Below are 144,179 nucleotides of genomic sequence, written 5' to 3'. Positions count from 1 at the left end.
TAAAATGGACTCTTAAATGATATCATATTTTATCAAAACTGTTTTAAATTATAATAAAAAATTTGATAAAATTTTTTTGTAAAAAAAACATCATTATTAAAAAATATCCACAACTCCCTGGGATTCATGTTCTTTCCAGGTTTTTCTGGTTAGGTGATGCCCTGTCAATAAGAAAAATTTGCTGGATTTATGTCTTTTAGTGCCAGTAGTATCTTTTGCACTTGTTGCCAATCTGTGACTAATTATTAATGTGATGTTCATAAATGAATAAGATCAATTGACTGATAATACACTTAATAAAGTACATTTCTTGATCAATACCCATTCTAATTGGATTAATTTCACTTTACTCTTACTTTGAACTTACTCTGACCTTTTGGTAAAATAGTAAACCAAAAAACTGCAATTAATCTATAAACTGCAAAAGTTTGTGTTAATCATTTAAAAGAAATTAGGTTTCAATTTTGTGCCAATTTATATTCAACATATATTGTATGATTTAAACTTGTACTTATGTAAAAACACACAAATCATATCTAAGCTATAAGCCTTATAAAATTTCATTTTAATAAAAACCATAACATAAACCATGTTAAAATTATCAATACAAATAAAAAAAATTTAAAAAAAAATCTGAAATTTCACCAATATATATAATATATTTAAAAAATATACCAGGGTTCATAGTAATAAAGATACCACATGACCAAACTAAGTTGATTTCACGACCTTCAAAAACAAACTTTGTAAAACCACTTGAGAGAGCTGTTAATATAGATAAAATCTGCTGAGCCACAACAGATAAAACCTCAATATTTATACGATTAAACTCATCAAAGCAACCCCATGCACCAGTCTAATTAATATAAAATATATAATACATAATTTAAAATAAAATAACATAAAATATGTAATACATAATTATGAAAATAAACAATATTTATGTGCGTGTGTGTGTGTGTGTGTGTATATATATATATATATATATATATATATATATATATATATATATATATATATATACATACATATATAGACTTATTATTTAGAGAGGAGTATTCCTAAATTAGTAGCAACTCTTCTATGTAAACTGGCTATGGATGCCATGAGTGGGCATGATTCTGACTTAAACATTGCAAAATGTGTTTTGGAATTTTATTGGAGGAATTGTAAATGGAGGAAAGTTTATTTGTTGTTGTTTGATTAAAGAAATTGAAAAAGAGATTCTTAAAAGACAACTGATCTTAACTATCAGTTTTCTCAAATTTCTCAACAATCTAGGAGTTCTTGAAGAGTTGTGGAGTGTCCCCATCATCATTTCCTCTCATCAAATAAAAAAAAAATTGAAAAAGCTAAAAGACCCTAGCTTAAAATATTTTTACTTCATACAGAAACGATGACAGTGATAACATTATGGAAAATCCATCTGAAGCTCAGCAGACAGTTGAACAGGTTCCTAATGCTTCTAAGTTACCTCTTCTTGCTTCCCTCAAACATTAAACGACATCAAATTTTGCCTCAAAGCCCAAAGAACCACCAACAAAGAAAAAAACGTCTAATGTGAGACAATAAATCCAAGTCACTGATCCTAATGATTTGACTGCCAACAAATTTAAAAGCTACATTACAACTGGATTCAAATTTGAAATGTTATGCAAATTAGAACATGCATTGAAATTAATCAAGCCAACATTAATTTTTCAAACTTTTCTTTTCTAAAAATTCTCTATTATTTCTTTAACTTTTTTACTTTTTCAAAAAATTTTGATTTTATCTCGGTTTGGTCCAAGACCTAGACTCAGTAAATATCATCTCATATGGACTGAGAACTAAGATGAAAAATACCCCTTGATTCTGGAAGCATAGGCTCAGACAATTTAAAATTTTCATCAAAAGTTTATAAAACAACAGAAATTTTAACAAAATATTGAACTTACTTATACAATAGAGTGTCAGGTAATTGCCAACAGAGATTGGATTTTTATATACACAAAATCAAAAATCGAATTTTTATATTTACAAAATCAAAAATTTTTAAGAAAACTATTTTTTTCAAAAAATAATTTCATAACAGTCTAAAAAAGATTAAAACTTTTCTAAAATAGACATTTAAAATTTTACATAACTTTTGAGAAAATAATTTTAAAAAAATAAGAAATATTCCTAAAGGAATCTAGAACTAAAACAAACTTTAAAATTAAATCGCAAACAATAATTTCTCAGTGGGTACAAAATGTCCATAGAAATTCTTATAGACATTATTATTACATTATACATTAGACAAATTCTTATAGACACTTAATATACAAAACATTCATAATTGTGTAAGTCTTACAAACGCTTGTAGTTATTGAACTTAAACAACAATAATTGTAACAACTGTAATAAATATGATTTTGATCATATCTATAAATATGAAAATGTTTAAATTAAAAAACAAACAAATTTTTAATACAATTTTTGATACCTGAGAAAGGCCACTGTACATTCTCCCCATTGATCTAAAATCTAACCCCTCTGAGCAGTTCACCACAATAACATAAGCTCCTAAAGCTTTTCCTAAATCTTTAACAGTTTCTGTTTTTCCAGTTCCAGCTGGACCTTTTGGACTGCCACCTCGGTGCAAGTGTAAAGCAGTTGTAAGAGTCATGTAACACCTAAAAAAATAACATTAATTTTGTTAATAAAACTAATATTGTTTTTAAATGTTTTTTAAAATTGTAAATCATATTTAGAAAACAACATGCAAAATAGTGCAACTTTTACTAAATTGGTAAAATTAGGTAAAATAAATCAATAAAAAAGTAACATTAAACTAAGTAAATTATTAATAAACAAAACAATTTTTAAAAAATACTAATTTTAAAATTTTTTTCCTTTAACGTCTGCCAAAAAAGGATACAAAATGAACCAAAAACAAGAAAAGCAACATAAGCAATATTTTTCTTTATTTTATGTCTTAAAATGGATTCAAAAGTCTAAACTTATCTATCAACCTAGCTATTATATGATTTCTATCAATAGAATAACCAAAAAAAAAAAAAATTTAAATTTACAAGTTTTATCATTTGTTATAATGTAAATTTATTTTGTAGTTGTATTTTTAGTTAAAAAAAATTTTTTTTAACAAATTATAAGTTATAAAAAAAATATTTTGTAAGCAAATTTAAAATTAAAAATATTTTATCTTTAGATATATCTTTAAAGATTATCTTTAAAATAATATAAAATCTATAAGATATTGCTGAAATTAGTAGTAGTAGTAGTAGTAGTAGTAGTAGTAGTAGTAGTAGTAGTAGTATTGCCCTTTTGAGCGTGTTTGAAAAAACTCTTGGCAGCCATTGCAACCAAGGTAATAGCGAGAAAGAGTGTTTTATAAGAAAATGTGAACGAAAGCATATGCAAATATCGAACGTATGTAAACTTCAAATTTTGTAATGTTAAAATATATATAAATATATAAAGTTTTACAGTTTGACTTTCTCTTGAAAATTGTATTTTGTTAACCTCTCTTTAATTTTTATATATAGCATTTATTTCAATTAATAAAAATTATTATATAATTTTGTATATCAAACTTTGTATATTAAAGTGCTGGCAAAGCCGAGTGGTTAGCACGCTTTGAATCCTACTACTTGCAATTTTTTTTTTAATTTTTTTTAGACTTTTCAAAATACAATATACTTGTGAAGTTTTATAGAGATTATATACAAACATATGAAATGATATTATACACTTTAACAAACGAAAAGATTTTTTAAAAAGCTAAAAAAATTCTAAAAACATCAAAATAATTATGAGATAATTATGTTACTTTAGTTTTCTATTTCAAGTTTTTTTACAACTAAGCTTTTTAGTTCTATAGATTTTATATTCTATATATAAACATGTTGTATACTCATTTTCCTTGCACCAACTCAACTTAGTTAAAAAACTTCGTGCAAGGAAGATGAGTATACAACATGTTTATATATAAAATATAAAATCTATAGAACTAAAAAGTTGTGTTGTTTTGCATTTTAAATAACAAAATTTAAAAAAAAAGCAAGATGATGATTTGAACTTGCTATGGGGCGACCTTTTTTTTAAACAGGAAGAGGTTTTAAAAAGTATGTTTTTAATTAGAACATAATTAAAAATTCTAATTTTATATTAAAATTAAAGCAATTTATTAAATTTATTATTTATAAAAATAATTAAAAGCTAAAAATGTTTAATATTGATATAATAAGGAGTTTATATAATTTAGAGTTTTACAGCTATTTTACCACACCCCGTTAAACATTCTAAACTGAGTGAGCAACAATAACAAAATTCAGATAACCATCAAAATAGTATTATACTCCATTATTTTTTGGCTAAACTTTTAGATTATATATAACTCAACCTAATTTTGAAATTTCATAAATTGTAAATTATAACTTTTTCTTTTCAACTGACAATTTTTTATTTTTATATTTACACCTAATTAAAACATGTACTATTAATTTTCCAACCTACTAAATTGTTGACCTACTGAATTGTCAACATGATAAATATTCAACCTACTGTATTTTCAATTTTATAACTATGCCTTTCTGGTATGTATTTTGTGTATTTTTTTGTTGATTTGAATATAAGCCATATTTGATCAGCCTTTCGTAGTTTAAAAAAACAAAATTCAAAACACAGACCAAATAATCAGTTGAAAATTAATTTATCATAAATCGGTTGAAAATAAAAAAGACTATAATTGGTTGATAACAATTTAGGCCTCAGTAGGTTATCTGAAAATTAGTTCCACTTTTTAGTAGATGTTCTCTTTGTAGAACAACTTAGTAGGTCGAGATTTTTGTAGGTCTAACTATCTGACACTATAAAAATATTAAAGTAAACAAATAATAGGTATACAAATGATCGGTGTGGAATAGATAAGAATAGAAATGATAGGTTTGGTAAAGACCCGTATTATATGGGTCCGGAAAGCTAGGATATATATATAAGGAAAAAGTATGGAAAAGGTCAGTGTGGAATAGACTTACAAAGACCCATATTTTTATGGGTCAGATCAGCTAGTACTATAATATTTTTATAATATAATACTTTTACTATTTTATCTACATTCAAATAAGTGACCAGCATAATAATATTTTTAAACTAGACCTTAATGCTGATGGTCTAATTACTGGTAATAACGGTTCAACATTTTATCAAAAGAAAATGTTGAATATGAATTATATACTGTATATTATGGAAATTTAATTAATTTTCATACTAGGCAGTGCACAAAAATTAAACTTTAATAACATAAAACAAACATGAACTTGTTTTGTTGTTTGTTAAGATTTTCATCCTTGAAATTATCTAAAAATTTTAGGAACCTAAAATATGTTTATGCACATAATTCAAAATTTATACTAATAATAAAAAAACAGCTGCCCTGTAAATTATTAATAGATTAACATAACATACAAAAATATGTGCACTCAATAATAAATTATTTTTTAATCACATATGAGCTCATATATTTCACAACAAATTTTAATTCAATGTTTATAGTATTTTGAAAAATGTTTAAAAAATTAGGGACACTAATTTTAACCATAAAACAGATTAGTGATAGCTTAAGTTTTTTTTTAAATGTAATTTTATAATTTAATAACTCCGAATGTCTGTGTAATAAGGTTTTGATTTTAAGTTGCTGGTTTTTCATAAATTATTACAAAAACAGTTTTTTTTGCTGTAAATAATTTCTCTAAAGAAAAGAAATTTAATTTTGCCTTCAAAAATTGAAAAAAAAGCAGAGAAAAAAGATAAGCCCAAATGTTAACTACCAATAATATACAGTTTAATTTAAATAAAATTATGGAAAAAAATGTATAAAAAAGATATTAAAATGGCTTTGTCATTTCATTATACTGAAACTTTGGTATCTGTATGCAAAATTTCCAGGTTGCCAGGTTCATTAAATTCTCCTTTTATCAATTTTAAATTTGACAAGACGATCCAGACTGGAATATTTGGACAACAACACTTTTTTGATTAAGTTCTCCAGATTTTTGCAGAGACTTATCTTATTTTGTTCTTAAAATCTTTCAATTTTTTTAAGCAGCAGTAAATTATTTCTCAAAAAATGTTTCAACCAGTCTTTTTTCAAACAAATATGTTGCTTTATTGAGAGTTAAGTTATCCCCACCTTGTGTTGCATAGCTAAGTGCCCAATTGCACTTTTAACAGGTTTCACACTTTAAGTACAAAACTTGCTGATTTGTGCACATTATTCTTAAAAATGTAATTAAGTGATTACAAAACCTAATAAATTTTTATAACTTCATATTATGTCTAATCATAATATGAAGTAATAAAAACAAATATTTGAACAAAAAATAGAGTTGTAAAAACAAATTATAATAAAAATTAGTAGTAACCATATAAAAATAATTTGAAATTTTTAAAAGTTTTTGAGCTGTATTATTTGACTACATATGCAGTGACAGAACCAGGATATTCTAGGTTTTAAATACAACACCTATAATTTTTACAGTGGTGGTTGGCTGTAAGTAAATCTATTTTATAACCCTCCCAATTGAAGAGACATTCATCACATGGTTGACACTACTAAACAACAATACATTTTTCTGTTAAAACTTGAACTAAATTGTTTAACTTGTATCTAATTTAAAATACAGCAAAAAGTTTCTTTAAAATAAGATTTCTTTTAACTACCTGTACTACCATGTTTTTTTTTGTAAAATAACCTTATATGATATAAGTATGAAAATATAAAAGTTTGAAGTTTGCACCACATTTCTAAGTTAACTTAAAATCCAAAGTTCATGGACGTACACTTGCATATAATTTTAAATTTGTGTTTTAAAAAAAATACAACTCTATGCATAGTCATAAAACTTAAATAATGCTTCTCTAAAAATATAATGTTAGCTATGAAACATTATTGTTATTATATTACTATTAAACATTATTATTATTAGCTATGAAAACTTACTGAGAGTGTATTAAAAACTTAAATAATTTGTTAAACTTTCTAATTTTAAAAAAAGAGTACTTTTAATATACTTAAAACTGATCATTGACAGATGTGTTCAAACTTAAGTCCTGGTAAGAGACTATATAAATGAAATAAACTTAAGTGCATTACAACATTGAATGATCATTCATATTTATGATATAATTTTCTGCAACAAGTTACAATAATCAATACAAGGTTTTATACAAAGTGCAGCAATTTGTCAAAAATAAAGTCAGTAATTTTTTTTTAGCTTTCAAACAATACCAAATTTAAAAATATCTTGTAAGCGCATTTTCAAAGAATAAATATATCTAAAAACATATACATCTTTATATAAAGTTTAAGGCTTTATATGTTACATATAAAGCCTTAAACTTTGTATAAAAAGTTGTTCATGTCAAGGAGTTATTTCAAAAAATAAACTGTTTGATGTAGGGTATTCCAAAATATGAACTTCAAATTATGTTTAAATGCTATTCCCGGCAAACCAAAATTGAAAATACTTCTTATCATATTATAAAACAACATGTACTGTGAAATCCAAATAAATATTAAAAACATGAGACAAAAGAATTTTGCATACGCACCGATCAGTTAGAGGGGTAATGACTAATCTACCAGAATTTCCCAAATACTCATAGCCATATTTAAAACGAGTATTTGTTTGACAAACAACACAATCATCAACATCTTTTTCCCAATACATACGCAGCTGCATCAACCAATCAAAAGCATTTATGTCTGAACATCCTGATTTGACCATTTTTTCTATTACATCTCTTGCATGTACTTCAATTGTAATTAAGGCAACAATCTTTAAACGCTGCAACTTAGTTAAATTTCCACGAACTTGTTCAGAAAGTTTATTTAGCACAAATATTTGTTTTTTCCGCAAATTCTTTAATGTTTTTTTATCTTCTCTATCTTTCATTCCAAGCAATGCTTTAGAACAGTCAGCTGTCCATTGGATTTGACTAGCTATTATTATTAGCTAAAAAAACGAGTCTTGAATGAAAAAGTAACACAAAGCTAAAAAACTTGAAACATAAAGCTAAAAAACTTTAGAAAATTATAAAGAAAAAATAAAAAAGATATTTTGCTTTTAAAGTAAAAATTATAACCTGTCCAGCCCATTCTTTAACCCATTTCTCGCGGCCCGTGCCAACCTTTTTAAGCCCTAATCGACAACCTCTTAACAATTCTTTTAAACCAGATCTCATGCTATGTTCAATATCACACAGCCAAGATTCTACAGGTCCTTCCACTAAAACTGGATGTAGAAACTCTATATACTCTCCATCAGAAGAGAACATACCAAACGCTTCTTGCTTAAGACTTAAGCCTAGTTTGCTCATCTGCAGTGACTTAATATTATCAAAGCATTTACTCAAATGTGGTTGAACCTAGAATAATCAATAAAAGCTTTAAACACTAAAACAAAGTCATAAACATTGAAATAGGTTGTTTTAAAAATGAGTTATCTATTTTTTCAGTGACGAAAAAAAAAAAAGAAAGAAATGAAACATATTATTCATCAAAAAGTAATACTTAGCATTTTATATGTTAATACTAAATTTTACATTAAAATTATACTCCTCATTATCTGTGCAAACTATTGGCATAAATATTTTAAATATATAAAACACTTCAGTAACATCAAAAAAAAAATAGAAATAAGTAGTTTTAAAAATATGAAAAAAAGAAAGAAATGAAACATATATTCATCATAACGAATTATTTAAAAAAACATTTTAAATGTTTATACTAAACTTTATATTAAAAATGATATTCCTCATTAATTGTGCTAACTATTGGCATAAATATTTTAATTATAATAAATACTCCAGCAACACCATATGTACTTTTTTAGTTACAGTGAAAATATCAAATAGTAAAAACTTTTTATATTTTACAGTAAAAATATAATACAATAAATAAGAATTTTTATATTTATATAAAAGAATAATTATATATTTTTTTTTTTACACAAATATGTAGTAATATTAAAAACGTATAACATTAATTTAAATATAATAACCTAATTCAATTTTGTTACAACTTGTATTAAAAAAAACTTACTGCTTCAGGATTTTTTGACTGTCCCAATATTTCTAGCAGATCATCATTAGAAAGAAAATAAAACCTTGGGAATATTTGCCTTTTTGTCTCAAGAAACATGTCCAATGATTTTTGTATCTCTTCTAGCTTTAAATTCATGTTGTTCAATAACTCCATCATTCCTGGAAAATGACAACCTTGCAAAACATTTCTGTCTTTGTTTAAACGCTTCATTATAGTTTTCCAGGAGTTGTTGACTTCATCAAATTCTGCAGATTCTCTAGGAAGTTGTTTACGAATGTCTTCACCAAGAAATATGTTCTATAAAAATATAAAATTTATTTAGCAAAAACACAATATATTTAAAAGTAATATTTGTATTTATACAGATATTTAAAAACATCATTTATATTTAGAACTATAACAAAATAAGTACATCAGTGAATTTAGATGTGTATATGTGTAACATACAAGTTGTATATATATACATATATATATAAAACTTGTATGTATATATATATATGTATATATATATATATATATATATATATATATATATATATATATATATATATATATATATATATATATATATATATATGAATTTGATAATAGATTTTTGTAATAAATTTGTATTCCTTAAAAAACTTTTATAATAATTAATTATATAATTATTATATTATTATTATAATATTAATTATATATATTAATATTATAATAAATTAATTATATATATTAATTATATATTTATAATAAACTATTAATTTTTATAAAAAATTTTATAATAGATTTTTGTAATTAATTTGTATTCCTTAAAAAACAGTTTTTTAATGATTTTTGTAAATTTTACTGATGATGAGCTATGTAGTTCGAAACATGTATAACAAACATTTTTAAAGTGTTGTTAATTTTATTTAAATATTTATTCCCATTGTGCTTAACAGATCATTTGGTAATAAATATATAAATATATATATATATATATATATATATATATATATATATATATATATATATATATATATATATATATATATATATATATATATATATATATATATATATTATTGGCCATTAATAACAATCCACCATGGTTTTTTTGATATTATTCGACTTTGATTGATAATAAATCAATGATTGTTTGACTCATTTCAAATATAAAAAGTGTAAATTGATGAGTATCATATTTTCTTTTAAATAAATATAGATTTTGATAAAAGTATCAATCGATGCGCTAACCATCTGGTTTTTTTTAACACTTACCTCAAAATCTAAAATATTTATAATGGCCAAAATTAACTATCCACTCTATTATTTCAAAATTCCTTCAAAATTGCGTTTGTCTTTGAGTAAAACTTTGAAGTTATTTGCAAATTAATAATTATTGTTAGAGAGTTTTTCTTAAAAATTGTTACAAATGTTTAAAACGTTTGTGTAAATGAAATATAAAATTTAGCATCTAATTAGCAACTACAACATTTCAGCAATAAAAAAATCAAAATGACTGGAAAAACTATTGATAATATGACAAAATGTAAAATCATAGCTATGAATGAACAAAACATCTCAATGAGAAAAATTGCAAAACATTTAAACACAACACATCCACCTGTTAGCAGAATAATCAACCGATATCATGAATACAAAACAATTGAAAATATTCCGCGTCCTCGAAGACCCACCATTTCAAATGAAAGAAATGAACGTTCACTTATTCGCATAGTAAAAAAAAATAGAAAGTTATTATCTACTGATCTCAGTCGAAAATGGCAGTATGCTTCTGGTGTTGTTGCTAGTGTTCGAACAATTAGAAGAGTACTACAAAAACATAATTACATGTGGCGAGCTGCTTGCAAAAAACCCCGTCTATCAAAAAAACATCAGAAAGCAAGGAAAAACTGGTGCTTAGCTCGAAGAATTTGGCCTAAGAGCATGTGGCACAACATTCTTTTCAGCGATGAAATGAACATTGAGGTTCAAGAAAAAACCGAGTAATGCTGAGAAGAATGCCACATGAAAGAATGCGCCCAGATTGTTCTATGTATAGAAAAAAACAAGGTAGTGGCAGTATAGGTATCTGGGCCTGCATGAACTATGAAGGTGTAGGTTGCTTCAAACTATTTGATGGCAGGCTTGATTCTCAAAGATATTTAGACATATTGGATAATTATTTGATGCCTTATATTGACATTTTTCGAAAAGACACGGGAATTATTTTCCAACAAGATAACGCTCCCTGTCATACTGCTAAGATTTGCAAGCAATGGTTTGAAGAAAACTACATTTAAGTCATGTCTTGGCCTGCCAACAGTCCAGATCTCAATTGCATAGAGAATTTGTGGTCTTGGTTAGACCACAATCTTGGTAAAATTGAAATAAAAGATCTGGACCAGCTGAAAGAAGTAACAAAATTACTAAATAATGTTCCAAAAGATATTACTAAGAATTTAGTGAATTCCATGCCGAAACAGATCAATGAATGCTTAAAAGCTAAAGGATTGTCAACAAAATATTAATTTTGTTTTTTTTTCATTTTTTGTGTATTATAATTTTTTTTTGTTCTTATAGTTAGTTAATTTTGTTGATGTGGTTTGTTTATTTTGGCCACATTTTTTTTTGATACATATGAACACTTGTTTTCATTTCAATATTTCAGTTTTTAATTTTTTTATTTTATTATTACTTTATAATAAATTTATATAGTAATTATTTGATTTATTTGAATAAAAAAAATTGAAGAAAAATCTCTTTTAATTTTTAAAATATGTAATTTCAAACTTATATTCATACCACAATAACATGATGGAATGTTATTAATGGCCAATACTGTATATATATATATATATACAGCCCTCGGAATTAGTGTCAGCATATGCATATATATGTGTATATATATATATATATATATATATATATATATATATATATTTATATATACATATATATGCATATGCTGACACTAATTCCGAGGGCTGTATATATATGTTGAAATATATGTATATGTATATATATATATATATATATATATATATATATATATATATATATATATATATATATACAACAGAAGGTGTGTCTGTAATCTTTCCCATAAAATGTTAACATTATGTTTTAAAAAGTTAATTAATTAAGTTAAGTTAAAGACCACAAAAAGTTTAAAAACTATGAAAAGTTTCCTTTAAATTTGATAGATTGTCTGTCTAAACCAAAACACAGTCAATGTAGAGAAACTACTTGCATGCTCTACCTAGTTAAGTCATTAGGTGTGTGTATACTCCCTGCATTTTCTACCTATTTAAGTGAGCCGATTCTTTACACTCCTTTCATATTTTACCTATTTATGTTTAGTCCCCACCACGTCCCTAGTAGTACCGCACTCAACTTGTTTCTCCACACAGTGGCCTTGCTCAAGAAAGAGTTTATTTTATTTTAAATTTTGATTGCAAAATATTTAAACCTGTTTTTTATGCTAACCAAAATGAGAAAAGAATAGCAATACATGTGGCAAATGGAGAATATTCAACACTTTTTTCACTGAAAAAATTGGAATGCAGGAATGCTCAATGTATCATAGAAGCTTTAATGAAAAAATTGTATAGTTGCAATCTTATTGAGAAAATATTGTAATCATGTTCTAAACAATTGCTGTGAACAGTGGCCATTTGAAAGATGCTGTTGTTCCCATCAAAAGATGCCTGTCAGTCAAGGTACTTTATCTACATTGTCATCACCATATAGCAGAAATTATGCCTTTAGGTGCATTGACTGCTCTATTTGGATCTTCTGTTGCACTAATTTAAAGTATTTTTGGCTTATTTTAAAAAACGTGGGAATTAGTAGGGAATTGCCAATGTAAAAGTTGTTGAGAAATGACTATCGAAAAATGTTGGAATTAACAGTTTTTTTCATTGGTAGTGAGTCAGTAGGGGAATTTAGATTAATAACCATGCATAATGGATGTTCAAAATAATCTAAAGCATTAAAATGACGCTGGAAACATCTAAATGATAAAAGTAGAACTTATAATCAGTGTGCCAAATAACTTAGTAATTTTTCAGTGTTAATGATTTACATTTATGTACAATATTGTGTACTAAATGTCAACAAACGATTGATTTTAATTAGAAATTTAACCAATAATTATTATAAAAAAATGGTTGCAGCAATGCTGCACAAATTAAGAAACAATTTATTTATCCAAATAGAATGTTATTTTAAACATGTAAGCAAAATTAAGTTGGACAAAATTAACAATATTCTTAAAAATAAATTAAATTTACAACAGTGGAAAAATTCCACTGATGTTATTAATTGGTTCTCCATAATCAAAAATAAAAAAGAACTATATATTTATTCAAATTGATATTAATGATATTTACCTCTCAATAACTGCAGATATTTTAGATAAAAAAATTGAATTTGCAAAAATCCACACATTTATTCCAGAAGAGACAATATGTATAGTAAAACATTATAGAAAAACTTTTATTTTAATTATTTTACTTTTAATAAGGAAACTTGGAAGAAAAAAAATGCATGACTGTTTTGATGTAACAATGGGCAGTTATGGAGCAGAAATTTGTGAATTTGGATTAAATAATTTAAATTTATTGATTAAAATAATCAATATTAATGATTTAGGCCTTTATTATGACGATTTTTTAATAGTAATGCGTAAAATTAGAAAAGATATAAAATTTTTTAAAAACATTGGCTTTTATATTGAAATAAGCTTAAATTTAAAAAATTGTAATTTTTCTTGATGTCACATTTAACCTCTCTGAAAAATCTCATATAAGCCTTTTAAAAAACCAAATGATGAATTACTGTATATTAATATTAACACAAATCCACCACAAATTCTAAAACAAATTCCAATTTCAATTAATAACAGGCTAAATTAAAACAACACTGATGAAAATGTATTTAATTCTTCTAAACAAATTTTTAAAAATGCCCTTAAAAAAAAAAAGGATTTCAAAATTTTGAAATAAAATTTGATCTTGAAAAAAAGTAAAAAAATAAATAAAAAAGCGAAACAAAACTAGAAATGAGATAAAATGCTCTGCCCTGAAAAGTTATATTGAAGTGAGTTATACCACTTTGACTCTCACCACCTCAAATATAATTTGGTTCCTACCCCCCCTCCCCCTCATATAGCAAAAATGTTTCCATTAACATAGGAAGAGTGTTTTTAAAATTATTCAATAAACACTTCCTGCCCTCTAATAAATTGCACAAAAAATATGGAAATAATTATAAAAGGTCACAATAATGCTTTGCTAAGTAAAAAAGAAATCCTAAATGAAAAAACAACAGAAAATTATAATTGAAAACAAAAAAAACAATTGCCGAATGAGTGGAAATTGTTTATTAAAAAATGTTGTATCTAAAGGTTTTGTTTCCTCTAAAAATGTACCAGATAAACATAATATTGGCTTAACAGAGAGTGAATGGAAAAAATATTTTGTATATATATATATATATATGCTATATATATACTTGCAATATATTTATATACTATATATATATATATATATATATATATGCTATATATACTTGCAATATTTATATACTATATATATATATATATCCTTGATATTTACCTCTAAATACATCCATTGTCTTTGCACTGTAAGAATTAATTCAATTATCTCTGCAATCAATGAAAGAGTACGCTCCCATTTATCAACTTCAAACTCAAATGGTTTGACATAACGAGATGACTTAAGAGTTAGCAGTGTCACCTATAAAATAAATTAAATATTTCAACAAACAATATTTCTAAATATATATATATATAAATATTTCTACAACCATAATACACATACAACCCTCGGAATTAGGAAAAATGAGGTCGGCAATAATTTTCCCACCTCATTCTTTTAGAAGTCAGCATCAGGTCGGCAAAAAATATTTGATACAAAGGTCTTACCATAAAACATAGAAACAAGGTTGGTAGTTTTTTGCCGACCTCAAACACTTTCTGGTCGGCAGTTAGGTGGGCATTGCCGAATGCCAACCCTAATTCCGAGGGCTGCACATATATGTAAAATTTATACACCATTTATACTACATAAGGAGTTTACTCTATGGTTGTCACCTCTTCCCTTCCCTTCGTCACCTTTTACCCAATTTACCAAACCTTCCACTAAGGTTGAACTGGGAAAAAATATTTTTACTACTAATTAAAACTAATTTTGCGGTAGTGGTGCAGTGGTAGAGCATTTGCTACGTAACTAGAAGTTCCGAGTTCAAACCCCACCACATCCCTGCTGTGACACGCTGGCTATGCAGGAGTCTTGCATGGGCCTAAAGCCATCTACCTTAGAAGGGTCTTTTGAATTTGTGAGTGTAATTTAAAGTGTTAAGCTTTGAGCGCTAGTATATTAGTGTTTTGCATAATAAAATGTAATCAATACCTAACATTGCAGAATTAACGGAAAAGAATTCACGATCTAAAAAGAAATTTCCTCTTTAGAATTCTTTGATTTGTGTAAAAGATGGATTGTTGCTTTGAAATGAGAAGATTTTCTCCAGATGATTTTTTAAGTTTAAAAAAATATTGCTTGTAAAATAAAAATAGTTTTTTGTCAATAAAGTATTCCATCCTTTAAACCATTTAGTTTCAAATTTAGTTATTACTTGTATAGCGAACCACATTGTTTAACTGCTATGTAACCACGGAACTAAAACAATTTCTTACTTTAAGTTGTAATTCTGACATCATCATTTTTTGATTTGCAAAATGATGTTTATAAAAAACATTTTCTTTCTAAAAAGTTTTACAATTAAATTTATTTTTGAAAAAAAAAAGTTTAAATAGTTCAAGTTATAGTTCCGCAAAAAAAAGAAATTGCAGCCAGATAAATGTTGTTTTTTAAATCAAATTTCTATATAAGTCATTCTTAACCGTAGCGCAATAAAAATTATTCAATGAAATTCTTTACATTCTCAAAAATTATCCATTGATTTTTCTATGTGCTCCTTAACACCTGACCTTCATTTAAAATCTATCATTATTACATTTTTAAATGTTTATTAATTAATTTACACTAACACGAGGCTACTAAAAATTTGCACAAAATTTGAAGGTTTAAAACTCGAGAACAAATTCGAATATTTCTGCTGTTCGAAGTTAAAGTAATTCTGATTTCATAATCTGATACTGATTTTGGAAATTAAAATTATATAAATAAAATGGAAGAAATTAAAGAAAAAAATAAACGAAAGCTTATCGGATACTTTGATTTAGATAACATAGACAAAGAGAAAACATCTACAGTGCATTATTTCATGCAAATGAAAGTTTTAAGGTAAACAACTTATAATATTATTAAAAGAGTTGACAACAATATTGACCTTAAAAAAAAGTCGGGAAGTGGCAGAAAACCATACAAAATAGACATAAGAAAAATTACTTCACTCATTAACAAGGCTGAAATAAAGTTGGAATCTCTCAGAGAAAACTTACATTAAAATATGGAATTCATAGAAGTTATGTTTATAAAATTTTTAACATGCATGAACTTAATTATTTCAAGATAACTTTTATAGTCAAGATAAAGACAAAACTGAAAATAGTATTAAATATAAGTTTAAATCAAAGTTTTAAGCGAAAGTTTCAGTATGGATTGCAATCAGTAGATTTGGTAAATCAAAGCCTTTCTTTGCAATTAAGAATAATGCCATTGATGCAAAAATATATTCAAAGAATGCATTGAAAGAAACTTGTTCCCTTCACCAATTAGCATCACAAAAATATAAAATATATATTTTGGCCTGATGGTGCAACCTATCATTATGCAAAGCTAACAATTGAAACTTAGAAGAAGTTCAATACAACCTATGTTTCTAAAGATAATAATCCTGCAAATGTACTGCAAATAAGCCCATTGAGACATTTTAGGCTCACCTAAAACAGAGAGTCTATTCCAATGATTTCAAAGCAAAAAATCATAACCACCAGAAAAAGAGAATTCAACTTAAATTACAAGATTTCAGTCCAGAATACTTTGAAAAGCTGTTTTGTAACTATATACTGTTTTTGTTTGTAACTATATACCATAATAAAATGTAATGTTTATATATCTATGAGCCTTCAAATCAAACATATTTGGTAAATATCCGCAGTAGGGTTATATGTCAATTCAGTACATGGGCAATTCAGTATAGGACAATTCAGTACAGGGCAATTCAGTACATGGATAATTCAGTACACAGGCAATTCAGTACACGAGCAATTCAGTACATGGGCAATTCAGTACAAGCTTTTTTGTAGCAATTTTTTCAATTGACAAAAAATTCAAGGGAAACTTATCATTTTCATATTGGGATAATTGTTAAAACCCTTAAAAGTAGCAGGCCTGATAATGTGCAACCACCACCATTATTATTTAAGACACATCTAGCAAGAACAAAATGTTTACAGTTATTAGATATCACCAAATTACCCTAAGTTTTTTATTTGCTGACATTCTGAGTCTCCAGTTATCTGGTAACTGAGATATAACCTTAATGCCCTACCCATATATTCTGTTACACAGGCACTCCCACATTTTCTTTCAGGGAGAAATAAGTATGGGAAATAAATGCAATTCCTCTCCCACACTCTTTTTTTCCTGAATAAAAGGTTGCCTTCCTTTACTGCTGCTCAGGCGGAATTAAGCGTGCGAAAGAAAAGCAATTCCTCTCTCACACTCTTTCCTGCCTGAATAAAAGGATGTCTTCCTTTACTCCCGCTCAGGCAGAATTAGGTGTAGGAAAAGAAAGCATTTTCTCTCCCACACTCTTTTCTGCCTGAGTAAGGAAAGAGGGTAAACTTTTTTTCTCCCACACTACACCCTTCCCAGTTTTACAGACAAATGATTATTTTCTCACATACCTTTCTACTATACTCTTCCTGTTAGTACAGTGGGGAGATGACCTTGGCAAAACAGCCCACATTCTGCTTTAAAAGGAGGACTAAAATTTTAGTCAGTCTCAATCTTCTTAAATATTTTGACCTGTCAAGCCTAATTAACGTCCAAAGTTTAGAATTTAAATAAAAATGGCATTTTCAATTTCAAAGTCAGAGAAGAACAAAGATGTTTTACAGCTTGATGGTCATGACTACCTGTTCCACAGGTCACATACCACTAGTGACATTAAGGTATGGCGCTGTCAAAAGTACGAAACTTGTCCTTCAAGAATGTCCACATCTGTAAATCAGATTGTAAAGCCTCCAACTGAGTGACTGGTGACCCAATACAGTCAAAGGCTAGAGCAGTCATAGCAAGCCTGAGACAGGAATCTTCAAGACCCCAGGCATCTACAAGGAATATTGTGGGGCAACATTTTCAGGGGCAGTCTAATGATGTTCTTGCCAGACTACCGAAACGAGCTGATGTTAAGAGAAATGTTAAGCAGATCAGGCAATATGCAAAAACCATTTTGCTTTCTCCAAAATCAATGAACTTTGATATTCCCCCAGAATTTAATGAAATTGTTTTATATGATTCTGGAAGGGCAGATCCACAGCGAATTCTTGCTATTGGTAGCAATGACTTGCTTCATTTTCTTGAAGGTGACACCAATAAAACAAGTAAGTGCAGTTGGCAGAGAGACTGGCAGCCAAAGTTGCTGGTTATCAAAATGAAGATGACAAGCTTCGCTACCTGAGTGCAATCAGTAATATGCAAGTCAGATAGATATGAAAGCAATTAGCAATATGCAAGTCAGATAGATATAAAAGCAATCAGAAAAAATAGCTAACCATGAATTTCATTAAAAAACATTTCAGAAAAGTAACCAGTTTATGTATAAGTATGTAAAATAGTAATCTTTAAAGAGAAGATATATTAAATTGTAGCTTCAGAAGGTTTATAATAAATCATGTGTTTCATTTAAGCCAAAGAAAATTAGATATTTATGAAGGGGATTCATTTAAATGGTATCTCTACATTAGGTCATATAGGTTTGGTTCTCTTTTGCACCAACTCTGCTCGCTGTTCTTGAAGTTAGTTGTATATATCTTTAGGATAATAATGTAAAAGAGAATAGTCTTCAAAAAGTAGTAGTAATTAGTGAAAAGTTTTAATACTGAGAATATTGCTAATTTGCTATCCTTTGTGCCTAAAATTTTGAAAAACTATAACAAAGTAGAAAAAGATAATAAGACTGTAAGAGGTAAAGAGGAAAATTTTTTGTACCTATATATAAATTACAGTACTTATTATCCATGTACTGAATTGCCCTGTACTGAATTGTCCTGTACTGAATTGCCCATGTACTGAACAGCCCTTGTACTGAATCGCCTGTGTACTGAACTGACCATGTACTGAATTGCCCATGTACTGATTTGCCCTGTACTGAATTGCCTGTGTACTGAATTGCCCTGTCACCCCGCAGTAGTATTCACTTTCTAAGCAAATGCTAGAAGAAGTGTGCTTCTTGTTATCAATACTATTTAATACCTATCATATATATAATCATATTATTTACTTTTGTCTGTTATATAGTTAGAGGTGTCTTTTTTTTGTCTAGTTTTTGTCATCATCCGTAACTTACTATAAATGTATGATTGTGTTCTGTTTGAACCTTTAGCATCGTTTTCACTCACCCATAAGTTGCTATTTATATGTAAGTTTGTTGATAGACGGGGTGGTTGTTTACATGCAATTAGTGGCTAAAAGAATGTTAATGTTCTAGCAAATTCATTGAAAAAGCATTTCACAATACAAAACTCAAAGGACTGGCTTCTCTAAATCAATTTAAAGAATTTTTTTTTCTCTAGTACAGCTTTTTACAGCAATCTGAACTGCTAACTTTTTATTACTAAAACGATCTTTTGCTTGATCCATCTTCAAGTAAAAGAGTAAAGAAAGTTTTTTCTAATATCCAGCCAGTAATTGCATTTAAACAACCACCCTCTACTAAGAACACTTAATTCTGAAAAATTCCAATTAATCAATAAAGAAGTTGGGTTATTTAAAAAAATAAGTAAGTTCTATCTTCAAGACGTTGTTTATAACATCAAATAGCACTATATGCAAGATAAAAAGCCATATTGTTTGTTGTATTAAGAATGAAAAATACTATTTAAAATACTTATCTTGTAACAGGAAAGCAAGTTCTAAATCGGGACAATAAATGAATGGATAATTAATGAAAAGGTTTGATAACCATGTATAAAATTGTCAACGTGCAAATAATTCTATTAAAGAACCTTTTTTCATCTTTTTATATTTCTATAACTCAAAAGTGAAAAAAAAAACAACCTTATGTTTAATAAAGCATGACACTTTTTAATTGACATTTCCTGTTAAAATTTTCTTATTATGTATACAATTGTGTATGCAAAATGTATACAAAACTAAAAAAATTTTCTTATTATGTATACAATTTTAAAATAAAATTTTCTTATAAAATAATATAATTGACATTTCCTGTTAAAATTTTCTTATTATGTATACAAAATGTATACGAAACTAAATTTTCTTATTATGTATACAATAATAGCACTACTGATGATTTTAAGAAAGGCCTCTAGTGCTACCTCATTATATAGAGTAATTTTTTGCAAATATTTTGTTTGCAAAATAAAAAAGAAAAGATACTCCATATATTGTTTATGTGGCTGACAAACAACTTTTATGTTAAATATCTCTCTCTCTCTCTCTCTCTCTCTCTCTCTCTCTCTCTCTATATATATATATATATATATATACATATATATATATATATCATATATGTATTATATATATATATATATATACATATATATATATATATATATATACATATATATATATATATATATCATATATGTATTATATATATATATATATATATATATATATATATATATATATATATATATATATATATATTTTATATACAGATACTTCATGAAAAAATTTGTAAATATACTTATATACAAATAAAGCATAACCTGGTTATCTTCCAGAGTTTGAAATATCTCCTCAGTACTTTTTAACTTAAAATGGCCACGCTCTTTGTATGGCACAATATCTAGATTCATTATTTCCCAAACATTGGAAATATCTTTCAGAGTTTTTTCAATCAGTAATTCTTTACTTGCAGATGCAGATATCTCATTTATCTGTTCTGCAAACTGATCCAAGCCAAGAATTATAATTTTTTCCAGAGTAAAATCATCGTCTTGATGATCAAAATGTTTTTGCATTGCAGTTTTTATCTGGTCCCAATGTCTTTCTCTAATGGCATCATTTTTCAAGTCTCGAATTAAAGGCATTGTTCGAATAAGTTGATCGATTCGGGATCTTATTGTGTCATTAATTTCCCAGTTTTTATCTTTGATTTCTCGATTTATTTTAATGCATTGTTTAAACAAATTTTGAGATATTTTTTCCATTTCAGTTGTTACAAGATTTGTAAACTTTTCAGTTTTCCATTGAGCCCATAATATCTCCCATTCTTCAGTTATTAGCCATATCTTAAAATTATTCAAAAAAACTTCTAAATTAAACTTATGCCACTCATTAATAACAAATAATATTGTAAGATACATATAATGAATGATTTTAGCCAAAGCAGACCATTATAACCAAACAATCAAATAGTTGATAAAACAATCAATTAAAAAAAAGTTTAAATAAAAATAATCAAAAACTATTTAATCAACAATCAATTATCAACATTTGAGATAACAGTCAACTCATAAAAAATTAGATCTATAATTTTTTTTTATTTTATAATTTATAACATTACCATTATTTTAGTTCCTTACCATTTATTTTATTTATTTAATGATAATAAATTTACTTATCATAGTTTATATTAATTAAGTTGATATTATTATATCATTAAATTAAATTTAAATTTTTTTTTACATATTTCAAATGATTCAAAGCTAATTCACCTGTTCTAAGAAGTTAATATTTGTTTCTAACAACTGCAAAAGCTTGGAAGACTGGTGCTCAATTTTGAATATTTGAAGGCCGTTTTGTAAAGATTTTTCTTCAGCCTTCTCTACATCAGTTTGCTGCTTAAAGGCTTTAATTGAAGCTAATGCTTCTCCCACAAACGTTTTTGATGTAAATGGTCCTCTAAGTGCAAACTCATCAACTAGAGCATTCACAGATTTTTTAAATTCCTCAGCTTGCAAAAGAAGAGCTGATCTAAACCTATCTTTGCTCTTCTTTAACATGATTTCACTGTCAATGAGACACTGTTGAAACGATATCCATGCTGATCCAAGCATCTGGAGTTGCTCTTGAACCTAATAACACACCAATTTGATTGAAAATAATAGTGTTAATTGTATATAATAAAATAAGTATAAACCATAAGAAATATACTGAGAATATATTTTGACTTTATCGTTATACAATAACAATTAAAAAAAAAAACAACCTCTTCAGAGACATTAATTTCATATTTTTCAAGGATGAAAAATTGCTCATGCACTGGGGGTATATTTGATTCGATATTCAAAAGATTGGCTTGTAGCTCTTCCAGTAAATTAATGCTACATTTTAACTGCTCAAGGTTTTCTGGAACTGCTCTTATAAGTTTAGAATTTGTATTCATGTAACTGTGCAGCTCTGAGAGCTTTGCAGTACCCATTTCTTTTAATACTCTTGTGAAACCATTTTGCCACTCATTACAATGAGATAGAATAGAAAACTTCAATGGAGAAGAATCAAGAAGTATGAACTGTATGGTTATTATTGTCTCCTCTTTCTGCACATTATTTGCAACTTCAGTATACCTAAAAAATAAAATAAAAATTAAGTTATTTTTAGATTGTTGTGTATCCTAGTCTTTTCATAATTATTATTTAAAAAATAATTCCACAAAAAATATTTCAGCACAAATGCGCAAAAAAAGATTTTTTTTTTTGCATAAATTATGCGAAACCTTTTTTTTTTTAAACAACACTTATGAAAAAACCAGGATACACAACAATCTAAATAAGAAATTTGGACCATTATGATCACATTAGAAAAAAAAATTTACAAAATATTGAGATTTACCTTGCGCTCAAAGCCAAATAATTTAGGAATAATTTGGGCATTTTCGGGGTATTTTGCCACTTGAGCACAAGGTAAATGTCAATATTTTTGGAATTTTTTTTTTTTGTAATCGCATTTTTTTTATATTTGCCACAAATTTGGGTTCTTATGTATTCTTGTTTTGAAAATTTTATTTTTTTAAACACCCTTTATATATATATATATATATATATATATAAAATTTGGATTCATCCTTTAGCCGGATTTTGCTGAAGTAATTGAAAGTTTCAAAAGATGTTACTTAATGATAACTGGTGTAATGCACCCGAAATTCACAGTGTTTTCTGCCACATCAAAGATTTCCTGTCGCAAAGGATCCCCCTTGGGCTCTATAGTGAACAAACTGTCGAAACTTATCAAGACTTATAAACATTGGTCAAGGTATTAACGAAAAAATAATCGTACAGAGTACAAAGAAAGATTGTTATGCTGCATAACTGATTTGAACAGTACACATCTTTAAAGAACTGCTACCATAATTTGATTTATTAAATTAGGCAGCAGAAAATCATAGCTTACAGTTTATAATGAAAACTTTACCCATTTTAATCCTTAACTGCTGTTATTAATTATGAATTTTAATATTGAATGTAAAAATATTGAAGAGTATTTGACTAAAAGTGAATAGCAATCTATTTTGAATAAATTTCTTGTGGAGAAAACCAAACACCATGTCTTATAAATTAATCAGATGCTATTTGATGGTAATATAATGTCAAAACTAGGGTTTATATAGTTATTTTTTCACTTCATTTTAAAAGTCAATGTATTTAAGAAGGTTTTAAGGGCCAATAAGAATTCTTTAAACAGAAACATTTTTTTAAACATTGTTTAACCAATTAATAGTCCTTTTGCCAGATTTTACACCTTTTTTGACACTATTTTTTTTCATTTTAGCAGCAGTTTATACTTCAGGAAATGTTGTGATATTTACACCATGCATAAGCCAATTCAAACCGTTTCAAATAGAAAATCAACATTTTTGTCTATAGAATAAAAAGGATAGATACAGTATCGGACAAAACGAGTGCAACCAAATAATGCTAACTCAGTTTCTTTACATAAAAGTGCTGCATTTTTTCAATTTAGAGAAATAACTATGTAACTGTTTAGATACAAAGTTCTTCAAGTTTTATTCATCACAAAGTTCATTATTTGTACACGAAAATTAATAAATTAATCAAAAGTATTAAAAAAAGTTGATTTCCTTCTGGACAAAACAAGTACAACTCGACAAAATGTTGACTAAGTTGTATTTCGCTATCAATATTTCGTGGCGAATCCTTTGTTGTCGATCACAGCCTTGTATCTTCCAGGCATAGATTCGATCAGATGATTAATGAAACTTTGTGGAATCGCTGCCCAGGCCTTTTGGATTTTTTTAAACAGTTGATCCTTATTACGAACTCCTTCACGATTAATTCTGCGGTTGACGATCTCCCACAGGTTCTCGATAGGGTTGAGATCCGGTGATTGAGGCGGCCAATCCATCACCGATAGGTGGTTGTCTTGAAACCACTGCTTGACTACTTTTGCAGTGTGTTTCGGATCGTTGTCTTGCTGATAAACCCATTTTATTGGCATATTCCATTTAGCATGAGGTAACATAACATCTCAGGATTTTTTTATACATGAAACGGTCCATTAATCCATCGTTTTGATGTATTGGACCTAGACCGTTAGCAGAAAAATACCCCCAGACCATTACATTGCCTCCACCATGCTTCACCGTCTTATGGCAGTAACGTAAATCGAGGCGTTTTTTGGCCGGTCAACGTACATGGCAAATGCCATCGCTCCCAATGATGTTGAACTTCGATTCATCACTGAACAGGACAGTTCGCCATTTCTGCACATTCCGGTCAATATGAGATGTAGCAAACAGGAGTCTTTTCTTCTGGTTTTTTAGTGAAATCAGCGGTTTCTTTGCAGGGCGTAGAGAAAACAATCCGGTTTCAACAGCACATCGTCTTATTGTTCGGTCCGATACAGGCAGCTCTAATTGCTTTCGTATCTTGACTGATGATATCCAGGGATTTTTCTTGACGCATCTGACGATCGTAGAATCCTCTCTAGAAGTGGTGGAACGCGGTCTTCCACCTTTGTTATCTGCTGCCAACTTTCCCGTAGAACGATATTTGGAACATAGTCTCGATACGGTCCATTTTTTCACGCGATATTTATCACAAATACTTTTTTGTGACATTTCACTTACGTAATCGCCAATAATTTTCTTTCTTAGTTCTAATCCAAAACTGTCGGCCATTTTTGCACTTGAAGTAATAAAAATAATAAAAATAAATAATCATGCTTCTCAAGGCTTACTGTGTTACATTTACCTTGTGATGATACAATAATGCTCTGTGGAACACAACGTCTTGGTTGAATGTGGACTGTATTGATGTAATGAAACACTTGTTGTATTTCACTTCTTGTATTGATGTTCTTCGATAAAACACTTTGATAAAACTCACATCAATAAACTGTCTTGATAATACTGACTGGTTGACTTCCATATACTGACTGAGTTACATGTCGATTTACATGTCTCTTATATAGTAAAATGAACCTGTGTGAACCTGTTCTGGAAGATTCTAGATGCTTCTTTTCGATGCTTCCGGAAGCTTCTGGATGCGTTTGGATGCTTCTGAATGTTTCTGGATATTTCTGGATGCTACTGGATGCTTCCAGATGCTTCTTCTGGAAACTTCTGGAAGCTTCTGCATGCTTCTGGAAACTTCTGGATACTTCCTTTAATTATTAAAAAACTTCCGTGACGTTGACTGGACTAAAGAAAATGAAACAAACCAAAAAAGTTGCACTTGTTTTGTCCGCTTCAAAATGGCACTTGTCAACGAAATTCTGTCTGTGTGCTGTCACCTGTCAGTTGATTGCTCATGTCATGGCATGCTATGACTCCAGACTTCTGAACTGTTTGCTGTGGTAGTATAGTTCGTTTCGTTTTTAAGACATGTAAAAGTAGGAACACTTTTTTTGCATTGTTCGATGTTGGTTGCAAATGTTTTGTCCAATACTGTATATCAATAAAACAGTTATAAAAAAAAATTGTTGCTATTACATAGCAGAACACACAAATTACAGTAATCAGTAATGTTTTGAGGTCTAAGTAGTAAAAAACTAACAAAATATAAATTAACACCGCCATAAATCCTTAACTAGTATACCAATCCAACTGAAATTTTATCCAGAGTTTAGTGTGGCTATATGCTATATTTGCTCCAATTTTTATCAAATTATATAAAGTAGTTTTCATTCTACAGGTGTTTTTATTACCGCACTATGAAGGCAAAATTTCACTTAACTTGAACATTCAAATTAAATTATTTATGGCTGACTAAACTAAAAGAATTCAAAATTTGCATCACAGGGTACCTTGATGCGTGCGCTATCACCCCATGTAATTGGCATTCTTCGGTCAGCTGGGTATTATTAGGATCCATGCTAACCATGAACTTAGTTAAAAAAATCTTCTTATATAACTTTATGGAACTTTGATATTTCAAATTATCAAAGGGTGGAGCTGGCTCCAGAGCCAGCTCTGATAAGAAATATTTTAGTTCCAGCTCCAGGCTCAGCACTATGCAAAATCACCAGCTCCAGAGAGCTCAGGCTCCAGCTGTGAAGCTACTCTAAAGCTCTGTATATATATATATGTACCCAGGAAATACTGTTTTAGTAGATTTGCAGTGAACCTATATCAGCATTTTTTAAAGGTTCATTGGAGTTTTGCTTATCCATTACTTAGCATACCATTAGTGGCAGCCATTATAAACGTCAGTTTAATAACTTTCCAACAATTTAATAGTAGCTACTCATCAACTATCCAATTTTGGCTGCTTTTACTTATTGGTTGTTTAGTACACTAAGTAACCAATAAGTAAAACTAAAGCGGTCAGCTTAAAATGTCTATATAGGACCACTAAAATTCTATTATAGAATGTTTGCAGGGTGAATATATATCTATATCTATATATATGTATATATATATATATATCTATATATATATATATATCTATATATATGTATATATATATATATATCTATATATATATATATATCTATATATATATATCTATATATATATATGTATATATATATATATATATATATATATATATATATATATATATATATATATATATATATATATATACAGCGCTCAAAATAATTATTTAAAAGTTGTTGATCAACATTGAACAGCAGAAATGGTAAAAATTGAAAAAGTCAATCAAATAATTTTAAAGACAATCAAAATTTCGCGGTTTTTTTAATTAATGTTTTTATTGTAAACTAAAGATTGTAGGCAATTAAATTTGATTAGCCCTAATTAATTTTGCAATATCAAAGCATCAATTTTTCTAAATGCCGAAAATCGGCTGTTATTTCGAGCACTGTACACACACACACACACACACAGATATATATATATATATATATATATATATATATATATATATATATATATATATATATATATATATATATATATATATATATATATATAAATTAGTAAAAAACACTTATCTAACTTTTTTCTTCAACTTGAAGTTTCACCATTGCTAGATCATCAGGAAGAGTAATTTTACAAAATTAGGTTTGGTGTCAATTGTGTAGTTAAAAAAAATAAATAAATATATATATATATATATATATATAATTATATATATAATTATAAATATATATAATTTAGTTGATGCAACTAGAGATGATAGTTCCTTTGTAGAAAGAGAAAAAGATGCAACATTACGATGATGGGAAAAAGGCTCAAGCTTAGCAGATAGACTTGGTCCAACTACAATACAATACTTTTTGAGCATTTTCTTGCAGAGAAAGAACATATTTGAAGGGCCAGCTCTAATGAGACAACAGCATTCCATACAGGGATGAATAAGATTTGTAGAGGTAGAGAATGGATCCAGGAGTAAGAAATTAGCAAGCACAATAAAAAGAACCAACCTTAGTAAATGCTAATTTAGCAATTGATTGAATATACAGTTTCTATAAAAAGTCAGTAGTAAACGATAATCCAAGAAGACATAAAATATAAGGAATCAGTGAGAGGGTTGCTATTCATTAATATAGTAATGTAGACAGCATTGCAATATCTGTTTTCAGTTAAGAACTGAGTTTTAAGTGAGATCAGATTCAAGAGTGGCTGCCTGTTTTGAGTTTTCAAAAAGAGAAGACTTTTTGCCAAGACATGAGTATAAAGTTGAGCAAAAATCAGCAAAAAGGCTATTTTAGATGTAAGGTTATTGGAAAAATCATTAATATAAATAGGAAACAAAACAGGACAAAACCTTGAGGTATCCCAGAAGTTACTTGAAATGAAAAAGATTGTTAGTCTTTGAGGATGACTTTATTAAAGCAAAAAAAAAACAGAAAAAAACAATTTGATCATCTCAAAAACAGATACACCATATGAAACAAGTATATGGAGAAGAACAGCATGCCACACTTTGTCAAAAGTTTTAGACATGTTAAAAGCAATAGCCCTAGCCTCTCCGACGTCCATATAATGTACAACAAAGTCCTTTAGTCACAGCAGTTAGCAAGAAAGCTGTAGAGCGAGAAGATCAAAAACCATATTGATTTTCTGACAGTAAAATTTTACTCAAGATGGAATATGAAAAGTTCGTTTTTTCAAGACTCAAAGACCTTGCTAATAACAGAATGAAGAATGATTGGACGATAATTTAAGGGTCAGAATGTTCACCAGAGTTTTTGAAATTTGGAATAACAGATGCCATTTTCCATCAGGCAGGAAAACAAGACTCAGTCAAACACTTATTAAATAGTTTAGAGAGAATCGAAGGGAGTTCTGGAGAACAATTTTCTGAGACTATGATAGGAATGTTGTCTGGATCACAAGCCATAGAAATGTTTGAGATATCACTATTGAGATATGACTTAAGCATCAGAAGCTGGAATGGTTTGAATGTCTAACAATGGGTTTACCTGTTTAATTAAAATGGAAGGAAAGGAATGGCCATAACATTCAAGTTAGAAATTCTTTGCAAACAATTCTGCTTTATCCATGGGAAAAGTAACAAGATCAGTCTCATAAATGAGAGATGGAAAGTTAAACCTACCTTGTTAATAACGCTGTTGTATATATATATATATATATATATATATATATATATATATATATATATATATATATATATATATATATATATATATATATATATATGTATATATATGTATATATATTATTTAGCAGCTGCACAAAATTAAAACCATGGAGTAGAATGAGGCTTGACTTGGAACCAACAAGTAGGAATAAAAGCTTCCATTCCTGCCTGAATCCAGGAGGTTACATAAGAGGCATATTTATCAGCTGAAAGAAGGCATACTTTTCATCTGAGAGAAGGCATATTTATCAGCTGAGAGAAAAGATATTAGCCCAAGGACTGTCACAAAAAAAATCTTAAAAAGAATCCCAGCAAGCTTTAGAGTAGTAGAGATCATTGTATGGTCAGAACCACATAAAGGAAAAAAGGAGAACACAAGCTAGGATCAGAGACAAGACATAAATCAAGGAGTGAAGGTAAATGATTAGGGTTTTTATGAAAAAGAATCACAAAGTTAACAATCTGAGAAAATAAATTATAAACTTTAATAAAATTATAAACAAGAAGGGTCAGTGGCGTTAATGCCAAACCATTCAATGTAATGAGTTTTAAAGTCACCAATAACAGCAACATTGGCAGAGGGGTAAAAAGAGAGAGCATGGTCAATTTGATTCAAAATTACATCTTGAAGAGTGCAATAATAACAAATAGAAAAGTGATAGAGTGAATAGGTGTTACGCAAAAACACATAAAAGAATGGTCAAAGGATTTAAACCTAATTTCATGACAAATACCTAAATTGATGCATATGTATACCCTTAAGCCAAGCATGTGACTGTTGGAGTCTTTGCAAATAAAAAAATAGTACCAATCAAAACTGAGATCTGAAGAAGTAATAGCGAAATTTAAATTAGCCTCACTAAGAGCACGCAAGTCTGGTAAATTTTGTCTTAAGTAAAATTCAACTCATGGAAGATTGGTTAGATATATTTGTAAAAGATATATTAAAACAGTTAGGTGGTGTGGATGGTTTTTATGTTTAATATTTTGGGCTTTAACATGTTTTAAGTTTAGAAAGAACTAGACTCATTCAAAGTTAGGGCACGGCCTCATAAGCAACAAGCTATGCAATTGTCTCAGTCCTGGTAATTAATCCTAAGTTGTAATATAGGGCTCCTTATGTAGACTTGACAATGCATGCATAGCCACTATCACTGCTATATTATTTATATATATATATATATATATATATATATATATATATATATATATATATATATATATATATATATATATATATATATATATATATATATATATATATATATATATATATATATATATATATATATATGTATATATATATATATATATATATACATACATACATACATATATATATATATATATATATATATATATATATATATATATATATATATATATATATATTTTTAATATTGAAAACAACCATAAATCCTTACTAACTTAATTTTTTTTTTCCTTTTTTGCTAAAGGCTATAAAGATTGATTGAAAGCAAAAGTCATTTATTACTTTTTCTTTATTGTTTTTGAGCTTACCTCGGAAAATAAAAATGTGCACAAACAGACAACCTCTATGTTTTTATGATTTTATATATATATATATATATATATATATATATATATATATATATATATATATATATATATATATATATTCACAGTTAATTCCTGGTCAAACAAAGGTTAACTGGAACTTAATATGGAACTGCTACATTTTGTCTCTTGATATTGTCTAATTGATTACTACTAAATTTTTTGTAAAACCAAATCTCTAAAAACTCGAATTTTGTTAAATTGAACCGATTGTTTGCTTCCTAGCAGCATATTTCCTTGGTTAACTTGAACTTTTTGTATAGGAATTTAAGAAATTAAAGAAACTTGATTTAAAATTTTTTTAAGAAGTTCATGTAAAGCATAAAGAACAGTAACTTGATTTTTCTATAGTTTTTCATTGTATTTAGATCTGAATAGAAAAGATCATTATCAGACCTAAAATAATGCTTTAGTAAAATAACGTTAAAAAAATAATTATCTTACTTGCATCGGTCTCTTGGAGGTTCTAGTTATCAGGAACTAAATGTATATATTAGGGGACAATAAAACATTAGTTGAAAAAAAATACAGGTAAAATTTGTATATGTAACAGCTATAAAATTTGCCTTTTTGTTTAAAATCATCGAATTCAAAAAAATATATATAAAAAATAATAATAATACGCTTCAGGTTCTTCAGGTGTCCCAAGTGGTAAAAAAAGGGGCCAAAAAGTCCTTTAAATTTTTTTTTCTTTACAGTTTTAGAATTTTTCATACATATTTTTTAACTATTAGCAATGCTAATAGTTAATTGTGAAAAAAAAAATTAAAGATCTTTTTTGGCCCCTTATAACCCCCTTGGGGCCCTTGAAGACCATAACTTTCTTAAGGGAATTTGATCATTATAATCCAAAAAATTAAAACTAAAATAGTATAAATAGTGATACAGTTTTGAAATTTTTTTTTCAAAAATCACAATTATATACTAATTTAACATTCCTTGTCATTTGGAAAAGAACCATCAAAACTAAAAAAAAGACATAAGAATTTATCTAAGTTAATTCATATTTATATCTAAATGTTACAACATATTACAATATTACCAATGGTGTATAAAAGTATTCAGCATAACTCTTACTTTATAACATAAAGTAAAAAAATTTTATACAACTTTAATACAAGTCAAGACAATGTTTGAAATGCAGATGTCTTAAACAAAAATGAAGGTTTGATAATCTTTTCCAAATCAATAAGATCGATGTAATCAGAAATGTCATAGTTTAGTTCAGGAACAATAAATTGTTCAATTCTGGTAATTGGCTGTGACCTTGTTTTTAAAATTCTGCACTAATTAAATTCACAAACATGATTTTGCTCATCTGTAATCATTGCATGATGAATGTTTTCACGATGAGCGAAATAGCTATTTCGTTTTATAACAGAATTGATATTGTCTTTTAGTTCAGAAGACGTATAAGGCAACATATTAATTGTTTCCACAAGTGCTTAGCTCCATGTTTACAAGAAGGTTTGGAATTTATGTAAAACCACATTGGAACATAAACACAAACAGTATAAGTAGACAAAGTACTCTGACAGATTTAAGGTAGACACATACAAATGAAGCCCACAGTTTGCCGCCATTAGCTACTATGAATGATTTAGCGATCCTGGAAGCAGTTATGTTAATGCTGACAAGTATTCACCAAGAAGAAAGCACTTGTGATTACCCACAAATACTTTTGATACATGCTGAGGCTTTTTAACTTTACCGTAGGCAAATCAATTTGTATTTTTTTTAAACAAATTACAGTCAATTGTTGACATGTTGATAATACTGTACCTATAGGTCCAGAAAATCCACAAGAACCGATTGTCGAGCTATCAAGGTATTGGAATAAATAACGCAGTGACAATACATTGCTATGAAGCTAATATACTAGCCACTGTAATGGGCTTCTTATTTCTGATAACACCATTGGATTGCCCAGTGTTGATATTAGTACCATCATATCCAGTTGCTATCAGTTTACTTAACAAAATTCTATTTGTGCAGAACTACTGTCCCATTAGACAGTGATATATGACTGATTGACTGATGTACAAAGTACCAGGTTCTTTTATTAACGATATTTCTTCTGTGCTAATTTTTTGATGGTAATATTTTCCAAATAAGGTACTTTTTTTCATATTCATATGATCAATACTTTATTCTCTCATGTTGCACTTTATTCGGATTGATAACATTTATTATATTCTCTGCTGCTACTAGCTTAAAGTCTTCCAAAACCATTAATGCTACGGCTGCAGCTGAGTCCATGTTTGTCGCATGCTATTGTTAATGCTGGCATTAACAATAGCATGACAGTGCAGAGGATTTAAGAGTTATATCAGTGCTATGTGCGGATTTATTAAAATCAGGTTCATATTCAGAAACTTTGCCTAATTGGCTCTCATCGTTAGTTCCAGAAATCTTACCATTAAATGTTGAAATGCTCATATTACTAATATTGGATATTTTCTGACACTTTTCAGTTCATTGAAATTCATCAGCTTTCCTCTTCTGATATTGTCTAATGTTTTTTGTTGCCACTTTGCCTTCTGTGCCAATAAACATTAAGCAATTAGTTCACTGGTCAGTTAAAAATTCTTGCTCCACAGTATGAACTTTACATATTTTACAGCAGTTGCAATCTTCCAAAGCGCAATTGCATGCTGCAATATCAAATTTTTTATTTGCTTTTGTCTCCTAAGCATCAAAATTTTTCTTTGTACTTCTCCTTATACCTCTAGTCATTACGTTGGATCTTGAACGGCTTAATCAGTTCCCTATATTGGTCGTAGTAAGTTTTGATTAGTTTTAACTCTTGTATGTGATATCACTGGAATAAACTCTTTCATTCAAATTTTTTCAATGGTTGTAGAAACCTTTTCTGCTATTTCTGATACGGTAGAGTCTTTGGTATAAAAGTTTGGTTTTAGCTCATGCTTAACAAGAAAATAGTATTTCATAAAATTCTCATAGATTAGTAAAACGAACTCAGATAAATTTTTCTTGTTTTTGGGCCTGCTAGTTGATTGTAGGCCATCACCAAAGAATTTATATCTTAATACAAAAAGAGAAAATGTGCCCCTATTTAAAACATAGCATCTATAGTATTATGTATTAAAACTATATTATATACAGTAATTTAAAAATACATGTAATTAATTAAATCCATATAATAATGTCGTATTATTATATGGATTTAATCGTTTCAATGAAACAATTACTGCGAGCACATTTATAACTAAATAAAACTCTTACAGAATACGTAATATCAATATCCAAAAATTCCAAAAAACTCAAAAAAAAAAATTTTATTAATGTAAAAAATAACTTTGAGGTTTCCCAAAATGGTTAAAAGGGTGCCAAAAGCTCATTTTAATTTTTTTTTTTACAATTAGTATTGCGAATAAATATTAAAAAAAAAAAATCTAAAATTTAAAACAAAACAAAACAAAATTTTTTAAAGGCTTTTTGGCCCCCTTTCTTGCGCTTGGGGCACCTGAAGACTATAATTTTTTTTAATATTTTTTTTTGATAATTTTTAAGCTAAAGGCAACTTTTTGTAGCTATTACATTTATAGAACTTTAATTTTTTCAATGCACCCTAATGCATATACACATTAATATGTTATTTTGCATGTACATTCAGAAACTTACACTTTGATTAAGCTTCATTTAGCAAATTTATGACCATATCAGATTGTCAAAAGTCAACATTAAATGCTAAGTTTATGACCCTAATGATTTTACTGGTATTGTTACGACTATTAAGTAATTTGACTGTCGGCGAAATCGACTTATATATTTTCTAAAGTAAACTAAAATCAATTGATACATTTTTGAAATTGATTAAGTTGACTAAAAGTCGATTTAGTCGAAGTATGGAAATAATTTAATTTTTTGAAATAAATTGTAATAAAAATAATAATTTATACTCTATATAAAAGTAATTTATATTTGCTTTCTATTTTTAACATCATATCATTTAAATAATAATGGAGGAGAGAAAGGCCATTCCATTAACAAGACAATTTATTCCCAGACCCCAATGATTCAGGGACCTTTATACTTAAATACTTGCTATCAAAAAGGTTATTACAATCATATTTACAATGTGATTGTATAGATTAATGAAATTTATATTTTGGAGCTTCACAACATAAATTTGGCCTAGAGCCCTGAGCCAGCTTGGTGCGGCCATGTACAAAAGAAAAATATATTAATGAAATAAACAATCGAAAGTTTAGTTTGGTGTAAATAATGCTAACATGCTATGAATTAAATAAAACGTTAAGAGAGTAAACAGAAAACTAGAGAAAAGGTCATCTATAAAGTACATCACGCTTTAGGGGTGTGTGGGGGAGGGGTTAGTGGTTTTGTAACTACTCATACAAAACTTGTAACTAAAAAGTTATGATTGTGACAAGAGGGCTTAAAACGGTTAAAAATTGCATGAAGTAATTTGTGGACAACCCCTAATGGTTATAATATTACATAATATTGTTACTAAATGAAGAAACAAAAATTAAAGATTAAAAAGTTGAATCAAATCTTTAGTAGATTAAATTGACTATTCAATTTTTCAAAGTTGACTAATTTCAAATTTCAACTAGTCGACTTTTAGTTGATTTAGTCAAAGTTGATAGCAACACTAGATTTTACTATAATTAGCATATAATTTTGTTTGTAAGTCAAATTATCTGGCAGGTAAATAATGTAAAAGACACAAAAAAGAGGCCTTAGGACTGATCCCATTGGATCTCATCATATATTATTCATAGCAATCTCTGATATACTAAGAACAATGTATTATGATGATATGTATATATATAAATGATGACATATGTGTATATATATATATATATATATATATATATATATATATATATATATATATATATATATATATATATATATATATATATATATATATATATATATATGTATATATATATTAGCCCTCAGAATTAGAAAAAAATGAGGTCGGCAGTAATTTGCCAACCTCAAAATGTGTTTGAGGTCGGCATCAGGTCAGCAGAAAAAATGTGAAAGGGTTGACCATAAAACATAGAATTGATGTCAGCAATATTATGCCGACTTCAAACACTTTTAGATCAACAGTTAGGTCAGCATTGCCAAATGCCGACCCTAATTCCAAGGGCTATATATATGTATATATATATACATATATATATATATATATATATATATATATATATATATATATATATATATATATATATATATATATACACACACATATATATATATATACGATTTAATACTTCATTATCATAATAATGATAATAAAGTATTAAAATAGACAAATTGTATTAACTAAATAGCTTGCCTTGCAATATCAGCATCAAATGAAGAGACCGGAGGATTTAACCTTTGATAGCGCCTTATAAAGGCTTCCTTATCAAGCTCCCAAATTTCTTTATAACTGTCCCATATTGTTAGATACTTTAGTAGTTCTCCAGCATTTTTTGAGACTCCATTATTGATGATCCACTGCAATTTTTTTGTCTCTTCATCATCATCAATAACCTTTTTAATTGACTGCAAATAAAATTATAAACAGATTAAAATTTGACTAATGAAATAGTTTCTATATAGAAAATATATACATTTCCATAGCAAATATTTAAGGAAAATAAAAAACATAAATGTAAAGATTAGATAATAATAATAAGTTAATAAGAGTGCTTCAAGGTGAAGCTATAAAAAAGCAATATCTTATTCTACAGGTTAGTTTCCTACCGGTTGACCAGTATAATGAGAAATGAGTATGGATGGCAAACGTTCAAAAGAACTAACACAGTTTGTCAAACTGCTAGCAACCGAATTCACAACATCTGCAATTTTCTTTAACTTAGGAGAGAAATCAACTTGATTTTCTTCTAATACTACTTTGACACGAAATAGAGGATTTGGAGAACTTTTACTATCTCCATTTATTAACCGTGAAAGCTCTAGTAAAGACCATTTTATGTTTAGTCTAAAAGCATCCTCAATGAGTTTGTCAATTTTTTCGACAAAACTAAGCCAGTTTTGTTGCACCTAAATATAATTATTTTAAGAATGAACTCAGTGGCAATTAATAATTATACACAGAAATATAAAGTCAAATAAAAATTTAATTACTTCAGGACCATCTGATCTAAAAACTTCATAAATCTTTTTAAGTGTATTAATAATATCATAATGAAGGCTTGTTAGTTTAGATTTCACATAAATTTGATGATTTTCTTGTTCAGCTTCAAATTCAGAACCCTCATACACTCGTTTTGGATCAATTTTCAATAAGAGATTTTCACTGATCAAACTACAATTTTTTAAAATCAATACGTTTGAGGCTTTAAAGTGATTAACAACTGCTTGAAGTTTGCAACTGTTTAGTCGACAATCACTAACAAAATATTCAGAAACACCTTTTGATGCCCATGTCAACTTGGTAAGGCCAGGCTGAATTTTTTTATCGAGAAACCGGATTCTCTCCTTGAAAAGTGCCCGTTCTTCTGAATTTAGCATAGCTACAATTTTATTGTAATCACATACTACAAGAAGCACATTTTCTTTTAACATTCTCAGTTCTTCTCTCTTAGAATACACATTAGCAGCATAGTGGGGAATCTCAAACAAAAGTTTTTCCCAGTAACTTATTTCTTGAAACAACTTAAGTAAAGACCTATCAAAATCAAATTAAGTGATTTATAGAAAAAATGATTTTTAAATTGATTATATAAAATAAATTGCATTAAAAAATTAAAAAAGCAAACAAAGTCTTTTCAAATTAAGTATAACCTGTCAAAATGAATATCTAGCATTCCTGTTTTTTGAGTGTTCTTGCACATCAGAGGGACATCAAGAAGTTTAACAGTGTCTTTTTCCACAGTATTTGTCCACTCATTAAACAGTTTGCGAACATAATCATCAAGAGCTTGTGCCAATTGAGAATACTGCTGTTTAATTTCGTCACCTTGTTAAAAAATAATTTTGTATAAAAAAAAAATATCAGTGCAGTGAGGAAAGCTATATTTAAAAACCTTACCAAGTCCAACCTTGGGAAGAAAAGTTGCTTCTTTTAATGCAGAAAATGGTCTATCAATTCTTTTCTTTAAAGTGCGAGCCCATAAAGCTAACCCAGCATACTTGGGATACAGAATAGAAATATCTGGTCTTTGCAAGTTAAAATCTCTCTTTACTGCATTTAATTCTCCTTGAAATAAATGATAAATATCAACTGTTTTTTTGTCAATACATCGTCGAATAGCTTCTCTTGAAGAAAGATGTACAAAACATTCTAATACTTCTGCACCATCTTGGACAGTGTTTATTGTTTCAAATGCTGAGTTCAATATAGTTTGAATCATGACTTCTACATCTTTAATCGAAGATTTAAATGAGTTGTAATCATCATGCCAAGATGTGGCCTAAATTTCAAGAATTTAAGCAAATTTTATAATTTAATTAAGATGAGAAACTTAGAAATTAAAAATAAGAAAAACCAGACTGAAAAAAGAAAATAATAAATTTTTTTACCTTAACATCAAGAATTGTGTGTCTGACATTTTTTAACACTTCGAGATTTCGCATAAATGTTGATTTAACTTCATTTAAACTCCTCACAATTTCAGGACTTTTTAGACCAGGAAAAATATATGTTAGCTTTTTATTTCCGTCTAAGCCATGAGCAAAATGGTTCAGAGCTTCGCAAATCTAAACTTTGATGCCAAAAAATAGATTTTAATAAGAAGTAAAATTGTAAAAAATTCTTAAATCATACCATAAAAATAAATTTAAAATTTACTATAATTTAGTGTTGTTATTTGACTTTGAAAGTCGAAACTAGGTGACTTTGAAAAATCGAATAGTTGATTTAATCGACTATGGACATCCTACTAATCGAATAAAAGTCAATTTAGTTAAGTAAAAATCTTAAAATCCTTATATTCTTCATTTGATTTAACTTTTCAATCTTAAATTTTTATTTGTTCATTTAATAACAATATTATGTACTATTATAACTATTATCAATTTTTTATTTACTCTCTAAGTTTTATCTATTTCATAGCATGTTAGCCTTATTTAAACCAAATTAAACTTTCGATTAAGTATTTCATTAATTATTTTTCATTTCTTTACTTGATGCTTGTGATTTTCATAAATATAGCAATTATTTAAGGTGATCCCTAAATTATTGGGGTCTGGGAATAGATTGTCTTGTTGTTGTAGCGGCCCTTTTCTCATATTGCTTTGCATTTTTTCATATTTTTTTTTAAATGATATGATATTTATTACAATTTATTTCAAAAAAATAAATTATTTCCATACTTCGACTAAATCAATTCAAAAATGTATAAATCAATTTTAGTCAACTTTAGAAAATATATTAGACAATTTAGTCGACAGTCGAATTATTTAATAGCCCTAACAACACTACTATAATTATAGATTTAACTTGTTGAATTTTTATTTTTGTTTTGCTTTTTCAAATATATTTGTTATATTTGATAACATAAGATTAAAAAATATTAGATTATATATACAGGGCGTAAAATAATAGGCAGTCAATCGACAGTAACAAACAAAAATGAATATATTGTTATTTAAGATCCAAGTGACTTAAAACTGTTTGAGTAACTAAAATATCTATCTTGATTGCATTTTAAACTTAATTTAATATTATAAAGGAAAAGCTCCATATTTGAAAAACTCTTTTCTCTTCTTTTCCAAAAAATGATAACAATAATTACTACAGATTTTGATTTAAAGAACTTATTTGAAAAGCTGAACTAAAATAAAATTGTGTCTCTTGTTTTTTTATGTCTAAGTTTTAAGCGTTTTTTTTTCAAATATGCAAGTTTTTGTCAGCAAACATTAACAGTTATTGTGTTAATGTGTAAAACCTGCACCTGCCAAATTTGACAGTGGCATACATCTAGAACTTAAAATAAAAACAATGATAAAAAAACAAAATAAAGAGGGTGAAATAACAATTATAGACTAATAACTAATTTTAATGTATGCTACCATATGTAATATTCACATAAAACATTATATCAAAAAGTATATTAAAACTATACTTGCCTCTAGAAGGTCTTTGCATCTTTGAATAAAAGCATCAACCTGAGCAAAAATGCTAGTCTGATCAAGGATCCATTTTTCCTTTTCACAAAACTGTAAATGCACTTTGCTAACCTAAAATACGAATAAAAATTACATTAAAGACCGCTCATAAATAAAGTTAAGGTTCATTTAAATAAAGTTGAAACACTTATAATTACCATGAAAACCTACAAAAATAAAGTGAAAACACTCATAAATAAAGTTTGAGCGCTCATAAATAAAATTGAAACATTTATAAATAAAAGTAAAAACACTTATAAATAAAATCAAAACACTCATAAATAAAGTGAAAACACTCAAAAATAAAGTGAAAACACTCATAAAAAAAATTGAAACACTTATAACTAAAATAAATAAATAAAGTTAAATCACTCATATATAAAATGAAAACACTCATAAATAAAGTAAAAAAAATTATAAATAAAGTAAAAAAGACTCATAAATAAAGTTTGAACACTCATAAATAAAGCTGAAAACATTCATAAAAGTGAAAATGTTCATAAATAAAGTAAAAACACTCATAAACAAAGTGAAAACACTCATAAATAAAGTAAAAACAATTATAAATAAAGTAAAAAAAACTCATACATAAAGTTTGAACACTCATAAATAAAGCTGAAACTTATAAATTTATTAAAGTATACTTGATCATAACATTCTTTCCATTTTAAACAACATTCTATACTGTCATTTAATCTTTTCATATTTTCTTTAACATTTCCATTAAATATGTTTTCCAAAGAAATCTTTGAGCTGCAGCGATTGATAATTTCATTGCTGACCTAGGTTATTTAAACAATTTTTTAAAAATCTCAAATATTAAGACTGATGATTAAAAACCAATCAACCTGATTAATAATTAACAACAATCATAGAATAGAGTTAAATGATAAAAAAATTTTTTTTTATTTATTCTAATATTTTCAAACTTATTATACCTTTCTCAGTAACCCTGTTATTCTCTCTCTACTTCTGTAATGTTGTGAATTAACCCATATAATTCTAATCAAACTCAGGAGGTTAGGAAGCAATGTAGGAATATTTAATGGCTCAGCTTCAGCAAGAGCAGTACATGGTTCTTCAATAATGGATAAAAACTTTAAGTTGCTTTGAGCTTGATCAAATCCATCCTAATTGAAATGTCTGCAATATAGTTTTTTTTTTTTTAGTTAAATTAAAAAAAATCCTAATATTTTTCAAATAAGTTTACAGTAATTATAAATAGAAACTATTAATTAAAAATTAAAAAACTAGTATTTAAGCCAAAAATAAAAACAAATAAAATAAAAAAGTCTAACATTATTGTGAAGTGTTATAATACTTTTTTATGTTTTGTTATCATATAAACATTATTGTTGTTGCTAAAATAAAACATTAGGAATTAACAATACAATATATATCATATTAGAGATAATAAAATGGATATTTCTGATATAACAGCAATTTTTTTCGTATATATTTCTTCAACTAAATTGTCTTCCAAGACCATTAAATAAATACATATGTACATTAAATTATAACTTATAGACTTTATGCTATATAAGTTTATTTGATAAATTCAAGTTTGAATTCTGAAAAGTAACAATTAATAAAACAAATAGCAAAATGTGCAGGCCTCAAAGTAAAAGTTAAACATTCATGTAAGTTTGTTTAATGGTTCTAGAATCTTTCCTATTCCCCACAACACTCCTCTCCCTCACACACATTTAACTATCAAATAAATGAACAAACAAAAAAACAAAATTAAATTTGAAAAGCCTTTGAATAATATGGGATAATTTACAACATATATAACGCACACCAGTGGTAACAATAGAGTTATGTAATACAAACACTGCCCCAATAAATCCTTGTTAAATATATTAACTGTAAATTCTTTTTATTATGCATTTTTTGTGTTATTTAATTACTTCTTATTTATTTTCCTGTGTTTTGCATCATACTTTAGCAAAACTACTATAACAAAAGACTACATTTCAAGAGAATCATGAGACTAAATTATAAAGTTTTATTTGAAACAATACTTTGTTCAAAGTATAACTCTCATCAAAAATTATTTTAATATATAAACTATAACTTTTATACTTTACTTGTATCAGTTTAGACAACTTCTTGAAAGGAGCAACAAATGACGATTTTGACATTTGTAAAATGTCTTCTATTTGAATAACACCTTCTTTATCAAATTGACTACTTATCCCAGACAAATCAAAACAACGACTTCGCCAAAACTTTATTTCTTCAAGTGGACCACCTTGCTCAGCTGTTTCAAATATATCTTGATTATTAAGAACTTCTTTTATTTGTCTAGTCCAATGAATCATAGCACATAAATAAAAGTTTATATATATATATATATATATATATATATATATATATATATATATATATATATATATATATATATATATATATATATATATATATTTATATATTTAGTTAATTCACCTCCCCAAGGCCCAGAAGGCCACTACAGATGAGGAGGCTACTTAATTGTGGTTATAACCCTCTGTCAACTCTATAACTCCGAAACATGAAACTTGACAAATAAGGCCGCTGCGCAGAGAAACAAGTTGAGCGCGGTACTACCAAGGACGTGATGGGGATCAAACTCGAAACCTCTTGCTTATGAAGCGAACGCTCTACCACTACCGCATTAAAATATATATATATATAAATATATATACATATATATAATTAAAATGAGGTTGACAAATTATTGCTGACCTCATTTTTCCTAACTCCGAGGGTTGATATATATATATATATATATATATATATATATATATATATATATATATATATATATATATATATATATATATATATATACATATATATAAATTAGTAAAAATCATTTAACAAAAACTTTTCTTATTTTACACTGTGTTTCATCAATAAAGACTCATCAGAAATGAATGATCAAATTAATAAAACTTCAATTTATACCAAAAATTAAATTACAGGAAGTAATTTGTCTTAAGTACTGCAAATTTTTACACATTTTACATTTTGGAATTTGCTGACACTATTATAAAAGAATTCTTTGGAAATGATTACTTATGCTTTTTTAGAAAAATATTTTTTTAAAAGGGGGACTTAATGTAACTATTATTTGAGCTCATTTATTTTTGTAGTTTTTTAGGAGAAACTTATTTTCGTGCCTGCATTTAGGAATTAATTTGAATTTTATGCTTAATAAACATTCTTGGTTTGCATCTGTAATTATTTCAAATTTTTCTTGTAGGCATAGTATACATTTTTTTTAAATATTGTTATATGCAAGCGCTGTTTTAAGGATGGACCAATTCAGAGAGGTTAAATGTGACATCAAGAAAGTTCACAATTTTTAAAATTATGTTTATTTCGATTTGAAAACTATAAATATTTTAAAATTTTTTTATATCTTTTCTAATTTTATCGAGCTGTGGACCAGATTTTTTATGTATTACTATTAAACCATCATCACGATAAAGGCCTAAATCTTTTATATTGATTATTTTACTTAACAAATCTAAAATATATAGTCCAACAAATTCACAAATTTCTGCTCCGTCATAACTGCCCATTGTTACATCAAAGCAGTCATGTATGTTTTTCTTTTTCCAAGTTTCCTTATTAAAATAAAGTAAGGTTTTTCTACAATGTTTTATTATATGGATTGTTTCTTCAGGAATAACTGTGTGGCTTTTTGCAAATTGTTTTATCTAAAATATCTGTAGTTATTGAAGGGTAAAAATCATTAATATCAAACTGAATAAATGTACAGTCATTTTTATTTTCAATTATGGAGAAGCAATGTATAACATCAGTGGTATTTTTCAATTGCTGCAAATTTAATTTATTTCAAAGAATACTATTAATTTTGTCCAATTTAATTTTGCTTACATGTCCAATCTCACTTTTTGAAGGAACCAATAATCTACAAGGAAGTTTGTTTTGAAAAGTTGATTGGATGGTTTATAAACACTAATTTTTCTCTCAATGTTCCCAAAGATGTTCGATTGGCTTCAGGTCCGGAGATTGGCCATTCCAAGATACGAACTTTCTTTTGAGCCAAAAATTTCGTGACAAGCTTGGAGGTGTGTTTTCAATCGTTCTCAATTTGGAAAGTCTAACAACACAACACTTTGTCTTTTGCATGTGACAGCATTAAATCTTTGATTATTCCTTTATATATGTTTTGGTCCATAATGCCTTAAACTCGATAGATTGAACCTACTCCATCACGGCTAAAACATGGTACTTAATATCATTTCGAAGACCTATTGGACATCGAACATATTTAATACCATCAGAACCAAATATATTAAACTTTTGGACATTGAACATATTTAATACCATCAGAACCAAACATATTAAACTTTGACTCATAACTCCATAGTATTTTTGACCATTGGTTTGCTATCCAATTTAGATGCTCTTTAGTAAATTTTAACCACGCTCTATAATTTTTTGCAGAAAGAAAGGTTTTTTAACAGGACAACGGCCAAAAATGTTGTTTTGTCTTAAGCGACGCTTTACTGTTGCATAAGACCAAAAAGTTTGATGTGACTGTGTAAATTCTTTATGAATTTATTAGCACTCTTGCGCGGATCTACCTTTGACGATCTTAATACAACATTATCTTGGCAAAAAGTTGTTGATTTCGGTCGTCCTGACTTAGTTGAAGCTTGGAAGTGACTCTGTTGTTGAAAAACTTTTAATGTACAACCAACTGTTGATAGCAAAATGTTCATATCTAGTGAAATTTTCTCTCAAAGTCTTACCGTTATTTGATGCTTGTACAATCAACTTTTTCACTCCCTCGCTTAAATATATATTATGTCCCATTGCAAATTATTGATCATTAAATGTTTTTTATAAAAATCTGCCTTCAGAAAAAGAAGTTAAAATAGTCTAAGTTATATCAACGTTGTTAGAATTTAGCTTGTTCAATTACTTTTGAGCCAATCATTTCCATTCTTTTAGCAATATTTTGAGTAATTACTCCCAAAAGGGAATTTTTATTTTATTTTTGATAATTGTAGTATAATTTGACACGCTTACACAAAATTTCATGTAAAAATGTTAATTTAATGAGAAAATATAACAAATAAGGTGTTTGCCCATTTACTTTAGGACACTACTGTATGTAGTGTCCTAAAGTAATTGGGCAAACACCTTATATATACCTATATACATTTAAATCTATTAAAAACCTTTTTCGAAAATGAACCTACCATAAATAACCTAAACAAAAATTCAATGAAAAATAAAAAATTAATTATAAAAAACATATTTAAAAAAAACAAACACCTTACTTTCTAATCTTTGAACATAATCTTTATTTAGTGAAGCTTCATGAGCAGTTAAATTTGAAACTTCATTTGGAATATATAGAACTGTTTTTCCTTGTATTTTATACTTTGCATCAGTAAGTGTGGCCATAAACTTATGTAAATGACCAACAAACTCATTTTTTATGCCTTAAAAAATCAATAAAAAAATTTAATAAATTATACAATTTCATTATCAATATAAACATATTGTGGTTTTAATACTGATTTCTATTCTTAATAATAGAAATCAGTATTGTTAAAACCAACCAAAATAATAATTACAAATTAACTATTTCGATTATTTAAAATATTATTCTTATTAATTATTGTTACAACAATATCTTGTAATTGGTTGTTTATATTTAAAATAATTTAAAAAGATACTTTCTGGCCATGTTTTATTTTGAAAAAACTGTGGTCCATAGAAATGTGTCATCAACCCTAATAAGCTCTCAATGCCTGATGAATGAACCATTTGAAAATAAACATCTTTTCTAATAGTATTCAATTGTAGTTTACAACTTCTTCTTCTTAGAAAATAAAATAACTGATCAACATAATATGAGGGTATACTAGTTGAAACAACAAGACTCTGTTTTTGAGCATCGAAATGACAAAGCAAAATTCTGTATCTGTCGTCTGTATTTTTTATAAACGATATCATAATTTCATCATGTTCTGTACTCCACAATGAAGTTTTAAAACCACTTAAACTAACTTGCTTTTTCATAAATGATAAAATCTCCTAAAATAATAAAACAAAATAAAATAAAATCTCCTAAAATAGAATAAATAAAAATAATGGAGAATTGAATTTCGTTACAAACCAGTATGTTGTCTTCATCAAAATCATTATCAAGAATTTCATCGCAAACTTTGTTGCAATTAGACATTCTAGATGTAGATTTCACAATAGAGAGATTAGGAATGTTATTAATCATTAAATTTAATGCTGGATTACTATTTTCTTCCATTTTGCTATTTTAAACGCAAAGTATTTAAAAAATTCCAATATTTGTACGGCTTGTTCTAAGAAAATATATTTATTAGTAACATAGAAATATAATAAGTTTTATTAAACGATAATGATAATCATCATCATAAACAAATTATAAAATAAGCTACAAGCATCATTTAGATGCCAAATGATGCAGAATAAAATCTAGAACATTGTTTATTAAAATAAAACTTTTTTCTAAAAACTATATAAATAAAGTTATTGCCAAAAATCTAAATTTTTTATTGTTTTTTAGTTAAAATAGTGACAACTGATACTTTCAATATAATACATCTATGTTCAAATTAACTATCAATATGCATATTCCTTACAATTGAAGTGTTATTTATATATAAATCACACAGAAATTTACTAAAACATTACAATTTAGAATCACTTTTTGATGTAAAATTTTTAATTAATTTCCTAGACCTAACATTGTTTCAAATAACTTCATCACTGTGATGGTGTCTAACCACAGAAGTCGAAGCTTTCGTAACGAGTCATTTTATAACAACATGCAACTTTGAAAATAATCTTGGACTTTAGAAACACTCTTACATCTTCAATCATTAAGGGATTATCACTTTCACAAACATTAGCTTCATTGTCACATTCAACTATTCCCCATACAAAATCATCTTCTTCACCAGTCTTCTATGAGGCCTTATAGATGCAAAACTTTATTAAATTTTTTCCTTTCCTAACCTCTTCACCCTCGTTGGCTATCACTACAATGATAATATTTTCACCATGAGCAAAATAACTGCTATGGTCTATAACTTTATAACAAATGTTCTTAGCATTTGAATTAGGAAATTTATTAATTCTTTGAGTCACATTAAATAGGTTTTTTAGACCTTCAGTATATATATATATATATATATATATATATATATATATATATATATATATATATATATATATATATATATATATATATATATATATATAGAGAGAGAGAGAGAGAGAGAGAGAGATATATATATATATATATTCATATGTAAGTATAAACATATATTTAAATATATATACATACAGATATATATATATATATATATGCATAAATGCAAGGTGGTGTAGTGGTAGAGTGCTTGCTTCATAAGCGAGAAGTTCCGAGTTAAATCCTCACCATGTCCTTAGTAGTACCACGCTCAACTTGTTTCTCTGTGCAACGGCCTCGTTTGTCAAGGTTTGTGTTTTGGAGTTATAGAGTTGAGAGAGGGTTACAACCTGAACTAAAAGTAGTCATCTCAATTGTAGTGGCTTTTATGGCATTGGGCAGGTGGATTAAAAAAGTGTATATATATATATATGTATATAATATATATAATATATATATATATATATATATATATATATATATACATATATATAAAATTTTGTCACTTTCCACCTCAGTGTGTATATATATATTTTTTTAGTTAATTCACCTCCTCAAGGCCAAGAAAACCACTACAGACGAGAAGGCTACTTATTTTTTTACAACCCTCTCTCAACTCTATAACTCCGAAACACGAACCTTTGACTAACAAGGCTGCTCCACGGAGAAACGAGTTGATGTCGCGGTGCTACCAGGGACGTGGTGGGGATTAAACTTGGAACCTCTTGCTTATGAAGCAAGCACTTTACCACTACACCACTACCGCATATATGCACATAAGGGTGTTTCATATTTTATCAATTTTTGAAACTGAACTCGCGAATCGATTTATAAATTGACCATTTATATGAAAATAAGTTTGAGCAAAAAAATATATATATAATTTTTAGGGTCCCCGCCAGTTCAATTTTGGGCAAAAATGTTGGGTGTTTTAAACGCCTGGCAGGGACCTTCAGATTTATCCTATAAAATTTTTTATTCTTTTAAACAATATATGATGGATTGAATATTAATTACATAAAAGAAGCATGTCGAAAAAACTAAGAAATTATTCTACAGAATCTTCTGAAATCGGTTTAAACAAAATTTTTTTTTTACAAAAACCTATTTTATAACTCGGTGGCGAATTTTGTAACCCGGAGGCGTATCTTAATTTTTTCAACATGCTCCTTTTATGTAAATAATATTCAATCCAACACATATTATTTAAAAGAATAAAAAATTTTATAAGATAAATTTTAAGGTCCCCGCCACGCATTTAAAACACCCAACATTTTTGCCTAAAATCGAACTGGCGGGGACCCTAAAAATTATATATGTATATTTTTTTGCTCAAACTTATTTTCATATAAATAGTCAATTTATAAATTGATTCGCTAGTTTAATTTCAAAAACTGATAAAATATGAACACTCTAATGCACATGCAGAGGTGGAAAGTGACAAAATTTTAAATTCAAGTAAAAGTAAAGTAAGCTGAAATACAAGTAAAGTTAAAAATTTAAAAATTTATTAGTTAAAGTAAACAGTAGTTCATTAAAAATCTACTCAGAATGAAAGTTACCAGGTTACTAAAGTACCCCACCCATCTCTAAATTAAAATGTAATATAAAAAACAATAAAACTAAAAAAAAATACTTTTAAAAATAGTAGAACATTAAAAAAATACCTAACTACAGTAGCACAAGTAAATTTAATTCATTACAAGTAAATGACTTTCCACCTCTGTGCATATATATACATATATATATATATATATATATATATATATATATATATATATATATATATATATATATATATATATATATATATACATATATATATATATATATATATATATATGTATATATATATATATATATATATATATATATATATATATATATATATATTTATATATATAATTAGTAAAAAACACTTATCTAACTTTTATCTTCGACTTGAAGTTTCACCATTGCTGGATCATCAGGAAGAGTTCCTGATGATCCAGCAATGGTGAAACTTCAAGTCGAAGATAAAAGTTAGATAAGTGTTGTTTACTAATTAATTATTGCTCTGTTCTTTAAGAACATTGAGCACTCTATTTGTAAAATACACTAACATAATTTACATATATATATATATATATATATATATATATATATATATATATATATATATATATATATATATATATATATATATATATATATATATATAAATATATAATAATAATAATAATAATAATAATAATAATAACAATATATATATATATTATTATTATTATTATTAATATTATCATTATTATTATTACTATAACTATTAAATTTCTAAATATATGCAAAAGCAATTTTCTAATTGAAAAAAATTCTAAACTTTTAAAATTTAAAAATACAAAACTAAAAACATTAGACAAACCTAAACATGACAAAAAGAAATACAATGAAATATAGAAGATAAAAACTAATTTTAAAAAAATTAGTTTTAATTACTAGTATAAATGAAAAACATTTTAATATACTAATGTTTTTATTTACAGATTCATCTTTACAATTAATAATGCTGAAATTTACTTAACAATAACAAATAAAAATATTATATAATATAGTTGTGTTTTGTGTAATTGTGTTATATAATGCAACATAAATTTAAATAAGACCATTTAAAAATTTGGATACAAACTATATTTTGTAAAAAAAATCGAGAAAAAAAATTAAATTTTGGATAAACTGTTCAACAATTGCTAATTAGAATGCTTCGATGTATTGTCATCAATACACTTACACAAATAAAACCATTATTTAAATTTTATTGTATATTTTTATAAATTGCCAAAATTAAATTCATTAATAATATCAGTATAAAATTTATACTTTTAAATTCTACAAAGTCATAAAGCATTTACAAAATTCAAAGGAACTTTTACAGATTACTTTATTTCGTAAAAAAATCAAATGCTCCTTTATGTTACCATAGTAATTCAAAGCACCGCATAATGGCTGTCATGATATTTTTGTAATTGCGTGATCATTTGTTTAGTGAGCTGTTTAACAACAACAACAACTACTACAACAACAACAACAACAACAACAACAACAACAAAAACAACAATAACAACAACAACAATAAAAACAACAACAACAACTGCAGCAGCAGCAACTGCAACAACTGCAACAACGGCAACAACAGTAACAACAACAACAACAACAACAACAACAATAATGACAACTACAACAACAACAACAACAGCAACAATATATTTACCAGAAATATCGATACATACGTTGGTTTCGTACATATGTATACTGTATCCAGATCATCATGAAATGGTCCAAACCATCTGAGGGTGTTGGGAAAGGGGATTTTGAAGGCAGTTTTAAAGAGCGAAAATTCGCATTTTCCAATATTGCTAAGTTCATATTATTTTTAAACACCCTATTTAAATTAATTTATCCTTTTTCAAACAATGTGTTGTGTTAAATTTAAATAAATGCAAAAAAAAATTTATTGAATGGAGGGGGGGGGGGGGAAGGGCAGGGAGTGCTGCCTCCAAAGTTCTCAATGTGCAGTGTAACTTCTCAATATGTTTCCCCTAAATACGTCTCTGTATTACAGAGACGTGTTTAGGGTAGAGGGCAAAGGGTCTTTAGCTCCGGGCGCCAAGTTTTTATGGAGCGCCAGCCATCAGAATGATAGAACCTTAATAAATCGTAAAGTAGTTAATTTACATTGTTATCACGATAGTTATAATGATATAAAACATTTATTATACGATTATATATAGTTATTTTATATTAATATCATGTCAACTTTTATATTAAAATCATAGACCAACTTATAGACCTACTAAATTACTCCATTTTTTTGCTGCAAAATTTCCGATTATTTGTTTTTTTGTTGAACGCGAATGTAAACATTGGAAATTCATCTTTTCAAAGATTATAAATGTATTTTGTGTGTATGGTTTGCAGAAAAAAGTATCACTTAAAAGGCAATCAAAGTTCACCTACAAACTATACATAATTATGAGAATTATTCATGCGAAAACGTTAATTTGATAAAAAAAAATTGTCACTCAGTTTGATCCTTTTTATTCATATTGAGAAGTTTAGCAATAAAGGAAAATTTCAACAACGTATATATGAGCAGTTCATATGTCAGATAATGTTATTCAACAAATGGTAAAATAAATAAAGGAAGCTAAATATTTTTCCATCAGTATTGATTCAACTGACGTTAGCCATGTTGATCAACTGTAGGGGAGACCGGGGCTAGTTGGCCGCAGGGGTAAGTTGACGAACTGCGTTTATCTTTAGAGCCTTTTATCAGAAAGTGACAAAAATTACTCAGAAACTTCCTTATTGACCATTTCATCATTCACTGTAGTATTGTCAGGATTCGCGCATGCGCATGGGAGATATTGAGATTTATGCGTTTTTTGGACAAAAACGTAACTTTTAGAACATCGCTTCCTTTTTACTTTACAAAGAAAATATTAAGTCGTATGAAAAAAAAATTATTGTAAAAGTTCCAGTCACAATTGGTTTACTATATTCAGTCAGACTTTTTTTTCAAAGCTGCCGTTTTTCAGGATCTATAGACTGTTTATTAAAAAAAAAGCTTTCGGGGTAAGTTGACAAAATTTTCACGGAGTAAGTTGGCTCATAGCATTTACTATGGAAAAAAATATTTATTTTTATAAAAATATTTATTTTTATTTTTTTTATTTTTAACAATATTGAAAATATTTATTCTTACAAAAAAATTAAAAAAAAAATTTTTTTAGTTTTTTTTTTCACAGATAAAAGGTGGGTTACTATTTGGCTTTTATACGGACTAATACTTGGTACCAGCTAAAAGTAATATTAAATTTTGGGATAAAATTGTTGCAAAAAATATTTTAAAAAAATTTATATTCATTTTGCACTTAATAGTGCATTAATAATCATTTTTATAGTTTGCGCAAACTTACCCCCGGGTGGGGTATGTGGCCGCAAACTATAAATGATTACGCCATATAGTTATGTTTAAAAGAATGACTGTCAAATTAAAACTGATGCATCTGCTTGAATTTGTGGAACTTCGTGTCACTATATTAGTATTAGTAATTTTGTTTTTTGAATATAAGTTGCATTCCTTTTTTAACAATTTACATTGTGTTATCGTAGGGTGACAATTTTGTTTATCAATATTATTAATTTATCATTTTAGTTTTTAATTTATTTTTTAATTTATAGTTTTTAATTTATTTTAGTTTATCAATTAGTTTATCATAAACTTATCAAAAGTATCAAAATAAACAAGAATGTTTATTTTTATACTTTTGATAAATTAATGTTTACCTCTTGCTTTACACGTGGCCAACTGTATGTAAGATGTTCAAGAAGATGATCGTTTGTTGAAGTTTTTTTAAAGTTGGAACACATTTATTTTCATATACGTCATTACGATATCTCCTCACGTAAGCTGCAGGAAATTCGTGAATGATAAGAATACTTACATGTCTCAATATAAAGTAGCAGAATTCCTCAAAGTTACTCAAAGATTGAAGAATAAAGTCCAAAGTGCCAAAAAAGGGCCAACCAATAGATTTGTCCCAAAAGTAGCCAACTGTATTTCAGAAGTTTTTATTAAAGAAAAGTTATGGATTTGTTTTTAGAAAATAGGTACCTTTAAGTATATCTGCTAAACATATAAATATAATGAAAAGGTGTTTATGTATCTTAAATCACAGTGCTGAGACGCTTTAAGGTATTTCGGCTAACTTCTTGATGAACAACTTTAATTAAAAAACTTTGTGGTTTGGTCCTATTATTTGTTATTGTATGGGCTATATTCACGTTTGCTTTTTAGGTGAATTGATATTCTAAATTATGATGAATAAATTGAGTTTTGTTAGAAGAATAGTGAGTAAAAAATTTCACCCTGACTACATTGTGGGACCAGTCAAAACAATGCATCTCCCATGGCTGGGTTGGCAATAAATTTCTAAGGCACTAAGCTACTTCAAAATGTCATAGACACTATGTGTTAAAATCAATACCTTCAATTTCTTCAAGAGATACTATTAACACAACTTTCATAGTGGTTTTCCGATGGAGAAGAGTGTTTTATGACGCTCGATGGTGCCACGTTTCACAGGACTAAGTCTAACAAAAAAGTTTAAACAAAAATAAAATTGAAGTTTCAGATTGGCCCGGAAACTTTCAGTTTGGGAGGTTTTGAAATGGTTTCAGAAAAATAGGGCAAAAAAGTAATACTATGTAAGAGTTTATATAAAGGTTCTTTTGTCGAATTTTGTAACGCAAGAAAAAGCAATATTTTTCTTACACTTCCTTTAAAAGTTGCTTAAGTGAAAAATTGTAAAATTGTATAGTTAGAAGGTATGTTACAGTATGTTACCATTTATCGATATAGAAATATCAAGATTCTCACAATAATGATTGGCAAAAATAAACCATTCAAATTAAATTGATCGCACATTGCACGGTCAATTACGGAGATAAGATCCTTTTACACTTTCATCCATTGTGAGATCGAAAAAAAAATTAAGTTAAAAAAAGACAGAAACACTTTTTTTATAAATATCTGAGTATAAATACCTAAATATAACCTTTATTTTTTTTAATTAGCTCAATTTACTTAACAACCATTGATGCAAAAATATAAAAATTTTACAAATAAGTAATCTGATTAGAAAAAAGTATTTACATTCAAATTAATAAACATGTGTGCAATTTATTGAGAATACTTGCATTATGTACAAATCGTGTCTAAATTAATGAACACTTGTGCAACTTATTGAAAATATTTCATTATGTACAAATCTCATCAAAATCAATGAATACGTGTACAATTTATTAAAAACATGTTTAAATTCAAAAATGTATAAAAATATATATTACAATAGTATATGTAATTGATATAAAAAACTATAACTTTTTTCGCTATATATAGCGGCTATATAAAAACATATACACACACATGTTTTTATTTACAGATTCATCTTTACAATTAATAATGCTGAAATTTACTTAACAATAACAAATAAAAATATTATATAATATAGTTGTGTTTTGTGTAATTGTGTTATATAATGCAACATAAATTTAAATAAGACCATTTAAAAATTTGGATACAAACTATATTTTGTAAAAAAAATCGAGAAAAAAAATTAAATTTTAAGTATTTACATTCAAATTAATAAACATGTGTGCAATTTATTGAGAATACTTGCATTATGTACAAATCGTGTCTAAATTAATGAACACTTGTGCAACTTATTGAAAATATTTCATTATGTACAAATCTCATCAAAATCAATGAATACGTGTACAATTTATTAAAAACATGTTTAAATTCAAAAATGTATAAAAATATATATTACAATAGTATATGTAATTGATATAAAAAACTATAACTTTTTTCGCTATATATAGCGGCTATATAAAAACATATACACACATAAAAAATACATACAAAAAAATAGACAACTATAATATTGACATATAACTGTCAATACTTGTTTTATGCTTTGTATATTTAAAATTGTCAAAACTATATAAAACTATAGAACTTTAAAAAAATTAAAGTATATACTTCTCTGGGCTCATATATAACATTATACTTTATTAATATATAATAATTGATATATATTAAAAATCGAGTGAAACACGTGGTAAATAATATATCTCATAGAGATCCTAAATAATGAGCAGAGAAAAATGTCACTTTGTTTGAAATGAACCATTTAGCGTGCATCCATGGAGAGTAAAGTGATAAACGATCACCATTATTTGCATGTATAAGAATACTAATTGCTCCTGTATCAAAACTAGAACTCCATTTTGTGGAGGCTATGACTTCATCATTTTTACAAAGATGAAAGCTGGTTAACTTCACTGGTTGCCTATAATCTAGCTGCATCTATATATAATATATATAATTTGCGTTATTTGTTATTTAAATATTTATTAGAATAACCAATTTTTCAAAAAACACTTTTTTACAGCTGTCAAAGATAGTTTTATTAGTATTATTATTATTATAAATTTGCCGTTTAAAATACTTACAACTCTCGTTTTTGTAAAATATAAAAATGGCGGGGGCAAGAAGAAGACAAAATAGTCTTATCGCCAAACCCCCAATAACCGTAAATAATGTAGCCATTAAATCTTGTCATTAAAAATGTTGTCAAATATAAAAATAAAAAAATGAAAAAATTAAAGATAATAAATACTACAAAGCAAAATTTAAATTTAAATTCGTGTTAAATAAAACACAAAGCAAAAATAAAAAACAAACGAAAAAAATATTCAAAAATATATACAACAGTTTTCAATTATTAAGATTAAGAATTCATAATTAAGAAATATAATGACAAGAATTGAAAATTTTAAGAAAATTTTTAGTTTTATATAACAAGAGAATATAAAATAAAAAATAAGAATTTTTAGTTTTATATAATAAGAGAATATAAATAAAAAATGAGAATTTTTTAAAGAACCGAATTTTTTAAATCTTTGCAAATAAAGTGAAAATATAAGATTTTAATGACCAATAATTAAATATAGCTCTAGATGAAGTCCATCATGTTTTGATTAATTAAAACATTTCTTTTAGCTTTGATTTAAAAATATTTATGTTCGCAAGCGTTTTGATGTCGTTTCTAATTACTATATTCCATAATTGGGAGCCTCTAGCTGTGATAGAAAACTTAGTGGCTTCAAAGTGAGTTTTTGCTTGAATATAGTTATTGTTAGTAATTACTAAACATGCAAATAATAACTATATATAAAAAAGATATTTAGCATCGTACCTTTATTAACTTTGTACATAAAAATTAAATGATCAGGTATATTTTTTGGTAAACATTTAAAATTTTTAGCTTAATATATAGTGGTTGTAACTGAGAGAGACAGTCTGCGTTGGATATTATTCTTATGGCATGTTTTTGTTTTTTGAATAGTTGGTTTAGTTTTTTTTATTGGTGCTGCACGAAGCGATGTTAGCATAATTGAAATAACAATGAATACAAAAGAAGAAGATATATTTTAAGCAAATTTAATTTAGGTAAGGTTTTACCTTATAAAGTATGCCAATATTTTCAGAAATTTAATTTCCATTAATTTCATGTGATTTACTATTTGATATTTTCGTCAAGAAGAACACCTAGAAACTTCGTTGAGTTTTCTCTTTTTATAAATTGGTTACCAATGCTAACATTAGGGAGCTTTAGAGGAATTTTGTCTCTTTGATAAAGGTGATGAAAAAAACAACAACTTAGTTTTGGGTACGTTTAATGAAAACTTATTTATATTAAACCATTCAGTTACTTTTAACAGTTCTTTGTTGAGTGTTTGAAATAGAGTTTTTATATTTCTATGGGAATAAAATAAATTGGTATTGTCAGCAAACAAAATAGAGTCTAAAATATTCGATTTTAGTTTGTATATTTTAGACCACCACCTTTCTATTAGACAAGTAGTTTTTAAACCAAACTATATTTGCATTATTAACTCCGTAATTTACTAGTTTTTTTAATAAAATATGGTGGTCAACTGTGTCAAAGGCTTTGCTAAGCTCTATGAAAATACCTAATGTATACTTTTTTTTATCTAAGACTCGAAAAATGTCATGAAAAAGTTTAAGAATAGCATGATTAGTTAAATGACCTATTTCAAACCTAAATTATTTCTTATATAAAATATTATTTGTTTCTAGAAAAAAGAGTCTATTATACATTATTGGTTCCCGTATTTCCCTGAATCCGAATCACCTGATTTAAAAACCGGTTTAACTCTTGCAGTTTTAAAATGTTCTGGAAATATTCCTTGTTTTAAAGAAAGATTAAAAATATGCAACAGTGGTTTTATTGAATAATGCATAGATTTTATTACAACATTAATGCTTATTTCATAAACTCTCAACCTGTGTTTAGTTTTAACGTTTGAAAAGCAATTAATAACTCGTTTTTAGTCAGTTTATTGTTGCTCATTATTGTATTGTTAGCAGTTAAATATGACTCTACGCTAAATTTACCGGATTTTAGTTTTAAAAACTTTTCAAAAAGCTTGGTTAAATATTTTTGCAATTTATGATTCATTAAGTATATCAACGCCATGAAAGTTTATTGTTTTTGGAAGACAATTAGTTGTTGACTTTTTTTTACCAATTAATTCTTTAATTCCAGGTTTTCTGAGTGTCGCCTTTTAATTTCTGTAATTGGTTTGAATGATACATTTTCTTTAAAAGATTTATAACTAGCTCAAAAACACCTTTACATTTTTTATGCTTGGATTCGTTATCAAATGTTCTTTTTTTCAGAAACTTTTGGTACAAACCTTGTTTCTTTTTTGATGACCTTTATATTCCGGTAGTTATCTATGGGTTCAAATACATTTTAAATTTAATAATTTTTGTTGTTTCTAAAAATGCATTATTGTAATGTTTTTGAAATATTTGAAGAAAATTATCGTAGGCTTTGTTAGTGCTTTTTATTAGTAATATATTTTCCCAGTTATCAGAAGATAAAGACTGATAAAAAAGTTTAGTAGAAACGTCATCAATGATTCCCTTAGTTTTTTTCACTTTTTGTGAGTTAAGATCACATTTTTGAGTTTCAATAAAAATTGGAAAATGATCTGATTTATCGGATATAAATATTCCAGTTTTAACTTTTGTGTCAGTAAATGTGTTTGTTATAATTTGATTAATTGAGGTTGCACTATTTTTGGTGATTCTAGTTCGTTTATTTGTGGTTGGAATAAATCCATTTTGAAATACTAAATTAAGAAAATTTCTGACGTTTTTTGAGTCATATTCAAACACCTTTAAATTCAAATCGCCCCTAAGGTAAAAGCATTTACAGAAAACACCTTTATTTGTGATTAAACTTTTTATTTGTTTATCAAATATTTTCATATTACCTGAAGATGGTCTGACATAACTGTGCAAAACATGCTCAGTTACGTTTTTAGTAATTTTACTAAATATTTTAATTGTCAACGACTCACAATCATTACTTGCTGTACCAGTGGCGGATCCAGATCATTGTCCTATGGGGGAAGGGGGGGAGGTTAATTTGAACAACAACAAAAAATTCGTTTTTTTTTTTTCAGATAAACCACTTTTTTATTTGATTATTTAGAACATTTTTAGAATTTTTAGAGTTTGCTAATAAATATATTGAATGTATCTGTATATAAATATCTTGAAAATATCAAACGTTGAAAATAAATAATTATTCTGTTATAAGGGACGGATTTATTTCCTCGAGGGCCATAGGCAGAAAAAATTTTGGGGGCACTAAACACTCCTTAATACCACAATTTTTTTCCACGATACTCTATTTAAAAACTGAGCACGCTAAAATTATGGTGCACAGGCTGCAGTCTTGTCTGCCTATAGGTAAATCTGGCCCTGTCTGTAATGTGCAACAAAAGACAAAATAATATCTTTAGCACATTCTTTTTTTTAATAAAGACTTTTATAAATTTAACAAACTACAATATAAAATCGAGCTTCCTAGTTTTCGAAGGTGCAAAACTATCAATAATCTTTTCGACATTTATGATGCATCTCTCTATGGATATGATTCATAGCTAATCCATTTAATCGTTCTTGTCCTATATTGGATCTTAACCAAGTTTTAAGCCTTGGTAAAACCGAGAAACTCCGTTCTCCCAAAGCAACGCTAACAGGAAGGGGGCAAAGCAGTTGCAAAATACATTTAATTAAAGGGAAGACATTACCATCACATTGCTTGTATGCTTCCAGTGCACATTCATGTAGGTCTTATTGCTTTTTGATTGCGTCTTTACATTTTAGTTCCCAAAATTCAAATTCTGAAAAAACTTTCATTAATTGGACATTCTAATCAACAGTATTTATGTTGGGCAGCACTTTCATAAAACTCAGTATATTAGTTATGGACGCTTTTAACTCTGTCTTTGTTTTATTTAATAAATTTCTAAGTATTGCTACATTTAATTCAAAAGAGTTCAAGGTTTCATCAGAAAATCTAAACTGTAAATCTAGAAGTATGCTATCAAGTAACGGTAAATAAACATTGAATCTATAGTAAGTTAGAGGATTATTGGTATTGAGGTTTTCGCGATTAGTTTGTTTTCCTATAATTCGTGGAACCTTGATTTTTAAACCTTAGTCTTCTAGTAACTTTGATGCAGTCATAAATATAGCATTAAAGTTTTCCTTATTCTGTCGTCTTTTATTGAACATCTTTATGGTATGTTTTAGAATAGTTTTTTCATATTCCTTATCCAATAATTTGTTTTGAAGAGCCTCACTTAAAGAGGCTGTGGTATTTAACACATTGGCTAATGAACGAACATTTGGAAATTGATAAGTTTAAAGCATGGTTGTAACATGGACTTTTTATTGCGTTTGGTAGAATCTTCTGTAATTTCGTGACTGCTCCGTTGTTTTCACCTAACATAAGGCTGCATCCATTAGTACCTATACCAACACAATCCTTTAAATTGAGGCCAAATTTTGTTAATGTGTTTGCAACTATGTTTGCTAGCAATTCTCAAGTTAATACAGGTTCATAAGTACAATCAGAATAATTTCCTGTATGGCAGTTAATAAAACCTATAAAATCTTCACGGATTTTACAGGTAATAACATCAATATATCCTAATACGACTATCATTTGAGAACTATGACTGGCATCCGTTGTTTCGTCAAAGATAACGCTATAAAGTTTTTCTTTAAAAATTCTTGTTTTAATTAAGTCCTGAATTTGTAGAGCGCATAGTTCAATTATTTATTTTGAATACTTTTACTTATGTACGTTGCTTTAGAATTACAGTTATTTAAATGGTTTTTTAAAATATTGTCCGCAGCGCACTCTCGAAAGCGAAGCAATTCCCAAAGATTGCCATCATTAATTACTGAAGAGTTTTGATTTATTTCAAAAATTTGCTCATCATCGCAATGACCTCGCAGAGCAATATTCTATCGACCAAGAAGTATTATAGATTCAATTATAGGCTTTAATCGTTCTCGATTTTCTCGATTAACTCTTGCAAATAATGAAAATCACTGAGTAAATGAAAACTTATGCCACCTCTCTGTCACACACAATAAAAGTTGAAATAAATAAATAAATGAATCAAATGGAATTTTTTTTAACCATGAAAACTAAATTATTTAATAATATTCATAATAAACATAAACAATAGACATTGGTTTAGGATTAATTAGAACCATTAAGTTTTCTTGGAGCACCTTAATAATTTATAAAAAAATGTTACTAATTCTCAAAATCCGATTGATTCAAACATAAGTTTTAATGAGTTGACTTATAATTAACTTTTCTAAATCTGTACAACTTTAATTTAAAGCATCCATCATTCAAGGATCTTTTCCAGATTGTCTAAAAATTGATAATTCTTACATTTAAGACCGGAAATCATAGTTATATAAACGACCATCAACCTACTTTAATGCCTCTGCTTTTCTCAATTTCTAAATTTTTGTCATTAAAAACTTTACATTAAAAAACTATAGATAAAATAACCGTAACCGAGTTCATGCATATCTTATTAAGTAAGTAACTAAATATGCATATCTTATTAACAATGAGTCGACTCATGAAAAAAATTTAGATTCAAAGTAAACAATTTAACTGACCATCTTCGATTTACGCACAACATTTCTGAATGTTTTCAAAACTCTCATTTAACATTGGGAGGGTTTATGGACTTGTTCAACGCTTTTGACACTGTCAATCATAAAAGTCTTATACTTAGTTGGTTGAAGACGTATTTAACTAATCACAAACAACATGTTTACAATTAAAGCTCCGCCTCACAAATATTATTAAATAAAACGTGTGGTGTTAGGCACACGTTTTATTTAGTTAGTGTAACGGCTGTCTCAGGGACAGAGGAAACAAGGAAATTGTATGAAACCTCCTTTGTGACCTATGAGGAATGATACCATTCCTCATGGGTTACCTATGACCTCCCGTCCGTAGTTGTGATACTTTAATTCACTCAGCAACATTTTGACATTGGTGTAGTCCTCTTTGAGATGCCCAGAGTAGGCCATTGGAAGAGACGGGTAGTTTTTTGCATTGTGAAACAACATATGTCTATGTTCTGGGATGATTCAATAGGCGCCATGAAATGCCTATAGCTTGGAATATTCTAGCAACACCGTTGCAGAAGCATATCTTATCACGTTGACTGAAGAAGTTTGAGAATCTTTGATCCCGCTTCCGATGTTCCGTGACTTGTTTGCTATCATTAACAAAGTTCCACTGTTTGAGCCTGGATATCAGAAGCTCATCATTCGATTTTGTACGCCTGAGGTCCCTAATTAAATTGTTCACGTCTTTTTGGTTAGGAAAGTATGGCTTTTTATCCCAAACTGCATCTGCGGAATTTTTTTTTTTTTTTAGGTGCTCCAAGAAGTCCTAACGGTCTTGTCACAGAGCACTGCGGAAGTGCATTTAGGCAGGAAGTTCACGCCTCCTTCCTTACCGTGACGCGAAAATATGTCCAGAGCTCGTTTCGAACCTGGATCTGCTGCTTATAAAGCGAGCGTTCTAACCACTGCGCCACGGCCGCACACGGAATCGTTGTCCTTATCTCCAGTATCTGACTTGCTGCTGTCTCCTGAAGATGGTCGATGCCGCTTAAGAGGAGACGGAACATGCAGATTAGACCTGTGTGGTACTGGGGCGATGAAAAAAAGAATTTCTGGATAAACAATCTGAGGGACATTTTTACCGGTGCGATAATATTCTTGATTTACCATACAGAAGTAGCAGTTGCTTGAGTGGTCCGTCGGCTCTCGCCAAGTTTGCGGGATAGCAAATTTCATTGCTCGCTTCTCTCCACTGTACCAAACTTATGACATATATATTATGATATATGACAAAACTCTGTAAATTACAAATCCTTGAAATGAACTTTTTGTCTGTGCAAATAAAAGTACAACATTACGTTTTATTAAGGAGGTGAGCAAAAGATAGTATGACTGAAAATGAGGTTTTGAGTTTTTAAAAAAAAGGAAGACCATATACCATATTGTTTTTGTGAGATATGTTAAAGAGCTGCTACGTTGACTAATTTATACCTGCCCCAACTGAAACCCACTTTTGATGTCGCAGTAACCCCTTGCATGTTCTACCTAAATCAGATGATGTAGCAGCGCTACCTCACATGTTTTCATTATATTAATATAATGTCTGGTCTGCGTTTATTAAAAGCTAAAAAAACTTATTTTGAGCCATGCTATCTACTTTTTTATCCGTTTCATTTTGTATATAACAAATATTGTTCCACTCGACATAAACATTACTGTTTTTACGACCATCAAAAAGCCTTTAAAAACAAAATCGCGAAGTATTACCGAATTTTTGACACTTAGGTGTTCGTAATTAATGATAAAATACAATATCAATACTTTCACTTAAAAGGAAGTTTACGTCAACAATCATACTGTTGTCATTAAAATTTTTTTCATTTGGGACAACTTTTTCTAGGTATTATTCAGTTCAACCAACAAATTTTGAAAACAATACGTTTTAAATGAAATATGTAGAAAATCAAACAAACTCTTTTACCCCAAATAGTTTGGTTTCCAGAAAAATACTTAAACAGAGCATGCAATTATTGAGTTAGTTGACAAAATAACCAACGAATTTAAAAAAAACTAGTGCACTCTTGGAATATTTATAGATAAATATTCCAAGAGTAGCAGAAAGCATAGCAGAAAAACATGCTAGCAGAAAAACATTCTAGCGGAAAAACATGCTAGCGGAAAAACATGCTAGCAGAAAAACATGCTAGCGGAAAAACATGCTAGCAGAATTATATACCAAAAAAGTATAATTGAGCATGCAAAGCCATTAATGACAGAAATTAAAATGTTGAATGTGAATGAGATAAACAAATTTCAACACATGAACTTTATATATAATCATTTTATAAATCTTACACTAGACAATTTAGAAACAAAATTTAAAAGATCTAATGCCACGCTCACATATACACTGCGTCGTAAATTAACTAAATATAAAGAGTACATAGTATATCGAGGGCCTAAGATATGGAACAGCTTTAAAAATAACCATTTCAATATGTAAATTCATTTAAGTTTCATATAAAAAGCTTTAAAACTTGATATATAAACCTTTTAATTAAAATTAATTTCTTATATTATGTTTTATCTAACTTAATTTATATTTATAGAAGATTATTCTGTTTATTATCTTTTGCTCTGCATGAATAACGGAGATGCCTAGTTTTTCATATTTTAACGGAGTTTTATATAATTTTCATAAAAATTGTATTTTACTTTATACTTGTTAAAAACTAAAATAGGTGTTATATGAAACTTTTGTAATGACTCCGATCATCTATATCTTCTTATAGTCTCCATATAACCTTATCTGTTTATATTATTCGTTTTTTTTATTTTATGAAAACTTTTTTTATTTTCAAACAATCGTTTCTAAGTATTTTTATCTTTTAATTGTTTGAAAGCATAAAAAAAAAAGCTTACGTTGATTGCTAGCTTGCTTTACTTTTTTTTTTTGCTGTTAGCATCTTTCAATCTTTAAAATATTTCATATTTATTGAGACATTCCCTTTTGAATCTTAACACGCTTATATTGTTTCGTTTTTTTGTGTCAATGTGTTAAATGCGAAATATTTGATGAAAAGCTGCGGTAAGCAATTGGTTGCAATTGTTTTTTAACTTTTTTTTGAATTTTTTTTGAGAATCTGGAGTTAAATTGAAGGTTGCTTGCATGAGGAGTTGACTGTGGAGTTGACTTTGGAGCTGATAGCTATACAACCTATGTTGATGCTAGATGTTGTTGGTATAGATTCAGAAGGCAGTTTCTGAAACAGTGTAGCTAGTGGTGCTTATAATGGTGACAATGGCATAGATTCTGTTAGTGGAGATTGCAAAAGAACATATTGAGATCAAAGCGTTTCAAATGTATTAGCAAGTTGTAATTTAGGCTTATTGATTTTCTTAAAGTTGAGCGAAAACAAACCATTATTTTGAAATCCAGCGAGTACTTGCGTGCGTGTAAAAACTTCACAAGAACTAAAAGTTTTTGCTTACAGTTTACTAAAACATAGTTATGACATACTGCTGAATGTTTCTGCATAAAACTTTTGAAGTAATTTGCGCCAAACTCTTTTGACATGGCAATAAACACCGACATCTATTTGCTGCAGAATACGTGACGAATGAGCTGGTAAGCAAACTAACAATATATTGTTTTTAATACAAATAAGTCAACCCGATAGGTAACGTATGCATATTGTCCCCCTAAGACTAAAATACGAGTAACTATAATTGGATGACCGAAGTTTGATTTATTTTATTAAATAATCAATTGATTAAACTAATTTTTAACAAATTGAGTAAACTATTTAAATTGACTTTTTTTAATCATGAAACGGCTCTGAGTGATAAAGCACTTCAAACGGCTCTGATGCTTAATTTATGACTCCGCCGGTTGATAAAAAGCTTGTACCAATCTTTCCCTGGTGGAAAACAGATAATATTGACAATGGTGTTGCAAATTGTTGGTAACTAAAGTGATGACGTTGTTGTAAATTCTACTGAGGCCTCAGTTGGATAATTTGATTAGTGTACCTACCAGAGTTGATTCAAAATGTTGTGGCAATCTTATGTTTAAACTTTGTCAATCATTTTACCTATGCCGTTGACACGCTGGTAAAGAGTTGCAAATAGAATACTAAATGGTTGAGAAGCTTTGTTGAGTTAAAGTTCGCCATTTTTTATTTTTGATACTCGAACGCAACTTGGTCTTTAGAGAATTTTTATTTTTTTTATTTTTATTTTGTTCAATTTTTTCGAGGCATATTTTACATTAGAATAGATTTGATAATAATCGATTTAAAAGTTGGATGAGGAACTTATGAAAATTCATTGGTCATTTTAGACATAAATAATTAATAAAAGCCCTATTTATCAAGCAATTAATTGGCATATGTCATTCAACCCCATAGTTCACCTTTTTTCCGTTCCGTTTTATGTCCATTTTTCAAAAAAAAATAACGCGACCGAAAACAGGGCCATTTATAAAAAAAAAAATTATAACGCGACCAAAATTTTGACCATTCAGAGAAAAAAAATGTTTTATAACGCGACCAAAAACTTGACCATTCAAAGAAAAAAGTTATTTATTTTGTATAAAAAATTTATATAATCTTATTCAAAAACTATTTGCAAAATGTTTATTAAATAAATAAATAGGAGCAAAAGAATATACGTTGTCATAACATCTTCATTTTATCCTCTACTTTATTCTATCCTCTATTCCATTCTGTTCTCTATTTTTTTTCTACCCGCTTTTACTTTATTTATTATTGCTAAAAACTAATTGTGAAGGGCTTCTAATTGAACTTTAAAAAGTAAAAAATTAAAAAAAAAAAAATTGATGCAATTATTGCAATCTATTGCAATTTCTGTTCTTTTTACTTGTAACTAAAAAAAAATCACAAGAAACCAATAACCAATCACCAAAAAATAACCAATAACCATTTAAATGTTGTTTTTTATGAATGTTTTGTTATTACATTACATTACATTACGAATGTTTTGTTATTACATTACAAGAAACAATTAGTTAACTATAATTTCATTTGCTCCTTTGTAATAATTATTTTGTTAAATACATACGAACATACATCTAACTCAACATAAAAAAATTTTTGTTTGATGCAAAACATATTAACAACATAAACTATACCTGAGCATTAATTTGATAAAATCCATCAACATGAATTTTTAAATAAGCATCGTCTAGTAATGATATCATTCCAGATTGTTTTAGTACCTTCCAAATAAAGAATGTACCTATAATTAAATAAACGCTCATTACTTGTCTGAATCAAACATATTAAATGGTTTGGTAGTTAAGTATTGCATTTAAGCAACAAAATTCTGTTTTGACACTGGAAACTAAATATTTTATTTTATTCTATTAATTTTTTCCGGAAGTTATCAAATCAGATCATTTGACTATCATTTGACATCGTAATTTTTCTCTAAAAACCATATTCAAATTCCTATGATATGGAAAATATGGAAATTTAAAAGACCACACTTTGCAAAAATTTAACCAAATTCCCAATATTCTCAATAATATATAGTTTTTCATATTCCATATGAAAATATGGAAACCATACAACTTGATAAAGTGGAATAGCATTAAGTTTTATATATTGGGTTGTCCGATAAGTTCTTGCCGTTTTTCTAAATTTGATATAACTTTTTTAACATAAAATAACAACAATTTAATCACGCCCGTAATTATTGAACGAAACGCCTCGCAAAGCGTTTGAAAGAGGTCAGAAGAGGTGGAAATCCGATGGCGCTAAGTCTGGAGAGTATGAAGGATGTGGCAGCACTTCCCAACCAAGCGTTTGAATTGCCTCCTTGGTCATTATGGCAATGTGGGGACGGGCATTGTCGTGTTGCAGAAGAACGCCATATTTGCTGGATAGCGTTGTTTAATCGTTGCATCTGTAGAACATAAAGTTCCGCATTGACTGTTTCGTTGCGATCAAGCAATTCCCAGTAGATAATGCCTTCCCAGTCCCACCATACACACAACATTGTCTTCCGTGGATGAAGAGCTCGCGGGGTCGCTTGATGTTTTGGGCTTAACCGTTCTTTGCGCTGCTTCATGTTGATGTAGAGACACCATTTTTCGTCACCAGTGACAATGCGATATAGAAATCTTTGCTTATGTCCATGAGTTTAGAGATGACGAGCAAGCAAACTGGCAGCAATGGTGGATCGTTGATTTTTATTGTTTTCGCTCAATACGTGCGGCACACAAGCTCTGAGTTTCTGAATCTTTCCCATTGAGTGGAGATGTTCTGCTACTGTTGATTTATTGGATCCTATACGCTCTGCCAATTCTCTGGTTGTTTGGCGCACGTCTTCGTGCAGAAGTTGATTCAAACGCTCTTAATCAAACTCACTTGGTCGCCCGGAACGAGATGCATCCTAGAGGTCAAAATTGCCACTTTTGAACTTCGCAAACCAATATCGAGCAGTTCTTTCAGCTATGGCACCCTTTCCGTATACGGCACAAATCTCTCTAGCAGCTTCCGTGGCTTTGGCACCTCGGTTAAACGCAAAAAGAAGTTGGTGTCAAAAATGCTCGTTTTTGTCGACTTGACACTCCATTTAAATGCTCTGAAAATTAACAAAAATGAATCAAAATAAAAAAAACAAATAGACTTTCTTGTAGAGCGAAAAATTATCTTTCGAATAACAAAAAAAATTATACTAAAAAATTTCATTTCGATTGCAAATTTTTTAATTTAAAAAAACGGCAAGAACTTATTGGACAACCCAATATATATACTGTGCTTTCCGAAAAAGCACTTAATTATTTAGAATTCTTTATTCACAAAATGTGGTTTAAACGAATGTAAATGACAAGTAATAATAGTATATAACTTATATAATTTATAAATAAAATAAGGTTGTTCGCCGAATTTCAAGACTTGCGAAAATTTGACATTTTTATCTACCGTATTTCAAATGTTGAAAAAAAACAACTTGCCAAACGATTCATTTCGAAAGAATACTATCGTAACAGTCACTTACAGAAGGAGCATTTCGAAACGTGCTCGTACGGAAAATACTCAAAAACATTTATTAAACTGTTATTGAAAACAAAAATAAAATGCTATTACTTTTTTTATAAAAATAATATCGTTGAATTATTTTTCAATCGTCTATACAAAGGCCCGTCCCAAAGAGGTCTTTCATGATTGAGGGGGTATTGTATGTGTTTTTTACCAACTAGAGATTCAAAAATGGAAAAAAAAAAAAGGTCCTCGATATTTGACATTTGCCAACTATACTTCAAAACTTTGCAAATAAAATGCTAAATGTACAAATGTGCCAACTCAAATGCATATATTCCAGCTTTGAATATATACATATATATATATATATATATATATATATATATATATATATATATATATATATATATATATATATATATATATATATATATATATATATATATATATATACATATATATATATATATATATATATATATATATATATATATATATATATATATATATTTATATATACATATATATATATATATATATTTATATATATGTGTATATATATATATATATATATACACATGTATATAAATATATATATTTGTATATATGTTCTTCGATAAAACACTTTGATAAAACTCACTTCAATAAACTGTCTTGATAATACTGACTGATTGACTTCCATATACTGACTGAATTACATGTCGATTTACATGTCTCTTATATAGTAAAATGAACCTGTGTGAACCTGTTCTGTAAGATTCTAGATGCTTCTTTTCGATGCTTCTGGAAGCTTTTGGATGCGTCTGGATGCTTCTGAATGTTTCTGGATATTTCTGGATGCTACTGGATGCTTCCAGATGCTTCTTCTGGAAGCTTCTGCATGCTTCTGGAAACTTCTGGATACTTCCTTTAATTATTAAAAAACTTCCGTGACGTAAACACGGACCAGATTTAAGAAAATGAAACAAACCAAAAAAGTTGCACTTATTTTGTCCGCTGCAAAATGGCACTTGTCAACGAAATTCTGCCTGTGTCCTGTCACCTGTCAGCTGATTGCTCATGTCATGGCATGCTATGACTCCAAACTCCTGAACTGTTTGCTGTGGTAGTATAGTTCGTTTCGTTTTTAAGACATGTAAAATTAGGAGTACTTTTTAGCATTGTTCGATGTTGGTTGCAAATGTTTTGTTCAATACTATATATATATATATATATATATATATATATATATATATATATATATATATATATATATATATATATATATATATATATATAATATAAATATATGTATATATAGTAAATAAAAATAAACTAAAAAATTACAACACTTAATTTATTATAATAATAAATCAGAGTTTTGTGCAAATTAACGATCATAAAATGAGGAGCGTATGTACTGGGAGTGTTATACCCCTTCTCCCAAAGATTTTTAAGTTATAGTTGGTTTTCTTGAGGATTATAGTTGGTTGGTCGGTTATTTGACACATTTTAGTCGGGTGATTTTAGGTTTTAGAGAATTTGGTTTTTATTACAGTATCGTCCACAATTACTTTCATCGCGCCATAATTATTTTCGTAGCAGTCTATAATTATTTTCGTCGCGTCCATAATTATTTTTGTCGCGTCCACAATTTTTTTCCTAATAAAAATACTTTAGTATTTTTATCACGAAATATATAATGGCAAACGAAAACAATACAAACATCAATCATTCGAATCTCAAAACAGAAGAACAAACAAAAAACAAAACTGCAACCGAAGAAAATATTTCTACAATAAAAAGATGGATGAATAGCAACGAATCAAGTCAATCTATTGCAAATGCAACAGGTCTTTCAATTAGGACAATTCAAAACTGGATACAAAAACTTGAACAAGATCAAAATACAGTGCCTAAAAAGCGTTGCAGAGCGGCACGAGATAATATTGAAAGAAAGAGAGAAATTGAATTATTAATTAATGCAAATAATGCATTAACTTCGATTGACATTGCAGAATTAATGCCCGAAGAACATAAATGCTCGACAACTACAATTAAATGAGAATTAAAACAAATGGTATATATCTGTAAAAGGCTTAAATCGGTCGTTGTTGCGAGAAATTCAGCTCATGTTATAGCAACAAGGTTCACGTTTTGCAATCATGTTTCTTTTCTGCAAAATTCTGATCTGATTTATTTTGATGAAACTGGTTTTAATTTGCACGATTTACGACATTATGGGTATGCGTTGTTGGTAATTATCACATATATTACAATCCCTACACAGAGAGGAAGGAATGTTAGCTTAATATGCGCCATTTCAGTTACGGGATGTATTGGTTTTAAAATAAAGGCTGGGTTTATGTTCTTTGGGCATTAATTCTGGAATGTCGATCGTAGTTAATGCATTATTTGAATTAATTAATAATTCAATTTCTCTCTTTCTTTTAATATTATCTCGTGCCGGTCTGCCACGCTTTTTAGGCACTGTATTTTGATCTTGTTCAAGTTTTTGTATCCAGTTTTGAATTTTCCTAATTGAAAGATCTGTTGCATTTGCAATAGATTGACTTGATTCGTTGCTATTCATCATTCTTTTTATTGTAGAAATATTTTCTTCGGTTGCAATTTTTAATTTTTTTAATAATTGCGTCCACAATTTTTTTCGTAATAAAAATACTTTAGTATTTTTTAGTTAGTTACTTAGTTTACTTAATTTAGTTACTTAGATTTAAAAGTTAATTAATTTAGAAATTAATTAACATTTAAAGATTCGCAACCTTCGTTGTATTCCTAGATTCGCCCTTGCATTATTTTTTTAATTTTATTTACTTATTTATTTTTTACCGTATAATACTATTTACAATGAGAAAAATTGTTTACATATTTAATAAATGGCCGGAGCAAGAAGAAGACAAATATTGTCTTATCACCGAGCCTCGTTTCATTAAAGCCATCAGTACAATTTAAAAAACTTAAAACATAAAAATAGGTAAAATAAAAAATAAAAATACTTCCACAAAGATATTACAAACTATGTAATAAGATATTAAAATAGCATAAGTTTGCAGTAATAGCAAATTTTAATGGGAATAAAAGTCAGGAAATCAAAACAAAAATACGTAATGACTTTTTTTAAAACAAAAGTAGGTTAAGACCTTTTCAGATTACTTATTTTATTTCATGACCTAATTTTAAAAGAAATATTTTAAATCGAAGTTTTTTCCTAATAAGAAACGTTTACATACTACTTTGAATTGTTCAAAAGAGATGTTTTGTAGAATGTTATTTTTAATAATTTTTTGAAAAAATTCATTCCATAGAAATGGTCCACGATATTGAATTTGGAATGAACTGAGTTTTTTATAGAATCTTGGAACTACAAAATTATCATTGCAAAAATTTGTGGGGTACTTTAGAAAATTTAGTAAAGTATGAGTGAAATATATTAGGAGACAAACCATATGTTAGTTAGAAGACCTCTGTGATATGACTTCTTGGGGCACCTAAAACAAAATTAAATCGGTCATAAAAAAATCAGACCAAGAAGCGGCTGTCTCCAATTACTTTTTTAGTAAAAACGATATATCTATCATGAAAAGAAAATAAACGTCTTTTTTAGAACAAATGCTTGCTACGAATAGTTTCATCCATGCTTTGTTTTAAAAAACTTCACTCAAAAAAATTTTTTTTTTTTTTTGTAAATTCAAATGTGGCAAAATATAGTAATCAATACTTTAAAATGTTTGAGATCTTATTATGGCCACGTTTATGGGATTAACATTTTTAATGTTTGTCAATATTGCAGTTTTTTTCTTATAAAAATAACCAACTCAAAATTGCCAATTTTGTTACAAAGTTTGTTAGATTTTAAGTATATAAATTCCAGAAAAAAAATTCTTTCAAAAGGATATTGATATCAAGAAGTTTACTTTTTTCGTACCCAAATAAACAAACCATTTAAATCGCCGATGTTTGTTTCCCAAGTACTCATTCCGAAATATAGCATTTCGCAAGTTGAATTTCAAAAAAAAGCTTTTATGCTTGAAACGAATATAGCACTTTTGGATGTAGCGTTTACTAAAGCTTGGTTTCCAATAGTTGTAGAAATGTTGTGCAACAGTTTTGCTTTTATGTTGTACAACAATTGTTGCCGAGATTGGTTTGATTCTATTTCCGCAACCTTTGTTTTACAACATAAATTTTGTTGTACAACCGACGTTAAGTTGTGCAACTTACGCAAGATAATGTTTCCATTATAAAGCATTATTGTTGTACAACTGTTGTACGACATTTCTGCAACTATTGGAAACAAAGCTTAAGCAAGAAATTTCGCTTAAGATGTTTTGAAGAAAAGTAAAAGTTTGCTCGCTAAACATCTTTATGTACCAAAATGTTTGTAATTAAATGTTATTTTCAGAATAAACAAAATATTACCAATATAAAAACTTACTGTGAAATGAATGTGTAAATGAAACAATGGTAAAAAATTAATAATTTAAAAAATTTACTATGAAATAAATATGTAAATAAAACAATGATAAAAAATAAAAGTCTACGTCGAAAAGAATTCTTTCGCAACAGTGACTTGCGGAACAGTCACTTTCGCAACAGTCACTTTCGCAACAGTAACTTGCGGAACAGTCACTTTCGGAAAAAAAACTTATGAAAAAAGTCATTATAGATGTATTTAACTATGTTTTATGAACCAAAAATTAACAAAGTAACTAAAGTGTAAACATTAACTAAGTAATTATGTGCTATTTATTTATTGATATTTAAAAAGTGTCAAATGCATATAAAATTTTTATAAATAAATAACAGTATTCATTATATATACTTCTAAAATGTCATTTAATGATTAAAAATTAAATAATGTGAAAAATTAAATAATGTGAAAAATTAAAAAATATGAATAACACAAAAGAAAATTCAAGGCAACTAAATCATATGTATGGGATCATGTAGATGCGCCAATAGTTAGTAATAAGTTTGTAATCTGTTAACATTGCACAAAAAATGTACCCAAAGAAAATAGTAAATGGAAAGTAAAAATGACGATTCAACAAGCAACATTGGTATTTAAGAGCGACTTTCTGTAAGAATCAGAAAGAGCTCAATAGTGACCCTTTTCAAAATTGCTAATTTTTTAATATGTTGTTGCTACTCATACTAGAAACTCGATTCCAAAATTTTTTCAAAAATTAATTATTGGTTCTCTAGATATTAGATGTCAAAGTTTGACTAAATTTTTTTAAATATTGACCAAATGGTGTCAAAGGTATTTTTAAACTCAAAAAAAAAGCAATGCAAATACTTTACAATGAGCATTTTAATTGATTATTGTTTATTGGCTAGTTCAGACCGAAAATTAATAAAATTGGTAAAGAAAATTTTTTTTCTTGACTAAATATCATGCTTCAAATTATGTAAAAAATGATTTTTTTTTGTCATTTTTGATCTTTGTATTCATTCGAAGTCGTGAAACTCCCCTAATTTTTTTTTTGTTATGATAAATTTTTACCTAGTTAAGTACCTAAAAGTATAAAAAAACCTATGGGGAAGTAAAGGCTTAGCCGTAAAATCCAATTCAAAAACAATATTCAAATCTTTTGACGCACTGATTGTGACATGATGATCGTTAAAGTCCTGGGTTCACTATTAACTTCAACTTAAAAAAACATGTATTGACCTTTAATCTACCTTATTTATAAAAAATACCTTTGGGGTATTGTAATAGTTCAGAAAAAATAACATATAATTAGCATAGAGTTTTCTAGGTGCTTCTATATTTATTTATGAGCGCTTGAATGCAGTATGTTTCCTGGTTACTTTATTATATTTTTTGATTATAATTTTTACTCCAAATATATTTCCTGAGTATGATTTTGAGTATTATTATTTCATACTATAATAAATCTCTTTGCATATTTTTAGTTAGTTAAGAGTTTTTACTTTTTTAAAAACAATTTGATGTCTACAAACATTTTTTGTAGACTTATGACACGTGTTGTTGTTTTGAAGGGAATAATTGTGGACCTTACATGCGACCTACTCCAAATGTAGATGCAATGTTGGTGATGATGTTAAACTATCAATAGGCAGCATAACAGAGCGTATGATTCAACTTTTAAGAGATGCACAACAGAAAAAGGCAAAGAATGATTCATATAAACAGCTAGGTAAAAAAACAGCATTTTGGTTGAAAGACTATTTACAGAAGATATTGCCCGTGAAGTTTAGAAGGATGTGAAGTTTAGGGTCAGAAGGACTACTTTGGGAAAAAAGAAATAGGCTTGAAAATAGATGTTTTTTTTTACTAAAAAAATGGCATTCTCAAAAAGCATGTTTATGAAAGAATTTTATATCGCTGCAATCAAAGTGTTTCCTCTGTTATCTCTATTGCGAAATCAGTTTTGCCTAGATAAGTCGGAAATTGTAAATTGAGTATTGCTATTTAATATTATAATAAATCTCTATTGCATATTTTTAGTTAGTTAAGAAAATAGAATAATGCTAAATGTTTAGTTGAATCTATGTACAAGCTCTGCAAAAATAAGAACTTTAAACATCTATGGCACGACTTTAATAAGCCTTGCTTTGGAAAAGACCAATTCGATAGGGAAAGTGCATCCGCATTAACAGTACTGAGAAGTAACGTATATGCTGGCAATGACATAATAACAGCAGTAGATGTAGCAAAAGCATTGAAATATGGTTATGGCGTCAAAAATGATGTGGTTAGTGAAGCAAAAAATGAGAATATTTATTTAATTGGTCCTCAAATTCCAAATATAAGCAACTACTACTCTTATGAGTTCCAAGAAAACTACATGAATTTGTGGCAATACTATAAAATTAATGATGGATGAATAAAGTGATTTACAACAACCTTTCAGTTGAACCATCAATTGAATTTCTTGTTCCATTCACGAGTACTAAAAGGAACTTTTAGCGAAAAACCCTGAGTGGAAAAAAGGAGATAAGAAATTGTGGTTAAAATACACAACGTTTTTGCCAAGAGACTGGTTGTATTGAATCTTTTGAAACTGTTATTGAATTAGAAGAGCATATTCTGACAGAAAAGCACAAAAGATCTGAAAAGTCTTCCTTTTTAGGTAAAGTAAAAAAAGTTTATACTGAAAAGTTGAAAGTAATTTTGCAAGTTCATTCTAATTCTACAATTGCATTGGTTAAGATCACGCCTACACCAATAAACAACATAAATTCTCAAAAGTTCTTTAAATTAGGTTGGGCATTGCCAACAAGAAAAGCTTTTCGTTTTTCCATTAAGCTGAATAAACTTCTTTATGAATACTTCATAAATGGAGAAAATACAGGAAATAAGATGTCATCAGCATATGTAAACACAGTGATAAGAAAATATCTTACAACTTATGAGTTTGTTTCAAGCCCACAAATAAGATCTTTGTTCTCGAGATGGAGTAAGCTATTAAGAATCGGAAAATTGATTGCTCCGACTAATAAAGAAGACAATAACAATGAACTTGAAAATGAAGAAGCCAACAAATATCAAGAAGAAATACTTAAACTTGCAACCGAACTTTCTTTTATATGGTTGAAAGATAATTGGGTGGCATTTGTTCACAAAAACCAATAATATTCAGGAGTTGTTGCAGAAGTAAAAATTTTATATATACTTTTAAACCAAAAACTTATAACACATAAAACTAAAAGTAAAAAGCTATCACATCAAAAACAATACTAAAACTTGATTATTTATTATAGAAATGAAGTTTCATTTAACCATAAATTTTGTGTTTAAATATTTTCAGATAACTAAAGTTGGTACTTTATTTGACTTTTATAAAAAGTGTTTCATTTGGAAAAAATTATTATCGATGGTCTAATCAGAAAGATATCATGTTATATTTAGATGATGACATCTTATGTAAAATAAGTCCTCCAACTCCAATTATTCCCCACGGTGATTACTTCTTAGCAAGAAATGATTTTGAAGAAGCTAATAAACTAATGAACTAATAAGCTATAAAAAGAGTTGCACAAGAAGAAAACTATTGTAAAACAACTTTTTTTTTCAATAACTCTTAAATATATCTATACCCCACAACTATTATTCTTCTATCTGATGAATAATTAAAATATGCTTACGTTACTTCTTATGAAATTTTTGTAAACCCAGGGATTTAACCATCGCGTCACAATCAATGCGCCAAAAGATAAGAATTTCGTTTTTGAGTTGGATTTTTCCGCTAAGCCTTTACTTCCCCGTAGGTGTTTTTAAACTTTTAGGTACTTAATTAGGTAATAATTTATTATAACAAAAAAAATTATGGGATATTCACGGCTTCGAATGAAAACGAAGATCAAAAATGACAAAAAAATCATCTTTTGCATAATTTGAAGCATGATATTTAGTCAAGAAAAAAAGTTTTCTTTACCAATTTTATTAATTTTCGGTCTGAACTAGCCAATAAACAATAATCAAGTAAAATACTCATTGTATAGTATTTATTTTTCTTTTTTTTCGAGTTTAAACATGCCTTCGACACCATTTGGTCAATATTTCAAAAAATTTAGTCAAACTTTGACATCTAATATCTAGAGAACCAATTAATATTTTTTGAAAAAATTTTGGAATCGAGTTTCTAATATGAATAGCAACAACATTAAAAAATTAGCAATTTTGAAAGAGGTCACTCTAAAAATTTGGTGTTTTTGGCTTATTCATACAGAAAGTTGAAATTAAAATCTATCCATAATATATGTCGTTACTTTTTTTAAATCTGTAGTATCAACAACGCATTGAACATTGAACAAACAAGACGTGTTTATAAAGCGAAAAAGTTAGTACGTATTATGTATTATTTTATTATTAAATATATAGTATTATTATTATTTTATTATTATTATTATTATTATTATTATTATTATTATTATATATATATATATATATATAAAATCAAAATGAAAAAGATAAAATGATGAAAAAAGTGTTTAAGAAGTTTAAGAAGGAAACTGAGATGATAAAGAATGATAAAATAACAAGAAAATAACATATTAAACATTTTAAATATTAGTACAAAATTATTATATGAGCGATTGGATAATGTTGAATCAAATATTAATGAAAATTGTATACAGATTATAACAATAAAAAAAGAGGTAGATGATATCAAAGTGAGCCTAAATTTTCACGAACTTCTAATAGATGAAAAAATCAAGTCTGTCATTAATTCACAAGAGAAGAGTAAACGAACAAGCGCTATACTAAGTAACGAATCTGCATTTATATAAAATTAGAAGCAAACTTAAAGAAATGGTATATCGATCACGGTGGAATAATCTGAGAATTAATGGAGTTAAAGAAAACAAAGAGGAAGGTTGGTAAGACAGCGAAATAAAGGTAAACAAAATTTATGAAAATTATTTAGGCCTAAAAGGTATTAAAATCGAAAGGCCACACAGAACTGGCCATAAAAATTCAGGTGAACCAAGAACAATAATTATAAAACTTCTGGACTTTAAGGATAAAGTCGTCATTTTAAAAAGACCACTAACCTTAAAGGTAAAAATATCTGTACTAATGAAGATTTTTCCGCTGAGACAGTGCAAATTAGGAAGAGTCTAAGAGAACAGATGAAAATCGAACGAGCGGCAAGAAAGTTTGCAAGCATTTCATATGATAAACTGATCATACGCGATTGGGCTTCAAAGAAAAGTAATAATTTAATATCCTAGTATTTTAATTTTTTTAAATATCTTATTTTCGTGATTTGGAAATTGTTTTATTATTTTTCTTTTCAAAATGGATGACAATTTTTTATTTAATTTTAATACGGAGAAGATCAGCTTTGATGACTATTTCAATCAAAAAAACTTTGAAAGTGAATACTATTTAGTCCGTGAATCTACTCAATTATTTAGTAAAAAAAAAATTTTTCCAATTTTAAATCTAAACATTCGAAGTAATAATAAAAATTTTGATAATCTAAAATTATTATTGCATGATCTAAACCACGAATTTAAAATAATTAGTCTCACGGAAACGTGGTTAAAAAGCAATGAAAATAATTTTAATTATGAATTAAATAACTACGTTTCAATTCACCAACCTCGTCAAACCCACGTTGGTGGTGGTATAAGTATCTTTATTCACAAATGTATTAATTTTATTTAGCGTAATGACCTCAATGCTAATGAAACAGATTGTGAGTGGTTATGCATTGAAATAACAAATAAAGCAACCAAAAATAATATCATTAATTCGATTTATAGAAAGCCAGCTAGAAATTTAAAAATATTTAAAACCTATTTAAAGATTTTTTTAGCAACGCCAACATAACAAAGAAGCATGTGTACTTAACTGGTGACTATAATATAAATTTGTTAAATCATGCTTCAAATTTAAATGTTCAATGTTATTTAAATACCCTTATTCAACATGATATAATTCCAACAATAAACAAATCAACCAGAATATCTAACACTTCATCGATATTACTTGATAATATATTTACTAATAATATTCATAATTGTCTCGTAGAATCTGGTATAATCAAAACTGACATAACAGATCATTTCCCAATTTTCTTAATTACAAATAATATAACTGATAATCATTCTGCCTTAAAATTTACAATCCAAATGCGACGAATCAATGAAAACTCCTTGTTGTACTTTCGAAATTTCTTTTCAGAAAAAAGTTGATTGAATCTTATATTACAATCACAAGATGCAAATAAGGCGTATGAACCTTTTTTTGGGGCAGTTTTGTAAATACTATGAATTGACATTTCCAATAAAAAAAAATAGTTATAAATTCTTACTCACTTTTAAACCTTTGAATGACCATAGGTTTACTCAAATCATCTCAGAGAAAACAAAAACTTGATGAAAAATATTCAAAACATAAATCATATAAAAATGGAATAAAATTACAAAAATTATAAAAACTTGTTTGAAAAAGCAAAGGAACACTCAAAAAAAGTTTATTATGCTAAGATGTTAGAAAAAACCCAAGGAAACACACAAAAAACTTGGAATTAAGCAGATAATTGGTAAAAATAAATGTGCGAACAATAATTTGCCACAAAAACTGTTAATTGATGGGAAAATGATCAGTAATAAATAAGCCATAGTTGAAAAGCTCAACGACTATTTCCTTGAAGTTGGCCCAAAGCTAACTGATAAAATTCCAAAAAAGATCACAAATTTCGAATCCTATATAAAACCATCTAATATATCTATGAAGGAAGTTAATTTAAATAGTGAGGTGCGTAATGCATTCAATAGTCTGAAAAATAATAAATCTATTGGCATTGATCAAATTAGCGTGAACGTAGTTAAAGAAATCTTCAATATCATTGATATCAACCTTTCAATAAAATCCGGTATTGTACCGGAGAAATTGAAAATTGCTAAAATATCACCTATTTTTAAAACTGGCGATGACAAAATTATGTCAAACTATAGACCTATTTCAGTCTTACCATGTTTCTCAAAATTATTAGAACGTATTATGTATGACAGACTTAATAACTATTTAACCAAAAACAATATACTGCATTATAAACAATTCGGATAAAAAAAAACATTTAACGGATCATGCAGTAGTCGTATTAATAAATTATATATCCGATGGGTTTAATAATGATTGTTATTCACTAGGAGTTTTATTGATCTGTCAAAAGCATTTGGCACAGTTGACCATGGCATACTTATTAAAAAAACTCTAGTTCTAAGGAATATTAATCAATAACCTACTTTAAAAAAACTACCTGTCAAACGGAAAACAATACATAGTGTATAAAAAAAACGAAACAGTAAACAAAATTACAACTAGTGGTGTTCCCCAGGGATCCATCCTAGGATCACTATTATTTTTGCTGTACATTAACGATTTATATTTAGCTTCCAAAACCTTAAATCTTATTTTGTTTTCTGACGACTCTAATCTTTTTTACTCAAGTAAAAATATAAAAGATCTTTTTAAAATATTTAATGAAGAACTAATAAAAATTAATAATTGGATTACTTGTAATAAACTTTTATTAAATGTACAGAAAACAAAATTTGTGTTGTCAAGAAGTCATATCACAGAGAACGGCGGAAGAGCATTTAACTAGAAAGTTCACGCCTACTTCCTTATCAATATCGCTTGATTATTTAATTGGGCAAAAGCTGGAGTTGAACTTCGGACCTCTTGATTTTGAGCGAGTACTCTAACCATTCCGCTAAAGTAACTTATAGTTAAGTTATTTTTATATCTTAAAAACTAAATTCTCTCTGTTCATTTTCAACCTCTTTCGTGTACTGAAAATAATGAGTTTTGTTGATTTAATAAAACGAGAGTTTTATTAATCAAAAGTATATGGCATGACTATCATTAACATACCTTCTAAAAGGTTTTAGTTAAAATAAATTAATTTTTACAATATGTAGAGCTTTTCTTTCCAATTTTTGTAAGAATGCCTAGGCAACAACAACCATAAGTGATTATTCGATCAAGCCTGAGCTAGATATGAATTTAATTTTATGATTCTAATTCCAATGACTAAGACATAGTTCTGTTAATTGGTGGATGTCAAATATTAACTTGATTCTTGTTTCGTAAATTTAAAGAGTATTAAAGAGTTAATAGTTTCGTAAATTTAAAGCGTATTAATTATCACGGGTACCAATTTTATTGATGGATATCAAACATAATATATATATATATATATATATATATATATATATATATATATATATATATATATATATATATATATATATATACATATATATATATACATAATATATATATATATTATGTGTACCAATTTTATTGATGGATATCAAACATAATATATATATATATATATATATATATATATATATATATATATAATATATATATATCAAACATAATATATATATATATATATATATATATATATATATATATATATATATATATATATATATATATATATATAGCCCTTGTTAGACGAAAGAGCTGTCGAATAATAAAACATAGACAATTTGGTCTATTCTTTTCAGTACTTTATTAAAGCGTGCAATAACTCTCAATAACACAATAAAAGCGTTTAATAAAAATATATATAGTATTTATAACTATTATATTTAACTGGTATTTTTAGGGTTTTTTAAAATATGTCATTATTTATTAGGGCGGATTCATAGGGAGGGCGATGAGAGCGATTGCAATTCCATTTTTAACTTACATTACACGCGCAACAACTTTATCAAGTATTTGCCTTTTTAAGTTCTAAATTAAATTTTTAGCTGTTTTGTATGAAAGATTTTAGTCTGAAAAATAAAACAATCTAAAAAGCTTTGAGTCTGGCCAAAAGAGGGCAAACTTATTACCAAAAATGCAATTTAAGTTTCGTTGCTCAGAAAATAAGTTTAAATATTGTAAGGTGCCATTGTCAAAAACCCGTTGGGAATGTAGAGTTGATTGCACAAAAGTTTTGCGTTCCCAACTCAAAGAAGTTTACAACACTTTGCTCGGCATTTGTGAAAACACGAAAGACAGTGCATCAGTTGCTGAAGAACAGAGCTTAGTAGACAACATTTTTTTCGTTTCCGTTTAATGTCTCACTTTTTATTTGGCATGAAATGCTAATGGTACTGAACAAAGTGACTAAAGAATCGCAGAAACCTCAAATAAATATTTCCGTGATCACTAAACTTGTGAAAGCAACACGTAATATTGTGGCTGATCTCCGAAACGACGAGTTTGAGTAAAGTCATGCCAATGCCACGGCAATTGCAGAAGAGCTCGATGTTCATTGTGAATTTCCTACAAAGCAACAACGTCAAAATATATGACAGTTTGATTATGAAATGCTTGAGAAAAATATTGTTGATAAAAAGATCAATTTTGAATTAATATCCTCATTTGGTTCATTGACGTGGTTCAACATTAGCTCAACAAACGATTTTTGTAAACTTTAATGTCAAATTTAGTTTCCTTTCTGATTTTCAGCAAATGAAAACTTTTTCAAACGATGACATCATGAGATTTTCCACAAACCTGCTTTGACTAACTCTTCATCCAATGAATCAGACATAGATGCTACATAATTAGCTCTTGTGCTGCAAAACATCTATTTGATTCTAAAAGAACATCTCCATTTGATGTGTTTATTGCGCAAAATGTTTTTGCTGAAATATATTCGAATGTCTCTGCTGTTTTTAGAATGATTCTAACAACTCCAGTATCTGTAGTACAGCTGAACTTAAATGCTGATAAATTTCCGGAATTTTATTAGCATTTCCGGCAGAACCGGTCCCGGCTGGAACAGAGCACAGCGCGATAGTTCACGTCTTTTTCCTCAACAATGATGCGTATATGGCCAAAGCCAACTTCAACCACGTTTCTTGACTTTCTATGCTATAAAGTCAAATTCAAATTAAAACAAAAATATTTTTTAAGCTTTTGTTTATATTTTCTTTTACATTTCAGGAACAGTTTCGTCATTTTTTTTTTTTTTTAATTTAATTAATGCATTTAAAAATTTTTTTATTTTTTATTTTTTATGAAAAGTTAAAAAAATTAAAAAGTACCCAAATTAGTATTGGCTTTTTTTAAAATAATGATGAACAAGCTAAACGATGGTGGTAGATAGTGGTAGTGGTGGTAGGTAAAATAAAGTTATTTTATCTTATCAAAGTTAAAAATGGTTCCAGTAGTGTGTTGATTAAAATGCGTACTACTATCATTTCAGAATTTATTTGTGGCTAATCCAATTTTAAGGAAAGATTATAAATGCAAATTAGCTATGAAAAGAAAAAAGAAACTTGAAGCTTTAAAGAAAAGACGTGTAAATCATATAATTAAAATGGTCAACGGGCAGCAAACGGGCACCTAGAAGAGCCCGATGCGTGTGTTATAATGAATTCTATTTTATTATAAGTCCAAAAAAATGGTAACAATAGCATGTGTTGCTAGACAAAGTACTGTTGCCGTCTATTGAAATGACAGTTTTTGTGCAAAGTAGCAAATGTATCAAAGCGTATCAAAAGTGTATCAGATGAAAAAAGTAACCCAGGCGGCATATGATCCCCAAAAAACGTCTTTTAAACGTTCAAAAGAAGTTCTGAACGTCTTTTAAACGTTAAAAAGACGTTTTTAGGGCCAAATGCCGGCTGGGAATGTATTCAATAAAAGGTTTGTTCATTTAATAACAGCTTTTTGCATCATGGAGTGAATATGGCATTAAATCATGTTTGGAGGACCTAGGGTTATGAGAGCATAAGGACAGGTTTATCACAATTTAGGAAACTTAAAACCAACTAGTCTTTGAATGGTCTTATTTATGATTTTCAATATTATTTATTTTGTAACAATTTTTTTATTCACTGTTTGTAGTTGTATTTTACTTCTGATGATAATTTAAACTAGATGGATCGAGATATTTTGCGTCTGATGACGATTTGAACTATATAGATCAAGATATTACAAAAAAGAATAAAATTAATACGCTGCTGCTTTTAAGTTTTTATTAGATCATATTAAAACTTTGAAAACCGTAACAACTGTGATGCGATTGAAAACCGTAACAACTGTGATGCGGCTGAAAACCGTAACAACTGTGATGCGACTGAAAACCGTAACAACTGTGATGCGACTGAAAACCGTAACAACTGTGATGCGACTGAAAACCGTAACAACTGTGATGCGACTGAAAACCGTAACAACTGTGATACGGTTTCGGTATTGAAAAAGTTTAGTTCAATACCGATTTTTAATACTAGTAATGAAAACCGAAGAAACTCTTGAAATAAATGTTCAAATAAAGCGTTATGGTAAATTATTGTAAATAACAAAGCATCACTAGGATAAGTTTAACAATTTCACTTTCGATGTATTATGTGAAGCTGTTTTAAAACTTCAATGTATTATTTTAGGCTGTTTTTGTTTAGTTTATTTATAGAATAATTGTATAGAATGTTGACACAAACACAATGAATCAGAATATTAACACAAACACACTGAATCAATATAATAAAACAGATAAACACGTTTTTGATGAAACCTAATATAATAAAATTTAAAGTATTGTTTTAATAGAGTATCAATGTGAAACACTTTAGTATCAGTGTAAAAGTATACTTTAGTATCAGTGTTTTAAAATAGTATTAATATGAAACTAGGATAAAAAATCATTTATTATCAAATAATGGTAAATTAAAATGCCATGATCTAATCACTTTTAAAATTTACAACTTTTTATTTTTTTGTTTAAAAGAACCATTTTAGGTGTTGTCTTGTATAAAATGAAAAATAAAATTATTCGTAAAAAATATGGGCTCTAAGTCCTGTAAGAATAATTTTAATTTTAAAGCTTAAGTTAAGTTTCTGCGTTAAGGTTGACAAACTCTGAACTTTCGGATCCAACACAATAATCTCATTGTTTCACTGTGGTGTCTACATTTTATTGATAAATATAAGAGTATTTTAAACTGAATAATAAAAAAATGATTTAAAACTATAAAAATACTCGGTTATATTTTTTTAGAAATTAAACGTTATATATACATAATTTATAAAAAATTATGCGGAATTTAAACAACAAAAACAAACTTTATTGCTACACATTGGTGTGCTCGGAGGCAGAGAAGTTTAGGGCAAGAATTTCTGTTATCCAATTGATATTAAATTTCCTAGGAACCATTATTAATATTATTTATTTTACCTGGTTATTAATGTGCCTCAAGAAAACCTTACGGTCTTCTCTTGAACCCTGCAGAAGGTAATTTAATTAGGAAGTTCACGCCTCCTTCCTTACAGGTTTTGCAAATATGACCGGAGCTGGTATTGAACATCGGATGTCGGATTTAATAATTATTAATGTTTATTTTAATAAAATGTAAAGTTAAAAATAGTTAATTTCTTTTTGGGTTTGATACAATAATAAAAAATATAATTTACCATTAATATCATGTTTTACTTGAATATTATTTTTTATTTGAACTAAACTTGAGTTAAGATTCTGAGTTAAGGTTGACAAACTCTGATTTTTCGGACCTAACACAATGATTTCATTGATCTAAAAAATAGGTTTCTACATTTTTAGTTCATAAATATAAACGTAATTTAAACTGAATAGTAAAAAATGATTTAAAACTATAAAATATGAAACAAAAAATTATATAGATGAAATATAATAAATCAACAGTTATATAAAATGAAGTAAAATACTTTTATGAGACTTTAATAGAAGTAAAATGTTGGGTGGGTGGGTTAGGAGGGTGTGTCGATTTTTTGTGCAAAGCAGAAGTAAATATAATAAGTAAATAAAATATAAGAGTAAACGAAAAACGGGAAGCAAAATAACTACTAGTATACTTTAGGGAAAATGTCAAACAAATATTATCAACAATAAAACTAAAATAAAATAAAAATGAAAATGTCGTAACAACTATTGTCATAACAACTATTGTCAAGACCTGTCAAAAGACTCTCCGAACTACTTTTTAAACTACTCGCCAAGTATTTAATGATATAAAAGTCTATTTAGAATAAATTCTTAAATATAAAAAAGTAGTTCAAATTATACGTGGAAGATACCAAACTTTATTAAACCTACTTCTTACTGGTGTACTAATGTAAATATTTTGTTAAAAAAAATAACTATACCGTTGCTTTGGTCTAAAATAAGATTTGCCAGATACTTTTAACCCTGTTAAAGTTTATTAACTTACATTATTAGGATTCAGATTCTTTTGCATACTACATTGTATACTCTGTATTTTTGGAAAAATTTCCTTTGCAATGTAAGCACGCAACTGCACATAACAAATCAATACACAAATACAAATTTGTAATAATAATGCAGAAAAAATTTTTAAAATTTTAGGGTTGAACAAAATTGATTTTTCTTTCAACGAAGAATACATGTTGTCTGATATATATCGCTTTTGCTTGATATAACATTTGTTAGAAATACAAAATTGTTATACTCAACATGTGAACTATTATTTAATTCTGCCATGTGATATTTTGATACCATGTGATATTTTGATGTTTGAACATATTAAAATATCACATGGCAGTATTAAATTTCATTATTTGAAACACTTGATTTCATTATTTTGTATCAAGTGGCGGATTAAGACTTTTCGGTATTTTAAAGCAGGAGACTCCATTCCGTGTCATTAATCATAAATTTGATTTATCATAATGTTTTTTAAAATTCTTTAATACTGATTCGGGGTCCCCAAAACTGCGGGGCTCAGGCATGTAGTCTTCTCCACTTTCCAAACCCCCTACCCCCACCTCAGTCCAGCACTGGTTGCATCAAATTTTAAATAATTTCATTATTTGAAATTTGATAAAATCAAAATAATATTATTAAAATTAGTTTTTAAAACCTAAAGCAATCTTTCAAATCATTACCTGACAAAAAAGTGATAGTAAACTTAACAGGGTAGATTAGGGTAATGTGAGCACCTTGGTAATATGAACTATAAAAGAATACTACAATGTGAAAATAAGTTGCTTTGTATTTTTTGGAGCGACTTTATGTGGTGATAACAGAAATCAGTATAATTAGCGTAAATTTGTATGCAGTAATTAGCGGCGCACGTGTAATTGAAACGCTCTTAAATATTTTGCGTTGTTAAAATATTATCATCACGCATGAATAAATCTGTGGCATGAAATTTTGATGCTAAATGAATAAAATTTGATTTTTTATTTCAAAATTATGTTAGCTAGAAATCCGTTTTGTATTTGTCTGAAAAAAAAAAATGCATAGAAACATTTAGTTTTGACTTCATTTAAAGAAAACGTTTTTGTGTAACATGAGCATGCTCAAATAACCCAGTGTTTTTTATCGAAATAACTTAGTTTAAAATCTTAAAATTGCAGTGGTTTTAATTTTATCTTGAATAAAAACAAAACATAGTAAAGTTTTTTAATATTTTAACAATACTAATCATCTTTCTGTAATTTAAATTCAAAAATTTGTAACTTTATCGTTTATTAAACGATAATAACGATTCAATTTTATCAACTCAAACCTTTAAACGGTTTGAGTTAATAAAACTGAAAAAGTAACGAATTTTTTTTTTTAATTTTTTTTATGCGTAAAAAAAGTAGTATTGTTTCAATAAAAAGTGGTATAAAATTTGATCTTTTCATGATAAGTTTTCTGAATATCGAATCATTATATTCCACGATTTAGTTCTAATTGTCGCGGTGATAATTTTTTACTTAATGTTATTTTTTAAGCTACCCAGCAGGCACAGCGACGTGACAAAAACGTGAATTTCACGTTATTTTGGCACGTGACATTTAGGTGACTTTTTGGTCCCCATGAAATGACCAATTCACGTGATTTATGGACGTATTTTTCACGTTACTTTTGGCACGTGATATTTAGGTGACTTTTTGGTCCCCATGAACTGCCTAAAAGACGTGCTTTTTACCTTCATTTTGGCACGTAATATTTAAGCAATAACTATGCTTTATAAAAACGAAGTGTTTGGATTCGTGTAAAGAAAAAAAACTCATCGTCGAGGAAATATTCAATACGTATTAAATTACATGGTTTTATTAGTCAGTATGTTAGTTCTTGACATACACATTTTGAATTTGTAATAAAAGCTGCACTTTTGTTAAAATATCCTCCTTATATCCAATAAGTAATAAGTACAAAGTCATAGATCTGCAACTTACGAAGAGCACGCTTCGATCCACAAAGAGCGCACTTCAAACTTAATCTAACGAACCAGTCGATATATTCTCCCATAAAAGCACGCTTCAAACATAATCTAACGAATCAGTCGATATTTTCTCCTATAAGAGTACGCATCAAACTTTATCTAATCAATCAGATTTAGCTGAAAAGAAACAAATAAAATCTTAAATAATAATATGATTATTTAATAATTATCTTAAACCACAAACTTTTAAAAAAAATCTTACTTGGTAAGTTGCCAACCATTTTGGCTACAAGATTTTCTAGTTGTTTTCTTTTATCTAAATCATTAAATAATTTAAGAAAACAAAATAGAAAAATTTTAGAATGCACACAGAAAAAATTATAACAATTTTTAAAAATGTAATAGTTACCACATAACCACACAACATTATAGTGGAGATTTTATATCATGATTTTCCTACCCATGGTGAAATTTTCATCTTGAGGCTCCTTTTGCTGTGGAAACATTCACCACGGCTAAGGAGCCTCATCTACCCCTAATTATATATAATATATTAAGTTTAAAACTAAAAGTATGTATAATAAAGTATTGTCAAATTAGGTCACCAATAAATACCGAGTGCTGAAAATTCAACTCAGAATCAAGTTGCATTCTCCAACAAGATATGAACTAAATAAAATTCTTGCTATAGGGTGCGATCACAAAAAAAGACGAAGAGAGGAAAAAGTGAAATTTCTCAAACTTTAAAAGTTAAAAGGTTATTGTGTCTTACTACAGAATGATATTTCTAGGTAATAACATAACAATACCATTGGATCTTCCTAGTCAATGATATTTTATACAGAACCCATCATTTGTCATGTAGTTTAATAAATTTAATATTAAATAAGTTATAATAACTTATTTATTATTAAATTAATTACATCAACAAATTTGACAGTCTAAAATATTATATAATAGGGTAGATAAAAAAGTATACCTTGTATTAGGGTTTGATCTTTTGCATGTTGCAATATGAGAATTATCTGCCATAACGTTACATGATTTTGAACTAAGCTTTGTAATATATTTATTAAACCTAAATTGATAAAACTTAGATTTAAAATAATATAGTATGTTTAGATAAAATATTATATATGTGACATTTTATTTTTGTCAAAAATGCATTGCGATGTTATGAGATATCTTATACCCTGATACTTTTTTTATTATTGTAAAACTACAATGCAAAATAATTATATTATTATAAAAGTATAATAAAAAGTAATTACAATAATGAATATATAAACTACATATTTCATATAATCATTATATTTAAAAAATTTTGAAAATTGTTTGCGGAAAATATCCTGAAAAAATTCAGAATATTTTCCCCCTAATTTTTCCCTTAATTTTGCATTCAGCCAAGTTGATGACAATAATATATACTTTAACTTGCATGTATAGAAAACTTTTCGGATATTTGGAAAAAGATAAATTTCAGAAAAATATCCGGTATTCTGGGAATATCCAAAAAAAAAATAATCCCTGAAACTCAATTATAAAAAAATAGTAAATAAAATAAAGAATATCTTTCCAAGTTTCTAATCATAGGTTTTTATAGAGAATAAAAAAAGATCCAAAATACACAATATTTTGGCAACATAACTTTCATGCTTCAATCAAGTAAAATTGTAACCTGGACGAGGTCACCTAAAATATACATGATTGAAATGTGAAGAAGGAAACCGGGTAAGAGCATGCATCAAACTTTATCTAATGAATAAGTCGATATTTTCTCCAATAATAGCTGGCGACACCATATTTAGCTAAAAAGAAACAAATAAAAACTTAAATAATAATATGATTATTAATACAATTATCTTAAATCACATACTTTTAACACAAGTCTTACATGGTGAGTCACCAAATGTTTTGGCAACAAGATTTTCTGGTGTTGCTACTTCTTTGATCAAAATCATGAAACAATTTTGAAAAAAAGCAATGCTATATTTGAGAGAAACTTGCTTTACATATTGGAAGGTTGTCAACATTGAAAAATAAGTATAATGCAGTTTCAAATACAATAGCATCATAATCATCTTTTTGTGGGGAAAACATTGAACAAATCCGCGTTAATAACCTGTTTTATATTGTACATAATAACAATAGCAATAAAAGTCATATAATATATACAATAATAATTTCATAAATACAATTCAAATATATATATTAATCATATAATATTTAAATAATATAAAAAAATGAAATAAGTATTAATCTTTTTTAACAAGTAAAGCACAAGATCGAGATGTCATATATTACAAAAAGATAAAGTATATAATAATAATATATACATATATCAATAATAAATAACATAACAAATTTGTTTATTGATATTATCTTGGATAAATTCTTTAACCTTGTTGATAAAAACCAAATAATATAAGAAAATCTATTTTGGGTTTTTATCTAATCGACTCTTGAGCAAAATGTATGCAGAAGTTCTACAGACATTATTATTGCTCAAGAATTAAGAATAAGTTCTGCTAGAACTTATAATTTGTCCATGTAGCTTACTTAATTTGATATTAAATTCGTTATAACATAACTTATTTTGTACTAAATTAAGCAAGCAAAATGGGCAAATTCGCCAGTCTAAAATATTATATTATAAAGTAGAAAAAAAGCATACCTTGTATTTGAGTTTAATCTTACTTGTGTGGCAAATAGGGACGCTTGGTACTAATTTATTTAACTTAATTTGATGTAATTTGGATATTAGATATTACAACTTAAAATATATTGGACTATTTAGTTTTGTTTTAAATGCATTGCGTTATAAGATATTATATAGACTAATTTTTTTTAAATTATAATTAAACTACAATAAAAATTAATTATATCATCATAAAAGTAAAATAATTATAATTAATATAATGAATACAAAAACTATACTATAAAAAAATAAATAATATAATAAAAAATATAATTTTATATTTCATCACAGGTTTTTATTAAGAATAATAAAAAAAGTTCCGTTAGACGCGATATTTATGCACGTAACTTTCACGTAACTTTCACGTAAAATAGTAACCTGGACGAAGTCACCTTAAATACACGTGATTGAAACGTGAATAAAACGTTGCGTGCCTACAGGGTAATTTAAAGTCTTTATATTACCAAGTGATCTGGGTAATATTAGCAATATTACTACTTTTTAAAACCTCTGTTTTTTTAAGAATAATTTTCAAGTGCCCATACGACTAGTAGATCATGATTAGCGATCCTTGGAAATTTGCAAAAATTTTGGATCCAGCTTATTTATTTTTACTCCACACTAGAATTATAAACTTTTTTTACTATTTATCCACAAAACAAATACCCAAAATATATCACATTTTTCCAATTTCCATCTTGAAAAAATGTTATTTGTGTCTGTAAACTTGGCAAAAAATTTATTTCAATTGCCCATTGTGTAGATGCTTAAGCACCAAATCATCTTGATAATCATATCATCTAATCATCATGGTCATCGCCGTGAGATACTTAAGCATCTCACAATGAAAAATAATAATAGGTTCTTTTTTTATTGGTACCAACCACATTTCTAATCTGACTGAACCACTAAAGAAAACTAATCTACTACAACGCGTGTCTTTTTTCGAAACTATTTTTAATAATGCAATAACAAAAAATACGCTATTTTTGTTATAAATATAAACGGTTACAAAAATAAAAATATGATTTTTGCTTACAAAACCAAATACCCATTTTTACACAAAGTAATGCTATACACAACAAACATCATACCCCTATAACATTTTAAAGTTATGTTACGTATTGTAACGTAAACGGGATTCGTTACGTTACTTGCAAAATGTCTGTTATTTTTACGTAACCGAGACGTAACATTGTAACGTGACGCTACTTAAAAAATGTTACGTAACAACACGTAACGTTTTGACCTAATGATACGTGATATTATAATCTATAGTATCTATCTATTTTTATACTTTTTCTTTATTTATATATATGCATTTATTTAGAGAGAGAGATGTAGAAAAAGAGATATTGGAGAGTGCTATTGATCAGAGAGAGCCTAAGAGATACAGAGTGTTAAAGTCAAGTTAGACGGCGTAAAAAGATATTACTCAGAGAACGCGAGCTTTACAAAAAGATGGCAAGTATTAATTATTACGTTAACTTTGAAGTCATATTATAAGAAAGGTTGAAATTTTATATACATTTTCGCTTGTGGGTTTATAAAAATTCGTAAAGTATTACGCTGATATTATTGACCAAAAAAAAAATATAACGTAACTTAACAAAATTTAGATATGAGACGAAGATAAAATGCGTCTAAATTATAGATTTTTTTTTAACGTTAACCTACGTTTCAGTCTTTAACTTTTAAAAGTTGCACTTTTATAAATTAAAATAATTGAAACGTAACGAGACATTTGTAACGTAAAAAAAATATTTTTTAGTTACAAATGTCTCGACAAACGCTTTGTAAAATACTGTAACTCAGGATCATGAATTGCGATATTTAGCAAAACTTTTTTATTTACAATATTATTTAAGTATTTGATTATTTAGTATTTGATTTCTGAAAACGCAATAACAGGCTTTTCAAAACTATTGTAATTAAAAAGGTTTTTTAAAAATTAACCCACGTTTGCGGTTTTTTTAAAAAATAAAAACTTTTTAAAGGTAAATACAACTTTTGAAGCTTAAAAAGTAACGTAACGAAAAACAAAAAAAAATAAGGGTGCCTTTAAAAGTTAAAATAACTTACGGTACGGTTTAGCAATCTAAGATGCTTATTACCTTTAAAAGTATAACCAATCGGAAGTAACGTAACGTTAAACATTTAAGAATTAAAACGTTTTAGTTCTTAAATGCATTAAATTGACGTATTTTAATTACGTTAACGCAAATAAAATACGTCATAAATCTAAAATTTTTTACGTTACATTACATCTTTTTTTTTTTTAAGTATAACAAATTATGACGTTACATAACGTTAAAAGAATGCATGTTTGAGACATATTTTAGTTACGTCTCAAACCTAGATTTGGTAACGTTACGTTAAGTCTCAATTGGTTACACTTTATAAAGTTAAAAAAAACATTTTAGACGTAACGTTGCGTATTGAGACTTTATACTTTTTTCGTGACAAAGTAACCAATTGTGACGAAGCTGTTTTACAATAAAAATAAAATATAAGACAGGATTTAGCAATACGGTAACGATAAACAAATATATACTGCATTATCAAGTTTATTTCTTAATATTTGATTAAAGTTAGAGAATGTAACCTTGTTACCAATTGTAACCGACTAAGACGTAACGTAACTTTAAAATGTTATAGGGGATAATCTCCTTTACCCACTTCATAATGAGTAAAATCATCATTGTTAAAGAAACAGTCACAAACATACGATCCAACTTACAATTCAGTGCACTACTTTTCTACTGTCTACCAAAAGAATATAAACCAACTGTTTCATTTAAATTTGCTATATCAGCGATTGTTGGTATTTTATCTCCATCAGGTATTTTATCTTATTTTAACACCAACTTTTTTCGACTTACTTCCATCGTACATAAAAGACAACAACAACTTCTTTACCAGCCTCAAACAAGACAAATTCACCTCGCATGAGTCCTGAAAGAATAACATGTAAAGAACTTGTTGTCATTTTCTTGAAATTAATAGTTTCTCTTTTCAGTGACAATGAAAAAGGATCAGGGATTCTTTCAAACTATGTTTTTCTATTAATTCTACCATAAATTTGCAGCATTTTTCTTAAGGCTTTTTTAAAAGAAGAAAGCTCAACAATTTAGTTTGCTAATTTACTTAGTTAATTTTTTACATAAAGCAGGTTGTTGGTTGTTCATTGTACTTTTATAACTGTTTACTAATAAACGAGATAGAAAAAAATTCTTTATCATAAATGAGAATATAACCAAGCAGCTCTGAGAATATAAACAAGCAACGTCTGAATCGTTGGGCTAACGTTGTTCCAACGGTTGCCCAACATGTTTTGCTGCTTTCATGAATTTTGAAATCAATTTATATCACGTAATCGTATTTGTATCAAAATGATTATTTTCAAATTTTAATTTTTTTAACTATAGAGTTATTGATAGTCTTTTTTGAGGGTGCTTTAGTTCTAATTTTTAAATTTCAAAATGCGTGCTTGAATTCAAAAGCTCATTTTAAAAACAAAACTTTTTTCCTAATCATTTCCTAAATTATCTTAATTTGAAAGATAATTGCTAGAAATAGGCATAAATAAGTGGTTGTGCAAGGTTTTTTCGTTGTGTATTGATTGAAAAATATATATAATTTAATATAGAAAATAATAAACAAAAAGTTTCGTTTCAAAATCAGCCTGCAAAGATAAATGTTTAATTCAAAAATTTAAGGGATGAATTTGTTTTGTCTATCTTTGAGAAGGAATAGTTCACTGATTCAACTGATATAATGATTTGTTGATTTAGTTTAAACATAAATTTTCATCCTACTAAAATTTTCAAAAGTTGTAAAACAAACCTAAGTAAAGCTATCAGTAAAGCTGTAAAGAGTATTTACTTGAATGGTTGTTATTAAGTTAAAAAACTTGACCAGAACAAAAAAGGTGAAAACTGCTTTTTTGTTATTTGCTGCTGAAATTTTTGTATTCTTTTTATTTCATAACGTTTAAATAAGAAATTTTTATTAAATCTTTTTTATTTTTATTTTTAAATAGTATTGCTATTTTATAAAGTGAATAACATAAACAATAATTATTAACATAAATAAACCGAAATTTATGCTTAAGTCTACGATTAAGAGTTCGACAACACACACAGTCAATATTTAATTTAAATTAAAATTTTTTTTATAATAACACCATGTTACTTTGTTTTTTATTTACATTTGTTAGTCGTTCTGCAACTATAGTAATAACTAAAAATATTTATCAATTTAAAAAGATAAACATTTTTTTCTTTGAAAATACAAATATATACTGTGAAGATTATCTTCATATGTCTCTAGGACGTCTGCAGAAAACGTCTCTAGGACGTCTTGGAAATACGTCGTTAGGACATCTGAAATAGACGTCCTTAAGTCTATCACCTGAGGCCAACTAATGACGTTTTATAGATCTGAAATGAGACGCCTTATGGACGTCCTTAAGACGTCAGTGTGCCCGCTGGGAAGTCATTAAAAGGTTTAAATCCCATCTTTGCAAAAGTGGGATTTAAGAGCTTACAGAACTCACAAAGCTTTGTACGTTCTGATACAACTCGTTACTTCAGTATGTTGATAATTAAAAAAATAAAAAATAATATTTATAATAGAAACTTTTTCTCTTAATAGAGTAAAACTTTAATTTAAACCAAACAGATGTTTTTTAAGTCTTTTGAGAATATACTCTGAGGGCACAGGACGTAACACACTTTTTGAGTTTTTTGAGAATATACTCTGAGGGCACAGGACGTAAAAAAGACGTTTTTTTTAGGTCCCGTGCCCACAGAGTAAGTGTTTTAAATAGGTTTCTTATTCAAATTTATTATGTAGATACCTTGACAATATACTATTTGACTTTTGAACGCAAAGTTTTGTAAATCAGAAAAGAAAACTTTGTTTAAACAGCCATATTATTTGATTACTATGGCTATAGTTTAAATATTATGTTTACATAGTAACTACTATGACAAAACTACCGTAGTAATTGTAGTAAACTGATATGTTTAAATTCCGTATTTAAACATATCAGTTAACTACAATTACTACGGTTTAAACTACGAATATATAATGACGGGGGTGTTAAAAAGTTTTTTTTTTAATAAAAAATAAAATAGTTTAAAAAATTTAAACAAAAAACAACAACTCTTTAAAATAAAAACCCCCTAAAGTTACTCAATATTTCATAATTTATGTTTTAATTTTTTTAAATTAATTTAATTAATTAATGTTCAATTAATTTAATTAATTAATGTTCATAATTTATGTTTTAAGATCAAAGAAAAGCCGAAAAAATATTCTTTGTTCCTGCGGTTCGTATAACTTTTTTTTTTTTTTTATTGCCTTTAAGTTTTTCCGTATAAATATATAAATACAATTAATATTTCAATACAAATACAGAGAGCCGGAGCAAAAAGAAGATACATCTTGTTTTATTACCACTTCCTGAGAATTGATTTCATAAAAGATAAATTATTATTTTCAGCATATATACTTGTTACTATACTTAAAGTAAGATTTTCTTTTTAAAAAGATAAGACTGAAAGTTGCAAGGGAATAAAAAAAGAGAAAAAATAATAATAACTTTTGGGCTAAAAGAATATCAAAAGTTTTATACACTTATTTAATTAATCCATATTTTAAATAAAGCAAACAAAATTATTTAAAAATGATTTACAATAAAGAAATAATTTATTAAAAAAAAAGGAAAATAACAAATTCGTAAGTAATAGATAAACATATAAAAATAAAAATAAACTTGCACGACGTACATCATGCAAAAAAATTTATACGTTCAAACTTTTCTTTTGAAAAAAATAAAATAAAGAGTTACAAAATAGCAAAAAATAAAAAAATAAAAATGTCCACTGAATTCTTTAAAAAAAAAAAAAGATGTTTATTAAATAAGATTAAAATTCAATCTTAATGGTAATAATATTAATAACATTTAAATAAATTTAATAATATTATAATATTATTTAGATTTAGTAATAATATTAATAATATTTACATAAATTTAGAAGCAGTCACGCATTCCGCCACTAACCAGAAGCATTTGCTTCAACTTTTTTTGAATTCGTTAAGAATTTCATGAGCTTTAATTAAAGCTATTTGAGGACCAAAAGAATGGAATAAAATTTCATCTAATAAACTTAAGTTTATTAGATGAAATTTTATTCCATTCTTTAATAAACTATATATTGTATTAACTATAAAATTTCATCTAATAAACTTATTTTTATTAGATGAAATTTCATTCCATTCTTTTGGTCCTCAAATAGATATGAATAACTCAGTTGCTGTAAATAACATTTGGGCTGAATACAAGTGTTGTTTGAGTATCTGGTTAAGTATCTATGAATAATTATGAATAACTGCTACTTATTGTGAATAACGAATAAAAATGTTAGGTGTGTATTATCTTTGAACATAAAAATTAAAAGATGATAAATGTTTAGTTGGTACACATTGAGAATATTTAGCTTTAACAAAATAGTTTTTTGATGAGTGTAAAACCGCCTACATTAGATAATATTTTAACTGCATGTTTTTGTTTATTAAAGAGCTTTTTAATTTTGTTTTGATTTGTGTTACACCAAGCTATGTTTGTGTAGTTCAGATAACAATGAATATAGGAGAAATGAAGCAATTTTAAACAAGTTTGATTTTATAAAGGCCTTATAACGGAGGCCAATAGTTTTTGAGATTTTGCCTTCAAGATAATTTATATAATCTGTCCAAGTTATGTTTTCGTCAAGGAGTACGCCTAAAAACTTTAAAGAGTGTTCTCTTTTTACGGCTTGGCTGCCAATACAAAGTATTAGAAGTTTTAAGGTGATTTTATCGCGTGCACAAAAGCAATAGAAAAAAAGTATCCTTTGTTTTAGTTAAATTAATTGATAATTTAGTTGCATTAAACCATTATGCAAGTTTTAAGTGTTGCATAATAACTGAATTTAACAACATTTTTATATCGTGATGAGTGTGAGACAAATTTGGATCATCGGCATACAAAATAACGCCTAGTAAATAACACGATTTGCTTAAATCATTAAAATGAACTAAAAATAAGTGATCCTATAATTGACCCTTGGGTGACCACACAGTTTATATTCAAATTATTAATTTCTCCGCCGCTAAAAGAAACTTATTGTTTTCTATTTGACAAGCAGCTTTCAAACCATTTAATATTCGAATGTTTAATCCCGTAGTTTTTTAGTTTATTTAAAAGAATATTATGATCAACAGTGTCAAATGCTTTGCTAAAACCAATAAATACAATTATCTTGTGCAAGTGTATATATTGTTAAATGAATAAATATTAAAATACATTGAAAATAAAAAATTTCATTCATATAAGTAGTTGTGTTATACCACAACCCACACATATACCGAAACTCTAAGATACAAACCTTATACTTGAGAGTAATCTAGAAACAAATTTTAATAATTTTTGCGCATAAGAATTACCATATTCATTTCAAAAAATACTCTTTCATGAAAGTAAATAGCATTTGTTTAGAGCAAAGACGGTAGTTCAGTACCCCCTCCTGCAATCTTGGTACGTCCTATATCTGGAGACCAAAATAAGTTTCTAGCCTATTAATATACCTATCTTTTGATACCAAAGTTATTGGGATTTAAATAAGAATTGACAAAGATATAACAATTTATTTGAGAAGAAAATAATTTCGACCACAGTTTTATCAACAAATCCATCCCAGCAAGCATTTCAACGTTGATTCAACGTCGATAACGCGTTGATTTATTGACGTTGATTTTAGCGTTGAAATGGAAACAAAATATCGACGTTGAAATATCAACATTGATTCAACGTCATTAAATTAACGTTGTACTGACGTTGATTTACAAACGTTGATTTGGAAACAAGAAATCGACGTTGAAATATCAACATTGATTCAACGTCAATAAATTAACATTGAACTGATGTTGATTTATAAACATTGATTTAAGCGTTGATTTGAAAACAAGAAATTGACGTTCTAATATCTACATCGATTCAACGTCAAAAAAACAACGTTGAAACATAACACTTTAAAAAGTTTACTAAAATGTATATGTTAAAGTTTTTTACAAAGGAGATAATTTCTTTTTCTTTTTCGAAACTACTTCCGCTTTCACTTGACTCAACGTTATCGTCTACTACGAATTCATCTTGATTTTTTTCTTTATCACTTTCGTGTCTTCATCGTCTATTTCGTGGTTGTCAGATTTCCGTTTACCTCCATTCAAACGATAAGGTGCATACTTTAGGCAATAAATAATCTAGTTTCTTTGTCTGTTGCCTTAGGCTCAAAGCGCTTAATCGATTCTAAAAAATAAATGCAAAAACATTCAAATTTGGTCAAGTGAATAAAATTGTATAGAAAGGAGGAAAGAATATCTTCAATTTACATTATTTCATAAGAATACATGAAGTTTACAACTTTAATGTAAACTAATATATTTTATTTTTTGAGTTTTTATATCTATTTTTTGTAAATTCAACTAAATTCATTTATTTTTAACAGGCAGCCATTAAAAAGAAATGTAAATATATAAAAATATATAGATCAACATCTTTTCCAATTTTCAACACTTAAAATTAAAATTACAGCTACCAATTACTGTTTTGTAAACATTTAACCATTCTGGTTCCATTAATTGTGTGTAACTTTTTAGATATTTCGCTTATTTGCAAAGTTATTTGGACCAACCTCCGTAATACTATATGTTGAAATCCTAAGTTTGAAAACAGAAAGTACTTTATAAGTATAACTAACATATATATATATATATATATATATATATATATATATATATATATATATATATATATATATATATATATATATATATATATATATATATATATATTATTTATATACATAAAATATAGTATATATATATATTTTATATATATATATATATATATATATATATATATATATATATATATATATATATATATATATATATATATATATATATATATATATATACATAAAAATATTTTATATGTATATATATACATATATTATAGTATATATTACATATATATACATAATATATACTATATTATATATATATAATATATATACTATATTAAATGATTTACTTGAATGAATGTTGCATACAAAACAACAGCAAGTTAAAGGACAGCTAAAACTCACAAATGATATAGTAAAGAAACCTACCATTATCTTTTATTATTAAATATTCACTGTATATGACACAAAGTCAGCCATGCTATACATACAGTCTGTTCAACTGACTAGAGGTTACCTGCTAACTGTTTTAGAAAACAAATAATTTTACTCCACTTCAGATACTCCTGGTAACATTACAGTCACATGACATATTCACAACTAATCTTATAACTTATTCAACAAAATACAAAATTCCATATAATTTTAGATTATGAGTTGTGAAATATATATACAGATTATTAGTTTGTTAACTAAATATACAAGTTATTGGTACTATATTGGTGTAATTCTATTTAAATTTTCCAGATTATCAAGTTGCAATAGTTTGTTATTTTTAAAATACATGTTATCGGACTTCTAGTATTCATGTCTAGCTTACGTTACACTAGTTTTAATGACTTTCAACCAATTTTATACTAACAACTCATACCATCAAGACATTATAATACAGTAGACACACACAAGAACACTGCATTGACTGTCTACATTACATACACATCTATAAGACTCAAAACAGTTCACAACTCTCACTGACCCTCGTTAAACTGCAACAAAGCACTGCACTTTTCGACACTTATGTCAAAAAAGTGACTTACAATTGTATGCAAGTTGTACTGAGCCCACTAAGTGTCCTTTGGTCCCAGTGTCAATTCAGAAGTCTGTGGCAATTGCCTTGACAGGATACTCCAAGAATAGTCCTTTTGGGATAACAGAATGGGATACCTTAACAAAATACCCTGGTGTAGACTCAGAGTGGAACTTCTTTTGGGATGTCGGTTTTAGGCAAAAGCTGGAGGTCTTCTTGTGTTCATACTGTACCATAAGGCGCAAACCCATAAGGTACTCGAGACGTCTATGACACACTTATATCAATAATGTATGTTTACCACCCTAATAATACAGACCACATAATAACTACTTATAAAACGAATAACTCCACCCCATCACTGATACTGTCTACACTCACACTTATGCTGGACACTAACGAAAACTTAGGAGAACAACAGAAAATGACTCTTACATATCTTGACAATTGTTTATTGTTATTTTTTGTTTTTACAACATTTTACTTATCATTTTTTTAGTATTTTTCTACTTTGAGGCTCTTTTTTTCTACTGGACATCTGTTCTTTTGTACTTTTATCTCACTCTGCTAAACTCTTTTTAACTTATTATTCATCTTTAAGGCGTTCACTGCTTGGTGCAGCTTCACAAAAATGTATTGCATTTACAACATAATAATGTTTGTCAGGAGTTTTGATTTCATTTTGTAATAAAATTGATAATTCGTTTACAAAATCAAACATAAAGCTCTCTTCAGAAGAAGGTTTGCTCTTTCAAAATGGCTGAATACTTGAAAATGAGCAAAGTATGGGCCATAAAGCGACTGAAGTACTTTTAAATAATGGCATCCCATCAACATTCACAACTAATTCAATTTTCTCCAGATCTGGAAATTTACTTTAATGTTTTAAAATATTAGTTTCCAAACCATAATAAATGTAATCGCCACCACACTTATTCTGCAGAGGAATGTTACATGGAGTTTTCAATAATTGGAAGTTCCGCATGGCCATTGTTTCTCAAAATAAAAAAGAGTTGATTCGATGCAGAATAAGAAGTTTGGTTCACAACAACCCATTCCGCTAATTTTTCACGAAGATTTCCATTTACTGTTTTCTCTATGTCATCTATGTCTGATTCTGATTCTTGTGTTTTGAATCATGGAAACATTTATATCTATACGTTTCCATGATTCAAGACACAAGAATCAGAACTACCCGAGTCAAGATTGGAATCTGAGTCAAAATCTGTTTCTTCAACACCTTTAAGTTTTTCCTCAATTGATTCTTCTGAAACAACTCTATAATCTGAAATAAATATTTATTGTTTATTGTTTTTGTTGTATTATCTGTCTCAGTAAATAAATCAATTACTATTTTATTCATTTTTCTCCATTACATATTCTGTGATGACATATCAACTGAATACTTTTATTTCTATAAACAAATATATTATCAGGTTAGCCAGGAATATATTTTATATAGCGTTTTTGCAATATTGGGAATAATATTGTTATTGTTCTACTAAATATTAAAATTTTTTTATAAAATTGTCATATATATATATATATATATATATATATATATATATATATATATATATTTATATATATATATATATATATATATATATATATATATATATATATATATATATATATATAAATATAAGTAAAAATTTTACGTTCATATATTCAACAGTGCTCGATGAATGATTTCAGAGCTATATAACTTATATAGCAAACTTATATTATTAAAATAAGTTTTTTTTTTATTATTAATATAAGTTTATTAATATAAATACAAACTTATATTATTAATATAAGTTTGTATAAGAGATTAAATAAAAATAACTAAATAACTTTTTTACAACTTAAAGTTGTAAGCAGAGTCTTAAATGTAATTTACAAATGTATAGTGTCAGCCCCAAACAAAAGTATATATTGGACTATTAGAAAGAGAATGGAAAAAGAGATGGGCAAACCACAAACAATCATTTGTAAACCGAAAACTACAAAATTCAACCACCCTTTCCAAATACAAATGGAACTTAAAAGAAAACCTTAAAATAACACCCAGTTTATTTTTGTAACTAATTAGTTACAAAAAAATAAAAAAATGTATTTTTGTAATTGAAGCTGTGTAAAACAATGTTTCGTAAGAAAAAGAGAATTCTTTTCAATAATCAATAATAATATTAAAATTGAAGCATTTTTACTTCCAACCAGGAGAATAAAAAACGAAAATTATAAACTATAAAATCTTTCATTATTACCCATAAATGAAAAACATATATGTAATGTTGTAAATACTACCACTTTTAAATAAAATACAATTAAAAATAGCACATTTCTGCGAGTGATTAGCCATCTTTATTTTAATAAGAAGTCTTATTTGTCTCGATATCAAAACGAAAGTAAAAAGACATGTTGATTTAACGTTGATTAAATCAACATTAGTTTATTAACAATAAATCAACGTGTAATAAACGTTGAAATTTCTGACGTTGAGGTTTCCACCTCGATAAGACGTTGAATCAACGACTTTTTCTTCAACGTTAGTTTATCAACTACAAATCAACGTGAAATAGACGTTGAAACTTCTGATGTTTACATTTCAACCACCCTAAGACGTTGACATGACGTCGTTTGCTTGCTGGGATATATCACAAATTTTCTACTAAAAACATCATAAGTTTTTGTTGAATTGTTTATTTTTTATAATATTTTCACCTTTAAAATACTGTATTGAAGGGCTCTAATGATACATAACATTCTAGTATTTGATCAATTTAAAAAAATCCGTGTACATACCTCATATATATTTAGGGGTTAGCAGAAAAATTCTCTTAACTAGCCCCAAGCTTTTGTCAATTCTTATTTAAATCCCAATAACTTGGTATCAAAAGATAAATGTATTGGTAGTTTAGAAAAATATTTCGGTCTTCAGATATATAACTATCATCTTTGCACTTAACAAATGCAATTTATTTTCATAAAAGAGTATTTTTTTGAAATGAATTTGGTAATTTTTATACACAAAAATTATGAACGCTTTATTAATCTATTAGGCTGACATAGATCTAAACCTGTGTTACATTGTTTCCTTCCTGCAATGATGAATGCTGGATCTTCTTGACTCTTCTCATTGGTTTTTGATTGTTCCTCCTTGATAGTGGCTATGCAACTTTTCCTGTTAACTCCTAATGAAAGTACATCTCTAAAACTGAGTTTAATGGTTCTGAGGTCGGCTGGTAGTAAGGTTTCCTGAACTCTGTGGTTGCTCTCTGAGAGGCTGATTCCATAAACAGCTGAAAAATATCAGAGTATTAACAGTGCCATATTGTGCATGGATATTGTCCCTGTTAAAGCTTTTGGTGCACATTGTCGAGGCTACTTATAGACCACTATGTTATGACTTAGGGTTAATTAGCAAGACTGAGACAATTGCATAGCTCATTGCTTAAGAGGCCATGCAATGTCTATGAATGAGTCATATTTCCTTTAAACTTAAATAATGTCAAATATAACTCAAAACACTAAACATAAAAAACCAGCCCGACTATCTAACCGTTTTAATATATTTTTACAAATATCCGTGGTCTGCTAAGCAACCTTCTATCAGTTCAATCTTGACAGTTGCAAAATTTACTAAAATTGCTTGCTCTTAGTGAGACCAATTTTAGTTCTACAATTCCTTATTCAGATCTCAGTATTGAAGGGTACTATCCTTTGATTCTCAAAGACACCAATAGTCACATGCTTGGCCTGGGGGTATACAAGCGCAATAATTTACCTATTTGTTGTAAAATCAGGTTCGAATCCTTTAACCAACTTTATATGCTTCCGCTAAGCACATCTTCACTCTATTTTCTCTTTACTTATTACTCTTTCTTTTTATTGTTCTAATTTTTCCTAAGCTTGCATCTTTATAGAGTGATCCGATTGACTATGCTCACTTTTGTTTACCCTGTACCAATATTGTTGTCGTTCGTGATTTAAATGCTCATCAAACAGAAAAGCTTGGCCCTTATGCTGCTGACCCTGCTGGCAATAAAAACTATAACTTCTGCATTTCTAAATTTCTTCCACATATAGTTAACTTTGTTACTCGTTATCATGACAACTCCAATCATTTACCGTCACTCCTTGATTTATGTCTTTTCTCTGATACTAGCTTGTGTTCAGTTTCTCCTTTTTCTCCCTTAGGCAGTTATGATCATGCAATGATTTCTTTAAATCTTTCATCTCGAACTTCCATTTTGGACTCATCCTATCATTGCACTAATTACTACATAAAGCTGACTGGGATTCTTTTATTAACTTTCTTCGAGACGGTCCTTGGGGTGATGTATTTTCTCTCTCAGCTGAAAAATACCGTTTTTACGTAAACTCCCGAAATCAGGAAGGACTGGAAATTTTTATTCAATCTTGTCAGTTCCAAGTCAAGCCTCATTCTACTACATGGTTTTTACCATCTTGTGAAGCTGCTATATCTAATTGTAATCATTTTTTTAAATATTTTTCAAAAGAATTACTCTCTTAAGAAAAAGCGGTTATCTATTATTGCGAGAAATTTATAGGTCTAACAAACCATTTCTCATTCATGGGACTGATGTTACTAAATCTCCCAAGGATAAGGCTGAACTATTTGCAAAGAACTTTTTTTAAATTCGACTCTTTAATCTTATGGCCATTCTCTTCCTTCCATTCCAATCAAAGAGGTTAACCCATTGTTAGACATTCAAATCATTCCAGCTTCCGTTGCTAAAGTCGTATCTCAATTAAACTCTTCTACGGCTTGTGGTCCAGACAATATACCTGTTGCAGTCTTAAAAAATTGTTCTTCAGAACTCTCTTTCATTCTCTCTAAAGTATTTGATAGATGCTTGAGTAAGTCTTGTTTTCCTGCCTGCTGGAAAACGGCATCTGTTATTTCCAATCTTCAAAACCTCTGGAGATCATTCTGATTCCTCCGATTATCGTCCGATCAGTCTTTTTTCCGTTATTAGCAAGATTTTTGAGTCTTTGATAAACAAATTTTTCACATCCCATCTTGAGTCAAATAACTTGCTGTCAGACAGTTAATACGGTTTCCAATTCTCTCGCTCTACGGTTGAATTACTAACTGCTGTGACTGAAAGATTTTATATTGCATTAGACGGAGGCTGAGAGGCAAGGGATATTGCTCTTGCATATCTAAGGCTTTTAATAAAGTTCGGCATGCTGGTCTTCTCAATAAACTTATTTCAATTTTTGGCTTAACAAAACTTAGCTAAACTTACTTTTTTTTCTCTTTTCTACAAATACTATAGTGGTCGCAGCTTAAAGGAGCTTCCATCTCTTATTTCATTAACTTAAACTCATTCTCGCTTGAATCTTCATTCAGCAAAGTCTCATTTTTTTACTGTATCTGTCCCTGCCTTGTCTTAAAACTTTCATTCGTCAAGATTTTTTTCCAGCACATCAACCCTTTGGAAGTCTCTCCCATCTTTATGTTTTCCTTACTCATACAACCTTTAACTTTTTAAGTCTTCTGTCAACCTTTTCCTTTCTTTATAACTATGTTATTACGTTTTTTTTAGTAACTCCCAATTTAATAGGGATTGCTTGCAGCCTTGTTAGGAGTGAATCAAAGTAAATAAAAATGAAAAAAGTAAAAATATCTATCTATCTATATAAAGATCGATTTGCTTGTGCCAAACCATTTTTATTTCAAATGAAAATTCCTAATATTTATCAGCTGAATATTTTTAATCTACTTTGTTTTATGCACAAATGTAAAACTCCTGTTTTTTTTTATAATCTATATACCTTAAAAGATAAAAATAAGTATAACTTAAAAAATGATAATCTAATTCGGCAACCTTTTTCTTTAACTAATTTTGGAAAGTCATGTATTTCATTTTGAAGAGCTTTTCTTTGGAACTAAACAGTTTTGAAAAATTTTGATTTTTCCCATGAATGGAATTATCTTTTATTCAAGAAAAAACTAAAAGAAATTATTTTATCTTTTGAAGACAAATTCTTCTGAAAATGAATATGAAGCTTATTACATAAGGTAATATACAGTAGCGTGCAAAATTAACCAGACAAGAGCATAACTTGAGATAACTTTATAATGAAAAGTCCAATTTCTTTCTAATTTTCACTGAAAAGTCAAAAAATTGATTACAAATCTAAAAACAAATGAATTTTTACTAAATCGAAGCAATCTAATCTTAAAAGTTCATTTAATTAAAATTTCCGCGTGCGAAAGTAAAAAAAAACTTGAATTAGATTTTTTTAAATTGAAAATACTTTATTTTAAAGTAAATTGCTTTAGCACTTTGTCGGGAAGCCCTTAGCATTAATTACTGCTTGACAGTGACAAGGAATTGAGTCCACCAGCTTCATAGTCACAATAATTTTTTTTTTTCGCATTTTCTTGTTTCAGAATATTCAATAAATTAAATTTACTTGCTGATTTTCAACCTGAAATTCGTTAATCTATGTGTTTCCATAGATGTTCAATAGAATTAAGGTCAGGAATTCCATTAATTGAATATTTTTGTTTTTGAAAAAGTCTTTTATAAGGGTTGAAGTGTCTTTTGAGTCATTATCCTGCTGAAATATCCATCCTCGAGCCCTGAAAAATGTCCCACGCAAAATGCTGTCTTGGTAAATGCTGAAATTAAAGACCTTTATAATGAAAAATGTGGTGTTGACGCAATCTAACGTCTTTTGAGTCTGGTCTGCAAATCTACTTAGAAGACGTCCAACAAAGAAACTTTTTTATAATAAGTCAATTATAATAGATATAAGTAAACAAAATATAAAACATAGTGGTAAATCGGATAACAACTAAACGTAGCAAATATTAAAATATAAAGTATATAAATCTGCAGTATATAAATAATAATATTAACTCTGATATATTAAAATGTTAGAGTTAATTTTTAATATTTACAAATATTATTTACTACGTTTGTTGTTTTAATGTAAAACATTAAATAAATAGGTTGATATTGGCTAAATAAACAAAAACAAAACGTCTCTTTTTGCCCCGCAACATGTTGGCCTCAAAATTAGGTAACTTCCTGACATTTTTGTAATAGAAACAAATTTTCAATATATGGAAATGATACAACAATGCCTAAAAATGATACTAAAACACAAGCAATGAATATAAAAGTTTTTCCGTTCCGTGAGATTTTTTTTTTAGATCTTCGCTTTCAACAAGTCTGCAAGCAATCACTATTAGAGTTGGAAATTAATTGAAATGAAAAGATGAAGTTTATAGAGCAAGATAACGATTGAAAGATGACTCAAAAGATTACAAATTATATGAATCAGGAAAGCAAGATGAAGAAAGCTATTTTCAAAGAACTGGTGTTCGAGTAAAAAAACTAGACAAATAAGAGTTTTTCGAACACTTTACAACAGTCACAGAAAAAGGATGAGACTTAATTTAATGATGAATAACACGATAATTAATTTTAGAAGATGGCACAAGATAAGCTAGCTCTTTAAAGCAGTGCCCATTATGGTATTTTTGGAAAAAAAGAAAGAGAAGCAAATTACAACGACGTGATAATGGTTGGAGGTTGGCTGCAAGAGCAGGTTAAACTATTTTTACAATGCTTTTTTGCACCTTGTCCAAAAGAGAAAGAGCATCATTGGAAGATCCTCCCCTGTTATGGCAACTGTATTTCATACAAGGACGGATATGATATTTAAAGAGATAAAGGATAGAATCCGGAGTATGAAAGTGTCGAGCACGATAAAGAGATTCAACCTTAGAAGATACTTATTTTGAAATTGATTTGATACATGGTTTCCAAGAAAGATCGGAAGAAAGAGATCAAAAAATATTAAGATATATTATAACTCTTTGCTTTAATGTTTTAGATACACTTATAACCCAGTTAGATAACTTTAGAAAATTTAATGAATTTAGTAACACAGTTACATAACTTGATAACATTAATCCGTCAAAATTATCTGAGGAAAATACAAATTCATACAGAAGTTTATTTAAAATTTACAGTAACGACATGGCATTGAAAAAGCAGTTGGAGAGTACAATACTTTTAAAGATATGTATGTATCAATATCTTTATCACTGATGACTGAACTACAAATGAAGGACGTACATGTCTTTTAATTGAAAAATCAATAGGAATATCCCATTGGTTTTTTAATTAAATGGTAAAAGTTGTATCTCTAAATATAGGTAATTAAGTTCAGGAAAACCAAATCTTGACATAGTTAGTCTGTGGGAGTGGTCAGAACCGCTCAGGTGATTATTTTAGGAGTGGCTAAGAGTGATTCTGGAATGTCCCAATGGTTTTTCAATTAGGTGGAACAATTCTATGTCTAATTATAGGTAATTGAGATTGGGGAAATCAAGTCTGGGCATGTTTGGTTTCCAGGAGTAGTTTTGATCGCACAGGTAGGTGAGGTCATGGGTTGTCAAGACGGTATTTTCTTAAATTTTATTTATTTTATGTACTTAATTTCTTTGATATTGTGAGCAATACGTTCAATAAAATTGAACTTTATAAAGTCATAATTTTATATAATTTTATAAAGTTGTTTACATTAAAAATCAAAAGGCGTTTAAAATAAAACGTGTTTTATTGTCAGTATTAGCGGGGTATATATATATATATATGTATATATTATATATATATATATATATATATATATATATATATATATATATATATATATATATATATATATATATATATATATATATATATATATTCGATTACAATTTATTTAACCATAAAATATAAAAGTTTACAATAATATTTTATAAACTTACCTAAATAAGGTTAGGTGTCACTCATATAGTTAAAAACTAGTCAATGGAGTGACACCTAAAATAAAAAAAATAACAAATAAAACACAGAAAAAATTATAAATAAGAAAAAAAAAATTAAAAAGAAAAAAAGAAAGAAAGGAAAATGAAGCACTAATAAATAAAGATGATATTAATAATTGCAATAATAATATAATAAAAATAATAATATTAATAATAATGTGAATAAAAAAACAAATAGTAAGTATGTATATATATATATATATATATATATATATATATATATATATATATATATATATATATATATATATATCTCACAATTTCATAATTTTTGTGAGGGTTCGGTTATGCCTCAAATTGGGGGCAAAACCGTTTTTTTTACCAAGTGTACTTTTTTTGTATTAGCATTTTTAAAAACCGTTTTATTTTTTTCTTAATTGCAGCTATTTAAAGCCTAATAATGCGGTTATTGAAATAAATTGTTAAAAAGACACATTTCGCTTTTATTTTTATATAACCTATATCAATCCAAACGTTATGGGAGCGGTTATGCCCTCACTTCTCCACATCAAAGCAACCTATATAATGCCCCCACTTCCCCAAAGCATGTAACTTTTATATATATATATATATATATATATATATATATATATATATATATATATATATATATATATATATATATATATATATATATGTGTGTGTTTTTAAAACCAGTTTTACAATAAAATTTAAATGCAATAAAGTATTATTCAATTATTTGTGTATGTTTATAGAGATGTTTTGGAGTTAAGTTTAAAAAAACCGGAGTAAAAAAACAAGTTTTTAGAAATTCAAAGTTTCTTGGATAATGAAAACGTTGTTGTTCCCCGTGGCCTTCTACTGGAAAGTAAAGAAGATTTGGAGGGGCAAAACCAGAAGTTGCAGATAAAATCTAAGATGGCTCTCTATGTAATTCAAAATTAGTTTGTATATGATTACGTTTCTACCAATGTACAGGTTGCATTTAAAATAGTAACTATTGTTTCGTAAGATCAAAGATAAGATTTTTATAAGTCTTACAATTTTAATTTATCAAAAGTAAGAGTATACATATTCATTTAGTAAGAGATATTTTATAAAACCTTAACTTTATAATACCGCATTACATTTCCTTTACCTTTGAAAAAATAGTTCAAATAAATGATTATTATATATTATTAAATCTATCAAATATATGATTACTATATATGATAAATAAAAAAAGTTGTAATATGCCACATTATTTGTTTTTAGGTTGAACATCTGCGTTCTCTTGGTGGTAAAGTTGAGCGTCCAAAATATATACGACGCGTATTGGCTGCCGTGTTTTAAAAAAATTCTGGGGGTTTTATGCAGTCATAACGGATCTTCAAGTAAGATGATAGCAATTAAAATGGGGAAGATTAAGTTGTAAAGTTATCATTTTTTGATATAAATTACACTTACTTTGTATTTTAACTGCATATAGAAGTTTGTCTTGAACCTTTATGCATATTGCTCTTGGTTATCATATACACATATTTTCAAAACTGCTAACCAGTTGTTGTAATTCTTAATTTGTAAAGCGTAACTCTATGGTAAAGTTTGCGTGTTTCATAGTTTAAGTATTTTATAATCGGTTATTATTGTTAATGTGTTTCTATGGTTTAATGTGTAGCTGTTAATGTGTTTATACGGGTTTTAATGTGAATTGTTGTGGTTCTGTGATTGTATATAAATTGTAGTTAGAGTTTATAAAAGATAAAAAAAACTTGAAAATGGTTTAAAAATAATTTAAATTAACAAAAAATATAAAGATTTTTTTAAGTCAATATATATTTTATTCTTTTAGCGACAGTAAGAATTTAGTATCCAAATTCTAAGGATCAAGACTCCGGTTATTTCAAAATCGTTTCAAGATCGCTTCAATATCGTTTCAAGTATAATGATTAAAAATTTGTTTATTTTGTGTATTCAACTAAGTTATCTTTAAATAAAACAATACTTTTTGTGGACAGTAGTACTATTTGACTGATAAAATCTGATATACAACTTTTATATGTGTACCGAACAATATCAAAAAAACTGATATCGGTCCGAACCAAGAGAAAAAACTCGATGTTCACAAAGCTTGGTGTAACAAAATATGTTAATATAGACGTAGAGAAGGTGCTGATAATTTTGAAACAATGAAATACACTAAAGTGCGGGAGTTTCACTTTAGGCCTTAGGAGATAAAAATTAGTTGCAGTAAAAAATCTTAAAAAAAAGAAATGAAGTTTAAAGCTTGTGCTTATTTAAGACAACACAAAAAAAATTACCTTTAAAATCTCCATGCAAAATAACCATATAATAAGATCTTGACACAATAGATTTTGGTGTCTTGAACTAGCAAGTAAAATTTAAATAAAAAAAAGTCATGTTAATACCGAGAAGGCACGCAACGTTTTATTCACGTTTCAATCACGTGTATTTTAGGTGACTTCGTGTATTTTAGGTGACTTGAAAGTTACGTGCCAAAATATCTCAGCTTTCGGAACATTTTTTATTCTCAAAAAAACCTGGCATAAGAAATGTGAAATAATATTTTTTATTATATTTATTATTTTTTTATAGTATAGTTTTTGTATTCATTATATTAGTTATAATTATTTACTGCTATGATAATATAATTAATTTTTATTGTAGTATTATCATAATTAAAAAAAAAAAAAATTGGTCTATATAATATCTTATAACGCAATGCATGTAAAACAGAACAATATATTTTAAGTTGTAATATCTAATATCCGAATTATATCAAACTAAGTTAAATAAATTAGTACCAAGCGTCCCTGTTTGCCACACAAATAAGATTAAACTCAAATACAAGGTATGCTTTTTTTCTACTTTATGATATAATATTTTAGACTGGCGAATTTTTCCATTTTGTTTACTTAATTTAGTACGAAATAAGTTATGTTATAACGAATTTAATATTAAATTAAGTAAGCTACATGGACAAATAATAAGTTCTAGCAGAACTTATTCTTGATTCTTGAGCAATAATAATGTCTCTAGAACTTCTGCATACATTATTACTCAAGAGTCGTTTAGATAAAAACCCAAAATAGATTTTCTTATATTATTTGGTTTTTATCAACAAGGTTAAAGAATTTATCCAAAATAATATCAATAAATAAATGTGTTATGCTATTTATTATTGATATATGTATATATTATTATTAAATACTTAATCTTTTTATAATATATGACATCTTGATCTCATGCTTTACTTGTTAAAAAATGTTAATACTTATTTATTTCCTTTTTTTATATTATTTAAATATTATATAGTGAATATATATATATTCGAGTTATATGAAAATATTATTATATATATTATATGACTTTTATTACTATTGTTATTATGTACAATATAAAACAGGTTATTAACGCGGATTTGTTCGATGTTTTCCCCACAAAAAGATGATTATGATGCTATTGTATTTGAAACTGCATTTTATTTATCTTTCAATGTTGACGACCTTTCAATATGTAAAGCAAGTTTCTCTCAAGTATAGAATTGCTTTTTTAAAAATTGTTTAATGGTTTAGATCAAAAAAATAGAAACACCAGAAAATCTTGTTGCTAAAACAGTTGGTGACTCGCCATATAAGATTTGTATTAAAAATTTGTGATTTAAGATGATTATTTAATAATCATATTATTATTTAAGTTTTTATTAGTTTCTTTTTAGCTAAATTTGGTGTGTAAATTTGGTATTGGAGAAAATATTGACTTATTTATTAGATAAAGTTTGATGCGTGCTCTTACCCGGTTTCCTTCTTCACATTTCAATCATGTATATTTTAGGTGACCTTGTCCAGGTGAAAATTTTACTTGATTAAAACGTGAAAGTTACGTTGCCAAAATATTGTGTATTTTGGAACTTTTTTTATTCATAATAAAAACCTGTGATTAGAATCTTGGAAAGATATTCTTTATTTTATTTACTATTTTTTTATAATTTAGTTTCAGGGATTATCTTATTCGGGATATTCCCGGAATACCAGATATTTTTCTGAAGTTTATCTTTTTCCAATTATCCGAAAAGTTTTCCATACATACAACTTATATTACAACATATAACAAGTATATATTATTCATCTATTTGTTTTTATGTTGTTTTAGTCATCATTCATACAAACATTAAGAAAAGTTTTAAAAAAATTGAGAAACAACTTGGCTGAATGCAAAATTAAGGGAAAAATGAGGGGAAAAGTATTCTGAATTTTTTCAGGATATTTTCCATAAACAATATTCCGGATATTTTAAATATAATGATTACATGAAATATATAGTTTATATATTCATTATTGTAATTACTTTTTATTTTAATTTTATAATAATGTAATTATTTTGCATTGTAATTTTATAATAATTAATTAAAAAAGTAGGGCATAAGATATCTTATAACGTCGCAATGCATTTTTGACAAAAATAAAATTTCACATATATAATATTTTATCCAAACATATTATATTATCTTATAACTAAGTTTTATCAATTTAGGTTTAATAAATATATTATAAAGCTTAGTTCAAAATTGTGTAACGTTATGGCAGATAATTCTCATATTGCAACACGCAAAAGATCAAACCCTACTGCAAGGTATACTTTTTTTTCTACCATATTGTATATTATTTTAGACTGTCAAATTTGTCGATGTAATTAATTTGGTAATAAATAAGTTATTATAACTTATTTAATATTAAATTTATTAAGCTACATGACAAATAATAAGTTCTGCATAAAATGATATTGACTAGGAAGACCCAATGGTATTGTTATGTTATTGCCTAGGAATATCATTCTCTAGTAAGACCCAATAACCTTTTAACTTTTAAAGTTTGAAAAATTTCACTTTTCCCTCTCTTTGTCTTCTTTTGTGATCGCACTCTGTAGTAAGAATTTGATTTAATTCATATCTTGTTGGAGAATGCAACTTGATTCTGAGTTGAATTTTCAGCACTCTGTATTTATTGGTGACCTAATTTGGCAATACTTTATTATACATATTTATTATACATATTAAAATCATGATATAAAATCCCCACTATAATGCTGTGTGGTTATGTGAAAACTATTACATTTTTATAAATTGTTTTAATTTTTGTGTGCATTCTAAAATGACATTTAATGCTGTTCAAAACTTTGTAGATTACTCATTTAAAGCAACTTTGTGGGCTGTCACCTTTGCATCTAGTGAGTTAATGTATGAGCAAGTTAATGCAGAAACAGATGCAAATATAAGAAGATGGAAAACAAAGAAAACAAATTATCATGTTATCACATAGTACACAGATGTTATCACATAAGGTGAGTACAGGTCTTTTTCTAATCACGCCCATCAGTTATTAACTTTATATATAGATATAGATATAGATAAATCTATAGATAGATATTAGATATAGATATATATAGATAAAAAATATTTTTTTAAATTTGTATTTTTTATTTTGTACTTCTTTTTTTTAATCATCTGTCGACTTTTTTGTTACATCTTTTTTTATTAAATACTTATTTACTTTTTTAGCAATCAGAGTATAAAATTAGAAGGCAAATGACTTTTATTTTTTTACACTGTATGTAGTATTGTTTTCTTAAAATTATTTGATGATTTAGATAAAAGAAAACAAATAACACACTAGAAAATCTTGTTGCCAAAAGTAGTTAGCAACTCTCAAAGTAAGATTTGTTTCAAAAGTTTGTGATTTAAGATAATTATTAAATAATCATTTTATTTAAGATTTTATTCGTTTCTTTTCAGCTAAATCTGATTCATTAGATAAAGTTTGATGCGTGCTCTTATAGAAGAAAATATCGACTGATTCGTTAGATTATGTTTGAAGCGTGCTTTTATGGGAGAATAGATATATAAGTTTGAAGTGTGCTCTTTGTGGATTGAAGCGTGCTTTTCGTAAGTTGCAGATCTACGACTTTATACTTATTACTTATTGGATATAAGGAGGATATTTTAACAAAAGTGCAGCTTTTATTACAAATTAAAAATTTTTTATGCCAAGAACTAATATACTGACTAATAAAACCATGTAATTTAATACGTATTAAATATTTCCTCGACGATAAGTTTTTTTTCTTTACACGAATCCAAACACTTATAATTGTAATTATAAAGCATAGTTATTGCTTAAATATTACGTGGCAAAATTAACGTAAAAAGCACGTGAAAAACACGTCCATAAATCACGTGAATTGGTCATTTCATGGGGACCAAAAAGTCACCTAATTGTCACGTGCCAAAATAACGTGAAATTCACGTTTTTGTCACGTCGCTGTGCCTACTGGGTAACAAGAATAGTTGGTCAATCGATAGTTGATCAATCATGTTTCACCTATAACCAGATATGCAAAATATGAATTTGTAAACAATACTTTGGGTAACTTTTCTTCAGAATGATGTTCAGGATGATAATACTTTATACTTTCACGTTTATTTCTAGGATTTAAATATTCAAATAAAATGCCAAAAATTTCTTATCTCATGCCAGTCAACGAGTTAAAACATTTATCGTCTTTTTTGTAACTAAAAATATTATTTTTTTAATTGGTCGTTGATTATTTTTAAACTTTTATATTCTTCAGGCAGTTTTCATAAACTACTACTAATCTTTTTTAAACGATTGTTTTTTTCGGATGGCAACAGCTTACAGTTTTCACAATTTTAACTATTTGTGAAATCCAGTAATGTATAAAGTTTTTTTATCGCTTAACTTAGTCGTGAACTCTGGCTAATTTACATGGAGATTTTCAAGGTAATTTTTCTTGTGTTGTCTTATATAAGCACAAGCTTTAAACTTCATTTCTTTTTTTTAAGATTTTTTACTGCAACTAATTTTTATCTCCTAAGGCCTAAAGTGAAACTCCCGCACTTTAGTGTGTTTCATTATTTCAAAATTATCAGCATCTTCTCTACATCTATATTAACATATTTTGTTACACCAAGCTTTGTGAACATCGAGTTTTTTCTCTTGGTTCGGACCGATATCAGTTTTTTTGATATTGTTATTATAAAATGAATTTCTGCACAATGATATACAGTAATACTTCCCTTATCCACTTTTTTTCAATATTAGTCTGATAATGCTAGAGTTAAAATAAGACATTTTAACTCTAGCATTATTTCATTTAGTACGAATTTAGTTTGTTTACAATTTTGTCCTTATTGGCCTCTTTTTGAAGCTGAGAAATCAGTTGCGCAAACGAATTAGAGAAAAGTCTATTAAGTGCAAATGCTCCAAAGTGTATGTCGGTGAATCAAAACTTCAAATAAGAACAAGGGTTCAACAACACCAAAAATTTTTGACTTAGGCAAGTTAAACCAGTCTGCATTAGCTTTGCATAAAGTAATTTGCGATGAGGATAATGAATGGGATAGGGCAGAAACACTTAAAGTCGAGGATAAAAAATTTGAAAGAAAAGTCCGTGAAGCCTTGGAAATACAAAAACATCGATGTTCTCCAATGTACGGTGGTATGAATTTGGACAATGGACAATATGTTAAAACAAATTTTTGGACTTCATTTTTTTCATACTTAAGCAAAAGAAGCCATTATAAAGGTGACGTCAAATTTAAAAATTTTTGTTGTTGTTATTTAACGGTCACAATTTTTTGTAATTATATGATATTACATGCTGATGATGCCGGTGCGTACAATCCGACGAAAATTTCAAATAATTTAAATTATTCAGTATTGAGAGAATTCGTATTATCTGATGTTTTAAATTAGTTTATATATATATACTCTCGTACAAGATGTCAACATTTAAATCATATATATATATATATATATATATATATATATATATATATATATATATATATATATATATATATATATATATATATATATATATATATATATATATATATAAGAATCTAAGTGATAACAAACATCATACTTTAGTACATCAAAAGCCCTTGACCTTCTAATATTGATTGGACCTATCTAATATTGACCTATCTAATATTGAATCCAATTTTTTCGTAAACAAACTAATTTTTCTTCACAAAACTAAACTTTTTTATTTATAAAAATAAAAACTTTTTGCATACATAAGGCCTTGTGAATAAAAAAATGCGCTTGCTTTTACTCAGTAATCGGTCAGTTTTACGTGAATAAAAACTTTAGCAGTTTTGCACAAATTTTATTCACGTAAATTTTCATTCATGTAAATTTTCATTCACGTAATTAAAATAAATAAAAATCATTTGACCTATTTAAACTACAGTTTTTCAAAATGAAAACGGCATTCTAGATAAGATGATGTAGTTTTCTCGCTTTCAACACAACGAGATGTTAAAAATCTAAATTTTTCGTAAACAAACTAATTTTTCTTTACAAAACTAAACTCTTTTATTTATGTAAATAAAAACTTTATGCATACATAAGGCTGTGTGAATAAAAAAAGCAATTGCTTTTACTTTGGTCAGTTTTACGTGAATAAAAACTGTAGTATTCACCCGGCCTATTCGTTACCCGGACTAATAATAAATCTTCTATTCCATAAACCATCTTTTTACACATGTTCACATAAAATTAGCACAATACAACAATTCACAAAAATGTAAATTAAAAAACCGTTTAAAAAAAAAAAAAAACAATTGAAGACATAAGTGGATGTCGCAAAAATACAAAATTCCACTTTTTTACACAAATAAAGGTGTTAAGTAACGCTCTTTCACATGAACATAATGACACCGCACAAAATGTGCTAAAATACGATTTTCACAGTGGATGAAGAAGTTATGTTACATATTAATTCACCCATAACACGATTTAACTCATGATATCTCAGTTCCATATTGGTGTAACATAACACCTTCATCCACTTATGTCTTCAATTACTAATAAAAAAAACTATTAATCGAAAATCACATAGTCGTCATAGAATGTTCCATAACTTTCAACAATAACCAGGGTTGCCAGATTTACTACTTTGTGGGCAAATTCGTAAATCTGGTCACCGCAAAAAAAGTCGATTAATCGGCAATTTAGCTTTGCTTGGTTTTTTTATTCCATAATTATTTTATTTCCTAATAACCATATATATAATAGTCATTGCTTACTATTAAATAGTTTATAGTTTACTATTAAAGAGCGCATAAAAAGAAGTTTTTATTTACTTAACAAGATAACTTGTTTTTATATTTCATTTTGGCAACTACTTGTTTTACAAGTACCGGTTTTTACATCCATTTAAAACAAACATGACATCCATTTAAAACAACCATGACATTCATTTAAAACAAACATGACATTCATTTAAAACAAACATGACATTCATTTAAAACAACCATGACATTCATTTAAAACAAACATGACATTCATTTAAAACAAACATGACATTCATTTAAAACAAACATGACATTCATTTAAAACAAACATGACATCCATTTAAAACAAACATGACATTCATTTAAAACAACCATGACATTCATTTAAAACAAACATGACATTCATTTAAAACAAACATGACATCCATTTAAAACAAACATGACATTCATTTAAAACAACCATGACATTCATTTAAAACAAACATGACATTCATTTAAAACAAACATGACATTCATTTAAAACAACCATGACATTCATTTAAAACATCGTGCCAATCAATTAAAACAATCGTGATTTTCAATAGAAACATTAAACGCATGCGCAATCTCAACATTCTATATTATTCGGAAAAAAAAAGGTTTTATTTTAATATATAATTTTTATTTTTTTTATTCAATTTCTGAAAATTATTTAAATATTTTTGTATTATTTAAAATAAAATGTTTATTTTCCAATTACTGTCGAGGTATGTCATCTGACCTAAGATGGGTGTGTAATAAATAGTTCGATAAGTTAACATTAGGAATAGATAAGCATGCCTCACGCATTCTTGTAATTAGTTCATTTCTTGCAGCTGGGGCCGTATTTCTTTGCACGTTATTATTAAGATAAAAAAAAATCTCTTCACACGGATTCGAAAATGGTGAATATGGTGACAAATATTTTATTTGAATGTTCTGAGCCCTCATCTCAACATTATGATGTATTCTGACATTATCCATCACCAGGGTGAATTCTTCCTCTGTCCCCAAAACTCGTACAACTTCATCAATATATTCTTGAAACAAAACTGTGTTCACTGACACACTGACAGCTTTGCAGTGAATAATACTTAAACCATTGACGGCTAATATCATAGAAACGTTACGCTGCCTAGGGCGAATGATCGGGTTTGGTGTTACTGCTCTTCTTGCCCATGAATGACTGCGAAACATGTGTAAATTAAATGGACTTTCATCAATAAAAACAATATTTCGATAGCGATGGATAGAAGAGACTAAAGTATACCACCTAACATATTCAATTCGAAGATTTTTTACAGCACTGTCGTTTCTTCTTTCATAAATTGGTCGAGTAATTTTATATGTGTATCCAAGATTGGTCACCCATCTCCAGACAATTTTAATCGATACATTTACATTTAAAGCATGTTTAATTTCAATTATAGTTGTCGTTGTGTTATCGTTTATAAGCTCTTCAATTCTTTTTCTAATCTCTTCATTATAAATTACGTGACGAGCACCACCCCTAGAACCAGGATGTGTTGAATTCGTTCGATCGTACCTTCTTAAAATTGATTGCATTGTGTTTCGATTAACTCTTGTTAACGATGAAGCTTCAGATTGAGTTTTTCCTTAATCAACGACTAGATTTACAACAACATCTCGCATGTTTAGGGAAACGGAAATTCGCTGCAATGAAGTTTCAGATTGAACTTTTCTTTGATGAACAACCAATCTCAAAACAAATTTTCTCGTGTTTTGGCAAACAGAATTTCGCTGCATGTTGTAATGAAAATCTAATATCCACATAAGCTAAATATTTTAATAGGAAATCATGGTTCTTTTAATTATCATCATGCATGCTTTAATTGAACTAATGTTCAATTAATTAATTAAAGTTTCATGGTTGTTTTGCCAATACAGTGCGTGTATAAAAAATATGTAAAAAATATGGTTTTGCATCCATTTAAAAGAAACATGACATCCATTTAAATTTAAAATAAATTCCATGAAATTAAAATAAATTAATATAATATTAATAAAAAGTAAATTTAAATAAATAAATATATAAATAAAACCTGTTGAGAATTGCGCATGAGAATGTTGAGATTGCGCATGCGTTAAATGTTTTAAATGAAAATCACGATTGTTGTAATTGATTGGCACGATGTTTTAAATGAATGTCATGGATGTTTTAAATGGATGTCATGTTTGTTTTAAATGGATGTAAAAGCCGGTAAGTAAGTAAGTTTACCGACAGTTTTAAAGTATGATGACATGATCTAAAAAAATCATCGGTACAACTTTATCCGATTTTCTTATTTAAGCCAATTAAATTTACATTTTCAAAATTAAACCAATTCAATCGTGGAGAATTTGGCCATATTTAGCCACATTTGGCCATTTCTGGATAATTTATTTCTGGCTACCGCATATCGCAAAATATTTGGCAACCCTGACAATAACATAAAAAGTGCTATAAAAAAAGATTTTAACAAGATTTAAATGATTAAAAATCCAAAACCGTTACTTATGCGACTTCTTCAGTTTTGTAAGCAAAATCTACGATTGAATATCATTTATAATAAAAAGCCTAGCACCTTCTGCGCTCAACTGAGCTCAAAAAAGTTGGTTGTAAATTTTTATCTATATATGAGAATGCAACTTAAAGTTGATCACATGCGCGGCATAGTGGCTAATTGTTTTCTGGTGTGTAAAGGTAAGTTTTTTTAAAAAAAAGGTTGCGCATTATAAGGGGTTTTATTGAAAAACACTTTTGAAAAAAGCAAATACAAAAAAATAAAATTTCATATTTTTTTATCTTATTTCAACATATGATATCAATGGACTAATATATACTGTTAAGAAACGAAAATGTTGTGAAATTCTCTTCTCATATTTCTATTTTATATAGTTTTTTCATTTTCATCAATATTTGAAAATCTAGCAATTTTCGTGGAAAATTAATATACTGAGCCCAAAATCACAGTTGGGGAAAAATTATATCAGTTTTAGAGTGTTGGGGGTCTCTATTTGGGCTTCCGATTTGAACATGTTCAGGTTCGAACGTTCGAACTTTTGTCATTTTTTAAGAGGTTCAAGATCGAACTTTTTTTCTCTAAAAGTTCGAAAATGTATATATATCAAAACTAGATTCTTTATTATAATTTTTTAACAGTTAAATCAAAACCTTTTTTAAACTGTGACTTTTTAAACAGTTTTCGTTATTCTTAATTTTATACTTTTTTTAAAAAGCAACGCACAGTGACTCAAAACAACAATTAACTGGTAATAAACCCCTCACAACTTTTCTATAAATTAAGACCCCTTTTTTAAAAAATATTAAATTGCAATAATTTTTTATTTCAAAAGTATAAATAATTTTTTGATAAAACTTTTATTTTGTATTTTATAGTAAAAAGAAGTGAAAATATTTGATATTATTTTCAAAGAAATCTGAAAAATGTGAGATTTTTATTTAACTAAAATAGAGTACTTGTAATTTAAATAAAAGTGTATATTTATTTTGAATATAATCTTTTGGCTCTATATATTTCAAATTTACTAAAAAGAAAAAAAAAGTCTGATTTTTTTGTTTAAGTTTAAAAACTTTTTTTAAAAAAAGGCAGTAAGTAATTGTATTTTTTTTGGTTTATATATCAACTAAAAAAATGTTCCACCGAGTTCCAAATATATATATATATATTTTCTAGTTAATTAACATTTCTGCTTTTAAAATATAAAGGGATTACTGCGGTCTCCTGCGGTATTGGAAGTTATTAAAGAAATACAAATGTTGTTAAACACTTAAAAACCTTGTTTTCCGCCATTTGAAAGTATTTTGTTATAATCAAAACAAATGAAAATGGCGGGAAACTTAATTTTAATTTTTTACTTGTATTACTTGCTCTAATATAGTTTTTAAATCATAAATATTAAATATAGTTTTAAAAAACGCGCTTTTGTCATCATATACTATTTAAAAGTTTGTTAAAATATTTATTGACAATTTTAAAGAACGATTTATTATTCGATAAGTACAACATGTTTGAAAAAGCTTAACCGAACAACTTTATTACTTCCTGTAATATAAAGTTAACTTAGTAATATAGTGTTTTTACAGGATGTAGCAATGTGACAATTGTTAAAGCCATAACAAAATAAAATTTTAAACAGTGTAAAGTAAAAAAATATATAATGTAATTTAAATGTTTCAGATATATTAGTTTTATTATATTGATTGTCCTTAAAAACAATAGCAATGAAAAGATTAGATCTTATCCCAAATATACGTGAATTAGGAGTGGATGAATTAAGATTATGGAAGGATTTACTTAATGAAATAAAAAATACTGAAGAAATTCGCAAAGAAAACTTAAATAAAGTAAAGGTTGCTTTAGTTATACTTATTTCAAAGGTGAAGAAAAAACTAAAACAATGTGGACGAAATTATGATGCATTTATACAAAAAGAAAATCATTGGCTTCAAAGAAATCTTATGAACAATAAAAATAGCCATTTTGGTTCTGGAAGGCCTCATAAATAATCGAGTGTTCTTGGAGAGCGAAGCAAAAGAAAAAAAATAAAAGAACTAGCCACTGAACATCATGAAACTCTATTTTTAGCTTTGCAAAAAGTGAAAATGCTGCTGGAGAAAAAAAAACAACCTCTATTTAAAAAACAGTATTTCTAATGTTTTAGAGATAGAAAAAGTTGACGAGACTTTGGATAAATCCTTTCCCAATGATATGAGTGTAGAGGAAGCTCTTGCGTTAAAAATGAACACTGATTTCAGCAATAAACAATATCAAATGATAAAAAACTCATCACTTGTACACAATGTACATATTTATCGAACCTTGCACGATATTTTTGAGGAAAAATTGAAATGCTATCCTGAGAATATTCATTTTTCTGAAATTTCTGCAAAGTGTACTCTTCAAAGCATGTTAGTTCACACTGTGAGTAGAATAACTGAAATGATTGATATGCCTAATTGTGGTCAAGGTAACGAAGTATTTGAAGTTTTATATGGAAAGATTGGCTTTGATGGAGAATCAAGCCAAAGTATTTATAAACAGAAATACGAGACAAGCAACACAAGTATAGAACTTAAAAGTGAAGTAAATCTTTTTTGTACAGCTTTTGTGCCTCTATTGCTCAAAGTATAAGATGTCAAAATTTGGAAAAATGGAAATCCTTCAAGTTGTCACTTTTGTAAACCTCTTCATCTACGACATAAAAAAGAGAGTCCAATTTTTTCCAGAGAAGAAGAATCAGATCTAAAAAATTAAATAAATACCTTAAAGACGTTTTGCAAAGTTTTTGATATTGCAGAAAGAAAGGTGACCTTTAATATTAGCTATAGAGTTGATCTTACAAGTTTGATAATAAAGTAGTTAACGCACTTACAGAGACAAAATCCAGTCAATCCTGCGATGTGTGCAATGCTAAACCCAACGAAATGAACAATATTGATTTATTAAAAGCAAAAACTGAGAATGAGTCAGCCTTGGGGCTCGGACTTTCAGCTTTGCATTGCTGTATAAAATGCTTGAAATTTATTCTTCATTTGAGTTATAAAATTGAAATTAAAAAGTATAAGCCAAAAACAATTGCGGAAAAATTACTCTTCAGAGAACGGTTAAGCTTATATGTTGACATGCCTAAAACTGGGTCTGGAAGTACCAATGACGGCAATACTGCCAGAAAAGCATTTAAAAATAGTGAAGTTTTTTCTAAAATTACTAAAATTGATTGTGATATAATTGAAAGATTGCATAATATTCTCATAACCATATCTTGTGGATATCCTATTAATATCAATGAATTAGATTTATACTGCACTGAAACAGCTAAACGAATAGTGAGTTTGTACGACTGGTATGTTATGCCTCCTACTGTACATAAACTGCTACTGCATAGTTCTTCCATATCACATAAATTACCTTTGCCAATCGGGGTATATTCGGAAGATGCATTGAAGAGTTTAAATAAACAGATAAGAAATTCTAGACTTGAACACACGGCAAAAATATCAAGGTTAAGCACAATGACGAATCAGATGCACTAAAATAAATGTAACTAAACATAGTTTTTTTTCTCTATGTATCAACATCCATTAAAAACCATTTTTTTTCAAATATCAAGTAGAGTATGCCTGCCGGATTGTAGCAATATTCAAATTGAAAAATATATGCAATATTTTCTAAATATATATTCAATCTTTTTCAAATATATTCAATCTTTTTCAAATATATTCAATCTTTTTCAAATATATTCAATCTTTTTTAAATATATTCAATCTTTTTCAAATATATATTCAATATTCCTGGGGAGAACGCGGCCAATCGGCTTTTGGTTGAACAAAACAATGTCAACATTTAAAAATACTTTAATAATATTATTTATAGAAAAAGCGTGTAGTTATAAAAAGCAGTTATACTTATACCGATATGGATAGTTATAGCAAAGTTGCATCTTTGTTAGAGGAAGCTTCTATTCTTCTTCGCACAAATCAAAGCACAAATATCAGCAGGCCACAATCGGAACTCACAATAACCTCCACATTACAAAGAGCTAGAGGAATGCTCAATGAAAGTGGTTCATCGGGTATTTTTAGGCGCCTTAATAGAAACGATAGATTAAGGTCGTCAGCACCATACAGTAGCAATATAGGCAACCACATAGGCAATCAAAATAAATCAAAGAAAATGACAAAAACATTAGAATTTGCACTAATTTCATCTACAGAAACTGATGAAGAACAATTCCTAAAATGGGATTCTGTAATTGCAAATGGAATTTTGATTATCAATGAATTCGATAGTGAACAAATAATAAGAGAGAAAATAAAGGAGTCGTTGCATGAAAAATTCCCTTTGCTGGGTTCAGATGAATTCGATTTTGTTAAAGTATCACGAAAAAAAATATCAAAATTAAATAAATGCTCAAATATTGATTACTCATATGATGTTGTAAAAAAACTAGCTGGACAAGGGCTTTTATATTTACAGCTAAAAGAACGATGCAATGATCATCAAATGATCATTCCAACGGAAGTTATTGAAATTCCATCAGCTTCATTTGTATCAAAAAGTTCACAACTAATAGATCAAGAAGATGTTAATGAAGTTGATATACAGGAAATAAAAGAACTTACATCAGCTTCATTTGTAGCAAAAGGTTCAGTTGATAAAAATATATATATTGAAATTGATTTTGAAAACCAAAAAATTAAGGAAATTAAAGAAAATAATCTTCAGGATCCAATAGAAATTTTAAGGTTTCTTCAAAAAACAATGATAAAGGGCAGAGTTCAAGATATAGAAAACATTGATGAAAACACGGATAAAGATTCTGAGACAAAATTTATTTGTATCGATCGACAAAATATTTTAATGTCAACATTTGCTGAATTAGAATCCGTTGAAAATTTTTTAATTACATTTGAAGTTGACTTTATGGGAGAACTAGCTAAGGATTATGGTGGTCCAAGGAGAGAGTGGATACGAGAATGCAATAGAATGATTAAAGAGAGATTATTTGATAGTGGTTTGAGAGAACTCTTTGCTGAGGAATATTACTTTGTAGGTTTGTTAATTGGTATTGCACTCTTTCAAGGAGGGCAGCTACCAACATATTTACCAGACAGCATCATTATTAAGATCACCGAAAATACAGCAGATATCTGTATATCTAATATACAAAAAGATTTAAACAAGTTTAATTTGATAAGGTTTTTTAAAGAGTTTCCACAATTACTTGAATTATTAAGAGCTTCAAAAGTACAATTCACAGCAAAAATGCTTTTAAAATTATTGAAGCCAAAATTTTCATCAGAAGGGTCGACAGCTTTAGTTAAAGAAAAAGAGATTTATTCTATGTTTGTGAAATATGTCAGAGAGGTAAGTTTTTTTAAAATGTAAAACAGTGATCACTGTGATGTTTTAGATGTTACATATAATATATTATTTAGGTTGCCAGTGGTAGAAGAGAGTGTGTTTCATTGGCAAATATTCTTTCTTTCGTCACTGGAGCTTCAGAAGAGCCTTTACTTGGGTTTGCATTGCAACCGTCTGTTGAATTTATTCCTACTATTGAAGCTGATGAAAAAGTAAAAGATCTATTATATTTAATAAAATAGTAGTATTTAACTAAAAGATTTTGCTCATACTCAAAATAAATATCGGATTAATTTATTTCATTCAAATTTAGTTTGTTATCGGAAACTAAATTATAATTTGAAAGATGTATATTATTAAAATATTATTTTTATAGTCTGTCAAGTCATGTTATCCAGCTACTGGTAATATGTAATCTAGTACAACCTGATTCATGTTAACATCAGGAAGGGCATTTAATAGTAAAAATGTTGCTTTAACTTTTCTATAATGGTTTTTAAGTGTCACTATGAAGTGGTTTGGATGGTTCTTCATAGTTTATGGTTTTTAGATTTCTTCATAATACAAAACTTGCAAAATTAAAAAACGTAAAAAAGGGCAACTTTGGCCCTGCATGTTTCTGCATGACTTTGTTTCACAATATATATTTTGTTTTAAAATGTTTTTATTCTCTACCATAACAGTGTTCCCACAGTCCTGCAATTTCCGGGACTAGTATCCTAGAAAGTCCTGGGATTTTTCTTTTTTTTTTCTCAAAAATCCTGGAAAAGCCCTGGAATTTTTAAAGTGTAAGGGAAGTTCGTGTACCTAGGGCCACGTATTTTCAACGTCAAAGTTTAATGCTCCGCACTTCTCTAAAAATTGTAAAACTGATATGATCAAATGTATATACCAATTACTTTCTATTGATATAAGTATATTGACTTAAATAAAAAAGTTCCGCCATATAAAGGGGTTTGAAAAAAATTGGCCATAGGTACAGTGAGCTTTTTTTTAATTGTATCCAATTTAATTGTAGACCAATTGTGGCCAATTTTTAATTGGCCACCAGCTATTGTACCTAGGATAATTTTGGTGCAAAGTGGGACAAAACCACCCCAGTTTACTTTAATTAGTGTGATTTCTATAATAAGCTAAAAACATAAACAAGAATAATTTGCAAGATCTTGAAATTTTTTAAACAAATATGCAAAAATGTGTGTAAAAAAACTCCATGCTTGGATTTATGATTTTTCAAAAAATATTTGAAGGTTATTTTCATAAAAAATTGTTTTTTTAAATAAAAATAATAAAACTAGACATTCTTAAGTGTTGCTAGTTGTAATAATATTTTTATTTTTGTTCATTTATAGGATCAGAAGACACATGAAGCATATATGTATATACCAACTGCACATACTTGCTCTAATTGTTTAGTTTTGCCGCGTGGCTCGCTGTTATGCAAGCTTCCAGCTAATAACGACCTTTTTGATGTTTATGATATGGCATTTACTAATAACTTTTTTGGAACAATATGATTTTGCAATATGTTTGATGATATTTTTACATGTTCATATATGAAGTCTTACCAAGTAATATATAATATTTGAGAGAAACGCTAATCTTTTTTTTTCCAAGTCTCTGGTTTCCCTCTAAAAATATTAAGAGACCGTCTAGAACGAATGCAAAAATTTAAAAAGTAACCCTATTATGGATAATTTCCATTTAGTAGCAAATGAATATATTGCTTGACTTGAATATAGGCTCAAAACGAATTACATGGAAGTAAAAAAATATAGTACTCTCGAGTCCTTAATAAACAACCCCCCCCCCCCCATTTCCACTGTGCTGTTTATTCCCACCCCACTTATATTCTGGACTCGAGAGTATAGATACAAAGGATTCTATTCAGTAGAAACTATTCTGTACACATTAACAAGCAGCTAATACAAAATAAAATAGAACAAGAAGTTAAATTCATCTGAAATTATAAATAAGATTCAAATTTTTCCACCACAAGTGCTAAGGCTTCTATGTAAATGTCGATTGCCATTTCAGTGGATTCTTTAGACATATCTATTGAATTTCTGACGAATGCTTCAATATCAATTCTATTCGGAATACTAACTGAGTTAACAACAACATCGTTTAAATCGTGAGATAAAGGGCCATCAACATCTACTCCATAGATATTAAAATCATTTATATCATTTTCAGTTTCATCTCTTGACATAGGATTGTCAATATTTATCATTCCCATAGTCCATATTTGATTGGGAGTCCAATTTTCTTCTGTAGATAAACGATGGTCGTTGTACATAAGTTTAAACTCTTTCAAGGAAAGATTTATTCTTTCTAAATAAACTATATGCAGTGTGAACATGTGAATTGGATTTTCAATATCTAAAATGCCGCTCTGTTCCTTAGCATAAAAAGTGTAATAAAAAGGTAACACGACGCATCGAAACACATCTCTCCATAACCTCTCTATTCTTTGATTTCTTGTGGAAGATCCAGCTAAAAAACTCCCTCTGCCATGACCTCTTCTTGCAATCATTTCATCACATATAAGAACATTTTCTACCCCAAAGTCTACTCTTATTCTTGAAGGCGTTGAAAACTCGCTTGTCGCATTTAAAAAAAGATTTAACACCGTTTCTGCTTAATTATTTGTATTGGCTTCCAAAAACATTACTTTCCTTGATTTACCATCAATGCACCCATGTATTACGAATTTCCAACGAATTAGAGAGTGATGTCCATCTATATGCCATAAAGAATTTGGCCATGGTACATAATAAGATCGCCTTCTAACCAATGCTCCCCATCGCAATGCAGTATTCCTATAATCCACTCTGTTTAAACTAGAGCGGATTATTCTTCTTTGTATATGGTAACCTTTTGATCTAAAATAACCAGATAATAATGGTTCCCCTGTTGCTACACCGTGACGAGATATATATTCAGCTATAATTCTGTTTATTTCGTGGTCATTGATGTTGCTAAAACGACCTGTTTTGTTTAAATTAAGTTCATTTACTCTGCGATGAACTGTCCAACGTGAAACACCTAAAACCTTCGATGCAACATTCCAAGAAAAACCCAAACACTTAAATTCTTTTAGAACATTTTTTGGAATTTCGTACTTTGGCCTTCCAGGGGTTTTACTATATAACACAATAATATTGATACTGCAGTATTTTGAAGATTTTTCATGATAATAAAGGGAAAGCATTTTCCGAATCTCCAAAAATATATATAATATACTTTCTATTCTTTCTTTGTTGTTTAAATCACCAATAAACTCTTCATTAAAACTGTTCAATACTGGAATAAGTTGATCGATTAAATCAATATGCTGTAATAATAACGGAAAATAATCACCACAAGTGGTTTTTCCAATAAAAGATTCAACTTCATCTAGAAAAAATATTAAATTTTTATATAGATCTGCACCCATGTCTTTTTCAATGATTTCGGTCGCCATTGTTTTTGTTTGTGTTTAATTTTTTTGTTTGCCATTAATTGTAGTTATTATCCTTCTATTTACGCGCGTAAATTGCTTTATCCCAGGAATATTGAATATATTTGAAAAAGATTGAATATATTTGAAAAAGATATAATATACTTGAAAAAGATTGAATATATATTTGAAAAAGATTGAATATATTTGAAAAAGATTGAATATACTTGAAAAAGATTGAATATGTATTTGAAAAAGATTGAATATATTTGAAAAAGATTGAATATACTTGAAAAAAATTGAATATATATTTGAAAAAGATTGAATATATTTGAAAAAGATTGAACATATTTGAAAAAGATTGAATATATATTTGAAAAAGATTGAATATATTTGAAGAAGATTGAATATATATTTAGAAAATATTGCATATATTTATCAATTTGAATATTGCTACAATCCGGCAGGCATAGTAGAGTAATATATCAAGATAATGTGTTTGTCTTGAAGGTTCTAAAACTCAAAGAAAATTTTTTGTACGCGTATAATACGCGTATACCTTTAACGCGCTCATACGCGCATTATACGCGTCGAAGCTGCGCGTAAAAAAAAGTTTACCAACAAATTTGAAATCTTTGACCCAAAAAATATTATTTTGATATATAACATTATTTATTTACAATTTATGTCAAATTTTATTTAGTTTTTGCCATTTTTTGATCGCCCTGAGTCATTGTGCAACGCTTTTAAAGTTTAAATCAAAAAGGAATATTTAACAAATGACTTGGAACGTTACTTTTAAATTTTAAAATTAAAATAGTTTCGTGCATTACATATTTGTTATGCTAAAGAAATCCCATGGTGATACGCATAAAATAGGTTGTTAAATTTCTGAATTAAAAAAACAAACAGATTGGTAATATAGCGTTGACGAGCTAATAAAAGTTTTAGTAGTACGAAATAAAAAATATGGATAAGTTTAATGACGTGAGCAAAACGAGAAGATCTGAGGTATGGGAATATTTCGAATTTTCTGAAGAATTACAGAGTTCAAAGTGTAAACTCTGTAAAAGTTATTCTCAAAACACCTGACTCATATACAACAGCTATTACAAGGCATTCAAAAACAAAACACAAAATTGAAATTCTTTAATGCAATAATTCTGCACCCAAGGCTGTAGCAAACATTCCTGCTGCCAAAAATCCGCGAATTGAAAGTTTTTTCAAAGATGACAATTAAACTCTACCTCAAATTTTTAATCGACTATCAACTATTAATGGAATTAGCTTTCACGCCATTGCTAAAAGTGAAACTTTGCGATCAGCATTTCGTGTCCTGGGATACCGAATCCCTCAAAGTCCTCAAACCGTTCGCGATCTTGTCATTAAATACTTTACATTAGTTAAGGAACAATTCATAAGTTCTTTGAAAATGAAACTTGAAGATAAGCGTAAATTTACTTTTACATTTGATGAGTATACTTCAGTAAAAAACAGAAGAACAAATAAACAAACAGAAAAAACAGAAGAACAAAAAAAGAAGAAGAAATCTACTTCATAATGAGGGATTTCAATCGCTTGGAATGATAAGAATTCAAGGTACAATGCCAGCAACAAGAGCTATTTAATTGATCAGCGATAAGCTTAATTCATTCAATTTAAATTTGGGCAAAGACATTGTATCTTCTATTACTGATGGAGCTAGCTTACTGAAAAAAATTGGTCATGACACTAAACCTGAACATCAAATGTGTTACAACCAGGCTATTATATATATAACTACTATATATATAACCACATCTATGTGTGATTGATGTGCTCTTTACAAAAAATATAGTTGATGGATATGATTCTAAAAATAACCCTGTTGATGATGATATGGAAGCTGTAGATTACGATCAAGATTACAGTGATGATAAAGATAGGACTAAATTTGGTGATGATATTCAAACTGTTCATGAAAAAAGAAACATCCATTTAGTTCATTTCATGAAATACTTGTCAAATTCGAATGTCTTAAATAAAGATGACCAATTTGGCAACAAGATTAAAAAAAAGACAAATACTAATGTTGCTACAAATCTCATTCAGAGATTATTTCAGCCATCTGACAATAGCTCGGATGATGACAAGAAAGTAAATAGTATAACTAATAGTATAACTGATAACATAAAAAGTATCAAAAATGAATTGAATTGAGCAACAACTCAAACTTTTTATTGAACGAGCAATCACTAAAATGAACCTTGATCATCAAGAAATTTGAACAAACCTCGTTCAAAAGGAAATGACTGTTTTTAAAGCTAGCAAAGCTAGACCTAAGTATTTAGATTTACTTTTTAAAGCTCTTCAAACAATTCCTCCTACATCCACAGAAGCTGAGAAAGCTTTTTCTAGTCTTGGACTTTTTGCTACTAAAATAAGAAGTTCTTTAAATGACGAAACATTAGCTGCACTAACTTTTTAAAAGCAAACCATGAAGAGTACTCATTGCTATTAATTGTCCTAATTAATGATGATAAATAAATACATTAACGCATACTTTGCATTACTTTGGTCTGATTTGACATAACTAAAATTAAGTTCGGAACAGTTCGAACTTTTTTCCGTAATAGTTCGATCATGTTCAGGTTCTAACTTTTTAAAAAAAGTTTCAACTGGAAGCCCTAGTCTCTATATTACATTTATAAAAAGAAATTTCTCCAATATAAAAGTTGGTTTTGAAGGGTTTTGCTCATCTCTGTAATTTTATAATTATTCTTGAGTTTTATATCTAAATTAAAAAAAAATATTTACATCATGTGCAAATCACATTTTTTAAAATTTATAAAAATATAGATTATATTATTTAATATATACTATAAAAAAGTATTTGTAACTTGATTCAGTAATTTACATTATGTAAAAATCGTATTAAAAAAATGCTTAAAAATATATATTATAAAAATTTATATTATATAATGAGGCCCGTATATTGGGAGAGATGGGGGGCAGCGCTGGATTTAGCGGCCCCGAAATAGTTTAAGGACCTTTTTTTTTTTAAGTCATTTTTTCAGTCAATTTTTTCAAAATTATTTATTTAATAAATTATTGGGGAAGGGGGGTAAATGGCTCTTCTGCCCCCCTCCCCCCGCCCCAGTTGCTTCAGGCCTGATAATATATTATAAAAATATATACAATAAAATACTATTTGTTGCTTGATTGAATAAAAATTTGTCATATTGACTCAGTAAAAATTGTGTGAAACACGTGGTAAATAATATATCTCATAGAGATCCTAAATAATGTGCAGAGAAAAATGTCACTTTGTTTGAAATGAACCATTTAGCGTGCATCCATGGAGAGTAAAGTGATAAACGATCACCATTTTTTGCATATATAAGAATACTAATTGCTCCTGTATCAAAACTAGAACTCCATTTTGTTGATGCTATGACTTCGTCATTTTTACAAAGATGAAAGCTAGTTAACTTCACTGGTTGCCTATAATCTAGCTGCATCTATATATAATATATAAAAATCATGTAATTTATTATTTAAAAATTTGTTAAAACCACTACTTTTTCAAAAACCACTTTTTACAGGTGTCAAAGATAAGTTAAAAAAAAATCATAATAAAACTCAAACTGGCGCGAAGAATATAAAATAAAATTCAAAAATTTTGACGCTAAACATAAAATAAATTACCAAACATGCAAAAGCTTATTCAAATAGCTTTGCAAAAATGTTGAAATAAATATTATTCTGACTTGCTCTAAAAGTGCAAACATGATTTAAAGCACGTCTAGCAAAAAATGAAAATATTCACAGAGAAAATGAATACTAATGCATCTTTCAATAAAAGTTAAAAAAAAAAAGAAAAGTTAAGTGAATCAAATTATAATGAAATTGAATTGAACAAATTTATTTACAACCATGAGAACAAAAGTATCTAATAATATCCCAAACGCAAACGATAAATAGTGGTTTAGAGTTTTGAATCAGAACCAAGAAATTCGATTAAACCTCGCGAGGTTTGTTGCCAGCTCTACCTAGATAAGCATTGATAATGAATTTGCTGATTTAAATGATCTTCTGCGATACTCTGTGATAAGACCTTTTGGGCTTCTTGGAGCGCCTTGATAGATTATTAAAAAAAAATGTAGTTATTTCCAAAATTCAAGTAATTCAAACAAAAATTTTTCTGAGTTGACTTAAAGTAAACTTGAAAAAGTTTTTAAATCAGTAAAACATTAATTTAGAGCATCCATCATTCAATAATATTTTCCAGATCATCCAAAAATTGATAAAATGACTCCTACCTTCAAGACCGGAAATCATACTGATATAAATAACCATTTACCTACTTCAATGATTCAACTTTTATAAATACTTAATTTTTGCTCATATCTTATTAACAATAGTTGGTTTATGAAAAAAAGTTTAGATTTTAAGTAAACAATTCAACTAAGCATGCCATTCTCCAAACGAGTTTAAAAACAGACTCAGATCGGTACAAAATAGTTAAATATATAAGCATTGATCATTAAAATAGAAAAAAGTTATAAAATTAGAAATATCAATAAAAATCTATCTTTTCAAAATCATATTGATAGTACCTCCTCTGAAGTTGTTTAATCGGATGGTTTATAAATAAAGCTAAAACAAGCAGTAGTTAACGCAATTATATATAATTATATGAAGTGTACCGAATTTCATATCAGGTATATTTCAAAGAAATGAAACCCTTGAATACATTCTAACTAAACGTATATAACATTTTCTACTTCACGTTCAAATACGAAAAAAAATGTATGATTTAAGCACTGATAAATATATCTCAATGTATTTGCCGAAATAAATATGATCATGTGTATCGTAAACCATATCTCTGGAATAAAATAGTTATGCCTATTATTAATTTTTATTTTATTTTGGCTTAAACTTCCCATAAATTTAGTTTACGGGTCGTCCACAAATTACGTCACTAATTTTTGACAGTTTTTTAACCTCTACTCGTCACAACATCGTAATTTTTTAGTAGCAACTTCCTTATGAGACGACACAAAGCCACTTACTCCATCCCCTCCCCCCTCCTTTTTTCTATCCAAAAAAATAAACTTATTGTGCTAATTGATCTTCTAACGTAATCTTCTGACTAAAAGTCCTTGTATTCATTTTTGTAAGATTGATGTTTTATTTTATTGTAAAAATTGATATCTTAAAAAAAAAAAAGTAAATTGTGCAACAAAATGTATCATGCAACAACAAAATCACAGCTTATGGCGTATGCGACATGAATGCAACTATTGTAATCTATTGTAACTTCTATGTTGCCATTTATTATTTTTACTAGTAGCTAAGAAATAAATCAGAAACGAATAACCAATCACCGAAAAATAACAAACAACCAATTAAAATCAGAAACCTTGATTTTTGATTATTGTTTTAGTATTAAATTTATTTAAGAAGAAACGATTAGTAAATTATGTAATAATAGTCATTTTTTAAAGTACGTACAAATATATAACTCAACAAAAAATTTTTTTTTACATGCAAAACATATTAACAAGATGAACTATACCTGAGCATTAATTTGATAAAATCCATCAAAATGAATTATTAAATACGAATCGTTTTGTAATGATATCTTTCCAGATTTTTTTAATATCTTCCAAATAAAAAATGTACCTATAATAGAATTAAACGTTTATCACTTATGTGAATCAAACATATTAAATAATGTGCTAGCAGTTATAGCAAATCATCAACGGAATTTTTTTTGGAGACTGGAAACTAAGTGTTTTTTACTTTTATCCTAAAATTTAGAGTGAAAGTATAACCAAAATTTTTAAGACAGGTTATTAGATTATCAATATCTTTTCTTTAAAATAGTGCATGTAAATGAAGCAAACCATGTTCAAGTTTCTATGATAGGAAAAATATGGAAATATGAAAAACCATACTTTGACAAAATTTAACCGAATTTTCATGATAAGGAAATATGAAAAACCATAAAGATTTTTGGCTCATTTTCAAAAGCTTTTCGGAGCAAGTCTAACCTACTGCACCACGACTGCTTTTAAATATGATATTCAAACTCCACCTGCTTTTTATAGCCTATACTAGTTCTGTATTTCTGAAAATAGATCAGATTTACAAATCTTGGGTTGAAATGAAGTCAATCTTTTTAGAGATTGTTGCAATCGTCTCCTCGGGGTAATTGATAGCTTCTTTAGCAAATTCTTTATCTGATAATTGGATATCGACACTATTCAATATATTGTTTAAACAATCTTCTATAACATTTTTTATATTTTGAACCATTGCTGACATTGATGAATATTCAAAACCATTATTGATTTGTGACATTTTTTTGCTTTTATATAAATACTTTGCCGTTTGACAATAACTACAATAACAAAATAAATAAATAAAAAAATTTGCATGACATGGGGCAAAAAGAAGACTATAGTTGTCTTATCACTAATCTCCGTAATATATACCATACATAGCATAGCATTTAAAAAGCGTGTAAGATAATAGAAAATTTTTTAAGTGCCATTAAAATTTTCTTAAATTATACATTAGATAAGGAAAGAAAGAAAAAAAATATACGAATAAAAAAAAATAAAAAAATAACAATTTTTTTTTTAATTTTTTTACTTTATTCTCCATTTAAACCATTGGCTTAGTTTATCAAGTTCTTTGTTTACTGTTAAAAATAAAGTTTTAATATTTTCATTAGAGTAAAACATGTTAGTATCATCGGCGAATAAAATTGAGTTTAATATATTAGAAAACTTATTGAGATTATTAATATAAACTAGAAACAAGAGGGTTCCTAGTATTGAAATAAGTAACTTTTAAACCAAGCCAAGTTTGAATTTCTTATACCGTAGATTTTGAGTTTGGATAAATGAATTATATGATCAACTGTATCAAAGGCTTTGCTTAGATCAATAAAAACACCTAAAGTGTACTTTTTTTCATTAAACCCTTTAAATAGAGAAAGAAATTTTGGAATAGTATTTCTGTCAGGGTTATTTTTATCAATGAATTCCTTAATAATACGCGAAGTACTTTGAGGATCATTCGAGTGCTTTTTTAATTGATCTGAATAATTATATTTTTTTGATTTTTTTACAATTCACTCAAAGATTCGTTTGTAGTTTTTATAATTAGCTTCATTACGAATGGTTTTTTTTTTAAAAATTTGTCATATATTTGTTGTTTTTAAGAAGATTTAAGAATACCCTTAGTAATTCAAGGGTTTTAATAGCGTTTTTGTTTTAACCAAATTGGAAACTTCAGGAAATGCTTTGTTATAATATTTATAATACACTAATATGAATATATAGAGGCTTTATTAGAGTTTTGATTCAGAAATAGCCCATCCCAGTAAATACATGATAAAAGCTTATGAAAATATTTAACTGAAGAGTCGTTTACTGTTCTTGTTGATTTTTTTTTTACATTGATCAATTTTATTACATTTTTGTGAAATAATAAATATGGGAAAATGATCAGAGATATCTGTTTTGAATATTCCTGTTTTATCTTTATATTTAGGAAGTTATTGGTAAGATAATTTGATTTATTGAAGTTTCACTTTTTCTAGTTATGCGCGTAGATTTATTGATTACACGAATGTAACTTTCGTAGATTTCATTGAAAAATTGATAACAGGAATGTAATTTTTATAGATTACATTGAAAACTTGTCTTATGTTTTTATTTGTGTCATAATCTAAAATATTGAGATTCAAGTCACCAACAAGATAAACAGTTTTTTTTAAATCGAATTATATTTAATTACACTTTTAATGTGATCTTCAAACACTATAATTAATCCGTTTGGTGGTCTGTATAGAGAACGGACGATAGTGTTTTTTGAGGTTATATCAATAAGTTCAATACACAATGACTCATAATCATTAGTGGTTGAACTTAAATTTGACTTTACTTTATACAATAATGAGTTTTTAATAAAAATACACAATCCCCGCCTAACTTGCCTGATGATCTAATTTGGTGGATCACTTTCTAGTTTGGTAAATGGGAATTATAATTGTTTACCATATTTTTGTCATCGCACCATGTCTCGTTGAGACAAATAATTTGAAAATTAATATTAATTTTATATAAAAGTTGTTTTAAAAATTCATCATTTTTTTTTGAAGACTTCTAATACTAACAAGAAGGATTGTGAACGTTGAGTCGTTCTCAATTCCTTCAATGATATTTTTTGAGTTTACATTATAGAATAACGAATGAATATTTTTTATTAGATCATTATTATTATAAAAACTAATATCAGGATCAGAATCTTTTTTTAAATGTGTTGATTTTTTAGTGAGTTATGAATTAAATTCATAGTTTTTTAAAGCTGAATCCTCGGCCTTTTTAAATAAGTGTAGTATATTAAAGAAAAATTAATAGAAATCAAAAAATATAAACTTTAACAAAAAAAAAAAAAATCATTTAACAAAATTTTTATTTCTAAATACTTTGAAAATTAACTTATCGTAAATAACAATAGAATATTTTCCTTTAATTCTATGATTTATTTCAAAAAGTTTTTTTCTTATTCCCGCTGTTTCGATAGAATAATCTTCGTTAATGTTAATTCCCTATGCTTTTAGTTCAAAACGAAGATTATTTCTTTTGTTGATCTTCAAGTTGGTGTATTTTCTTTTTGTCTTCTTCTCCTCAGTTTAACTTCAAAGCCATTTTTTTTCCAAACCTTTTACTTTTTTCTCGTTGTAATCTTGCGAAAACGTAACACTTTTTTCAATGTGTTGTTGTGTTTATTCAAACTTTAATATTTTATAGTTTACTTTTAACAGCTCGCTTTTTCTGTCTTCGTTTTCTTTTTTTAATGCTTCATATATAAGTTGCAAAGATAAAATTTCTTTTGTTGCAAAGACATAACTTCTTTATTTAATTTGTCACCAGAATATGTTTTGATTATTCGTAGTGAACATTAGTAACAACCAGATAAATAAAAATAATTGAGATCTCTCCGTAAGAATGTTCCGTCTATACTTTTGTATTACTGCAGCGCCATTGTGACTAGACGCAATTATGTACGATAAATCTTACCTGGTGACTAATCTTAGGTGAAAGGTTTAAGTATACATGAAAGTTCGGTAACAGTTATCAAATCAACTTGTGAAATTTGGGAAAAAACTAAAATTCCTACAATTCGAAAGGATAATGCAGTTTCAAGGCTTGAAAAATTTCATAAAGAATATACGGATCTATTAAAAGACAGAAATAAGAAATCAGCTGTTGCTAGAAGCAAAGTAACAGAATTTGAAAAGAGAATTGTGAAACTTTTTGATATTGCGCCAACTAATGTTTTTGATTTAATAAAAATTCAAGTTCTCCTAGTAGCGATCATGATGATATCGTAGTTTTGAAAGGAAAAGATGATGTTGCAGAAAACTCCGGTCTGAAAAGGAAACGTTCTATAAAAAAAATTATTACCCCTGAAGTTGTCGCTTCCTTAGATAGAGAAAAAGTAAGCAATCGTGTGGCAATGCGAACTATAGCAGCTACAATGCAAAGTTTAGGAGCTCCCATTGAAGAGTTTATATCGGTTTCCACTTTTCATAGGGCAAGAACTGATTATCGTGAAACTCATTACAATGAAACGAAAGAAAATTTCAAACCGGATGTACCTCTTGTAGTTCATTGGGATGGAAAAATGATGGCAGACATCGATGGAAGTGGAAATGTTGAGCGTTTGTCAGTTTTAGTAACAGGGCGTGGTGTTGAAAAACTTCTGGGAGTGCCAAAGCATCCTGATTCAAAAGGAGAAGCCATTGCTACTGCAGTTGTAGCCTCCCTCCATGAATGGGACGCTTCGAATCTTATTAATAATCTCTGTGGCATGTCGTTTGATACCACAGCTAGCAATACAGGATCTGAGAAAGGTGCTTGTAATTTACTTGAAGAAAAATTAGGAAAAAAATTATTGAATTTAGCTTGTCGTCATCACATTACTGAAATTGTTGCAGGATCTGTGTTTAAAATTTATTTTACAACAACGTCCGGACCAGATGTTTCTATTTTCAAACGAATTAAACAAGCCTGGAAGAATATCAAGAAAGATGATTTTAGCCCAACAGTGCAAGATGAAGAAGCTGAAAGATATCTTTCAAACGTCTCGATTGAAAAAAAATCGTCTATAATTAATTTCTTGAAAAAATGTTTGCAAGACTCACAACCACGAGATGATTATAAAGAACTTCTTGAATTATGTCTAATATATTTAGGAGAGCAACCTCCTAGTGGAATAAGATTTAAAGCACCTGGAGCCTTCCATCATGCTCGGTGGATGGCAAAACTTATTTATTCAATTAAAATATGGTTATTTAGAGATCAGTTTAAAATGGTGCAACATGAATTAAACGCAGTAAGAGATATTAGCATGTTTGCTGCGTTAATATATGTTCGACAGTGGTTTACTGCACCACTCAGTGCCTCGGCCTCAATTAATGATTTAGATTTTCTAAAAAATATTGAGGAATATCGTGAAATGAATGAAAATATAGCGACCGCTGCAACCAAGGCAATGAAGCGGCATCTATTGTATTTAAATGAAGAACTTATATCTTTGGCCTTTTTTAGTGATGATGTAGAGATTGAAGTTAAAAGAAAAAATGATAACTGCCCTTCAGCGTCAATGCGTAGACAATAATAGGCAATCAAAGAAATTAGCAGATATTACAAATGTAATGAGTAAATCCCTTGAGGACTTTGTAACGTGTAAATCACTTTCATTTTTTAATTTCTTAAATATTGACATTTCCTTTCTTGAAGAAGATCCTTCAAACTGGAAAAACAATGAGTCGTATGCCGACTCTAAAGAAGTAGTGAAGTCTCTTAAAGTTGTTAATGATTGCGCCGAAAGAGGGGTGAAGTTAGTACAAGACTTTAATGCTGTCTTAACAAAAGATGAAGAGCAGCAAAGTATGTGCTAAATTTAGTTGCAGAAAACAGGGCTGTCTCACCAGAAGCAAAAAAATCAACATTGAGTGCTAAACAAACCAGGCGACAATGAGCAGCTGTTGTTGTTTAATGTTGTTTAATGTTGTTTAATAAAAATTATTATGTGTAATAAGAGCTTTATTTTCGTTTTTATTTTATTAAAATCGAACGGTAAATAACCGAAATGTGTACAGAAAACGAAGGCCAATATTTTACTGAACTTTTGAAAATTCCAATTTTAGAGGGGTATAAAGATCGCCCAAGCCTCTAAATATTAACCGATTTGGCTGATTTTTTTGGTACAATGTTTTCTTTCATAAATGAACACATTTAGACCTTAGGAATAACAAAAAGTAAAAAAAAGTTTTTTTGGATCACCCTAATATATATATATATATATATAAATATATATATATTTGTAGTAAGATTTAATAATTATTAATGTTTATTTTAACAAAATGTAAAATGGAATGATACAATTATAATAAAACAGAAATATAATTTACCATCAATATCATATTTTATTGGAACTAAGCTTGAGTTAAGATTCTGAGGTAATGTTGACAAACTCTGATTTTTCGGACCTAACACAATGAGTTCATTGACCTAAAATATATATTTCTACATTTTTAGTTAAGAAATCTAAACGTACAAGTTTAAACTGAATAGTAAAGAATGATTTAAAACTATAATTAAATTATTTAAACTAAATCACAAGTTTTAATTTATTTAAAACTATAAAATATGAAACAAAAGCATATAAAAATGAAATGTAACCAATAGTTCAATTCAAATCAAGTAATTCATATCAAATCAATAGTTATATAAAGTGAAGTAAAATAGTTACATGGCATTTATTTTTGTAAACTTTATTAGAAACAAAATAAACTCCTTATTTGGGCTTTTTTTTGGCTTGAGGTAGGTGTTGTGGGCAGAGGCGATTCTGCAAATCAAATGAGGGGTGAGGTGTATCCTAAAAATGTAACAACTCGTTCTTAAAAAAAAAAAAATTTTTTAAACTAATGTTTACCCGACTAAAATGTGTCAAACACCCGACAAGCCGACTTGTTACTCGAAAAACCGACTATAACTTAAAAATCACCTTTCATTGGTGGAGGGGTATTACAACCCTCCTCTTCCATACCCCACCTTATCCTCCCCTTCTCTCGTAAAATTACCTTTGATTGTGGTATAAGTGGTGCAAAGTAGAAGTGTATAAGATGTAACTGCAAATAAGAAATGGAAAGCAAAATAACTAATTTATATACTTTAGGGAAAATCTCAAACAATTATTCTTAACATCCATGGGCGCCCGCAGGATTTTTTGATGCTTCAGATAGGATAAATTCACATATTGTGCAAACTCTAAACTTAAGCATGTTCATTCATATGCCAAATGAGGACACCTTGCCAAAAGTCAAAAAGAGTTTTTGCAAGGTCTCCTCATGCAAGGATAGTGGAAGCCTGGAAATAAAAAAACCCTTTAACATTTGCTCCTTTTCTGCCCAAACGTGAACAATAGTAACCCCTCCGATTAGTCGGGTATTTGACAAATTTTAATCGGGTGAATATTAGTTTTAAGAAGTCTTTTTCTTTTTTAAAGAACGATTTGTTACTTCACTTAAACTCATCTTAAACTAAATTCAAATTTATTGACAGATTTTAAATTTTGCAAATTTAGTTTAAATAGAAAAGTTGCAAGGCCTCCTCATTTAGCATAGGTATGAACATATTTAAATTTAGAGTTTGTCCTATTTGAAACATCAAAAATCCTTCGGGCGCCCTTGTTAAAAATAAAACCGTCAAAAAAAAAAATCAAACAAATATCGTCAACAATTTAAAAAGACTCTCCATTTTGAAACTAGCCGTCAAGTAAATAATGAAATAAAAGTCTATTATAAGTAAATTTAAATAAAAAAAAGCAGTTCAAATTGTACATGGAAAGCACCAAACTTTATTAAACCTACTTCTTACTGGTGTACTACTGTAAATATTTTATTAAAAAAATAACTATACCGTAGGCTTAGTCTAGAACATGATTTGCCAGATACTATTAACCCTGCTAAAGTTCATTAACTTACATTATTAAGATTCAGATTTGTTTGCATACCACGTTGTATACTATGTATTTCTGACAAAATTTCCGTTGCATTGTAAGCACGCAATTGCATTTGACAAACTAATACACAAATACAAACTTGCAATAATAATGTAGAAAAAAAAATTAAACTTATACGGTTGAAAAAAATTGGTTTTTCTTTTAACGAAGAAAACATGTTGTTTGACATATATCGAATTTGGCTGATTTGACCTTAGAAATAAAAAATTGTTTAATACTCAACATGTGTTCTACTTTATATTACTTTCACTTTCTGACGTGATATTTTAGGAAATAATGTGAGTTTCCTTTTACTTTGTTTCGTAAAACATTGTAATTTGTATCAAATTTCAAATTCAAATATAAAGTTTAATACAATATTGTAAGAACTTAAAACAATTTAACATTTCAAAGTATCTTGTAACAAGAAACTGAAAGTAAACATAAAATATTGTATAATTTAAAGCCTTTGCTGACATTTATTGTTTTTAAAAAATATAATTCCTAAAATAGATTTTTAACGGTTAAACTATGCAGTTTAACCGTTATAATATAATTCCTAAAAAGGATTTTTAACGGTTAAACTATGCAGTTGAGTGATGGAACTCATTGAAGCTAAGGAAAATTTTTAAAAATATTCTTAAATTAAATATTCCAAGATTAACTTATTTTCTCTCAAAAATGCAACTTTATAATAATTTACCTTGTTTTATATACCTTGTATTATATGCAGTGGGTGATTAATAAACTGATAAAAATTTTAAAAAGTAATATACGGTTGCAAAGACTAAGGACCACTTATGTGCAAAGAGATGCTCAAAATTTATGACATGTTTTCATTTCTTATAATATATATTAAATATAAATACTCAAAATATATGACATGTTGTCATGTCTTAGATAAATTTTATTGTTTCTGTGAATATTAAAGAAATCATCTTAAAGGGTAGATTAGGGTAATATGAGCACCTTGATAATATGACCATACTTAAAGATTTCTTAGATGTAAGCAGTGAAGTTAAAGTTGCTGTGTATTTTTTGAATCAACTTTATGTGGTGATACTAGAAATCAGTACAATTTGCCTAAATATATATTCATTAATTAGCGGCTATCATCTAATTAAAGCGCTGTTACATTATTTGCGTTGTTAAAATAACATCATCACGCAAGATTAAATTTTGGTGCTAAAATAATGAAACTAATTTTTTCATAAAGAAAAATATGTTAGCTAAAAATCCAATCCATTTTTGTTTGCATAAAAACATTTAGTTTAGACTTCATATAAAGATACCGTTTTTGTGTAATATTTTTTTTTTTTTTTTTTTTTTTAGATTATTCACCTCCCCAAGGCCCGAGGGGGGCCACTACAGTCGAGGAGGCTACTCATTTTTTTTTTTTTTTTTTATTTTTTTTTATTTTTATTTTTTTTAGTTGTTATTCGTGGTACAACCCTCTCTCAACTCTTTAACTCCGAAACACGAACCTTTCCGAGCAAGGCCGCTGCGCGGAGAAACTAAGTTGATACTAAGAAACTAAGAAATATGAGCAGGCTCAAATTACCCAGTGTTTTTTTATTGAAATTACCTAGTTTAAAGTCCTAAAATTGCAGTGGCTTTAATTGCCTTTTGAATAAAAGCTGAACATATTAAAAAAGTTTTAATATTTTTACAATAATAAATAATTTTTTGTAATTTAAATTCAAATAATTTGAATTTTTATTGTTCAATGGTTTGAGTTTATAAAATTGAAAAAATAGCGAACCAATTTTCTTTTTTGTTGCGGAAAACATAGTAGCATTGTTTCAACAAAAAGTGGTTCAAAATTTGATCTTTAAATGATAAGTTTTAACTATAACGAATCATTGTACTCCAAAAAATAGTTCTAGTTGTCAGGTTGATATTTTTTTACTTAA

At 27.7% G+C, this 144,179-nt stretch overlaps 5 protein-coding genes and 3 long non-coding RNA genes across 12 annotated transcripts in view; 2 read left to right on the top strand and 6 right to left on the bottom strand.

Moving 5' to 3' along the window:
• LOC100199248 (dynein axonemal heavy chain 2) overlaps positions 1-46,314 on the bottom strand; it is a 122,102-nt gene extending 75,788 nt beyond the window's left edge. Inside the window, exons 1-22 of the mRNA XM_065788319.1 lie at positions 46,111-46,314; positions 45,668-46,028; positions 45,266-45,430; positions 42,053-42,291; positions 40,901-41,092; positions 40,607-40,744; positions 39,924-40,034; positions 38,376-38,552; positions 37,885-38,266; positions 37,638-37,812; positions 36,978-37,521; positions 36,594-36,893; positions 36,181-36,392; positions 22,445-22,802; positions 21,951-22,310; positions 21,000-21,524; positions 14,674-14,814; positions 9,089-9,388; positions 8,131-8,412; positions 7,597-8,000; positions 2,468-2,657; positions 676-856 (exon numbers count right to left, since the gene is read on the bottom strand). Of these exons, the coding sequence (XP_065644391.1) occupies positions 676-856; positions 2,468-2,657; positions 7,597-8,000; positions 8,131-8,412; positions 9,089-9,388; positions 14,674-14,814; positions 21,000-21,524; positions 21,951-22,310; positions 22,445-22,802; positions 36,181-36,392; positions 36,594-36,893; positions 36,978-37,521; positions 37,638-37,812; positions 37,885-38,266; positions 38,376-38,552; positions 39,924-40,034; positions 40,607-40,744; positions 40,901-41,092; positions 42,053-42,291; positions 45,266-45,430; positions 45,668-46,028; positions 46,111-46,257 (5,884 nt within the window). The 5' untranslated portion in view covers positions 46,258-46,314. The remainder of the gene's footprint in view (positions 1-675; positions 857-2,467; positions 2,658-7,596; positions 8,001-8,130; positions 8,413-9,088; positions 9,389-14,673; positions 14,815-20,999; positions 21,525-21,950; positions 22,311-22,444; positions 22,803-36,180; positions 36,393-36,593; positions 36,894-36,977; positions 37,522-37,637; positions 37,813-37,884; positions 38,267-38,375; positions 38,553-39,923; positions 40,035-40,606; positions 40,745-40,900; positions 41,093-42,052; positions 42,292-45,265; positions 45,431-45,667; positions 46,029-46,110) is intronic.
• An 8,441-nt stretch (positions 46,315-54,755) lies between these two features.
• Positions 54,756-85,732, bottom strand: LOC136075372 (uncharacterized). Its single transcript, XM_065788317.1, has 4 exons — positions 85,453-85,732; positions 84,680-84,797; positions 65,913-66,019; positions 54,756-55,069 (listed from the first exon to the last, which is right to left on the bottom strand). The coding sequence occupies exons 1-4, from the start codon at positions 85,645-85,647 to the stop codon at positions 54,836-54,838; spliced, it is 654 nt and encodes a 217-aa protein (XP_065644389.1). The 5' UTR covers positions 85,648-85,732; the 3' UTR covers positions 54,756-54,835.
• Positions 85,733-87,264: 1,532 nt separating this feature from the next.
• Positions 87,265-90,979, bottom strand: LOC136075371 (uncharacterized). 3 transcript variants are annotated; one of them, XR_010635874.1, is made up of 5 exons: positions 90,092-90,978; positions 89,312-89,539; positions 88,397-89,225; positions 87,680-87,733; positions 87,265-87,594 (listed from the first exon to the last, which is right to left on the bottom strand). It is a non-coding gene; the product is annotated as an uncharacterized LOC136075371 (long non-coding RNA). The 3 variants fall into 3 exon arrangements; XR_010635875.1 differs by having other exon boundaries at positions 88,397-88,495; positions 89,096-89,225; positions 89,312-90,946; XR_010635873.1 differs by having other exon boundaries at positions 89,312-90,979.
• Positions 90,980-98,199: 7,220 nt separating this feature from the next.
• On the bottom strand, positions 98,200-102,310 carry LOC136075370 (uncharacterized). The gene is made up of 3 exons (XR_010635872.1): positions 102,187-102,310; positions 98,761-98,881; positions 98,200-98,471 (listed from the first exon to the last, which is right to left on the bottom strand). It is a non-coding gene; the product is annotated as an uncharacterized LOC136075370 (long non-coding RNA).
• A 9,176-nt stretch (positions 102,311-111,486) lies between these two features.
• LOC136075368 (uncharacterized) lies at positions 111,487-114,843 on the top strand. Of its 2 annotated transcripts, none has more exons than XR_010635870.1 (5): positions 111,487-111,594; positions 113,277-113,375; positions 113,925-114,083; positions 114,390-114,452; positions 114,535-114,843. It is a non-coding gene; the product is annotated as an uncharacterized LOC136075368 (long non-coding RNA). The 2 variants fall into 2 exon arrangements; XR_010635871.1 differs by lacking the exon at positions 111,487-111,594 and adding an exon at positions 112,435-112,591.
• A 3,735-nt stretch (positions 114,844-118,578) lies between these two features.
• Positions 118,579-119,427, bottom strand: LOC136074445 (uncharacterized). Its single transcript, XM_065786761.1, has one exon. It carries the CDS (start codon positions 119,425-119,427, stop codon positions 118,579-118,581), a length of 849 nt encoding a protein of 282 aa, XP_065642833.1.
• A 4,699-nt stretch (positions 119,428-124,126) lies between these two features.
• LOC136074883 (uncharacterized) lies at positions 124,127-127,338 on the top strand. The gene is made up of 3 exons (XM_065787110.1): positions 124,127-125,753; positions 125,825-125,962; positions 127,103-127,338. Exons 1-3 carry the CDS (start codon positions 124,302-124,304, stop codon positions 127,265-127,267), a joined length of 1,755 nt encoding a protein of 584 aa, XP_065643182.1. The 5' UTR covers positions 124,127-124,301; the 3' UTR covers positions 127,268-127,338.
• A 4,651-nt stretch (positions 127,339-131,989) lies between these two features.
• Positions 131,990-142,531, bottom strand: LOC136075367 (uncharacterized). Of its 2 annotated transcripts, none has more exons than XR_010635869.1 (4): positions 141,347-141,364; positions 140,675-140,774; positions 134,756-134,862; positions 131,990-132,692 (listed from the first exon to the last, which is right to left on the bottom strand). XR_010635869.1 is itself a non-coding variant. In XM_065788316.1 (4 exons), exons 1-4 carry the CDS (start codon positions 142,454-142,456, stop codon positions 132,459-132,461), a joined length of 648 nt encoding a protein of 215 aa, XP_065644388.1. In that variant the 5' UTR covers positions 142,457-142,531; the 3' UTR covers positions 131,990-132,458. The 2 variants fall into 2 exon arrangements, 1 of the variants encoding a protein (XP_065644388.1); XM_065788316.1 differs by lacking the exon at positions 141,347-141,364 and adding an exon at positions 142,250-142,531.
• Between the last annotated feature and the right edge of the window lie 1,648 nt (positions 142,532-144,179).

This window comes from Hydra vulgaris, chromosome 01 (assembly GCF_038396675.1).
Source record: "Hydra vulgaris chromosome 01, alternate assembly HydraT2T_AEP".
Lineage (NCBI taxonomy): Eukaryota > Metazoa > Cnidaria > Hydrozoa > Anthoathecata > Hydridae > Hydra > Hydra vulgaris.
This window is presented reverse-complemented; position numbering and strand designations above follow the sequence as displayed.

What these genes read in the sequence shown, in the direction of transcription:
- LOC136075372 (XM_065788317.1), bottom strand. Translation starts at nt 85,647, where the DNA reads ATGTATTCTTCGTTGAAAGAAAAATCAATTTTGTTCAACCCTAAAATT. An exon ending in AGAATCTGAATCCTAATAAT is followed by an intron (nt 84,798 to 85,452) that starts GTAAGTTAATAA and finishes CCTATTTTTTAG; the next exon opens with ATCAATGAAATCATTGTGTT. An exon ending in AGTAAAACATGATATTAATG is followed by an intron (nt 66,020 to 84,679) that starts GTAAATTATATT and finishes ATTTAATTATAG; the next exon opens with GTACATTCTTTATTTGGAAG.
- LOC136074445 (XM_065786761.1), bottom strand. Translation starts at nt 119,427, where the DNA reads ATGCAATCAATTTTAAGAAGGTACGATCGAACGAATTCAACACATCCT.
- LOC136074883 (XM_065787110.1), top strand. Translation starts at nt 124,302, where the DNA reads ATGGATAGTTATAGCAAAGTTGCATCTTTGTTAGAGGAAGCTTCTATT. An exon ending in TTGTGAAATATGTCAGAGAG is followed by an intron (nt 125,754 to 125,824) that starts GTAAGTTTTTTT and finishes TATATTATTTAG; the next exon opens with GTTGCCAGTGGTAGAAGAGA. An exon ending in CTATTGAAGCTGATGAAAAA is followed by an intron (nt 125,963 to 127,102) that starts GTAAAAGATCTA and finishes GTTCATTTATAG; the next exon opens with GATCAGAAGACACATGAAGC.
- LOC136075367 (XM_065788316.1), bottom strand. Translation starts at nt 142,456, where the DNA reads ATGTCAAACAACATGTTTTCTTCGTTAAAAGAAAAACCAATTTTTTTC. An exon ending in CAAATCTGAATCTTAATAAT is followed by an intron (nt 140,775 to 142,249) that starts GTAAGTTAATGA and finishes TATATATTTTAG; the next exon opens with GTCAATGAACTCATTGTGTT. An exon ending in TTTATCAAATTAATGCTCAG is followed by an intron (nt 132,693 to 134,755) that starts GTATAGTTCATC and finishes TATTATATATAG; the next exon opens with ATGCAGCTAGATTATAGGCA.